This window comes from Lemur catta, chromosome 15, assembly GCF_020740605.2.
Source record: "Lemur catta isolate mLemCat1 chromosome 15, mLemCat1.pri, whole genome shotgun sequence".
In the NCBI taxonomy this organism is placed as follows: Eukaryota; Metazoa; Chordata; class Mammalia; order Primates; family Lemuridae; genus Lemur; species Lemur catta.
In genome coordinates this window covers 2,085,807-2,201,448 of record NC_059142.1, presented here as the reverse complement: position 1 = coordinate 2,201,448, position 115,642 = coordinate 2,085,807, and the positions used below count along the sequence as shown (strand labels likewise).

Below are 115,642 nucleotides of genomic sequence, written 5' to 3'. Positions count from 1 at the left end.
ACCTCAGAGGGGGTGCTCCAGGCCCAGAGATGTGTTGGAGGGAACATTGCTCTGACATCTCTGACAGCGATATGGAGTTTTGCTGAGCATGTGTCAGACACTCACTTTTGGTTGCCTGATCTGCACCCATTCTGCTCCTGTTCTATGCTAACGTAACCACAATAATTTTTTTTCCCAAAGAACCAGTTTTTGGTTTCATTGATTTTCTCTATTGACTTCCTCTTTCCAATTTCATTGATTTCTGTTCTACTTTTGTTTTTTCATTTCTTTTCTTCTGTTTACTTTGGATTTAATTTATTTTTTCTAGTTTCCTAAAGCCGAAGCTTAGATAATAGATCTTTCTCTTTTCTTTCTTTCTTTCTTTCTTTCTTTTCTTTTTTTTTGGAGACAGAGTCTCGCTCTGTTGCCTGGGCTAGAGTGCCGTGGCGTTAGCCTAGCTCACAGCAACCTCAGACTCCTGGGCTCAAGGGATCCTTCTGCCTCAGCCTCCCCAGTAGCTGAGACTACAGGCATGTGCCACTATGCCCGGGCTAATTTTTTGTATATATTTTAGTTGTTTGGCTAATTTCTTTTTATTTTTATTAGTAGAGATGGGGTCTCACTCTTACTCAGGCTGGTCTCGAACTGCTGACCTTGAGCTATCCTCCTGCCTCGGCCTTCCAGAGTGCTAGGATTACAGGCGTGAGCCACCGCACCTGGCCTCTCTTTTCTTATATATGCATTCAATGCTATAAATTTCCTTCTAAGTACTGCTTTTGCTGCATCCCACTAATTTTGATAAGTTGTATTTTTATTTTCATTTAGTTCAAAATATTTTAAAATTTTTCTTGAGATTTCTTCTTTGGCCCATGTGTTATTTAGAAGTAAACGTGTGTGTGTGTGTGTGTGTGTGTGTGTGTGTGTGTGTGTGTGTGTGTTTTCTTTCTGAGACAGGTCTCACTCTGTCTCCCTGGCTGGAGTGCAGTGGCATGACCATAACTCACTGCAGTAGCAAACTCCTGGGCTCAAGTGTGCCACCATGCCTGGCTAATTTTTCTTATTTTTGTATAGATGTGGTCCCAATATGTTGCCCAGGCTGGTCTTGAACTCCTGGCCTCAAGTGATCCTCCCACCTCACCCTCCCAGAGAGCTAAGGTTACAGACAAGAGCCACTGTGTCTGGCCAGAAGTGTGTTGTTTAATCTCCATGTATTTTGGGATGTTTTCCAGGTGGTTTTCTGTTATTGATCTCTAGTTTAATTTCACTGTGGTCCGAGAGCACTTTGTGTGGTTGTGGTCTTTTGTTAAGGTGTGTTTTATGACCTAGAATGTAGTCTATCTTTGCAAATGTTCCATGTGAGCTTGGTAGGAATGTGTATTCTGTTGTTTTTTGGTGAAATAGCCTATAGATGTCCATTATATCCACTTGATTGGTGGTAGTATTGAGTTATTGATTTTCTGCCTACTGGATCTATCCATTTCTGATAGAGGGGTGTTAAAGTCTCCTACTAGTGGATTCATGTATTTCTCCTTACAGTTCTATCAATTTTTGCCTCACATATTTTGATACACATACACATTAAGGACTACTATGTCGTCTTGGAGTGTTGACTTAGTTAATACTATGAAATGCCCCTCTTCATCTCAGATAAAGATATCCCTTTCCTTGCTTGAAGTCTGCTCTGTTTGAAGTCAATATAGCTACTTCTGCTTTCTTTTGATAACTTGGAGCATGATATATTTCTCTCCATCCCTTTACTCTTAAGCCATATATATCTTTATTTTAAAATGGGTTCTTTTAGACAACATAGATTTGGGTCTTGTTTTTTGAAACACTCTGACAATCTCTCTCTTTTAATTGGTGTTTTTAGATCATTGACATTGAAAGTGATTATTGATATAGTTGGATTAATATCTACCATATTTGTTACCATTTTCTATTTGTTGCCCTTGTTCTTTGCTCCTATTTTGTCTTCCACATTTTTTCTGCCTTTTATGGTTTTAACTGAGCATTTTATGTGATTCCATTTTCTTAGCACATCAATTATGCGTCTTATTTTTTATTTTATTTTTTTTACTTTTTTTTAGAGTTGCCCCATAGTTTGCAATGCACATTTACAACTAATTCAACCCACTTTTGTAACAATATACCACTTCATGGGTAGTACAAGTACTTTACAATAACAAAATAATCCTAATTCCTCCCTCTCATTCATTTCCCTTATACATAAACATACACACACGGAGTAAGTCCTCACTTAATGTTGTTAATAGATTCTTGGAAACTGCAACTTTAAGCAATATGACATATAATGAAACCAATTTTGCCGCAGGCTAATTGATATAAACAAGAGTTAAGTTCCTATGGCATATTTCTGATTGCAAAAACATTACCAAATTTCTAAATAAAGACCCTCCCTAAACACTTTTAATATTAAACATTGACATAAATGTGAGCCATACATACATTTAAGAGAGATTATTAAAAACAAGTAAGATAGTCATTTAACCAGTTTTTGGTGAATCAGTAAGTATGATGATCATAGTGCTGGTGGGTTAAATCAAGGAATAAGTGTTTAGAAAGTGAAAATTGGAAGGAGCAACTCCTGCCACCAGTTCAAAAACAAACAATAACAAATATGGTGAGCTCACTGAGCCCCTTTATACTGCATTATTTATTGTCATGCATTTGCATGATTATTGTCTGCTTTACAAATTTTTATTTTGTAGTGATTTGTATTCACTCATTCATTTTCCAACCCACTTCTTCCAGTTCAGAGTTGCAGGCACCCAGCAGCTCAGGGTGCAAAGCAGGAACCAACCCTGGTCAAGATGCCATTCCATCACAGTACACGTGCACACACACACACAGACAGGGACAGTCTAAACATGCCAGTTCACCCAACATGTACATCTTTGGGATGTGCGAGTACCCAGAGGAAACCCATGCAGTTATGGGGAGCATGTGCAAACTCCACACAGAAGGTGGCCCTGGCCAGGAATCAATTTTTTTTTCTCATGGATGTTATAATGAAACAATGTTGAATGAAACAATATTATTTGAGGACTTGCTGTGTGTGTGTGTGTGTGTGTGTGTGTGTGTGTATTTGTATCCATTTATGGATAAATAACTGAATAAATTGTTGCTATTATTATTTTGAACAAACTGCTATCTGCTAGATCAACTGAGAATAAGAAAAATAAAAGTTTTTGTTTTACCTTCACTTATTTCTTCTCTGATGTTCTTCCTTTCTTTATGTATGTAAGAGTTTTTTTTTCTTCTCCCTTCTTTCAAGATTTTTTCCTTCACCTTTGGTTTTCTGAAATTTGAACGTGATATGCTTAAGTGTAGTTTTTCGGGTATTTATTCTGTTTGGTATTCTCTGAGCTTCCTGGATTTGTGATTTGGTGTCTGACTTTAATTTAGGGAAATTCTCAGTCATTATTGTTTCAAATATTGCCTCCGCTCCTGTCTCTCTCTCTGGGGCTCTCACTACACATGTGCTCCCTTTCGTAGTTGCCCCTGTCCTTGGATATTCTGTTCTGTTCCCACCCACCCCCTAGTCTTTTTTTCTCTTTGCTTTTCAGTGTTGGATGTTTCTATTGTCATATCCTCAAGCTCAGAGATTCTTCCCTCAGCCATGCCCAGTCTGCTAGTGAGCCCACCACAGGGAGTCTTCATTTCTGCTCCTGCCACATCAGACTCTGGTTCTGACACTCAGTCTCTTCAAACTGTTTTTTCCTTTTAGTAGCCTTGTGATTTTTGTTTGAAAGCTGGACGTGACGTCCCAGGTGACAGTGGGAGGTATGGGGGAGAGGACGGCACACCGGTCCTGCGATGGGGTCTCAGTCTTTGGGTGATTCTGTGCCCAGAAGGGTGAGTGTCATCAGTGTTCTCTGTCCCTTCTCCTTAGCTGGGACAGGATGGCTAGAAGGGACAGGAGCTGGGTGCTTCCCTTCCCCCAGGGCAGCTGGGCTCTCATAAAACATCTGTGGGGTAGGCTCTGGCTAACTCATTTCTCCCGAGGACAGGGCTTGGTAAGAAGAGCAGAATGTTCTAGCATATTCCAAAACGGTTCCTTCTCTCCTCCCCCTGACAGGTTGGGCTCCTGGAGGTAAAAGTGATAGAATTGTGGAGGCCCTCAGTGACTGGATCTGTGGAATCTGACTCTCAGAGTTGTCCACACCAAACCTCCAACGATTCATCAGTTATGGCTCAGGTTTCCCCATCCTGATGCTGGTTTCCCTGTGGGCTTCTCCTCCATTAAGTTGCCATCCTCTGTATCCACATGTCTGTTTCTCCAGTTTGGGGGGCAGGGGTTTGCCTCACTTCTCTGACAGATCTAAGGAGAGCTGTTGATTAGCTTTTCACTTGTTTGAATTGAGTGGTGACTTCTAAGCTCCCTACATGCCGGAAGTCCACAATGGGTATGTTCTACGTACTCATCCGACCCATCCTCTTCCCTGACAAAGCCTGTACTTCATCCTTAGTTTCAAGGGGTTGATCCTTGTTGGCCTAAACCAATCACCAACGCCTATCGTCCAACCCAGCGCCACAAGCCTTTTTTGGAGATATCATGGGGAAAGGTGTTGGGTTTCCCACGATAGGTGAGCTGGGATTCAACCATTTTAATTTTAGGTGATAAGGTGACCTCATTAGGTTGTGCAATTTGGGGATATCCAGGCTGCTAGAGTTTCATATACACATGGACTGGAATTATCTTGATTTTGCCACTTTGCATTGTTGATGCCTTCCCTGAGAGGCAACCATGCATTTAGAAATACTTGCCACAGATTAAATTCGCATTCTCTTCTTCATAAGTCCTGACACACAGCAGTACAATGGCATAAAATATATTCTACACAGCCACTTCAATGCATCAGGGATGCTTAAAATAGTTTATTCAAATTATAAAATACACCCAAATAGCTAAAATGTCTGTTCACCATTACAAAACCCAAGAGAAAACTTCAGTGTGACGTTGTGAACAACATAGGAAACTTGCATGCAGAGGCACCCGAGTTTGTGAGGACATCGGCAAGTTATTATGCTCACTCTAGTGGTGGCTGTTTCCTGCGAATGAAGCTCTCTGGCTGAGCCGAGGAAGTATGTACATCTGCTGAGAACAGGCCCAGCAGAAATGGAAGGAAGGCGAGCTCGCAGACAGAGTCTAGCAGGATACCTGAATTCCAGGGATAAAGACAGTATCAATCATCTATTCATGAAAGAAAAAAATGCTTTTTGCGCCAGTTAGGATGCTTTCCTAGGGTTCTCTAATCGAAACTGGGCCCAAAGCCCAGCAGGAGGGAGGGCTCAAAGTATAATTCCTTGTTGTTGCTAAGGCTTCACTTTCCTTTGTGGAAACAAAAGTGACACTTGGGCGGCTACCGTGGTGGCTAAGTGCATACAAACACACCCCACAATTAGGAGAAAATTACAAATCAGACACTCTGGACTCTGAGATAAACCAAACTAAACAAAACATCCAAGGTTACTCTGTCAAGTTCTGGAATCCCAAATCAGTGCAACTTGAGTCATTCCTACAGATTGTGAAATCCCTGACCTAGAACACCTTCTCCCTGACTTTGCTAACGCAGAATGTCTGAAGATGTGTCACGGCCTTTACAGTCGTGATTTCCATATGAGAATCTTGCTGTTCTTTTGCGCCACGAAAAGATGGACGTCGTAACTTTGGTAATCTTGTCCTTTCTTTCCCTTGAAAAACCTGTAGTGTTTTCTTATTTGGCAATCCATACTTTGACGTCTGACCTTGCAACTGTTTTGTGGATAACATTCTTCTCTTGTCTAAAATGTATCTGTCTTCGGGTCTTTCTCCCCTGACCAGGGGTCCACGAAGAGGGCCCGAGGTGCTCACCTACTGGACACAAGACGCCTACACTTGGGGCTGACTGTCCAGGCCCAGCCTGGGTGAGTTTCTCGAGACCACAAAGCTCAGCTCTTGCTGATCCTGCATGTGCATGTTTGCTTCTCACCTGTGTCTGCTGCTCTGCTTCTGTTTTTTTTGTTTTTTTGGAGACAGAGTCTCGCTCTGTTGCCTGGGCTAGAGTGCTGTGGTGTCAGCCTAGCTCACAGCAACCTCAAACTCCTGGGCTCAAGCAATCCTCCTGCCTCAGCCTCCCGAGTAGCGTACTACAGGCATGCACCACCATGCCCAGCTAATTTTTTCTATGTATATTTTTAGTTGTCCATATAATTTCTTTCTATTTTTAGTAGAGATGGGGTCTCGGTCTTGCTCAGGCTGGTCTCAAACTCCTGAGCTCAAACGATCCACCCGCCTCGGCTTCCCAGAGTGTTAGGATTACAGGCGTGAGCCTGTTTCTGTTTTATTTTCTAAATTATTGGTTCTGATTTGTTTTTATTTTCTAAATTATTGGTTCTGATTTGTGTATAGTTACGTATGTCTCCCTCAGTGAGGCTTTTATGATTTGACCATTGGGTGATGGCTGCCGAGTGTCAACCAACAGGGATTCTGGTTGTTCGCGTTTTTGTTTGTTTGTTTATTTGGGGATCCTGATATCTCCTGGGGTCCTCAGTTTTGTTTCTACTGTTTGTACACCAGTATGATCTCAAATCACTCAATAAGAAAAGTGTTTTTCCTCCCTCTGGAGTGGAGAGCAGTCCTTTGATATCTGTAGCTCAACCAAGTTGGTTTTGAGTTCTGCGTTTTCCTTTATGAGCTGTGGGTAAAGTTAATAAAACTGAAACAGTTGGTTCTCTCCCTGTGTGTATAAATAAAAGAAGCCTTTCCCTTTTTTGCTGATCACAGAAATTTGCCTTTGACAAATCTGTTTATACTTCCTCCGTCGCTCTCTCTTTCTCTCTCCCTGTCTCTTTGTCTCTCTTGCGCTTTCTCTGTCTGAGTCTCCGTCTCATATCTGTGATTCTCTTGGCTTTGTCCTTTTCCAGTATTGGCTTCATGCTTGGGCCAGTGGCGTGATGGCTGCAGCACTTCTAGACACGACAACCAAATACCACCGCATCCAGAGGTATTCCTTCTATGACTCTGTGTTAGAAACAAGGAAACCTCTCACAGAAACACCGTCAGATTTTCATTCATATTTTCAAGGCTAGCATTGAGTCATGCATCTTCCTCCCTACATAGGGCCCTGACAAGGAAAACGAGATTTTCATGACTGGCTAAAATGAATCATTTGGGGTGAAAAGGAATATTGGGGAATTAACCACAATGACCCTCATCGCTCCTGCAAAGAGGAGACAACCAGAGTGCCATTGGACTCTTCATCCGTAACACATGATGCTAGGAGCACCCCAGTATGTAAAACACGATGGCATGCAAAGATTCAGAAAGCATACACTGGGTATCCTTCCTGGAAAACAGCTGCTTGAGAAAGTACCCACTAGGACATGAAAAGTTAACCAGAATAAAATAAAAAAGCAGGCAAGCCAGAGACATGTTGAGAGCATGGTGAATGTGGGATGCTGAACAATGCCCCCCCCAAAGATGTCCACGTGCTCATCCCTGGAACCTATGGCTATGTAACCTTACAAGACAAAGGGACTTTGTAGACGTGATTAATTTAAGGATCTTGAGATGCAAACATTATCCTGCATTATTGGGTCAGCCCAAAGGGGAAGTCAAGAGGGTAAAAGTCTGAAAGAGCTGTGACACCAGAGCAGAGGCTGGAGTGATGCACTTTGAGGCTGGAGGAAGAGGCCGGGAGCCAAGGCAGGCAAGCACCTTCCAGAAGCTGGGAAAGGCAAGGGAATGGATTCACCCCAGAGCCTCCAGCAGGAACTCAGCCCTGCTGACACCTGATTTTAGCCTCACAAAACCCATTTCAGACTCAGATCTCTGTAAGATAGTAAATTTGTGCTGTTTTAAGCCACTAAGTTTGAGCTAATTTGTTTCAGCAGCAATCTATAAACACTTATGACAAATGACCAAAATTGCTTCAAAAAGAGGTTAAAAAAAAGCCAACTTCAGATGAAATAGAAAACTTTTTTCCTTATTTTTAAACAAAATACACCTCCCAAAAATGCATCGGATGGTCTTCTAGGTGAGTGTTTTCAGACCTTCAAGGACAGATCATTCTTACGGTATCTGAAGAGAGTGCAAAAATAGAAAGTTTCACAACCGATTCTACACGGTTATACATGACCTTCATAACCTAAGTTGGACAAAGCCAGTAAGTCCATGTACAAATGACTCTTATCTATGAGCACAGATATAAAAATCCTGAATAAAATATTAGCAATAAATCCACCAGTATATACCAATTATATGACACTATGAGTAAAGGAAATGTATTCCAGAAATCAGTGATGGTTAATCATTTGGAAGTCTGTGATGAACTTAAATTAATATCCTAAAAGAGAAGAAAAATGTGATCATGTCAATTAATACTTTAAAAAATTCTGATAAAATTCAACTTCAATATATGTTTTTGAAAATACCTCTCGGCACGTTAAGAGCCACATGTGAACATAATGACTATTTATCAAGCGTCATCAGCAAAGTCAGTAAATTACTCATCTAGGGGAATGGGGCACTGATTGGACTACAGATATGACTAAACCAGAAGATTCAGTATTTTAATGAGATGCATTCTTTCTGAACAAATCTGCAGATCCACTGCAATGTCAGTCAAAATCTCAACACTTTCCAAGTCAAACAGGATTTTTCACAGCCATTTCTGAAGTAATCCTTTCCTCCGTCCATCCCAATGATCCTCAACACACGTGACATTCTCACGCAAGGTAAGACCTACCAGAGAGTCTATTTTTTGGCTACCTAACGTGTCCTTGATCTAGTTGTCTGGTCTTGTGCTAACAGCACATTGTTTAAAAAGCTATTTATCAGCCAATAGAGCTACTTCCTCCCTCTTTACTTTTCTTTCTCAGAATTTTTTTTCCTATCCTTCCTGTTTACACTCTCAAATGCTTTTGGAATCATTTTACTACATTTTAAAAGAATTGGAAATACAACCTGATATATTAACTGGAAAATATTGGCCAACTTCAAGAACACGTGTGATCCTAACTAATGCAAGTCTTGTCTAAAATTGAAAAATAAGTGTCACATATACTTCATATTAAAATTATTCCTAGGCATAATTTGGGGATCTGCCTGTGCTGCGGCCTGACCACACTTAGCTTTGATTCTTTTAATCCCAGTGAAATGAAAATATGACAACACCAAAACAGAAACAGCTTCATGCATCTTATTCCCTGTCCAATGTAACCCCCACGATGACACTAAAAGCTGTACGCAGTGCTCTCACCCCTGTGCAAGTAAAAACTTCAGAGCGTTGCAAAAAATCCCACATTCCATGTTGGTTTCAGCTGCTGTGGAGAGTTGAACTTTCTGGCTATTTGCTCCAGCAATTGGGGAAGTTCTCAGATTGTATTTAAAAAACAACTTTCAGGCAGGGAATTGATATTGATACAGTATTACTAATCAAAGACCCTGCTTCATTCAGATTTCCTCGCCTCTTACCTAATGCCCTTTGTGTGTGTGTGTGTGTTCCCAGGACGAGATCCAAGACACCACCTTGCATTTCGTCCTCATGCTTCCTTAGGTTCCTTTTGGCTGTGACAATTTTTCAGAATGTCCTTGTTTTTGTTTTCAATGACGTTGACCATTTGAGGAATACTGGTCAGTTGTTTTGAAGGATGATCCTCAACTGAGATTTTTTTCTCATGTTTTTCTCATGATTAGACTGGAGTTGTAGGAAGAAGACCACAGGCATAATGTGCCCTTGTCACCATATCATATCAAGGGTACTGTACTCTGTTGAGCAGTGTCCCCCAAAATTCATGTCTACCTGGAACCTCAGAATGTGACCTTATTATGGAAATAGGGTCTTTGTGGATGTAATGAAGTTAAGATGAGGTCATACAGATGAGGGTGGCCTCTGATCCAGTGACTAGCATCCTTATGAAGAGACACAGAGGCACGGAGGCAGACCCACAGGGAGAACGCCCTGTAATGACAGACGCAGAGACTGGAACCAGGCTGCCACGGACCAGGAATGCCAAGGGTCTTGTAGGCAACCCCAGAAGCCAGCAGAGAGGCATGGAACAGATCCTCTCCCTGAGCCCCCCAAGAGGGAACCAACCCTGCCAACTGCTGGATTCCAGCCTTCTGGCCTCTAGAACGGTGAGAGAAAAATTTCTGTTGTTTTAAGCCATCGGGTTTATTGATTTGTTATGGCAGACTGGTGCTGTAACTCGCTGCGGCAGCCCTAGGAAACAAAGGCAGGTACGTACCATCAATATGATCCCCCACTGTCCACGTTCACCTTGATCACCTGGCCACGGCAGTTTTGTCAGGTTTCTCTGTGTAGAGTTACTATTTCCCCACTTTCCATACTGTGCTCTTAGGAAGGGAGTCACTGCGTACAACCCACCTTTAGGGAGTGAGAAGCTATGCTTCAGATCACAAGGAGTTTTTATTTGTTGCTATTGTGAAAGAAAGTTCTTTTAATATTTCCATACACAATATTACTCATATAAAGGACTTATATGATTTGTTGAAGAACTTGTATGTCACAACTTTACTAAACTCCTTTATGAATTCCATTAGCTTTTTTCCTGTTTGATTTCTTTCGATTCCCTGGAATTATAACTACAAGTAATACTTTTGCCTTTTCTTTCTGAATATTTATACATTGTGTTTCTGTTTCATGTCCTATTACATTGGTCAGGACTTCCAGAAGACTATTCAAGAACAGCAGTGATCAGAGATGTAGTGTATATCCTAGGATTTTTGTCTGTTGAGACTTTCAGTTCTTTTGGGAACCTTCTCCCCTACTCCATGCATGCAGTTCTGGTGTGACGATTACCACTCACAAGTAGCACCCAACCCCTCTGGCACAGAGCTGAGTGCCTGGTCCAGGTCCAGCCAAACCGAAGACTCTGTCTTCCTGGGCAGGGTGACTGTTCAGAGGTGGGCATGAAACCCAAGCAGAGCCAATCAAGTTTTCTCCCCGGTTTTTGTTTGTTAGTTAGTTTGGAGCTAGAAGAGAAGAAGGGAAGGTCTTACTTTCTGGCCTACCAGATGGGAAAGACAGGAATGAGGGTATGGGAGGCAGGAAGGGAGAGGCCGCCTGCAGAGGAGGAATGAAACCGAAGAGAATGGCAAAGGACGGGGAGAGAGATGGGACGGGGGGAGGACACTAATGATCTTGTTTTTAAATCTCTGCATCCAAACTTCCTGGTTCCGTGAGCCAAAAAGTTTCTGTTTTCCATGTTCTCTGCTTACGCTGGATCACTTACAACAGCAAGAATTTTGACTATTACAGAAATCATTCTTGTCCTGGTAGCTAACACTGTTAGGCAATGGTTGTGCCAGGCTGAGGGCACGTGGCACTGACTCTGGTCTCCACCTGTGCAGTCCGAGTCTTCACCACTGGGATGTAGACACTGCTTCGAGGTTACAGTCGAGGAAACCGAGACCCGGAGGCAAGCAGGTTGCCCGTGCTCTTGCAGGTAGAACGCGGCAGGTGTCCCTCGAAGCCCCGTTCGCCTGATGCTCTGGCTCTCCCACATCACGCTGACGGACAGACAGCCAAGAAGACCATGGAACATCAGCTGAGCCACTTGCAAAATGTGTTGCTCTATCCTTGCTGCGCTCCCAGGGGGCTCGGTCGGGGTCCAGGCCGCAGATGCCAGCTGGCTGTGCCTTCTCTGAGCGCTGATTCCGGCAAGGAAGCGAAAGTTACCTGAACTGCAAAACACTGGGAACTTGGTTTCTTTGAAAACTAGCTGGAAAGCCCGGGAGCTCAGGTATCTAAAGAATCCTGAGGCGTGGAGGAGGAGGGTGAGTGATCTGTTTAGCCAGAGAAATCTCTAATGGAACTACTTACTGGTGGGGGAAAAGCAGTTTGCAGAATGCAAACCAGTGTGCTGAGCGCAACCTGCACGGCGATGACCACCGAAACGCCCAACCCGTAAACCCTGCTGGCGGCCAACCGAGTCGCGGCTCCAGGACTCTAGGTCCTTCCACGCCACATCCTTCAGAACCTGAAACCCCCAAGAGAGGCGCAGAGCCCGGGTGAGCCCTGGCGTCTGAGGACCGGCCCCCGGAGCGCTTTCCGTTAGTTCCCAGAGCTTTTTCAAACTTTGCCTTCCAAGTGTAGGAGTTCTGGGCCTCTGCAAGACCCCGGCGCCCGCAGTGGTGCCGAGGTGCAAGGGGTGCGCCCAAGGTCTCAGACTGGCTGGCGGCGCGGGGCGGGCTGGGGGCGGGCGGCCCGGGGCGGGGACTGGAGTGCGGGCTGCCCTGCGCCGTCCCAGCCGCGGCCGCGGAGCTTCCCTGCTGCAGCTCGCCAGGCACATGGAGGCTCCCCGCGAGCCCGCGCCCCGGCCCGGAGGCCCAGAGGCCACCCCCGAGCGCCGCGGGCCGCGCTGCCTGCCGCTGTCCGACCTCCTAGAGGAGCTGCGGGCGCTCTTGGTGCTGGCGGGCCCCGCGGTGAGTAAGACGGCCTGGGTTGGAGGCCGGTCCGGGTCGTTGGGAGCCCGGTGGCCGGTGCCTCCGCGTGTGCCTTGGTGGAGGTAGGTAGGGGACAGGGCGAGCTGGCAGGGGCAGCGGGCGGGCGCCGAGGGGCGCCGTGCCCAGAGCCGGCCGGGCGGCCCTGCTCCTCCGCGTGCGCTCCGGCTGCGCGGACCCGCCGGGCGCAGCAGGCACTGCGGGCATAGCGGGCACGCGCCCGGGCGCGCGGGCGACAAGGCAAGGCCGGTGGCTCCCGCCTCCTGCATTAGGAGCCACTCGGGACCAGGGACCTGAGCGTCTAACGGGTCGCGATCCGGTGTCTTGTCTGGGTCCAGGCTGCAGGTGCACCTGGGTGTGCCTTCGCAGGGGCTGATTCCAGCCAACGAAGCAAAAGTTACTTGAACGTCAAAGCAGTGGGGAGTTTGGTTTCTTTGAAAACTAACTGTAAAGTCCGGGAACTCAGGTATCTAAACAAGTCTGAGGCGGAGGAGGGAGGTGAATTGTCTGTTTTGGATTTAGATCTCCAAAACGATTTCTCCCGAAGCTAGAGCCAGCCTGTACCAAGCAAGCCAAAGGCGTCCTACACCACACTCCCCTCCCCGCCAATAATTATGGTTTTTAAAAGAAGAGTTTTAAAAAGGTGGTTCTTTTGAGAGTTGAGGTGTTCTCACCTGTGGGATTTTTTCTTTTTTGTTTTTATTCATTAGGTTAGGGCTCTTTCTGCTTTGTCTCTTAAAAGTAATATGGGTTTAAAAAATCACAAAAATATAATCTGATGCATGTTTTCAAGCAGTTTGGGTGGTTTTCAAGCCAAGGGGCTAGGAGAGCCACTTCCCTGGACAAAAAGCAACCTGTGCATGTTTAGAGGTGAATAAGCCTTGGCCTTGGGGCAGGCATTCTGCACCTGGCCAGGCTAAGGTGGGCAACCGTGCCCCCCTGCAATGATGGCGCTGTTGTTTGTGGGATATGGTGATACCCACTGTGCTGTGCAGGGCAGCGGGAATAATGCCAAGGACAAAGCCATGGCAGGAAAATCCTGCCAGTGTGAAGGAGTTTGTAATGCTCTCTCACGGGCTGCAAGGAACCCATGGTTTGGAATCTCAAGACCTGGGGTTCAGTTCCCGGCTTTGATCTCCCAAGGTATGTTAGGAAACAGTTGTGTGAATTGGAGCACTCTCTTAACCTCTTCTAGTCTCTGCTTATTCATCCATAAAATGAGGACACTAGTCCGTTTTGGCCCAACGCTCCCTCACAGAGTTGCTGTAAGAAGGGCTTTGTAAGGCTGTTAATGCTTTGCTGGTATGAAAACACAAAAACAAAAAACAGGGCAGCTTTCTGAGACCCAGCCCCTCCCAGTTGCCTGACCCCCTGATGTAGGGACCCCTGGTGTCCTGGGCGTGGGGTGCGCCCTTGCCCTCTTGTGTGCTCACGTGTGAACGTGCATGTGTAAGATTGTGCTTATTGCAGCTGTAATGCATATCCACTGCAGAAAACAAACTCTGAAATCTAAGCACTGAGAGGTAATTTGGGAAATTTCCTTCCAGTCCTTTGTCTGTGTGACCCTGACTACTTTGCAGAAACGTGGTGGCAGAATTCCGGCACCTGTTTAGTCACTCGTGAACTGTATGTGGAGTCCCTCTTGGTCTCTGTCCCATCTCCCATCTGCTGTGAGCTTTCTGTTTCCCCAGGGCACATGGTGGCACTCCATGTCCAATCGCGTCTTCCTCAGGCTCCACCTTCAATTTAACAGGATGCCCTGTCTAGCCTCCCTCTCTGTGAACTTCTCTCTCCCCTCTCTCTCCCTTGCAGACTCTCAAGCTGACCCTAGCCTTTGAGGGGTGATCCTCTCCCACTGGGCTTTAAATGAGGCCTTTGTGGAGAGAACAATCCCTACCTCAAAGGAGCTGATGGGGGGCTCTCCATTTTATCCTGTGGAGAGTTCAGGAAAACCAGTATTTGGTGAGGGGAATGTGGTGGTTGCAAATACCTAGCCTCATGCCTTCCAACCATGCTTTCTCCTTGTCATTAACATCTGATCACCTGGCTAACCCCGAAGATGGATTCCCACTTCTGGGGGGCATGGCTGTGCGTGGCATTGTCGGGGACGTAATAGGCTAGGCTCCAACTCAGGGAGCTTGTTTCCATCTGTGCAGGGAGAAACACCTGGGAAAGAGCTCAAGCACCTTCTGGGGCTGCAAGGAATAGACCAGGGAGGGCCAGCAGGGTGGGGAGTGGGGAGGGTGTCTGGAGAGATTGGCTTGACTCAGGACACACGAAGAAAAACATGCAGACTGACCATTTAAATTGTATCAAGGCCGGGCACGGTGGCTCACGCCTGTAATCCCAGCACTCTGGGAGGCAGAGGCGGGAGGATCACTTGAGCTCAGGAGTTTGAGACAAGCCTGAGCAAGAGCGAGACTCTGCCTCTGCTAAAAACAGAAAAAATTAGCCGGGCATTAGGGTGTGCCTATAGTCCCAGCTACTCGGGAGGCTGAGGCAGGAGGATCACTTGAGCCCAGGAGTTTGAGGTTGCTGTGAGCTAGGCTGACACCACGGCACTCTAGCCCAGGTGACAGAGCAAGACTCCGTCTCTAAATAAATAAATAGGATCCTGCAGGAAGTGGGGGAAAGACGTATCAGAGTGGTTAGTGACATCAGATTCAGCAGGAAGCTTGGTAGAGGCCAGAGATAACCTAGGCCTAAGATGAGAAGACCAAGTGGAAGACAGCTCCCCTGGGCGTGAGGAAGCGTCCATGGATGGTGGCAGCTGGACAGAGGAAGCCTGGCTGGGGTCCAGGACCTCCCCATCTTCTCCCCATCTCCTCTTCCAACCCATCCTCACTGAGGCCTTTGGTTTAGTGCCCTAAACACCTCCCTGCCGACCCGCTGCTCGGCATCTCCACCCTCGTGGGCCATGCTGTCCCAGTTGCTCCACGTGGAGCTTTTCACCTCCTGCTCAAAACCCTTTCTTTGGTCCTCTAAGCCCCCTGTGGCCTGGCCTTGCCTGATTTTGTGCCACTATTGCCTGACCTGTCCCCTGCACCCAGCTGCCTCTCAGTGCGTCCTGCCACACCCCTTCCCTCCGCCCAGAATGTTCTCCTGACAGATAAGCCGCCTTCACCTGCTTGCTCATCCTTGACCTAGTCATCATTCGGGTTTCAGCTCAACTTCGTTTCCTCCAGAAACCTTCTCTGACTCCTCTGCTGCGCTGTCATGCTCATCACACTCGTCATGAGCCATGTTGTTTATTGCATCGTGAACATCTTTCCCTCCTCTACAGCTGCTCCCCGACTTATGGGGTTACCCAAGCTGGAAATAGCGCTAAATGCCTCTAAAGGATAAGGTGGCTGAGATCGTGGATTGCGAAAGTGCTACCCCACAGCATGGCCACTGCTGGCCTGCCACCTTCATAGTGGGCAGTTGTCTTTAGTCTCATCTCTAGAGTAATTGCCATCTTCTCACCAGAAGCAGGAAACACAGATGGGCGTTCTGTAGACATGGTGGGATGTGAAAACACAAAACACAAAATCCAAAAAACACTGGCCACGCAGTCTCCCGTAGAGCATCGGGCACTTACCCCGGTGATCTCGGGGCTGACTGGGAGCTGCAGCTCGCTGCCACTGCCCAGCACTGCAGGGAGTTGAGACTGCAAATTGCTAGGCTGGGAAGAGATCCAAAATTCAAAATCAAAGTTCAATGGTTTCTGTTGAACACATACTGCTTTTGCACCATCATAAGTCGGGGATCGTCTGTACTGTGGGTTCCATGAAGTAGGAATGGAGTGATGGTGTTTGTCCAACTCACCCTGTACCCCAAGTGCTGGATGTACTTTGTACTCCAAAGATATTGCCCTCACTGACCATCTGAGCTGAGAATCAGGTGACTGGGCTGCTTGCTAAACCTCCCATCCTGTGCTTCCTCATGTACAGAAGAAGGGACTGTCTCAGATGTCCTCTCGGGTCCCTTCTGGTGGGTTAGCTCCCAGGCATCCATGTGAGCGGGCAAGAGAGGCCCTTCTGGAGGTATCTGGCCCTAGAGGGCACCTGCTAAAGCTGCCAGGCGGTGAGTCTCTGTCTTGCTGCCAAGCTTGTTTATTGCTGCCCGGCCAAAACCTGAGGAGGGTCCCTGTGGCAAGGAGAAGGGACAGAAGCACAGTCTAGCAATTTCTATCATCCTTCTGGCTCTGTCCGAGCCACAGCCAGTTCAGGCTGTTGTTCAGACAGCAACCACTGAAATACCTAGGGGAATAAACCTTTGTCTAGAATTGTGTAACTCCTTGAGTACAGCAATGTGCTCTGTGACAGCAAAATCCCAGAGGGTCTGGAGCATTCTCAAGGTGTGGTCCTCGACCACCTGCCTCTTGACTGGGTGCGCATGGGGTAGGGTGCGTTCCCCAGCCCCGTGGACCTCTTGAGATGGGCCAGGGCACAGGCATTTTGACAGCCTCCCCCATGTGACCCTTTTGTACATGAACTACGGTCTGTGGCCAAGAGTTCAAACCCAAAGGGCTTGAAACCGAGATCTGAGAAGTTAGCAAATCCAAACTCTGGGGCCATGAGACCGAGGCTCAGCATGGGCTGCCCGACTCGGGCCATCTGAGCACTGGGTTATTGCCATAACCCCGGCAAAGCTTCAGCAGCTCTCACGAAGAAACGGTTTTTGCTGGCACTGATGCAGAAGGTCAATCTCACAGGGATTAGTTTAACTCGGATTGACTTCCTGGCCTTTTGTATCAGAGACATCCAACTATTCCCACCCTCGGCCTGGGCACTCGCCCTAAGAAAATGCCCATCCCCCACCCAAGTGAAAAAGATGTTCAGGGCGGTACAATTTGTGATAGTAAAGTATGGGAAATTCTCCAAAGGCCTAACAATAGGGAAGACGGGACATGTTTTCACATTCTGTGTGGGCTGCAGGGAGACAGGGCACCGTGGCATGGAAACACGATGTCCCATGGGGAAGGAGGAAGATTTGGTGAACATGACCATTTGCGATGGTTAATGTGCACAAAGGCTTAAAGGACAGTGATCTGAAAAGATGTGGAAGTGTTGCTGAGTTTACAAACAAAAAAGGACTCCGTGGCCATCAAAGGTACATGAATGTACAATTTAAAGGCACCGAGCTCCAGTTCACACTCGGTTTCTGTGGTGCTGAGAGAGGTACTTGGATCATGGTTTGAGAACTGATGCAAGAAAGATGTGTCCCTACAACACACAAACACCGCCGCCCAGGTTAGGAACAGGCTTTTCGTGTTTTGAAGTTCTGGGCCCATCACAAGAGTTGAAAACTGTCTCTCCCCAGATGTGGATGCTGGGGAAGGAAAGAGGAGGGTCGTCGGTACCGCTGAGGCACAGGGGCCTGATTGGGCCCTGGCATAGCACTTTGGGGAGGCCATGGCGCTGGCACACGGGCCGTGCATGGGCCTGCTGGAGCTGAGCTCTCGAAGCCGTGTCGCTGGAGCCCGAGGGAGGGAGTCCTGTCTGAGCTCAGCACAGAGGAGTCCAGTTCCCTTGAAGGGCTGCGAGAGGTGGCATCAGGGCTGGACCAGAGGCAAGCATCTCACGTCACCATCCCCAGGGATCAGCTTTAAAAACGGGCGTCGTAGGGGCAGTTGTGGGTGGTGGCAGCACAGCAGCAAATCCTTAGGCACCTGTTCTCTCCTCCTAGGAGCAGGGGGTCAGAGGAACCCCCCTCTTGGATCACATAAGCCTCAGAGGGGAGAGGGGCTTCCCCTAGGGAGAGACTGGACAGCCTGGGTCTGGCGGGTGGGAGGCAGGACGTGGTTTTAAATTAACCTCAAGAAATAAGCTCATTGCCCAGTTGTGCCGCAAAAACATAGTGGAGCAATTCATAGCAGTGGCTGGAATTTTGAGGAAGAGTAGCTCAATATTACAGAAGCTGAACTTGCTCTCATATCTGAGGCTGCACAGAATTAAAGAATGAAAGGTGCTCTGCAGACCCCAAGTGTGTCACCTGGAGGTTTCAGACCCCGCCGGCCTTCCAGTGGGATGAGCGCATTCCCCCTCAGCGCCTGCTGCCTGTGGGATTCCTTGCGGGCTGCAGTGAGTGCTCACTGTCGAAGGCTGTTTTCTCCCCAGTCCTCACTAGGAATCTCACGTAGCAAGAGGGTTATCCCAGAAGGCAGCCTTTGCAAACTTCAGAGGAAATTTAACATGATCTATGGCATGAGAAATTGCAGTGAAAAAAATAAACCAAAAACACTGGGAAGTTCTCAAAAACATGATTCTGACCCTGTGGTTGCAAAAAAAAGTTTAATATTTCAAGATGCGTCCCCCCCCCCCTGAAATTATACATTTGCCTGTGAAAGGTGGTGGAGGCTCACTGGTGCTGGGTTTCTTTGTTTCCTGCTGGAGCTGAACGGGGTGGAGTTGCCCCTGGGGCCTGGGCACTGACCTCACCTCCCTTCTCCCTCGCTTCGCAGTTCCTGGCCCAGCTGATGGTGTTCCTGATCAGTTTCATAAGCTCCGTGTTCTGCGGCCACCTGGGCAAGCTGGAACTGGACGCTGTCACCCTGGCAATTGCTGTGCGTATGGGACCTTCTAATGCTAATCCACGCCTTGCTGCTCTAACAAATACCAAACATAGCGGCCTGACCCCCCCAGACGTACCCTCCTACAGTTCCGGTGGGCAGGAGTCCGCAGTGGGTTTCACCGGGCTGAGATCAAGGTGCCGGTGGGGTTGCAACCGTAATTCTCCTTTGCCATGTCACCTCGCAGATTCCTAAGTTCTGGGGCTCAGGATGGGGACATCTTTGAGGGGACATTATCCTGTCTGCCTCATCGTCTAGTTTCTAATCCATGAGGCCTGGTTCCCACTCTTGCTCTCACATCCAGGAGAAGGGAATTGTAAGAGGAGAGTTCAAGTCTGACTTATCAGGAGAAACTCAGTCCCCGTGCCTCACCCCCTCCAGTGTCTGTCTTCCTGAAAGTCCTAATCTGGAAATGGAACTGGAAGGCAAAGTCCAGATCCTAGTATCCAAACCTAACATCGGTGGGACCCCAAATCCTCTCTGTATTGTAGATGTAAACCCCAAAACCAGAGATATGCCATCAGTCTCTGCCAGGGATTTTCAACTGGCCATGCAAGACCAAAGGGTTTTGGTTTGGGTAGTTAGGTTATTTCTAGAAAAATGGATTCAGTGGCTCTCAGCAGGGTGTGTGTTCCTGCTCCCGCAGCCTCCCCTGCCCTTCTCTACTGCCCTGGTGGAGACACACTTCCACTTTCCCTGCCTGGTCCTCCAGGTGTTTGAGTTTGCTACCCTTGAACTATGCAAGACTACTCACTAGTCACCAAGTGTATACGGAACTAGTTTATTTTGCCTTCAGGAAGCACTTAGCAGCCTCAGCAGATTCTCTGGCCAAGGAATTGCAGGCTGTGGGCATTTCTCAAAGTGCTGCTTCTAGGCTGGGCCCATTTGGGCTGCTGTCCGTGGGCCCCTTGCTATAGACTCGGGTGGAGGTGCCAGGTTCCAGATGGGCAGGGCGTCAGGCATCCTGTGATGCCACTCCCAGTTGAGGGGCACTGTCCTGGGCTCCCCGAAGCTCCAGGGACCCCAGGGTTTTCTTGCTGACCCTGGTGAAGGTGAGTACACTTGAAGAGGCCCTGGCCTCGATGTCAGACTTGCCTCCGTACGCCGGTGCCCTTCAGGATAGCGACACAGGCCATACTAGGACCCGACACTGCCACTGTGCCACATTGCATTCCCTCAGGAAGGGTTCCTGATCCCCAAATTGAAGAGCAAAATGGCTAAGACTTAAGAAAAGAGAACGGCTGTGTAGTCACCTGTGGCCTAAACTTTTCTTTGCTCTTTGAACTCGCGCATGTCCTTTAAGCTGGCAACTGCTCTGAGCAGGGCTCCAGGCAGTGAAGGGAGTTGAGCAGATTGACTTGTGAATGCCGAGGGAGGAGCCTTGCAGGCTGTCATCGGCACAGGCAGAGAATGTGTCTTCCTCTCCTCCTTCGACCCTGTGTAGCCTTACCCTTGGGTTTATTTCCAGGTTATTAACATCACGGGCGTTTCAGTGGGATTTGGCTTATCTTCTGCGTGTGACACCCTCATCTCCCAGGTATATGGAAGCGGTTGCACTCTCACAGTGACCCTGGATGGCTCTCGAGTGTAGATGGAAGAGCCCCACGGGCAAGAGGGAGAGTCATGTGCACAGGCGAGGAAATCCACGCCAGCAAGCACCCACAGTGGCTACCTGTCATCAGTTCCAGTGCTCCTGGCCTGCTGGGAACTAGAGTTTATCTGCATGACTGCCTGGCACTATGCTTTGACCAAATAGGGGGCATTTCTATCACGCACTGCATGTTTGGGTTTGGCATAGTCCTGTGGTTCTCAAACTTGAGAATTGCCGGGAGGGCTTGTTAACACACTGGCTGCTGGGCCCCAGCCAATCTCATGCCAGTAAATATTCAACAACCAGGTCTTCAGGGCAGGGGTGGGAGGGAAACATCTGACTTGTGGTGTTTGCCAGTTCCAGTGGTGTAAGTGTTCCCTCTGTGGTTAATTTCAAGCTACCGCAGAGATGTCACTGAACACGGAGCCATGCACAATTTGGCTCCTGTAAGCCGGTAGGAGCTGGCTCTGGCACACCCCTGGCCCTGCCCCCAGGACCTGCTTTAGTGGGTCTGGAGCCCGTCTCAAGAAGTTGCCTTTCTAACAAGTTTCCAGGTTATGCAACCCTGACTGCACGTTAGAATCACATGGGGAGCTCTTAAAAATTATTGATATCTGAGTCCTGCCTCAGACCAATTAAATCTGGAATATCTTTAGCAGGACCCTAGCACCAGAGTTTTGAAAATGTTCCCCAGCTGATTCTAATGGGCAGCCAAGTTTGAGAATCCCTCATCTGTCTCACCATCAGTGCCCTCCTACCTGAAGACTGTGGCAAACTCTTTGCAAGGCATGACTGAGGCTTTGGGGGGACAGTGAGGGTGCCGCGTCTGTGCTGACGGCTGTGTTTTGGCGTGTGCACCCAGACATACGGGAGCCGGAACCTGAAGCACGTGGGGGTCATCCTGCAGAGGGGCGCGCTCATCCTGCTCCTCTGCTGCTTCCCCTGCTGGGCGCTCTTCCTCAACACCGAGCACATCCTGCTGCTCTTCAGGCAGGACCCCGACGTGTCCAGGTAAGACGGGACCTGTCACGGTGGGACTGGGTGTCTGTGCCAGGGGAGGAAAGACCGTCCTTCCAGGTTCAGCCTCTGGGATTACAAAGGCCGGGGGGCTGCGCACCAAGCCAGGCTTAAGCTCTCCTCAGTGGACGTCCCCCGGGTCTTAGTACTTTCCACACCTGGCATCTAAGCTCTAGATCCCTCCTCTTCTGGGTGGCTCCTAGGGTTAAGAGTTTTGAGTGCAATTAGATTTGGAAACATCCTCCCCGTGGGATGGTAGTTTGTGGTTTGGTTCATAGTTTAGTTATTCTTGAACTTGGTTGATAATAAAACCACTTGGGTGCTTTTCAAACCCACCCATCCCCTGGTCCCCACCCCCCAGGATTCTGTCTTAATTGTTCCAGGGTGAGACCTGGGCGTCAGTGGCTTTCAAAGCATCCCAGATGATTCTAATGTGCAACCCACTGGTTGAATTAAGACCTTTAACAAGTCCTTGTCCTAAACCAATGACTCTGAACCCAGAGGACGTTTGGCAATATCTGAAGACATTTCTGGTCATCGCAACTGGTAGTGAGGGGTTCCTGCTGGCAGAAGCCAGGAAGGCCTTGGAACACGCTGCCATGCCCAGGACAGCTCCCCACAACAGGGAGCTATCCGGCCATCCAGCCGAGGTTGAAGACCCTGCCCTGGACCTAAAGACTTAAAAGCACCAAGGAAGGTTATCTGGGGTATAAGATGACAAGCTCTAGGTGTAAATTTTTACATTTGCTCCAGCAGTTTAAGCCCATTAATTTAGAAAACGCTGAGAATGCAAAAGGCAGTGTTAGCTGTTTTATTCTGCCTCCTTCTGCCTCCTTGAAACAGAGGCCTGTATCACCATTCTTTCTTTTCCTTTTGCAGGCTCACCCAGACCTATGTCACGATCTTCATTCCAGCTCTTCCTGTAAGTGCTCAGGGTTAAGAGCTTCCCTTCTTGGGGTGTGTTGGTGAAAAAGCAGCTGCGGCATCCGGGAGCCCAGCGTGCTGGTTCAGCGTTAGCTGAGTCTCCCCTGCGGCGCTGGCTCCTCAAGGCGGCGTGGTTCTCACCATGCCCACGAAGGACACAACAAATGTTTGTCTCACAGAAACCCAGGGTCGAGGTGACTCAAGAGGGCCACTGTCCTGAACTCTATAAGCTGGAGGGACCTCCAGGATCATCCCTGGAGAAGACTGCAGACTTTTTGTTTTGTATAGGGGCAAAGTCTTCCCCACCCTCGAGCCCCTGAGGGCATCACGTGGAGCCTTTAGCCTCCTTTTGTCGCTGAGTGTGATCACACAGAACCACAAGTGTGTGTTAATGTTTGACACAGCAGCGAGGTCAAGGAACCACGAAAGCTAAGTGTTACTCAGTGGGAGAGTGCGGCTGAACCAGCCTGCTCGGGCTCCATAACGTCGCACCACGGACCGGGCGGCTTAGACAACAGAAACTTATTTCTCACAGTCTGGGAGCTGAAAGGCCAAGGTCAAGGTGCGGCAGGGCTGGTCTCCTCTGCAGCCTCTTTCCTTGGCTGGTGGATGGTCTCCCTTTTGCCGCCTCTCCACACGCTGTCCCCCAGCACGTGCCACACCCCTGGTGTCTCTGTCTTCTTATAAGGACATCAGTCCGCTCGGATCAGGGCCCACCCTGACGACCTCATTTTAACTTAATCACCTCTTTAAAGGCCAGTGACTCCAAATACAGTCACAGTAGGGGTCAGAACTTCAACATATGAATTTAGGGGACACAATTCAACCCGTAATAGTAGCCATTTGCCCTCATAATTGGCGCTGTGCTCTTTAATGCATCCTGAAACATTTTCAATGTGATATTCTTTAGTTATTCCACCAAATGGGACTATAGCCCAGGCTACAAGGAGGTGCCCACCTGCAGTTTGTCCAGGGACCTCCTTTCCGTGCCACGCACCCATGCATGAAACACCCGGCCATAGCTCCCTGCCCCCATCCTGAGGTGACAGCTTCTGTGGTCCCGCGTGGGAGCAGAGGGCAGCCAAGCCTTGGTTACGGCTCCAGCCAGCCGTGGCTCCCAGCCGCGGGCCTGTGACCTCACTGTTGTGTGGCAAGGCTGAACGTTAACATCGCTCTCTCTTGTTCTCTCGTAGGCAACCTTTCTGTATACGTTACAAGTTAAATATTTGCTCAACCAGGTAATGCTGACTGTCCTTTTCTCAGGGAGGCTAATGGGAGTTTGTACCTTTCTGGGATGGGGGGCCCTGAAGACCCCCTGGCACCAGGGAGACCTGGCAGGATGGAGGAAGACATTTTGGGATGTTGTGCACATAGGACTTTGATATTGAAAGGTTTGTTAAGTGATATCAACATTATTCTTGGCTCTGGAAAATTCATATCCAATTTCCACTTGGAAATGTCATCATTGGCAGGAGAGGGTCAGAGCTGCAGTGTGCTTTGGCTCTGCGTTTGAACCCAGCTCCCCGGGAGGAAGGGTGAGTGTCTGTCCGCTCCCCAGGCAGAACGGAGGGATGGAGTGGCCCGTCTGGCTCCAGGGAGCCCACCTCTGCTGGGTTCTGTCTGAAAGGCCCCATTTTCCTCAGTGGGCACACAAACGCTCCAATTGTAATGATACCTAACGTCAGCTAGAGCTCTTCACATGTGATTGGCAGTAACGGCCAAAAGCCCCACCGTGGTCACCCAGACGTGGTGGGTGTGGATTTATGAAGCCAACATATGTGGGACTGTCAGCTTCCTTCCAGGTAAATTCAGGCAAATGGGGTACCAGGAAATGGATCGAGCCACACAGCCAGGCTTTCTAGACATATGTACCAGGAAGGGATGAGGAAGGGGAGAAAGAAGGAAGTTTCCCATCTATTCAGTGTTCTTTTTTTTTTTTTTTTTTTAAGACAGTCTTGCTCTGTTACCTTGTCTAGAGTGCAGTGGTGTCATCAGAGCTCACAGCAACCTCAAACTCCTAGGCTCAAGTGATCCTTCTGCCTCAGCCTCCCAAGTAGCTGGGACTACAGGCGTGTGCCATGACGCCCAGCTAATTTTTCTATTTTTAGTAGAAACAGGGTCTTGCTCTTGCTCAGGCTGGTCTCGAACTCCAGAGCTCAAGTGATGTTCCTGCCTCAGCCTCCCAGAGTGCTAGGATTATAGGCATAAGCCACCATACCCGGCCTCTTCAGTGTTATTAAAATTAAAATAACACCCTATTAATAAAACAATAATGTTTTGAATCTTTATTAGTGTTAGAATTGTGTACTTGAAATAGTTGCAGACTAGAGAAGGAAATCAGCATAGCTGATCTGTCTCTGGGCTGTCTGCTTTCAATCTAGAGCCTTGTTTGAAGCAGGGTAGTGGCCTTAGCACACTGCAGGGCCTTCTCCCTGACTCAGTCTCCCCACAGCTGTGGTGGCCCTAACTCAGGCTCTGACTTAATCTAGTGAGGATGGTGGATGTGGAACCCTTTTCTCCAACACCCTGAGGCACAACACTGCAAGCCACGAGCGGAGACGGCTCGGGAGGTTTGACCTGGGTTCCAGAGGACACCTGGGCTCCCAGCCAGAGGGGCAGAGGAGCCTGCTCATAGGGGTGGGGCATGTGGGGTCTGGTTAGGCCACTGCTATGGTGGAGGTCGCAGTGGATGGAACCCCCGAGAGGTGGGCTGGCCCGGGTCAGTACGTGTAGGGCTTTGCATTCTCTGCTGGGGATTTTAGTTTTGGAAACACACTAATTGGCAGGGGGAGAGATGAGAGCTATGGACATGGTCCAGACCAGTGATGGGGAAGGAAGAATGCGCAGAATGAAATGCAGGGAGCTGTGGGACCGGGGGAGGGATGTTCGACCTTTAACAGAAAGGTTCTGCCTTGGGGCCCTTCCCTAGAAGACAGCCTGGCCATCAGCTGCGTGTGGAACCAGAGAAGCAGCTGGGATTTGGGGGAGGGCGCGGGGTGGGAGAGAGCCGCTGCGACCCGGGGACGGGGACGCTCAGACTTCCGGGTGGGAGGGCGGAGGCCTTGGAGCGGGAGGCGGCTCCATGGCCTCTCTGACCTCGCTGTGAGGGCGGCTGTCTCCTCTCGTGTCCTCAGTTTCCTCTCTGTGCCTGTCACGCTACGTTCACCTCTCTAACATCCGGTCATTCTGTCCAGCTGCCTTTGAGGGACGCGTGCACGTTGCGGGCGTGACCCCTCCGCGTGCCCCGCTCCTCCGCCTCCCGTGTCCCGTGGCCAGGAGCGGCCTCGGCCTCCTCTGCCGAGTCACCTGTCGCGCCCTTCACGCCGTCTTCCCTTCCCCCCTGCGTGGGGCCGGTCACCTGCTCCTGCAGTCCCCCCGCTCTGTGCCACGGCCCGAATTCATTTCTTTTCGTTCGTCCTCTGTCATTTCAGAGGATCTTCCTGAAACGTAAATCTGATCACGAACTCCCCCGCTGAAAACTAACCCGGGTCTCCCGATACACAAACGGCCATGACGCTCGTCCTGGCCCCACTAGCCCGAGGCCACCGGAGACAAACCTGCAGCCGGGGTGGGTTTGCAGCTGGGTTTATGGACCCACGGCACTGAGAGAGGCCAGGGTGGGGGCGTCTCGGCGGGCAGGGGAGGAAGAGTTGCTCTAAGAGTGTGAGGAAGGGTGGGCTCTGGTGCGACGGAACGAGGTCGTGGTTGGCAGGCGCGGAGCAGCGCGGGAGCAAAGGGGTCAGTGCCGGGCCTGGACCGCGCCGGGGACGCAGGTGCCCTTCCGTCGGCGACCGCGCGGCCGCCGTGGCCGTGGGGGCTGGACAGACGCGAGGCCGCGCCCAGAAACGCAGGGGAGGCTGCGCCTGGGTTGGAAATGAAGGCTGCTCTTTTGTGTTAAAGTGACACCCAGCCTCCAGCCAAGAGTGAGATGTTTTCTTTTTACTGATACGATTTCAAACAGCAAAATTTCTTATGGTCCATGATTTTAGGGAACAAAATTTCCCAGTGGGAAAGAAAGCAGCAGTCATTCCAAAAGGGGGTGCGGTGGCACTTGACAGGGGCAGTGTGACCATGGGAGACTCAGTGGTTCCTCGTACCTTTGCAGCTGACTTTATCTGTGTCTGTTATTCTACCCTGATGCGTGGCAGGATAGAGTTTTACTTCCTTGGTCTGATATAATTTCACTCTCATGCCCTAAGTCTTAATTTGAGGTACCAAGTAGTCTGGACGTTTCTTCTGCCCCTGTACATATGAGAGTCCATTCCATCCTCCAGAAAGAAACTCTAGCTTCCCAAGATTTTCATAGGTCGGTTTTCTGAATTTCAACTTTGGTCGAGAAAGTGTTGTCCTTTTCTCCCATCGTCCGGTGTCAAAAATGGCTTGTTGGACCCTTTTAATCTGCCAGTCCTTGCACTGTTGGATACGAGCCATTCCTCTGCGTCCCTCTCTGCTGTCTTCTCATTTCCTGCCCGTGTCTCGCGGTGGCCAGAACTCTGCACTTCACTCCTCAGAGAGAAGAGGAGGGGATGGGGCGCGGGGCTTCCCCAGTCGAGCCCTCCTTCCAGGCCTGTGACACCGAATGTGTGTTTGGGCAGCAGAAAGGCAGTCCTGGGCTGCCGATGTCAAGGACGGCGTGCCGTGTCCTTGTTCCAGGGAATCGTGCTGCCCCAGATTTTAGCCGGAGCTGCGGCCAACCTCGTCAACGCCCTCGCCAACTATGTGTTTCTCCATCAGCTGCACCTTGGGGTGATGTAAGTCCGATGTACTCTTGGGACGGGGAAGGCACGACTTGCATGTGGCTTTTCCGGCGGGGAGAAGACTGAGTGGGCCCTTCAGCTGGTCCTCGCACCACTCTGGAAAGCACTGTCAGGGATGGAGGGCGACGCTGCTCCCGGGGGAAGAAGACCTCAGGGCCTGCTGAGGATGGCGCTGCAAGGGATGGACCCGTGGCTCCCCTCCCTGCAGAGCGAGACAGGGGAGGATGGAGGACAGGGAGCGCCCCTCACTGGGACTGTTCTTTCCAGAGGTTCTGCACTGGCAAATATGATCTCCCAGTTCACCCTGGCTCTATTGCTCTTCCTCTACATCCTTGGGAAAAAACTGCATCAAGCTACGTGGGGAGGTAAAGCCTGCCTTGTGTCTTCTAACTTGGACGTGGGTTTTGTCTCGGGTTGAGCTGTGGCCCAATGGCCAAATCTACAGGAAACCTGTATGTGTCCCACCTGCAGGGTGGTCCCTTGAGTGCCTGCAGGACTGGGCCTCCTTCCTTCACCTGGCTGTCCCCAGCATGCTCATGCTGTGCATCGAGTGGTGGGCCTATGAGGTCGGGAGCTTCCTGAGCGGTCTGTATGAGCACAAGTGACGACGACTGGTGGGAACGTAGGGCTCTAACCAAAAGCAAGGTGTCAGCTGTCTTTCTTCACCAGGTATCCTTGGCATGGTGGAGCTGGGAGCTCAGTCCATCGTGTATGAACTGGCCATCATTGTGTACATGGTGAGCACTGGGGGCCAGGGGTGTGGAGATGCCGGCTATTTCCCTTGCTGGGTATCCAAAAGAGCCCTGCACAACGAGCACCAGCATTCATCCCTTAAGTGATCATTTGTGAAATGATGGAGGAAAGTACAATCTCATCCTTGAGACTGGGAGGGGCTTCTGGTGCAGTTGGGTCTTCCCTGTGAACTGAAGGGGGGACGCTGGGCAGAAACTCCAAATGACCTGCTGGTTCTGTCTCCTAACAGCTCAAATCTGAAAGGTTTGATTTTCTTTCTGTACTTTTAGAATATTCTTCAGTTGTCACAACACAAATGCCTTGGGGGACAGGTGGGTGGCATCAAGGAGAGATGAGACTGGGTGCATAGCAGTAAATACCAAGCTGCCTGCCTGCGTCATCATGCCTGGCTCCTGCTGGCTCTGCAGCCTCTGAAAACACAGTGTGGCCCCTGCTAGGCAGGTCCCCAGAAGAACTGACGGCAGAGTCTCAAAGATACCTCTCTGCCTGTGTTCACAGCAGCATTACTCACAACAGCCAGAAGGTGGAAGCAGCCCAATGTCCATGGATGGATGGATGGCTAACCCAAATGGGGTACATGCACACCATGGAATATTATTCAGCCTTGAAAAGGAAAGAAATTTTGATATGTGATAGAAGATCCCCAGTCGTTAGAGGCTTTCCTTTGATTTTGTTTTACTGAAAACGTCAACTGGAAATCCTGAAGGACTCTCTTCTCTAGCAAATGATACTTTAGAAATATAAAATTAAAGACAGAAAGGCGAGTTTGTAATGTAGGAAGGGACTAAAGCCAGTAGATGTGCTTGGCATTTTTTTGTGGTATTAAAGCTTAGATTCTCCCACCTCCCCTGATATTAGTTATGTTTTAAAAGCACATAGAGTGTACATTTCCTCTTTTCCTTAAGAATCATTCTCTTAAGGACCTATGATTTTTTTGTTTTTGGGTTTCTTCTTTTATCCTTGGCAGAATTTTTTAACCTGAATTTTGCACTTCAACAGTTTTTACATTTTATATTTCAGTAAGTTCAGTAACTACATCTAAATCAAATGCTTAACAGTACATGGTATTCCACTGTGTGTAGTATAATTTTTAAAACAATCTCTCGTTGAATATTTAGTTTATTTCCAATGTTCCAATAATATTAACAACACTTCAGTGAACATCCCAGGATAAATATCTCTGGGCACCTGTTTGATTATGTCTTTGAGATAAATTCCTAAAAGTGAAACTTATGCCTTTTGCCTATGTTTCCACATGCTTTTTTAATAGGCTCATAAGAATTTACATTTATATTTCTACTTAACCCAAAGAAGGATGTATGCCTTTCCCTCAGATCCACCAATTGTTTATATTTTGCCCCATTTGCTCTGTCTTACTGTCTGTCTGTCTTGCTGCACGGTCCATATTCAGATACTGTTGATTGTTCTGGTCATGACCTTTGTAACTACAAGCATTAAGATGTCACATTTCTTTAGTGTCCTTTAATCTGGAACAGATCCTCAGTCTTTCTTGAAGAATATGGGCCACTATATAGAGAATTTCCCTCAACGTGTTGTAGCAGGTGTTTGCTCATAAACAGGTTCAGACTGTGCCCTGTGGGCAGGAAACTGCAGAAGCGACGCCGTGTCCTCCTCGGTGCCTCGCCTCGGCAGGCACGTTGTGCCCAGTTGTCCCGTTACTGGGGACACTAACTTCGTTGGTTAACGTGGTGTCTGCCAGGTTTCTCCCTGTCAAGGCACTGTCTTTCCTTTTGGAATGAAGAGACTATTTGTTGGGAGATCTCTGTGTTAGTCCTACTTGTGACTTTCTAGGCGGGGACTGACTCTTCTATTTCTTTTGCATTCCTCAGTCTGTATGTCAGACTTTCTTTAAGCTGGTCCTTATCCATCCTGATTATAAGGCAATGTTCATGTTTAAATGAGTGATGAATCTTTTTTCCTTACGAATACTAATTTCTTTCTTTCTTTCTCTCTCTCTCTCTCTCTTTCTTTTCTTCTTTCCTTCTTTCTTTTCTTTCTTTCTTTTTTTTTACTTTTTTTTAAGACAGATTCTCACTCTGTTGCCCAGATTAGAGTGCCATGGCGTCAGCCTAGCTCACAGCAACATCAAACTCCTGGGCTCAAGCAATCCTCCTGCCTCAGCCTCCCAAGTAGCTGGGACTACAGGCATGCACCATCATGCCCAGCTAATTTTTTCTATTTTTAGTTGTCTGGCTCATTTCTTTTTTATTTTTAGGAGAGACGGGATCTTGCTCTTGCTCAGGCTAGTCTCGAACTCCTGACCTTGAGCCATCCTCCTGCCTTGGCCTCCCAGGGTGCTAGGATTACAGGCTTGAGCCACCATGCCTGGCCACAAATACTAATTTCACAAATGGTAAATTTAAAGATAACAGGGCAAATCTTTATTGAGCAATTCCTATACGTGAGGCACTATTCTAAGCAGTTAGCTTGTATGCATTCATTCAATCCCCACAATAACCCTATGAGGTAGGTTCTATTACTAGACCCCTTTTAGGGATGAAACAATGGAAGTCTAGAGAGGGTAAGTAACTTGCTCAGGGTCACACAGCTGATACGTAGCTGTGACAGGATTTGAACTTAGGCAGCCTTGCTTCAGAATCCTGATGCCTAACCACAAAGCAGTGCTGCTTCCCTATAATTCCTTTAGTACCACTCTCTTCTAAACCGGATCTCTTGGTGGTCTTTCAGAGCAGATACTAGCTTGGGGTCCTAGTCAGCCCACCCGAGCACCCCAGAGGAGGCATGCGGTTGTGCCAGGTCCTCCTGCAGCAGAGGTCGGGAGCTTGCAAAAGAGCCCGGTCTGCACCCAGCATCTCAACCTGGGTTCGGGTCTCGCAGTAGCCTGGGAGCTCCTAGCCAGACAAAGGGGATGTTGCAAATTAGGCTTTATAGAACTTTTAGGACCAAGTTTTACCATCAGGTGTGAGACAAGAGGCTGCCTCTCTCCGTGGTGTTCTCACTTTGCAGTGTCGTTGTTGCAGGTTTCCTTTTCATTTTAGATCCCCTCGGGCTTCAGCGTGGCTGCCAGCGTCCGGGTGGGGAATGCGCTGGGTGCAGGAAACATCCATCAGGCGAAGACGTCCACCGCGGTGGCTCTGCTGATCACAGGTGCTCAGACCCTCTGCCCGGCCGGCCTGCGGAACAGTAGGTCCCTGACTTCCCACGGACCTCCCTGCTCACTGTTGTTTCTTCTGCTGTTTTGTCTCCAGCGCTGTTTGCTGTCATCTTCTGTGTCCTGCTCTTGGGCTGTAAGGATCTTGTGGGGTACATTTTCACTACCGACCGGTGCGTGCTGGGATTTTCTTGCAATGTGAAATCTGTGGCAAAGAAATGGTTAATCCAAGATCAAGGTGCTAGCATAAAAAAAATTTTCAATTAAAAAAATAAAGAAACAGTTAAGTTGGGTAGACACTATCATGGGGGCACCCCCTGAACTTGTTGCATCTTCCAGGGGTGTCTGAGTCATTTACAAGGTCAGAAACCCCACTGGTGCTATCTGAGAAGAACTGCAGGAACTGACGTATGATCTAAAATGCCAATTTCATGGGCACTGGTGGTGATATTATGCTTCTGGTGGTCAGAATACTCCTGTGTTTTAAAGAAGGAAACCCCCTTTTGGTAGAATTGATTACATTTTCAGTTAATTATTTCGTTCTCAGTGCTAAGGATCATCTTGGCATCTCAATAACTGTCGAACTGCTTGGTTTGTAGCACGTTGTATAATATATTTGCCAAACCGAATTGAAGTTAAATGAGCTGTCTCACAATGAGCTATCTCTTCAATCCAACGAGCAGGATTCTAAAGCAAACAGAACAAAATCCAAATGAGCTGTCTCAAAGATCGCATTATCAGTGATTACTGAAGAGCCAAATCCCCCTGTGCTCTGTGGGTTCCCTGCCCATGGACTTGTCCCCTTCATCAGTGAGGCTGGCTACTACCTTCTGACCACACAGAAATACTGTGGGGACACATCTCACTTGGGATGACCTTATCGGCAATTACAAAATGCACACAGACTGTTCCCCCCGGCTCAGAAAGATGGTAGAGCAGACAGACGCACTTTCGTGGTTTATCCTTCACGTATTTGTCTTTTGACACCCAGTGGTAGGTTGTCATTGTCCAGCCGCAGCCATTTGTTTGGCTGTGGGAAAATAAGATGTTTATAGATCCCTCATTTCCGAATGAGTGGGGACAACAACCATGAATAGTTGTCGTTTCCCTCAAAGAGGATCAGAATTAGCTTCATCAGAAGACCGGGAGAGACTGATGGTTCCAGCACAAACCTGGTGGAAGTTAGAGTCTGAGTCTGTCCACTCCCGAAACCGCACGGAGCGCGAACCGTGTCCTTGGGGACAGCGGCAACCGGAGACTCTAAAATCAGCCACTGTGAGGCCGCAGGCTCGACCCCGCCTGGCGGAGCTGGAGACCTAGATGAAACACCTAACCCAGTTACGGGGGAAATTACTATAAAACACAATCATTTTAAAAAAATCTTAAGAGACTAGTTTGTACAACTTTTTGCAAGGAAATTTAAAAACCTAGAAGAAACAGATAATTTTCAAGGAAAATAATTTATCAAAATTTACCCTAGAAAAGATAGAAGGCCTAAATAAACTGATTTCCTTATTTAAAAAATAATAGAAAATTATTTTAAAATGCCAAAAAGCACCAATCCTAGAGGGTTCCAAAGGACAATTTTATAAAATCTTTAAAATGTACATAATTTAAATGATGTCTAAAACTGTTCCAGAGCCCAGAAAAAGGAAAACTTCCACATTGTTTATGAAGGAAATAAAACATTGGTACCAAAACTGATAAAGTTTGCACATAAAAAAGAGAAATCACAGACCACTGTCACTTATTAATATTGATTTAAAAAATCCAAAATAAAATATTAGTAGACAGAATCCAGCAGCACGTTTGAAAGAATATATTTCGGTGGAATATAAAAGTGAACATAATACATTAGGTGGAAAAACCAAGGTACAGGGCATCACAGAGGATGCTGTGTATGAAATGACAGCATGCAGAGGGGCAAAGTGAAAAGATACAGTCACATTTGCATAAACACTGGACAAATACAGGAAGTACTATGAATTGTTACCTGGAGGGGCCAGGGATGCCAGTGGGGTAGGCAAGTCCCTCTGGCATTGCAGTAAGACTTTTCTCATTATCCTGTTCATATTGTTTCATTTCTTTTGACCATTTGCATATGTCACCTATTCAAAAATATATAAAATTTGATTAAGGAACTGTATTTATGTCCTTTGGGGTGGAGGAAGGAAGTGATTGTCTTGTTCAGTGCTGGACTTCTTATTTATTGATATTAATTCATTCAACAAATATTTATTGCCAGACAGCATTCTAGGTTTATATGTGACAAAACTCCCTCCAAGGTATTGTGAATTTCTTGCCTCCCCGGATCAGGGGCAGCTTTTTTCTCATCTCCCTCGTGCATAGGCATTGGAAACCAAGTCTCTAGTTTTTGAGGTTAAGGCCCATTTCTAGGAACCGAGGATAAATCTGCAGAACGTATCCATGGCCTTTTATAGCTTGGCAAGCGTGGCTCTGTAGAGGGAACCTTAACTCTCATTCTGTAGTGCTTCACGCAGACATGCCTAGAGGCACATTCACGCTTGGCCTGTGGAATCGTATTTAAAAAAAAAAGACAGCAGTATAATCCAAATGTTTTTTGGGGGCGGGTACCAAATCATTTAATTTGCCTACATTGACCAAATGGACCATATGGTGGTCCCTCCTTATCCACAGTTTCACTTTCCCCAGTTTTAGTTACCCAAGGGCAACTGTGGTAGGAAAATATTAAATGAAAAATTCTAGAAATAAACAATTCATAAGTTTTAAATTGCACGCCGTTCTGAGTAGCGGGATGAAATCTTGCCTTGTCCTCCCCTGTCCCACCCAGGACGTGAATCTTCCCTTTGTTCAGGGTCTCCACACTGCACTACCCACCAGTTGGTCATCAGTAGCCCTCTCGGTTATCAGAGCAATGTCATGGTGTCACAGTGCTTGTGTTCTAGGAATCCTTATTTTACTTAATAATGGCCCGAAACACAAGAGTAATGATGTTGGCATATTGTTATGATTGTTAGTTATTTATAAATTAAACTTTATCATAAGAATGTACATATAGGAAAAAAACACAGTGTATAGGGTTCAGTACCACCTACTCAGTTTCAGGCATCCACTGGGGGGAGGTCTTGGGACATACGCCCTGAGGATAGAGGGGGGCTACTGTACATGTTTTGTAAGAGTTGTGAGATGCAACACGTGGTTACTTTCCTCTACAGGGCGAGCAACAGTAGAATCGTCCCTGGATGGGCTGTTGGCTGCAGTGCACACACGGGCCAGCTATATGGGGAAGGCTGCAAAGGTCTCTTTTTTCCACGTGGTTGTCTTCTAATCACCATGTGCTTTATTTTCGTGACAGGGACATCATTGATCTGGTGGCTCAGGTGGTTCCAATTTATGCCGTGTCCCACCTGTTCGAAGCTCTTGCAGTGAGTATTATGCAGTATTGCCCTAAGCGCTTCTATGAGCTGTGTATTTCTTCCAATGATGGCAAATTTCAGCTGAGAAGAGGGGCTATGGTGGGTAGTAATACTGAACATTGTTATACTTAGTTTAGAAGGGCACTGTCACATGGCCATGGGTTTTTAAGTCAGAGTCCTACAGAATGGTGACTGCTCGGGAGAGGGGTGACTTCCAGAAGCCATGTGGACACTGATGGGATGTCATCTGCCTACAGTGCACGTGCGGTGGCATTCTGAGGGGAAGTGGTAATCAGAAGATTGGAGCCATCGTGAATGCCATCGGCTACTATGTGGTTGGTCTCCCCATTGGGATTGCACTGATGTTTGCGACCAAGCTGGGAGTGATAGGTAAGCCTCAAGCCGGCAGTCAGAGCTAGTCACTCACCGTGAGAGCACACTGGCCTTTCACAGAGACTTTACTGGAAACCCTGGAGCTTCCCCACGTTCGTCCTGTGCCTTGTCGGAGAGCACGGGGAGGGTTCGGGAGGTGGCCTCCGCCCCGGCCACTGACACACTTGAGCACAGCCGGATGCCCTTTCTGCTCACCTCCCTGGCCTGACTCATCTGCTTCTCCCTTCTTCAAAGGAGGTGACAGCAGGGACCACTGATGTTCTTCAGTGACAGCCCTTGTATGATGAGACCCTGAGAGTGAGTCTGCAGGGCTGAGGCCACCGTACGCTGGCCATTCTGGAATGTCCGGGGTGAGGCAGGGTCACCACTGTGGCAGCTGTACATATCCTAGAGCAACACACCCCCCCCCGTGTCGCCCAAGCAACGGGGCAGGACCCACGGAGGGCAGCCCTAGGCGAGTGTCCTCATCACCCCGAGCACAGCCCATAGCCTGCACCTCCTGCCTGGCACAGCCTTCTTAGCTGTGTCTCGTGGGTCTCTCCACAGGGGCATGGGCGGTGGGCTTCATCACCTTACTGCACTGGGAACAGCTTAATCCACAGGATGTGAAATTACCAGAGCTCATCTTCTTTTTAAAAGCAGGGAAATAAGTGACTGCCCATCTTTGATTTCTAAAATAATAATCTGGAATACAGTGAAAGTTAATAAATGATTATATTAAAAACTGGACATTATCTTTGGGGTGAAGGAGTGACCAACTTAAGCATGGTTTGTTTTAATCCATCAGGACTTGGCAGGCTCACAGGTGGTGAGAAAACTGAGACCCAGAGGGCACTTACAGTTCAGTATGTTCCATTATGTTGCACATTTTTCTCAATTTCAATAATATTTTAATTAAAAATACAGGAGTTGTTCAAAGAATTGAATTGCCAGTGCAAAGTTCATTGGGCTTGCATTATGGTGCAGAAAATTATTTAGCAGAGTTTCTGGGATTTTTTGTATTTTGGAGTTGCCAGTGGCATAGCTAATGGAAATATTAGAGGAATCTACCTTATTTTTATTTTTTTAAGTAATGTATTTTATTTAACATATCTAAATTATCATTGCAACATGCAATCAGTATAAAATATTAAGGAGATATTTTACATTCCCTTTTTAAATATAATCTCTTATTACTTTAAATTGACAAACAATAATTACATATATTTATGAGGTACAATGTAGTGTTTTGACATAGGTATACAATGTGGAATGATTAGATCAAGCTAATTAACATATCTATCACCTTGCTTATTTTTTGTGGTGAGGCATTTGAAATTTACTTAGCTAATTTGAAATACGTTATATTTAAATATATTAATACAGTATATTGACAGCAGTCATGCTGCCACGCAATAGATCTCAAAACTTATTCTTCCTGTTTGTCTGAAACTTTGTACCCGAACAAATCCCCATTTCCCTGCCCTCAGCCTCTGGTAACCATCATTCTACTCTTCACTCCTGTGAGTTCAAGGTTTGTAGAAGAGGAATCCACTTTACAATATAAATCCAGGCTGGGTGCAGTGGCTCATGCCTGTAATGTTAGCACTTTGGGAGGCTGAGGTGGGAGGATCAGCTGAGGCCAGGAGTTTGAGATCAGCCTGGGCAATAGCAAGACTCACTCTCTATAAAAAATAAGAAAAATTAGCTGGGCGTGGTGGTGTGCACCTGTAGCCCAGCTACTCAGGAGGCTGAGGCAGGAAGATCATGTGAGCCCAGGAGTATGAGGTTGCAGTGAGTATGATGATGCCACTGCACTCTACCAAAAAAAAAACAAAAGAAAAAATATATATAAATATATGAATCCATCTATATCCCAAGGGCTGTCCTTGGCTCATTCATGTAACAAAAGCATACTTACCATGTGCAAAGTAGAAGAAGTTGAGAATCACTTAAAAGAAATGTTGGGGGCCCTGAGGAGATGAGGGCTCTGTGAGAAGCCTGCAGTCAATCCTTCCACCCATGTCTTAGAAGAAAGTGTGGTGTGTATCGGTTTTCAATATGGTGTCTCCTCTGACAGGGTGTGCAGCACACCTACACGTGTCCAGGAGAGCATCAGAATTCTGCGAGTTCTCAGGAGCAACCTCAGCAAATTATAATGGTCATCAGAATTCCTGGGAGGCTTTTCAAATATGTAAATTCCCGGGCCTCACCCAGAGGATTCTAATAATCATCCTGTTTTGGGTTCCTAGGTTGAGTCAAACAGAAACGTTTTCAGTGATGTATGGTGAAATTAATGGAAATCTAATTCATGACTTTCAATTTCTAGCTGGAGGTAGCTGGTTATTTTATGTTTAAGATGGTTAGGGTGAGCTTGTAATCTGTATGTACTGGGAACACTGGATTTGAAGAGGAAGCCAGTGGTTTGCTTTCACTAATTCTTTGTAGGAACCGCAGGTAGCACTGACTTTGCTATTCCAAAGAGGGGGCTGACCGTGTCTGAAGACTGTGATGTGAGGGTGACTGGTACCAAGAGCAGAGCTGGGAGCTGCACTGAGCGTGGCCAGCTGAACCGGGGACCCAGCCTAGTTACCTGAACCCTTGCACAGACCCGGCCAGCCGTGGAAACGAACCAAGACCAACCCGACGAGAAAAGCAAAGGCTGTGCATCCTGAGCTTGCTGTAGCAAGGGAGTTGGCCAGCATCACTTGCGTTTGCACAGAGACTCAAAGGCAGGCAGGGGGCCAATTGTTATAGAAGTTATTGTATAAGCTAGATTGTCACTAGAGACAAGTCTGGCTTCCTAGGCTGTTTATAGGAGAGAAGGGGTTGGTCTCCTGGGCAGGGTGCTACAGGTTGTGGGTCACAGGTCTATTTTTATATATGACTGGGCCTTTGTCCCCTTATATTTTAGGTCTCTCTCAGCTACATTGGAGCTTTTGGTTCTGTCATTAGTTCACTGTTGACAAAAAACCCTCATCATTTGGGGTCTCGCTCTGTGCCCCGTGTGTGTATATCAGGTAGGGTCTGTGTGGTCGTTTGAGACCGTTCCCACTCAGACTTCCCTTGTTCTCTGATCAGCCCTAGGTTCACGACCCTGCCCTGGGAGCTTCCCCCGCAGTCTGTGCCAGGAGCAAGTTAGGCCCACAGTCCTGCAGGCTGCTCTCAGGGAGGGGCATTATTACTCTGTCTAGTGAGTTCCGCTTCATCAAAAAAACGTTAGTCTCCTTTTTTGAGGAAAATAGGGCAAAAGTACTTGGTCCTGGGAAATTTTACTTCCTTGTGACTGGCACTTTTCTTCATGTCCAGGTATTATAATCACTAAGGCCCAAATAGCATCTGAACATTTGTTCTGACATTCTGAACTGAAAGAGGTGGCCCCTCAGGGCATGGCCTCAGGGAGCCCTGGGCCTTTCAGAACCTTCTGGAAACCCAGGGAAAGAGCAGGACCGAGGTCTCTGGCCCACGGTGGGCTCCACCTCAGCCACGAAAGCAGATTTCCAGTGTGACTGACAGGAGTGAGTGAGAGAAACGTGCACCCCAGGGCTGGCCCATTTTCCACCGAACTAACGTGTGTTAAATATTTCCATTTCCAGGTCTGTGGTCAGGGATCATCATCTGTGTGGTCTCTCAAGCTGTGTGTTTTCTAGGCTTTATTGTTCGGCTAAATTGGGAAAAAGCCTGTCAACAGGTAACTGCTCATTGCTGTCTCAGTAAAGGCTCCTCCCCTAGAACACAAACAGGATCCACTGGCTTTTTCCTTTTGGAAGATTCTTCTCCCTTTTTCTTCATTCTTTTATCAGAATGCTGTTCTTGTTGTTGTCGTTGTACCTAGACTTAATTCAGATGTGCAGGCCGGATGGCCTTGGCTTTCTGCCTTGCCCCTTGTTTATTCACTGAACAGAAAAGCGGGGGGCTCCTTTCCTCCTTGTGTGCCATGCCACGCGACCGCCCCGTGCAGGAACAGCCAATTTCAGGATGAGAATTGGAACTGGAGAGAAAGGTGGCATGTATCAAATTCATCCTGTTTTTTATGATCCCAAAATATTTCATTAAGATACTTGTGTGCAACTTTCTTTTCAGCTTTCTAGGGTCAATGGGGGTCTAGAAAGAAGTGGTAGAAAAAGGAGACGAAATAAAAGGAAGAGAGAATTTTAAATGGTCTTGGTGCCTGTCTCCCTCACCCCGTACTGTTCCCATCCGGCACCCCACCCCAACTGGCCCCACAGTCTCTATGAAAGGTGAAAGACGGTTCTAAACCCGTGAACTAGAGAGGCTTCAGTTGTACATGCCAATTCGGGAAAATGGCTTGGCTTTTCCTAAACTGGGCAGTCATGTGAAACAGCTCATTAACACTATTGTAAAAGCATCATGGACTTATTTTGTTTTCATTTTCTAGGCGCAGGTACATGCCAATTTGAAAGTAAATGTGGCTCAGAATGGGAGCTCTGCTCTCTCTCCAGATGCCCTGCACCCAGGTACGACGGAACTCCTTGCTCGCAGCGAGGCCTGTCCAGGTGGGACTGCAGGGGCTGTCTGTGGGACACAGCTGGATTTGCTGCTGTGAGCTCCCACTTAAATAGGGCAATAATGTTTAAGAAACAAATGATAAAGTCAAGTAACACCCAATTCCGGGTAAATGTACTTCAAATTTGTTTGCTTTAATCCCACACTGCTAGCAACTGCTGTGGATGACTACAGGGTCCCAATTCCTCTGCTAACTTGTGGAACTTCTGCAAGCATTCTGCAGGCATTTCTAACACTTGGCAATTTCATGCTTTGACCACATCCTGGAAACTGACTTTTTTTTTCATGAGGTCCCTGCTGTTCATTAGGTAGACACCTGTGCACTTTAAACAAGTTATTGTTTGGACCATTACATCTGATGACCATCATGCAAATGTGGTTATGTTTTTGTTTTCTTTCTTTCTTTTTTTTTTTTTTTTTGGCAAGCAAGCAAAGTGCCAAGGTTTATTAAAGCATAGTACCTTCCAGAGAAGAAATGGGTGAACACCTGAGAGTGGAAGAGACCTGTTTTTGTTTTCTGTCAATTGAGTAATTCCCCTGTGTTCTCTGCCCTTTAGGCAGTTGGTCCTGCGCTCACATAACCCCTTGCTCCTTTATGACTTAAATCCTTCGGCCACATACAATGGCTACATCGCAGCCAGTGGGCAATTCTGTTGCTTCTGCCAGATCCCGTCACGTTGTCTAGGCTCCTGTGCTGTGTCTGGTTATCTTTGATTATGTTCCAGACTTTATATCTGAAAATGGTTTGTAATTTTAGGAATGAAACAACGTTCAGAGAGGCCTCTATCTTCAGACAGGATTTTCTTTTGCTTCTGTTGGATACTTAGAGTTCCTAGTGGTCTGGGGCAGTTTCAGGAATGGAGGTTTCTGGCCCTGCCGGCTGACCCGAAGGTGTGCTGTGGCCAGTGTGAGGCCGGGTTTACTTCTGGTTCATCCTTAGTTCTTGGGTGCAGGCCTTCAGGCTTCCAACCCCAAGTACAGAGAGGCCTACTGGGTCCCCACCCTTGGTCGGTACTGGGGTCCCCAGCGCCCTGCTCAGCTTCTCGGCCCAAGGGGCCAGGTGGAAGCGCTAGGGCCAGAGTGGCCCTGAAGGCTGGGCTTGCCCTCTGGTCTCCAGCGTCCCCAGATCCTGCCCTGGTGACTCTTCACTTCTTTTTAGCTCTCTCATGCCTCAAGATAGTATTTTTTTTTTGAGACAGAGTCTCGTTCTGTTGCCCGGGCTAGCATGCCGTGGCGTCAGCCTAGCTCACAGCAACCTCAAACTCCTGGGCTTAAGCAATCCTCCTGCCTCAGCCTCCTGAGTAGCTGGGACTACAGGCATGCGCCACCATGCCCAGCTAATTTTTTCTATATATATTTTTAGTTGTCCAGATAATTTCTTTCTATTTTTAGTGAAGACGGGGGTCTCGCTCTTGCTCAGGCTGGTCTCGAACTCTTGACCTTGAGCCATCCTCCTGCCTCGGCCTCCCAGAGTGCTAGGATTACAGGTGTGAGCCACCGCACCCGGGCCAAGATGGTATTTTTAATTTGTTTTATTCAGATTTTATAATTATCTTCAGAGGAAGGGTTGGTCCAAGTTTGCTACCATCAGTGACAGTTTCCCTGATTTGTGGAATTGGGATAATAATGTCACTTACCTCGTACTATTGTTGTGAGGGTGGAATAGTGCTGAGAACAGCCTCGCTGACCCCCGGTAAGCCTTTGTTAGGCGTGAGCTGGTATCATTCTGTTCACAGTGATTTTCTCTCAGAACTCTCAGGACATTGTAACATTCCTAACATCCACTTGTGCTTATTAAGAAGTTGGATGCCAATCTTACTCCTGTGCCGTTAGGTAATCTGCCTTTTTTTTTCTTGAGAAGCTTTTAGGATATTTTCCTGTTATTATTCTTAATATCCTGAAATGTCATGAGACTCAACCTAGGTGTGAGTCGGTATCCGGCTTGCCCCTTCCATGTGGAGTCACATGTTCTTTGGTTCTGTGAATAACTATGAATTATTTCTGAGGTTATCCCCCATCCATTTACTTTATCCTCTTTCTGAAATGCTTATTGGAGGGGTGTTGGTCCCTTGAAAATTTCCCCTATGAATCTTAACTGAGAGAGCTACCCTATTTCTCTAGCTCTTGGGTGAGCTCCCTGGAGCACCCAAGCCAACAACAGTAGAATCGCCGGTGTGTGTGAGGGAGTGAGTGGAGAGGGACCCTGAGATAGGATTTATTTATCCACTATAGCAAACTGTTTCCTGAATTAACTTTCTCCCAACTATTACCCCTCATACAGATGGAAAAAAAAATTCCTTTAAGCTGCTTACTAAATTCCTTCTTCCTCCCAGGGGGCCCTGAAGACCACGAAGGAATTTTAATGGAAGATGTTGGAAAAAAAGGCCAGACTCAGGTGGATCAGCAGGCGCATCAAGAGGAACCTTTGCCGGTGCATCCAAAGGACAGCACTAAGTTGTCCTGGAAACAGCTGATGCTGTGGCGAGGGCTCCTGCTCCTGGGGGTTATTTTAGTCTTGCTGGTGGGGATTTTCGTGAGATTATATGTCAGAATTCAGTGATGTGGCAAGAGGGAGAGAAAGTCAGGTCAAGTGACACTTTTGAGCTTCCAAATAGGCTCAGCCGTGACAATTCATTTTCAGCCAATGTAATTCAGCTATGCCCATGGACTTCAAGAATTGGGAATTCAAAGATATATTTTTCTAATGAAGAAGAAAAGGAACTAAGGTAAAACTATATTCTGGTCAAAGACAGTGTCCGAAGGATGGCATTTGGGTAGTAATTCATCCACCACTGTGTCAACCAAGGACCACCACATTACTGACCACATTGACTTATGGCTTTGGTATTGCTTTGCTCACTGTTTGTTTTTAGACACAGACCCCTAAACTAAGTGCTTAAGAATTCTTACTATCTGAATTAAAATATATTTTACAATATAGCTTTCCTTGTGCCTTACCATTATTCACTGGGCAAACAGCACTTGTCAATCTTCATTTGGGGTCCAACTCTCAGGTGCTGTGGGCACTGGAAAAGTTGGGAAGTCTTTGGAGCTGTGAAAATCCAAACAAGCACCTGGTGGGTGTGTGTATGTGTGTCAGAGGAGAAAGTTTTAATAAATTAAATAGGGATCCTATTTCAGTAAGCCTTCTGGGAGCTAGGGACACACTATTAGTTCAGCAAGCTTCAGTATGTGCTAAGTGTGCTCAGTGCTGTGAAAGTTGATCATACCAATTGGGTCATCCTTGTTCACCCAACTAAAACCGAGTCAAGAAGCCGGGGTGGGGGCCTTCAGGACACATAACATTGTTCTAAAGGTGAGAGGGGAAATTTTCTGCAAGCCTGGCTGCTGAAACTGCCTGTTGGAACCTGAGACCAGTTTGTTTTATCTATGCTGAAATAACTTGGCAACTCCAGGATTCTCACCAACTGGGGCGTGCTAGCTCCCAAGAACTTTACTAGTGCCATCAACTTTCTCAAAGAGCCAATACTAACACTTCTGTTTTTTATAAAATCTCCAGCCTTCACTTTGTTCTTCAGGCATACCTCAAAGACCTGCGTGTATGCCTGAATTGCCATTTTGTACACAAACAGAACGTTAAATTTAAATACTGGGCTCCACATAAATTTATTTTAACTCGAAAGGTGCTAGGATGGAGGCAAAGGCCCTAAGCACGGTCTTTGCCCTGAAAGAACAAAAGCAGAAAAGCTAACTGCTGTGAGCAAAAAAAATACCCAATCCCTGATTTTGGTAGAGGCCACCTTAAGGCAACTGAAGGTCATCCTCCAGGGAAGCAGATAAAGGCGTGAGCTGGCTGCTCCTGGCCCTCAGGGTCGAGCCTGGGGGCAGGAACCCTCAGTGCTTCCCCTTCGGTCTGAAGGTCATCCTCCAGGGAAGCAGATGAAGGCGTGAGCTGGCTGCTCCTGGCCCTCAAGGTCGAGCCTGGGGGCAGGAGGCAGCCCCCGCAACGCCCACCCCAGCTCTTCGTTCGGAAGCCTCAGATCCTCTCCCCACGGCCCTAGAAGTTTCTCACACTCCCTGCCCTTCCCCTAGCCAGGTCGGGGCACCAGGGATAAGGAGGTTTCTTCAACCACCGACCCCAAATAGCTGCAGGCCAGGAGCCCAGAGACTGGAGTCTCAGCGAGCCGGGAAAGCCTCCCACCCCGGAGGAAATACCTGAACACGCCCAAAGCCAGGGCAGGAGCAAGAAACGGCGCGCAAATGCCAGCCAAGTGCCAGCGGGTGCGGAGGTTGCACCGCTAACTCCACCCTCGCCGCCCACTGCCCCGGCCTTTCGCTTTTCCGACCTACAGAGTCTCCTGATGAAACCCCGAGTCCTCCCAGGGCGCCGCGCACGAGGCGTCCCCCGCCCCGCAAGGACCCCTTCCCCGCCCCGCACCCTCCCTCCCTCCACCGCTGCCCCCAGGGCCCTGCCGGGCGCCGCCCCCGCTTCCACCCACCGCGACGGTTGGACGGAGCGACCCGGGCCTGGGGCCGTCGGCGGGTGGGGCCGCCACCGCCTCCGCCACCGCCTCCGCCACCGCCTCCGCCTCCGCCACCGCCTCCTGCGCTCCGGACGCGCGCCCGCCGAGCCCCTCCGCGAGCCGACATGGAGACCCCCGCCGCCCCGGACGGCCCCCGCGCTGCCGCCAAGGAGCAGCCCCTCGAGCGGCCACGCGCCCCGGGCTGGCTGCGGGGCCTGCGGGGCGCGCTGCCCCCCGACTGTCGGCGGGAGGCGGCCGCGCTGGCGGCGCTCGCGGGCCCCGTGGTGAGTGCGGCGCCCGGCGTTCCCACCGCGGTCCGAGCCCGGGGCGCGGGCAGGTTGGCGCCAACTCGCTCTCCTTTCTGTTCCCTCTGCAGTTCCTTGCGCAGCTTATGATCTTCCTCATCAGCCTCGTCAGTTCCATATTCTGCGGACATCTGGGCAAAGTGGAGCTGGACGCCGTCACGCTCGCTGTCACGGTAGGTGTTTGTCCTTCTGTCCCAGCCGACGGCGCGGTCGCGCCTCGGGGCTGCAGTTGTGTCCTGTCTCACGCGTCTTCCTTTGCAGGGGCTGGGCCTGACCTACGGGTTACCATGACCGATCTTCAGATTTGGAAGGAGGTCGTGTCAGTACGTGGAAAAGTGTTTTCGGTGCTCTAAACCCATCTGGTTGTGAGCCCAGCTCTGATGACACAGGCAGCAGGTTTACAAGGAGCTTGTAGATACATTCTATTATGAAATTAAACCAACAAACTTTTAGGTAATTTATGTTTGCCATTAATCTATTCACACAGTTCACGCATCTCGTACCATTCTGCCAGGAACTGAAGTTATACCTCCTTTGAAGTCGTTTGTCCCTGGGCTTTTGTTACTGATACAGTGGATAGTTGCTGCTTCTTGCATTTCATTCAGGCTTTCAAAGAAGGTGAAAAATACTTGTCTTGCTGGTGATGGCAGATGGCTTTTCCCAGTCTCAGAAAATGTCCCTGCTGTGCCTCTGTGAGGTGGGTACACACCCTAAGGTCGTGGAGGGCCATGGAAGTTGCTCATTCAGCTTTATGGTAGACAAGACCTTGCTCTATGGAATCAGACATTTATTTACAGGCCTGTTATTTGGTGAACTAATTTGCGTTAAGGGGCATCTCTGCTTCCTTTGAAAGCTTAGATTGGGCCTCTAGCAAGAGTCAAAAAGGAAGAGGGGATTTATGTACACGAGCTCCTGCTGTGTCCCTCCAGGAAAGATGAGCTTGGCCCCCGAGCGGTGCACACTGCACTCCCAGTCACCCGTGGGCCGTGAATGTGCATTAACAGGGGGTGAGACTTGCGGGGACATTTCCTGCCATTTCTTTGCAGGGCCCAGGATTGGGGTCCGCCTTTTCCAGTCACTGCTTCTCAACCCTTACAGCGCATCGGGTAGATGGTCCTGCACTCTTCCCTGCTGATGGAAGGCCCCAGCACCTCACGCTCCTCTCCCTCTCTCTGCCTCATCCTTGGGAGTGTGGGCTCCGCCTCCCTGTATCTCACTGACTTCCAGGACCCCCTGAATCCACCTCAGGCCCCACACCCTGCACATTTTTGTCCTTCAGTGTAGACTCACCATAGAAGTTTGAAGCTTTACTTTCTGGGTCTCTCCTCAACCCTTTGTCCCTGGAGCCCTGTCAGGTCCCCATGTCCATCCTACCTGCCCTTGACCTCATGGAGTTATCCCAGGCCATGACTGCTCCATCTTTTCTCACCCTTGCAGCCCTGCCTGGGCCCTCTCCCTGAACCCCGAGCCAGTCAGTCAGCCCTGACCTTCTCTCGCCTGCCCTTCCTCACGCCACCCCAGACCTCGGCATGCTCCTCTTCTCGATCAGCCTTCCTCCTGCACCCTGGAACTTCCCTGTCTCCTCCAGGCCCTTCCTCTCCAAGTATTTCCACTCCATTGTAAGCAAGTCTCTCCTTTTTTATAAAAGCATCTCCATCCACCTGTCTCCTCTTTGCCCAGTCCTGCTCTGGAAACCTTTCACCCATGCTCTGTAGTCCTGCGGTCCCCAAGCCCCGGCTGTGACCCAGACTCGTCTGTGGCCTGTCAGGAACCCTGCCACACATCACCGGCTGAGCTCCGCCCCCAACCCCATCTGTGGAAATACCATCTTCCATGAAACCAGTCCCTGGTGCCAAAAAGGTTGGGGACCGCTGCTCTAGTCCCCATCATCTCTGCATTTCCTTTTCTCCCCTTTGCAGTGCTGCCTCTGTTCTCCCACCACTCCATTTAACCCACTCTGGGAAAAGTTGTCAGTGACCCCCTGCTGCCTCTTTGCCATTTCCAGAAGACTTGCCCTTGCCTGGTTAACTCTCTGGGCCCCTACCCACTGGGGACTCTGCCACTCTGGCTTCCCGTCCCTAGACCCCCAGCCCGCTTGGGCTGTCCTGCCACCTCTGTGATAGTTGCACCCCTCCTCCTCCTGTCTTTTTTTTTTTTTTTTTTTTTTTTTTTTTTGAGACAGAGGCTCACTCTGTTGCCCGGGCTAGAGTGAGTGCCATGGCGTCAGCCTAGCTCACAGCAACCTCAAACTCCTGGGCTTAAGCGATCCTCCTGCCTCAGCCTCCCGAGTAGCTGAGATTACAGGCATGCGCCACCATGCCCATCTAATTTTTTCTATATATATTTTTAGTTGTCCAGATAATTTCTTTCTATTTTTTTTTTTTTTTTAGTAGAGATGGGGTCTCGCTCTTGCTCAGGCTGGTCTCGAACTCCTGACCTCGAGCGATCCACTCACCTTGGCCTCCCAGAGTGCTAGGATTACAGGCGTGAGCCACCGCGCCTGGCCTCCTCCTCCTGTCTTAAATGCCCCTCATTTGTTGGCGTCTCCCAAATTTGAGTCTCCATCCTTGACCTGGGCTTTTAGGTTGTGGGCCTGCCAGCTTGCGGCTGTGTCAGCTAGGACGTGCTGGGGGCTGCTCAGACTCCAAGTGTTTGAAGCGGCTCCCTGGGTGTCCCCTAGACACTTCCCTGTTTTTTAATACCTCAGATCTCTGCCAGTCAGCAAGCCCTGCTAGCTTTGTTTCCCACGTTCCTTAAAACCACTCCCTGCCTCCCCTCCATGGGCCCTGGCGTGGTCCCGCCCTTCTCACTTGGTTCAGCAGCCAGAGCCCCCCAGTCCCATGCCTCGATGTGCCCACATTCTGTCTCACTTGTCTGCAAGCTCACATTCACTTTTGCCAAGCTTGGTTCCTTGCACAGATCTGGCCCAACTAAATATTTCAGAGAAACATCTAGCTCAGATACGCTGCCGTCCGAGCCAGCTCTCACCTGCTGTCTCCTGATTTTCTCTTTTTTCCTGTCCTCCATCCCTGCTCCTGTGCACTTTCTACCGGGAACACTGAGGGCTTGCAACATTATGATTATGTATTTGCGTAGAGTCCCATGACTCCTTTCATTTACATTATTAAAATTATTTAAAAACATATTTTGGGTGAAAAACTAAGATTTTATATGTGGTTTGTGGTGATTTCCTTTCCTCTTTCTGTTCCCCTCCCAAATCGCCCAATGATAAGAGAGTAAAAAGATTTCCTAGTTTTTGATGTAAAAATAATAGGAGTAGAGTAAAAACAAATCCAAAATGTTATAGAAAGGCCTGAAGGTGATATGTGGGAAGGCTGGTGTGCTGTGATAGCAGGAATTTCTGTAGGCAAGGTTGGAGATAAGGGACTCTGTGCTCCTCCGCTTTTGGCAAACAGTTGGTGGTGCTTCACTTCTAATCAGCTAAGTTGTAGCTAACTGCTAGGAAGACAATAGACTCCACTTTAAGATACCCTTATTTATGAAAGCCAGATACATTTAAAATTTTTTACCTTATGAAAAATTAAAGAGGGTATGGAAAGATTTATGAAAGTGTCTGTTTTTCAAATGAAAGAACATTTATGTATATTCTACCATGAGCCGTAAAGCGTTTGAACTAGTTTACAAAACTACATTCACTACAGGAGAATAAATAGATAGCTGAAATAGAATTGGGTCAAAGAAACATGGGTGGGATGGCCGGGCACAGTGGCCCATGCCTGTAATCCCAGCACTCTGGGAGGCCGAGACAGGTGGATCGTTTGAGCTCAGGAGTTGGAGACCAGCCTGAGCAAGAGCGAGACCCCATCTCTACTAAAAATAGAAAGAAATCATATGGACATCTAAAAATATATACAGAAAAAAATTAGCCGGGCATGGTGGCACATGCCTGTAGTCCCAGCTACTTGGGAGGCTGAGGCAGGAGGATCGCTTGAGCCCCGGAGTTTGAGGTTGCTGTGAGCTGGGCTGATGCCATGGCACTCTAGCCTGGGCAACAGAGTGAGACTCTGTCTCAAAAAAAAAAAAAATAAGAAACATGGGTGGGAAGAGGGGGCCAGGGGTGAGGTCAGCATCAGATAGGCTGCAGGCTTACTCTGAGCTCCCGCTTGTGTAACTCTCCGCATGCTTCAGATTTTATCTGGCCATTTATTCAGGGAAAGGGCAACCTTTCTTGATTCTGAGGGATAGAGAGATTTCTCCTGTCCATTCTCAGAGTGAACACCAGGATGTAGAACACAGTGTTCTGGACAACTTGCCACGAGAGAGAGACAGTAGCAATTTTTGTACCATCTTTTATCATAGTGTCATTCATTGTGAGCAAGAGATCTAACGTCAGAGCTCAGTTTGGTACACGTGTGTGACAACCAAAGCAGTGGAGTCCAAGGTCATGGGCTCTCTGGCTAGCTGAGTTGAGCCGGGGATAACCTGTGAGCTGTAGAGGAAGAATGACATCCTGAACCAACCAAAGTCATTCTGTTTACAAAAATAAAAAAAGACCTGTGTATGGCTTTTTGGGGTTTTCCCCTAAACTGATTATTTATTTATTTATTTATTTAATTTCTTCAAATAGACATGTAATAACACAGTGATTCTTTGAACATAGTGACTGGATCAGGGTACTTAGCATATCCATTGTCTCCAACATTTATCATTTCTTCGTGCTGGGAACATTGATATCCTCCTTCTAGCTATTTGAAACTATATGTTACTGTTAGCTGTGTTCGTCCTACAGTGGTGTGGGACAGTAGAACTGATTCCTCCTGTCTAGCTGTGGATTTGTATCCTCTGACACATCTCTTGCTAGCCCTCCCTTCCCCCTACCCTCCTGTATGACTTTTTTTTGAAAGAGAACTTTCCAGAGGTTGACGCACTTCACCTTTCTCTTCCTGGAAGGCTAAGATGTTTTGGGAGCTTTAGTCTCGCCACTCGCCTGTCGTGGAATTCAGCGTTGTGGTGTGGGCACATCACAGCCCGGCCCTTGTCGCACCACTACCCTCTGGTTTGCATTTAGATGGAGGCCTTTGCCTTGTGGGGTAACCGCTGGGTATCGGGTGTGTGACCTGTTCCCTCCTGGGGCTGGGGCGTGTGTTTTACCAGGCCAGAGTCTTGTCAGTGAAGAAGCTGCCTCTCCTGGGGTTCCCATCGCTGCTAACTGTGAGACCCAGGGTGAAAATGAGAGTCTTCAGAAACCCTCGCCCTTGGTCATCTGTGTGCCCTTGGTTGTCAGGGCACTAGGTGAAGTGTGGTCAAGAGGGTGACTCAAAATTACTCCCTTTCCTCACTGGAGGACCAAAGCCTGGGATCTGGAGCCAGACTTCCCAGCTTCTGGTCAAGTGATGTAAACTCTCTGACTCAGGTTACCAAACAGTGGGAACAGTGATCGCACCATGTACGTGGAGGGTTTAGGACAGTGTCCAGCGCACTGTGCATGCTCAATGAATGTTTTCTGTTGTTATTGTTAAATGCACATCCTACTGGCAGGTCGGGGCAGCGCCTTTAGATATTAATCACAACTTTAAAAAAAATTTTTGAGACAGAATCTTGCTCTGTTGCCTAGGCTAGGGTGCAGTGGTGTGATCATAGCTCACTGCAACCTCAAACTCCTGGGTTCAAGTGATCCTCCTGCCTCAGCCTCCCGAGTAGCCAGGACTTCAGGCACACACCACCATGCCTCGCTACCTTTAAAAAAATTTTTTTTTTTGTAGAGACGGGGTATTGCTATCTTGCTGGTCTCAAACTCCTGGCCTCAAGTGGTCCTCCTGCCTCAGCCTCCCAAAATGCTAGGTTTACAGGCGTGAGCTCCTGCACCCAGCAAAACTTGACTTTCAAATATAGAAATTGTGACATGCTGTGCTGTTAAAGAAAAACTAGTTTTTAAGTTTCTCCAGTTGACACAAGGTGGTTATAGTTATTTAGTTAGAAGGTACATTTTTGTTCAATAGTCGATGAGGATAGATGTGGACACCCATTTGATCTGAAACATACAGCCTTAAGCATACAGTTGTGGCATGCCCTTTGGGGACAAGCTTGTCTCAGTTCCTTCGTGTAAATGGAGCCATCTGGCAGTGACACTTGTCATTCCCTGAGCGTTTGCCACACCAGGTCTGTTGTTTCTCCACAGGTGGTGAACGTTACTGGGATCGCAGTTGGAACTGGCTTAGCCTCAGCTTGTGACACACTCATGTCTCAGGTGAGGACCGCCCTCCCCCACGAACATTTTTCTGGCAATTACCTTTCATGATAGACACTGTCTAGGGAACTATCCACTCTATGGGTTTTGTTGCCTTTTATTTGTCAAGTGCAGGTGGTCCCCAATGTAGATTTTTCGACTTTACCAAGGTGCCAAGGCAATATGTACTCAGTAGAAGCCAGACTTCATCCTCCGTACAGCCATGTTTTTCACTTTCAGTTCAGTCTTCAGTAAATTACATGAGATATTCAACACTTTATTATAAAATAGGCATTATGTTAGATGATTTTGCCCAACTGTAGACTAATGCAAGTGTTCCTCATATATTTAAGGTCGACCAGGCTGAGCTATGGTGTTTGGTAGTTTAGGTGTATTAAATGCATTTTTGATTCATGATATTTCCAATATACAATCAGGAGGTAGCCCCAAGTGTAAGTTGAGGAGGATCTTTTTTTTTTATAATTTACTTTTATTTTTTATTTTAGAGGTGGGGTCTCGCTATGTTGCCCAGGCTGGACTGGAACTCCTGGGCTCAAGCGATCCTCCCGCCTCGGCCCCCCTGAGTAGCTGGGACTTCGGCGCGTGCGTCTGTACAGTGCTGCCAAGGACTGCAACTACGAGCAGACTTAGCTTTACTGTTCTGCCCTTGGGTCTCATCTGCTCAAGGGCATGCTGTCCTTGCTTCTCCCTGGTTGCCCTCCTCCGCCCTAAAGCTATCCTCCCTGGCCCACCACTCCTCCCCCGGCCCCTGCCCACTTGGAGCCCAGCTTCTGAAAGTGTTCTCTGTGCTCCGGGCCTGACCCCCACTCTCCACTCAGCCCCCATCGGTGTCTGTTCCCGCCCACCCCATTGGGCCCGGTGCCTTCCAGGCCTCTCATGATGACATTCTCAGGTGAGCGCTTGGCTGTCCCCACTTTGCAAAGCACTCCCTTGGCCTCCAACAATGGCAGACCCTCCCTGGCTGCAGTGTGGGATTTTCCTCTCCTCTGCACTCCCTGAGGCATCCCCAGTCCTCAAAGGCCCCCCATGCCCCCACGTTCCACCCCGGCACACCCTCTCCTATAGCTTCTGTCCCCCCCCGCAAGCCATGTCGAAAACTCTTTTGAGCTTCAGTCTCTGCTGCCAGTACTCTGCATGGTCATAGTGCCAGTTCCTGGGAGCAGGGCATGTCCCGGGACCTGTGTCAAATGCCACAGGGGCCAGCTGGCCCCTTGGCTGCCCTGGTTCAGAGCCTCCCCGCTCGGGCGCTCCCCCTGCACGGTCCGCTGTGGCTGGACGGCAGACACTGGGGAGTGGATGGGGGAAACTGGGCTGCCTGGGCCGCGGGGGAGGGGCTGCCTCTGGGTACACTGCTAGTGTTGTGTTTGTTTCCTCAAGTCCTTTGGAGGCAAGAACCTAAAGCGAGTGGGGATCATACTGCAAAGAGGAATCCTCATCTTGGCGCTGTGTTGCTTTCCCTGCTGGGCCGTCTTCATCAACACGGAGCGCATCCTCCTGCTCTTAAAACAAGACCCAGAAGTCTCCAGGTCAGGTCGTTGTATCTGTGTGGAGATTTTCAGCGATTTCCTGGTCTGAACCCTTTCAAAGATGGCAGCTGTGACTGTGGGCCACAGCGTCCTCGGGCTGCAGAGAGCGCCCAGACACAGGGCCCGGGGGTCCTGCACCCTGTCACGTGGTCCCTCCAATTTGGTGTCTTGCAAATGCACGGATATTATTCCCCTGACAGTAGAATAGCAGCGTAAGCCTTCACTTAGTTTTTACAGCTGTTTTTTTTTTCTTTTACCCTGCAATTCCGTTGTGCTCTCTGGTATTGTCCTTCTGGTGCATGGTGCATGGTCCTTTCTAGAACATAGTCTTGCCCATTAATGAAGTAGCCCTGATGCTTTCAAAAGGTTTCTGAATTTTGCCCATTTTAGTTCATTTTTCTGTGTTCATTCCACCTTTTATGTTAAGAATGAGCTGAAAAATGTAAAGTGGTCAGGCTTTCCCTTAGAAAGTAGATGTTTAGCCGGCTTAATGTCATGTTGATGTAGCTTGCAGAAAAACACTTAAAATTGTTCTTAAATTTCTCCCATGTAAATTATTTTTAATTTTAATTTTTAGAAAATACTTGATGGCTTCAATCTGAAGACAGTATGACAGCAATTGTTTTAATATTAACTGAAGACTCTTCTGTTTATTTCAGGATAGCCCAAGTTTACGTGACGATTTTTATTCCTGCCCTCCCTGTAAGTTTCGCGGCTGTTGTGGCCATTATGTGAAGCACCGCCTCAGTTTTGCCCTGTCCATGCCCCTGATCCTGCCTTTTGTTTGTTTATTTGTCATAGTGCTGTTCTTGTAGGAGCCCAACATGCATTTTTTTGACTTTCGCCCCTACCATACTGATCTCAGAACTTGTACCACTCTGATATCCAACAGCTTCAATTAAATGCAAACATTGATGAGGGGAGGAAATGTCCTTCCTGAGTCCTTACTCTGTGGTCACTTCTGAGTGCAGATTAATCAGAGTGTTTCCCAGAATTGTCTGGGATTTGAGGAGGTGCTGCCAGCAGGCACCCTGAGAGCTGTCCAGAATGTCAAGGCAGTGGCTTCTGCTCCAGCCAGTTAGAATTTGCCATGTCATTTCTTCAGGGAGTAAATCTTTTATCTACTCTGGAAAATTTCAGATAGTGTCCTGGATTGTTTGTGTGGATCTGGTTCTCTGAATTTGAGGTCACACATCAAAAGACAATGTCTTATTAAAAACCAGAACTGAAGTAAACTGTTGGAATTATATTTTTGTATTAATGAGAGATGTTTGTTTTTCCATTTAATTGTATAGGCAGCATTTTTGTTCCAGCTACAGACAAGATATTTACAAAGTCAGGTATAGATTCTTTTTATATTTTTACTCCATAATCTTAGAAATGTATAGTAAATATTCTTAGGGAATGTTCTATAAAAGTGACTCACAGGTTTTTTTTTCACTATAATTCTACCTCAGAGTTCTTTGCCTGGGAGATGTGGGGCCTTGTAGGTGCATTTCGTCTTGTCTGGGAGAGATGCCTGTGTCAGTGTCCTGTTCCTCTTGGTCACCTCCCGTTTCTGTCTGCAGCCCCCAACCCACCCCTTACCTCTTCTGGGGCTGGTGCCACCTTTGCATCTGGCCTGGCTCCCACATGCCTGTTTTAGAGGAGGGCCCAGAGTTACTGCAGCCACGTTCCTGGACGTGCACAGGGTCCAGCAAGCACCCAGTTCGCCGGGGGGGGGCAGCAAAGGAGAAGGCTGAGGGCCACGGGTGGTGGACAATGGAGAGGGGCTGAACTCCACCTGCATGTGTCTCCTCTGAGTTCATGCAAGGCAAGCAGCCGCCTGCCTTCAAAAATAGAGGCATTGTCCATTGAAGCTGGAGTGGGCCCCATGCTGTTTTGCTAAGTCAACTCTCTGTTTCAGTGCAGGAGGAAAAACAGAAATTGACTCAAAAAAATGTTTCTCTGAGTACTAGCATAGGTGGACAGCATAAACAAAGGAAATAAGTAATGGCACCTCAAACAAAGGGTGAGCTTGTTCTGCACACTTGCTGCAGAGCAGTCACGGCTGGGTGCCTCGCCCATGAGAACTTAACCCTCTGCAGCCCTGCAGAGAACTTGAGCACCTTGGCCCGTGTCTGCCAGGGCCTGTTCGCCCTTCGGGAGATGATTCCCTCGCTCTTCTCTCTGCGGCTGCTGTGGAAGCCGAGGCGGACCCGGGCATTCAGAGGCATTCGCAAACTTCTGCTTGGTGTGGCTGGAAGCTGTGCAGATGAGGAGACACATGTATGCATGGTTGTTTCAGCTCCTGGCTGTTCCACTCTCCTGTAACTTTGCCATTATTTAAAAATGTTGCCTATTTAACTGTGAGTGTTCACTTGACAACCTAGCTAATGAGCTTTTGAAAACGCTAATTTTAACTATTTGTTCGAGGATTTTAGGGCATCATCATGCCTCAGGTTATCACTGGGATCGCCGCAAATGTCATCAACGTGGGCATGAATGCCCTCTTGCTGTATGCTCTGGACCTCGGAGTGGTGTAAGTCACGAGCCATCTATTCAACAAACACTGTGTTCATTCTTAGCCCGTCCTGGGGGTGGCAATGCAGGGAGTAAAGCAGGCAGGTGCAGGCATGCGGGCAGGTAACGGGCAACTGGAGTGGGTGTTCAGGTGCTCTGTGTGCCAGGTAAGAGCCGAGTGCCACAGGGGCCTGCAGGAGGAGCTGCCCCCTTGGGCTGGTGGAGGGGAGAGGTGGCAGGTGGGGGTTCGTGGGTGGAGAGGGACGGACGATGTCTGGGGAGAAGCGACATGTAAGCTGATTACCTGCGTGTGCAAGTGGAGAGGGTTGCCGTGGTCTGAGAAGGCTGAAACGGCCACCCAGGCAAAGGCGGGGCAGTCGCCTGGAGGGGCTCCCCCTCCCCAGTCTGAACTGGGAGAGACTGAGCTGAATTCCGTCTTCATGACGCTTAAGGAGACAAGGGCCCCACAGAGGAAGCATGACAATTTGGACGTCCCTCGCTGGAGCATGTCTCAGGGCCAGCTCCTCACGGGTGGCTAGGACGTGGGGGCCAGCAGGTGTTCAGTGTATCCCCTTTAACTGTGTTCGAGGATTTATTTGATGGATTATTCAAGGCTGTCAGGACAAGGAATAGTGATAAATCTTTATGAATCTTTTTGTTTTTCCACTGATGAATAAATAACAATTTGGTTCTTCCACAAAATTCAATGTTGGTAGAAAGAAAAAAAAATCTATTGTAAGTGGATTCAGTGTTTAAAATATTAAAGGAAGACAGTCCAAAGAGTCCCAGGTTCATCAATAGCTGTGATTCTTACCCAGAGTAAAAGCTCGTCAAGGGTGGCCTGTTTATTTTTATTTGGAGGGAATATACTCACGAGTAATGTTAACTTTTCTCCTTCAGAGGATCTGCCTGGGCCAACACCACTTCCCAGTTCTTCCTATGTGCTCTGCTTTTCCTCTACATGCGGTGGAGAAAAATCCATGTCAGCACCTGGGGAGGTATGAGCACGCTGATTTCTTACGTTACGTGATTCGTCATTCAGAAAGATGTAATTCTGGTTTCTGGATTCTTTTTCCCAGGGCATTTTTTGTTTTTATCTTTTGGGAGATCTAAAAATTATAAGAAGTGTGGTCTTAGGCAGTGTGCCCACCGGTGTGAGAGGGTGAAAAAAAATGTTTAAGTTATTGAAAATATAAAAATTACAAGTTTGTTGGAGTCCACTTGCTCAATGCTTCTTGGGTGTGGCTCCAGGCCAAAAAAAAAAAAAAAAATTACAGAGTCAGTATGAGATTTTTCTAAATGTCCATGAAAGCAGCTTTTGTTTGTAGAAGACTGTAGCTACTGGGTTTTAAGAATTAATATCTAATGAATTAAAATGTTAAATACAAAATCATAGTTGTTCCTCACAAATCAGTTTTATTAAAATGAAGTTTGATTAATGTTTTATCAACTCAAGTGAACAGATTCAATGCTCTTTAGTAATCAGTACCACTTACAATTTAGCTAAATTTCTTTAAATATTTTAACATGTGTTGCTATGTTCAATAAATTAGATTTTTTTTTCAATTTTTTCCAGCTTTACTGAGGTATAATTAACAATTAAAACTTGTACATGTTTAAGGTATACACTGTGATGTTTTGATATGTGTGTGTTGTGCAGTGATTAGCACTATTAAGCTAGTTAACATATCCATCATTTCACATAGTTACCCTTTTTTTGTGTGTGGTGAGAATATTTAAGATCTACTCTCAGCAAATTTCAAGTATACAATATGTTATAATTAATTATACTCACCATGTTGTACATTAGGTCTCCAGAATTTATTCATCTTATAACTGAAAGTTTGTACCCTTTGATCAACATCTCTCCATTCCCTCCACCCGCTGACTCCTGGTTAACTACCCTTCTATAATGTTTCTATGAGTTCGACTTTATTTTAGATTCCACCACACATAGGCGAGATTCTGCCATGTTTGTGTTTCTGTCTCACTTATTTGACTTAATGTCCTCTAGGTTCTTCCATGTTGTCATAAATGACAGGATTTCCTTCCTTTTTGTGACTGAACAATATTTCAGTGTCTCTGTGTATACGTGTGTGCACATACCACATTTTCTTTATTCATCCGTTGACATACACTTAGGTTGTTTCTGTATCTTGGCTACTGTGAATAAGGCTGCAGTGAACATGGAAGTGCAGATATCTCTTTGAGATAGTGATTTATTTCCCTTAGACTTATACCCGGAAGTAGGATCTCTGGATCACATGGTATTGTAGTTCTATTTTAAAATTTTTGGGAAACCTCCACACTGTTTTGCATACTGGCTGTACCAACTTATATTCCCACCAACAGTGTACAAAGGTTCCCTTTTCTCCATATCCTTGCCAACACTTGTTATCTTTTGTCTTTTTGGTAACAGTTATCCTAACAGGTGCGAGGTGATGGAGATCTCGTGGTTTTGATCTGTATTTCCCTAATGATTAGTGATATTCAGTACCTTAATATACCTATTGGACATTTGTATTATTTCTTTTGAGAAATGTCTGTTTAGGTCTTTTTCCCATTTTTAAATTGGGTTATTTTCTTTTTGCTATTGAGTTGTGTGAGTTCCTCATATATTTTGGCTACTAGCCCCTTACTGGATATATGGTTTACAAATATTTTCTTCCATTCCGTAGGTTGCCTTTTCATTTTGTTGATTGTTTCCTTTGCTATGAAGAAAGTTTAGTGTTATGTGATCCCACTTGTTATTTTTGCTTTTGTTGCCTGTGCTTTTGGTGTCATAGGCAAAAATCATTGCCAAGACCAATGTCATGGAGCTTGTCCCCTGTGTTTTCTTCTGGGAGCTTTTTATGGTTTCAGGTCATGTTTAGGTCTTTAATTCATTTTGAGTTGATTTTTGTGTATGCTATAAGGATCCAATTTCTTTTCTTCTTTTTCTTCTTCTTTCTTTGTCTTTGTCGTCTTCATCGTCATCGTCGTTGTCCGTCTTCTTCCTCTTCTTCCTCTTCATCGTCTTCTTTCTTCTTCTTCTTCTTCTTCTTCTTCTTCTTCTTCTTCTTCTTCTTCTTCTTCTTCTTCTTCTTCTTCTTCTTCTTCTTCTTCTTCCTCCTCCTCCTCCTCCTCCTCCTCCTCCTCCTCCTCCTCCTCCTTCTTCTTTCTTCTTCTTCTTCTTTCCTCTTCTTCCAACACCATTTATTGAATAGACTATTCTTTCCCAATTGTGTATTCTTGGAGCCTTAGTTGAAGATTCGTTGTTCATCATGTGTGTGGGTTTATTTCTGGGCTCTCTATTCTGTTCCATTGGTCTATATGTCTTTTTATGCTAGCACCATACTGTTTTGATTATGACAGCTTTGTAATATAATTTGAAATCAGAAAGTGTGATGCCGCTAGCTTTGTTCTTATTTTTCAAGATTGCTTTGGCTATTTAGGGTCTTTTTTGGTTCCATACTAATTTTAGGATTTTTTTCCTATTTCTGTGAAAAATGCCATTGGAATTTTGATAGGCATTGCATTGACTCTGTAAATCATTTTGGGTAGTATAGACATTTTGACAATATTGAGTCTTCTGATCATGAACAAGGGATATCTTTGTATTTATTTGCATCTTCTTCAATTTCTTTCATTAATGCTTTATAGTTTTCAGGTGTAAAGATCTTTCACATCCTTGGTTACATTTGTTCCTAAGTATTTTATTCTTTTTGATCCTATTATAAAATTGTTTTCTTAATTTTTTTGGGATAGTTTGTTGTTGCTATGTATAGAAACATAAATGAGTTTTGTATGTTGATTTTGTATCCTGAAACTTTACTGGATTTATTTACTAGTTCTAACAGTTTTCTGGTGGAGTCTTTAGGGTTTTCTCTATATAAGATGATGTTGTCTGCAAACAGAAAATTTTACTTCTTCCTTCCTGGTTTGGGTGCCTTTTATTTCTTTTTCTTGCCTAATTGCTCTGTCTAGGACTTACGGTCTATGTTAAAAAGAAGTGATGATAGTAAGCATCCTTTTCTTCCTGATCTTAGAGGAAAAGCTTTCGCCTTTTCACCATTGAGTATGATGTTAGCTGTAGGCTTGTCATATGTAGCCTTTATTGTGTTGAGGTACATTCCTTCTATACCTGATTTGTTGAGAGCTTTTATCATGAAAGGATGTTGAATTTTAAAATCTTTTCTGGATCTGTTGAGATGAACATATGATTTTTATCCTTCATTCTGTTCATGTGGCATATCACATTTATTGATTTGTGTATGTTGAAGCATCTTTGCATCCAAGGATAAATCCCGCTTGATCATAGAGTATTATCCTTTTAATGTGCTGTTGAATTCAGTTTGCTAATATTTTTTGAGGAGTTTTGTATCTATGTTCATCAGGGATATTGGCCTGTAATTTTTGTTTTTTTTAATAGGATGCTTCTCTGGCTTTGGTATCGAGGCAATTCTAGACGTGTAAAATAGAGTTTGGAATTGTTCCCTCCTCTTCAATTTTATGGACAAATTTGAGAGGGATTTATATTAATTCTTCTTTAAATGTTTGGTAGAATGTACCAGTAAAAGCCCTCAGGTCCTGGGCTTTTCTTCGGTGGAAGATTTTTTTTTTTTTTTTTTGAGTCAGAGTCTTGTTCTGTTGCCCAGGCCAGAGTATAGTAGTAGCACGATCATAGTTTGCTGCATAGTTCACTTGACTCAAGTATCCTCCTGCCTCCGCCTCCTGAGTAGCTGGGACTATAGGCATGTGCCATCATGCCTGGCTAATTTTTATTTTTTGTAGAGACTGAGTCTCACTATGTCACCCAGGCTGATCTGGAACTCCTGACCTCAAGCAATCCTCCTGCCTCAGCCTCCCAAAGTGCTAGGATTACAGGCGTGAGCCACTGTGCCCAGTCAGTGGGAGATTTTTGATTACTGATTCAATTTCCTTACACATTGTTGGTCTGTTCAGATTTTCTGTTTCTTCATGATTCAATCTTCGTAGGTTGTATGTTTCTAGGAATTTATCCATTTCTCTAAGTTATACAACTTGTCAGCAAATAATTGTTCATAGAAGTCTCTCATAATGCTTTGTATTTCTGTGGTATCAGTTGTAATGTTTCATCTTTTATTTCTTTTTTTTTTTTTTTTTTTGAGACAGAGTCTCACTTTGTTGCCCGGGCTAGAGTGAGTGCTGTGGCGTCAGCCTAGCTCACAGCAACCTCAAACTCCTGGGCTCAAGCAATCCTCCTGCCTCAGCCTCCCGAGTAGCTGGGACTACAGGCATGCGCCACCATGCCCGGCTAATTTTTTCTATATATATTTTTAGTTGGCCAGATAATTTATTTCTATTTTTAGTAGAGACGGGGTCTCACTCAGACTGGTCTCGAACTCCTGACCTCGAGTGATCCACCCGCCTCAGCCTCCCAGAGGGCTAGGATTACAGGCGTGAGCCACCACGCCTGGCCCCTCTTTTATTTCTGATTTATTTATTTGAGTCTTTTTTTTCTTAGCCTAGCTAAAGTTTTGTCAATTTTGTTTCTCATTTCAAAAAACCAACTCCTAGTTTCATTGATCTTTTCTATTGTTTTTCTGTCTCCATTTGTTTATGCTCTAATCTTTGTTGTTTCCTTCCTTCTGCTAACTTTGGGCTTAGTTTGTTCTTTTTCTAGTTCCTTGAGGTGTAAAGTTTAGGTTGTTTATTTGGAATCTTTCTTCATGTAGACGTTTATTGCTATAACCTTCCTTCTTTGGAACTGTTTTCATAGTATCCTGTATGTTTTGGTATGTTGTGTTTCCTTTTTCATTTGTCTCATGATATTTTTTGATTTCCCTTTTGATTTCTTTCTTGACCCCCATTGGTTGTTCAGGAGAGTATTATTTCTACAAATTTGTGATTTTTCTACTTTTCCTCCTGTTACAGATTTTTAGTTTCTTACCACCGTAGTCAGAAAAGATACTTAATATAATTTCAGTCTTCTTAAATTTGTTAAGACTTGTTTTATGGCCTAGCATATGATGTATCTTGGAGAATGTTTTATGTGTGCTTGAGAAGAATGTATATTCTGCTGCTGTTGAGTGGAATGTTCTGTGTATATCTGTGTATCTGTGTGTATCTGGATCCATGTATATTTATAATTGTTATATTCTCTTGATGAATTGACCCCTTTATCTTCATATAATGATCTTCTTTGTCACTTTTCACAGGTTTTTACTTAAAGTCTATTTTGTCTGATATAAAGATAGTTATCCTTGCTCTTTGTTTCCATCTGCATGGAATATTTTTTTCATCCTTTTACTTTCAGTCTATGTGTCCTTAAGGGTGAGTCTCCTGTAGGCAATATATAGCCACTATGTATCTATATATATACTTTGGTTGGAGAATTTAATCTGTTTACCTTTAAAGTAATTGTTGATTGGTAAGGACTTACTATTGCCCCCCCCCACCCCCCGCCTTTTTTTTTTTTTTTTTACTGTTTTGCAGGTCCTTTGTCTCTTTCTTCTTCTCTTGCTGTCTTTTGTGATTTGATGATTTTCTGTAGTGGTGTGTTTTGATTCCTTTCTGTCTTTTCTTTACCTACTATAGGTTTTTGTTGTTTCTGTGAGGCTTACATAAAACATCTTATAGTTAAAACAGCCTATTTTAAACTGATAACTTCTATCACATGCAAAAACTATACACTTTTACTGTCCCCCCATTTTGCCTTTTATGTCACAATTTATATCTTTTATACCATAATATCCATTAACAAATTATTGTATCTGTCATTATTTTAAATATTTTTGTCTTTTAACCTTTGTACTAAAGTTTTAAGTGATTTACACACCACCATTACAATATTAAGAGTATTCACAATTTGACTATATACTTACCTTTTCCAGTGAGCTTTATGCTTTCACATGTTTTCATGTTACTAATTATTACCATCCTTTTGTTGCAACTTGAAGAACTTCCTTTAGCATTTCTTGTAAGACAGGTCTAGTGGTGATGAACTTCCTCAGATTATGTTTGTCTGGAAAAGTCTTTATCTTTTCCTCATTTTTGAAGGACAGCTTTGCTGGGTAAAGTATTCTTGCTTGACGGTTTTTAGGTTTTGTTTTTTTTTTTTTCATTTAACACTTTGAATATATTATCCCACTCTTTTCTGGCCTGCAAGGTTTCTGCTGAGAAATGCACTGATCAGCCTTATCAGGATTTCTTTGTATGTGATGATCCTCTTTTATGTTGCTGCTTTTAAAAGTCTCCTTTTCTTTGATTCTTTTTTTGTTTGTTTGTTTGTTTGTTTTGAGACAGAGTCTCACTCTGTCGCCCTGGCTAGAGTGCCTGGTGTGAGCCTAGCTCACAGCAACCTCAAACTCCTGGGTTCAAGCGATCCTCCTGCCTCAGCCTCCCGAGTAGCTGGGACTACAGGCATGTGCCACCATGGCTGGCTAATTTTTTCAATATATTTTTAGTTGTCCAGCTAATTTCTTTCTATTTTTTTTTTTTTAGTAGAGATGGGGTCTCACTCTTGCTCAGGCTGGTCTCGAACTCCTGGGCTCAAACGATCCTCCTGCCTCGGCCTCCCAGAGTGCTAGGATTACAAGCGTGAGCCACCGCACCCAGCCCTTTTCTTTGATTCTTGATAGTTTGATTATAATTTGTCTTGGTGAAGTCCTTTTTGAGTTCAACCTGATTGGAAACCTCTAAGCTTAATGAACCTGCTTGTTAAAACTCCTCAGATTTGAGAAGTTTTCAGCCATTATTTCTTTATATAAGTCTTTTCCCACTTTCTCTCTGTCTTCTTATTTAATTCCCATAATGTGAATGTTAGCTCTGTTGATGGTGTCCCATATTCCTGTAGTCTTATTTCTTTAATCTTCATTCTTTTTTTTCCTCCTCTGACTGAATATTTTCAAATGGCCTGTCACTGAGTTTACAGCTTGATCACATCTGCTGTTGATATTCTCTATTGAATTTTTAATTTCATTTATTGTGCTGTGTACTTAAGCTTCAGGATTTGTTTGTTTATTTTTTATGATTTATATCTCTTTATTAGACTTACTTTTTTGTTTGTTTGGTTTTTATTTGTTTGTTTTGTTTTAAGAGACAAGATCTCATATTCCCCAGGCTGGCTTTGAACTCAAGGCATCTGCCGCTGTGCCCAGCTTGAACTTCTAATTTTATTTATGTATTATTTTTCTGATTTCATTAAGTTGTCTATTTGTGTTCTCTTGTAGCTTACTGAGCTTCCCTAAAGCATTTATTCTGAAGCCAGATGCAGTGGTGCATGCCTTTGGTTCCACCTATTTGGGAGACTGAGATGGGAGAATCGCTTAAGCCCTGGAGTTCAAGCTCAGCCTGGGCAACATAATGAGACCCTGTCTTAAATAAATACATACAGTTATTTTGAATTGTTTGTCAGACACTTTCTCCATTTCTTTGGGGTTGGTTACTAGAATATTATTTTGTTCCTTTGGTGGTGTCAAGTTTCCTTGCTTTTTGTAATGTTCCTTGGAGTCTGGAGTTGCTGTCTTCTCATTCAATGAAGCAATCATTTTCCCCAGTCTTTGCTCACTGGCTTCAGGAGGGAAATGCCTTCACTAATTGGTCTCGCTAGGGATTCTGAGGCTCTCTCTGACATTTTCTATGGATGTGCCCACTTCATACCTCTTGTTCCCTCCTGGGGGAAGTTCTTAAAGTTGTAGGCCTGCAATCACAGGCCTGGTGCTGAGAGTCTCCTGTTTGTTTTCCATAGGGTGATGCCCTGAAATGCTCAAGTGTGTGTCTTCTCCAAATCCCATAGAGTCAAGCTGCTTTGTGCATGAGATGCTTACACTTGTAGTCCATGAGGACACACTTAGAGAGCTGACCTGGGGGTGCCGGGTGGGGTGTGCAGAATGTTTGGAGTGTTCATGGGCCATTTGGGTCCACAGGCAAAGCATCCCAAGCAGCCAATGGGTGGCCTTCCTGATGAAGGCCATGGAGTGATTAGTAGGTTCCGCAGCCTCTCTTCCCTTCCCTCAGCCTCTCCCAACTATTTAGCCATGCTGATCACCTCAGTTTTCTAAGTGGGGTAAAAAAGAATCGTGCCTCTTGGCCAGTGTGACACACAGTTGTGGGAGCCAGGTGCTCATTATGCCGTCACTTTGTTCTGTGGGAGAAATCACCAGCTGAGGGTGTCTCTCTTGGCACTGAGCTGTGCTGCCTTGGGGAGGGGTGATGTAGGTATAGTGAAACTGTTTTTCTTATTCCCTTTAGTGGATCTTTTCTTGGATTTTTTTGCCTCAATGGTGTGCTGGAAATTCTCTGCTGAACTCTCCCACAAAGGCACTCTCTTCAGTGGATAGTTGTCAAAATTGATGCTTCTGTGGGGATGATGGTAGAAAGCTCCTATCTGCCATCTTGCTGGCATCAGTTTCCTTTTTTTTCTATTGTGGTAAAATACATATAACATAAAACTTACCATTTTATCCATTTTTAAGCGCACAATTCAGTGGATTTAAGTGTATTCACAATGTGTATATCTATTTCCAAAACTTTTTCATCAACTCTAACAGAAACTCTTTACCCATTAAGCAATTACTCTTCATTTTCTCACCCTCCAACCCCCTGGAAACCTCTAATTTACTTTCTGTCTCTTTATGTTGGCCTTGTACCCTGAAACTTTGCTGAATTCATTTATTAGCTCTAGTGGCTTTCTTGTGGATTCATTGGGAATTTCTATATATAGAAATTATCTTCTATATATCTACATAAATACAAAATAATTTTACTTCTTCCTTACCAATTTTGGTGCCTTTTATTTCTTTTTGTGTAATTGCTCTAGCTAGAACTTCCACTACAATGTTGAATACCTACAGCAAAAGTAGTGAACATCCTCATCTTGTTTCTGATCAGGGGTAAAGCTTTCAGTCTTTCATCATTGAGTGTGATGTTACCTATGGGTTTTTCATACAAGCCCTTTATCAGGCTGAGGAAATTTCCTCTATTCCTAGTTTGTTGAATGTTTTATTCTTCCTGGGGTGTTGAATTTTGTTAAATGCATTTTTTTCTGCATCAATTGACGTTATAATTGTTTTTGCTTCATTCTGTTAATGTGGTTTATTATATTAATTGATTTTCTTATGACATACATTGTTTGATTTTTCTGGGATAAATCCCACTTGGTCATGGTGTATAAGCCTTTTAATAAGCTGCTGGATGCAGTTTGACAGCTTTTTTGAGGATTTTTGCATCTATAATAATAGACATTCGTGGATTTGCCTATTCTGGATGTTTCACACAAGTCCTTAGTGGTCCTTAGTGACTGTTTATTCACTTAGAATAATGTTTATCCATGTTGTAATGTGTATCAATACTTCATTTCTTTTAATGGTTAAATAATATTCCACTGTATAGATATACCACATTTTATTTATCCCGTCAACAACAGTTCATGGATATTTGGGTCGTTGTTACTTTTTGGCTATTATAAATACTGCTGCTGTGAACATTCATGTACAAGTTTTTGTGTGCATGTGCTTTTTGATTCTTTTGGGTAGATATCTAGAAGTGGGTTTGCTGGGTTATATGGTAATTCTGTGATTAACCATCTAAAGAACTACCAGATTATAATATTTTCCAAACTGGCTAAACCATTTTACATTCTCACCACATCTTCAGCAAACTTTGTTTTTTAAAGAAAATTCTAGCTATTCTAGTGGGCGGGAAGAGGTATGTCATTGTGGCTTTGATTTGCATTTCCCTGATGGCTAATGACATTGAGCATCTTTTCATGTGTTTCTTGGCTTGCTTGGCTTTTGCATTTGTTTAGCTCTCTTTACATCTCCTTGGCTTCCTAATAGGCTGTAAGGACATTTTCTTTAATGCCATTCCATCAGATGCTTTGTACCCCTAAGCAATCCTTTGATCATCCCCCTCACCTTTATTAGATTGGAATCTGTGGTCTTTCAGTATCCTGCCTGTTTAGCTGAACACAAATTTTTTTTTTATTGTTTAAAAATGTTCTTTTTCAGAGACAGGGTCTCACTCTGTCTCCCAGACTAGAGTACAGTGGCGCAATCATAGGTCACTGCAGTTTGAACTCCTGGGCTCTAGCAAGGCAATCTTCCTGCCTCAGTCTCCTGAGTAGCCAGGACTACAGGCACATGCCACCACACCTGGCTATTTAAAAAATTTTTTTAGAGACAGGGTCTCACTATATTGCCCAAGCTGGTCTCAAACTCCTGGCCTCAAGGGATCCTCCCAAAGTGCTGGGATTATAGGTGTAAGCCACTACACCCAGCTCTGGGACACAAATTTGAATGGCATCTGGTTTGATTCTGCATGTGGTGTCTTTGGCCCCATGGATAACGGCATTAAAATCACAAATTACTGAACATTTAGAAGTTATAGAAAAGTCCGGAGAATAACATAACACCTATAATTTCAATACCAGATGTAATAGATGTTGACATTTTATCTTCTGTCATTTTTCTAAAAGAAATTAAACATTCCAGATAGATTTATATTATTAGTTAGGATTACATTCTGCTGTGAATATCAGAAAAATCAAATAACAATTTCTTAAAGACAATTGGAATTTATTTTTCTCTTACCTGCAAGAAATCCAAAGGTAGTTGTCTAGAGTTTGTATGTCTTTTCACATTTCAGGGTCCTAGGCAGGGCTGTCACTGCTGCTTGAGCTCAAATGTGCCTGGCTGGAGGGAGAGCCCACAGTCCAGCCTGTGCCTCCCTTGTCATGCCCTGAGTCCTAGCACAGGGCTGCAGCGTCTTTTTCTTAGCACAAAGATACCTCTGCTGGCCAAGCTATGCCATGTGGTTGTAGCCACATGTAAGGAGCACCGTATAGGTTACTAGAAGTCCTGGTTCCAGGTTCATTTTATTTTGTTTCTTCACCACCATATACAGTTTCCATTCCCAAGGTCATTTCATGGGTCAAGATGGCTCCAGCATTGCTACCATATTCCAGTCAACAGGAACGAGGGCTGAATAGGACACCCGTACGCTCTCTTTAAGAACATTTCCCGAATGTGCTTACACCAATTCTGATTTTATCCCTTTGACTAACACTTAGCCACGTAGCCGTACCAAACCGCAAGAAATGTCCAAGTAGTCTCTAAAATATGAGGGGTTTATTTCTGTGAATAATAGGGAAATAGATTTCAGTAGACAAATAATGGTCTCTTCCATAATTGGGAACTGTGGAGCACTCAGGAAATGTTAACTGCTGTGGCTCTTAGAGTTGTCATACTTTTTATCTCATTTATCTTTCCAGATGTCATGCATGCTCCTGCTTGACAAATGGAAGTAATACTTCCCAATTACGTGTTATACAGATGTTCTTCAGCTTACACTGGGGTTTATGTCCTGATAAACCAATGTAAGTTGAAAATGCATTTAATACACCTGGCCTACTAAACATCATAGTTTAGCCTAGCCTCCCTCAAATGTGCACAGAACTCCAACCTTAGTCTACATTTGTGCAAATCATCTAACACAAAGCCTATTTTATAATATAATAAAATGTTGAACATCTCACATAAGAGTATTGTACTTCATATTGCCAGCCCAAGAAGAGATCAAAATTCAAAATGTGAAGTATGGTTTCTACTTAATGTGTATCACTTTTGCACCTCATAATTTGAAAAATTATAAGTCAAACCATGGTAAGACAGAAGTGTCTATACTCTGAAATAGTGGAATGCTAATTTTAACCCACCTGGGTTCCAGTATATTTGTATAAATATACTGTACAAATACACTCAAGATCAGAATTTGCCTGCAACAAGAAAAATTTTGTACAAACATTTCAAAGCAAAGTTAATCTATTAAAAATTGTCAATAGAAAGGAAGCCAAACTCTGTAAAATAATTTTAAAGAGATTTATTCTGAGCTAAATTTGAGGACCATGACCCAGAGCCATGCCAAAGAAACCTTGAGCAAGTGGACTGGCTGTGGCTGGGTTACAGTTTGATTTTATACATTTCAGGGAGACAGGGGTTACAGGGAAAGTCATAAGTCAATACGTGGGAATCATGCATTGGTTTGGCCCGAAAACGTGGGCCACCTCCAAGCTGGGCCTTACAGGTTATAGGTGGGTTTAAAGATTCTTTGACTTGTATTTGGCTAAAGACATGAATCTTTTGTCTAAAGGCTTGGAATGTTTTAAGATAAGGAGGTCTGTTTATCAGAGATAAGCCATGGGACATATATTTGTTGTGTAAATTGAGGACCTGCAGGTCTGTCTTGCATACCCTTGGGCCTGTTAATGGTTATACAGGATGTCTCCAAGAAGGGAGGGGGCATGATGAGGCATGTCTGATCTCCCTCCTCATGGTAGGCAATTTAGTTTTAGGATATCGCCTTGGCAAAGAGGGAGTCCATTCAGTCAGCCAGTCTTGGGGGGAGACTTAAGTTCACAAAGGGATGAAAATGAGCTTAGGTCATTAAATCTTAACTTTTTCTTATAATCAGCCTCCTTTCCTTTGTTTTCAGTTCTAAAAGCAGAAATGGGCAGGTAAAAGCTTAGAGAATTTCTCAGCTTTACTCTGTTCAGCCTCCGCATCTGAACTTAATATTTGTTCATTTCCTCTTGTCAGATCACAGTTCTTATCATTTCAGATTTTTAATGTTTCAAAGTGAAAATGAGGAAAACTACCTTTTTTTAACAGCTTTATTGAGGTGTAATTTATATATAAAATTTCACTCATATAAAATTGTCAACGGAAAAGAAGCCAAACTCTGTAAAATAATTTAAAGAGGTTTAGTCTGAGCCAAATTTGAGACCCATGACCTGGAGCCACGCCCAGGAAGCTCTGAGAAAGTGGACTCGCTGTGGTCGGGTTGCAGTTTGGTTTTATACGTTTCTGGGAGACAGGGATTACATGTGAAGTCATAAGTCAATGTCTGGAAGGCATACATTGATTTGGCTCGAAAAAGTGGGACATTTCATGGCTCAAGTGTTACAGGTTATAGATGGGTTTAAAGACTCTTTGACTTGTAATTGGTTAAAGACATGAGGCTTTGAGTAAAGGCTTGAAATGGTTTAAGTTAAAATAAGGATGTCTGTTAATCAGAGACATTTGCTGTGTAAATGGAGGACCTGCAGCTTTGTCTTGTATAGCCTCAGGCCTGTTAATGAATTACAAACGGTATCTACAAAGGTGACATGATGAAGCATGTCTGAACTCCCATCTCCTGGCCAGCGACTCAGTTTTAGGGTATCCCCTTGGCCAAGAGGGGGTCCCTTCAGTCAGCTGGTGGGGGGAGGGACTTAAGATTTTATTTTAGTCTACAAAATATAGAATTTGATGATTTTTCACAAATTTACAGAATTGTATGACCATTACCACAATCCAGTTTTTGACTATTTCTATCACCCAAAAAAGATTCCTTATGACATTATAGTCACCCTGGGCTCCAGGCAACCACTAATCTGTTCTCAGTCTCTACATACAGTCATGTGTCATTTAATGACAGGAATATGTTCTGAAAAATGAAAAATGCATCCTTAGGCAATTTTACCGTTATGCAAACATGAAGTGTGCTTACACAAACCTAGATGGCATAGCCTACTGCACACCTAGGCTATGTGGTATAGCCTATTGCTCCTAGGCTACAACCCTGTACAGGATGTTACTGTATTGAATATTATAGGCAGTTGTAATACAGTAAGTATTTGTGTGTCTAAACATAGAAGAGGTGCAGTGTTATGTACTGTACATAATTGTGCTATACTTTTATAGACTAGCAGTGCAGTAGATTTGTGTACACTAGCATCACCACAAACTAGGCAATAGGAATTTTTTTAGCTCCATTGTCATTTTATGGGACCACTGTTGTATACGCAATCTGTCATTGACGTTATGTGATGTATGACTGTATTAGCATTTTCTGGACTGTGAACTAAAATAAAATTTTAAGGCTCACCGGCCCCCCCCCCCACTGGCTGACTGAATGGACCCCCTCGTGGCCAAAGGAATATCTTAAAACTAAATCACCTGCCAGGGGGAGGGAGATCAGACATGCCTCTTCATCTTACAGGTCCTCAGTTTGCACAACAAATGTATGTCCAGTGGCTTATCTCTGATTAAGAGTTTCTTATCTTAAACATTCCAAGCCTCCAGACAGAGCTTCCTGTCTTTAACCAATTACAAGTCAAAGAATTTTTAAACCAAACCAACCTATAACCTGTAAGCACCCCCCCTCCCCCCACCACCTTTCGAGATGGCCCACCTTTTCGGGCCGAACCAATGTATGCCTTCCAGGTATTGGTTTATGACTTTCCCTGTAACCCCCTCTCCCTGAAATGTATAAAGCCACACTGTAACCCAGCCACGGCGAGTCCACTGGCTCAAGGCCTCTTGGGCGTGGCTCTGGGTCCTGATCCTCAAATTTGGCTTAGAATAAATCTCTTAAATTATTTTACAGAGTTTGGCTTTTTTTTTCCGTTGACAGGACCATCTCAATGATTTCATGTTATAAGTAAATGTGATATTGTAAAGTAAATATTTGGTTTTGTTTCCTGGCATACGACTCCTAAAATACTCGGAATCTCCAAAGTGATGTCTTTTTGTGTGCAGATGATTGACTGGTGGCCGGCTGCCCCCGGGCAGCTTCAGGATGGGGCTGGTTGCCTGGGAGTCCACAGCAGGACTAGAGGCTTGGGACTTCCAGCCCCGTCCCCAACCTCGGGAGAGAGGAGGAGGGTTGAAGGTTAAGCTGATCACCAGTGGCCCGTGATTTAATCAGTCATGCCTAAGTACTGAGGCTTCCGTAAAAACCCAAAAAGGGCTGGGTTCAGAGAGCTTCCAGATGGCTGAGCACGGGGAACTTTCCGGAGGGGGGTACCCGAGAGGGCTTGGGAGCTCTGTGCCTCTTCCCATGCCCGACCTTTCACATCTCTCCCTCTGTGTCCTTTGGAATAGCCTTTCTGATAAACCGATAAATCTAACTACGCATTTCCCTGAGTTCTGTGAGCTGCTGTGGCAAATGAATTGAGCCTGAGGAAGGGGTCGAGGAAACTAGATTTATAGCCGGCCGGTCAGAAGCACAGATTAAACGCCCTGGACTCGCGACTGACATGGGAAGTAGGGGCAGTCCTGTGAGGCTGAGCCCTCAGCCCGTGGGATCCGATGCCGTCTCCACGCGGACAGTGTCAGTATTTATTCGGAGGACGCCCAGCTGGCGTCCCCTGGAGACTTGACTGATTGGTGGTTTGCAGGGAGAAATCCCCACACACCGCTTGGTAACCAGAGGTCACAGAAGTCTTCTATTTTGATTGTGAGAGCCGAGGAGAAACAGTTTGTTTTTCCTATGTGTTACCAGAGTAAATTATCTGGTTATAAGACAAATTAATGGCTTTTTCAGAGGTGGCTAAATACCAGGAATTAAAGGCTTTGCTCTTAATACACAAACTGAGCAGTGAGGATTGAAATTACCATATAAAGGTGCTTTTCATCTCCTTGCTCAATTTCTTTCTTTGTTTTAATCTCTTCCTCCTTAGTGTTAGTGGTGGAGGAGGAGAGCAGTATCCAAGTAGTTTTTTATAAAGACAAATGTATATTTTGGACCCTCTGTAATGCCATCCAGCAAATTGCAGGCATCATGACACCTCCCCCATGATCATCTCAGCACGCGTATCTCCTCAGTAATACCCTCCTAAATAACCACAGTGTCATTATCATACCAAAGAAAGTCAAAAAGAAAAAAGTTAACAAACGTGATACTCAGTACCATCATGTGATCTACATTTAAGATTCAAATCTCCCTGACTTTCCCCAGAAGGGCGTGTATTAAAACCTGTTTTTGAGAGCCAGCATCTAGTCGTGGTTCATGCATTGCCTTTGGTTGTTTCTTTATCCTCTTTTTATCTAGAGAATTCCCTGCATCCTTTTTTTGTTTTTCATAACTGATTTTTCAGGGAGTCTAAGCCAATTGTTTTGTGGAGTGTCCACACTCTAGATTTGTCTCTTCATGTTTGTCTCCTCATGAGTAGAATCAGGTTAAAGTTCTGGGGTAAGACTACTACCTCGGGGATGGTGTGTGCTTAGTGGGTTACATCTGGAGGCCTACAGTTCTAAGTGATGCTGGTTTGATCATTTGGCTGAAGCAGTGACTGCCAGATTTCTCCATTGGAAATGTACATTTTTTCCTTAATGATTAGAAAGCAGTCTGTAGGCTGATGGAAATGATTTGACTGTCTGGCTCCCCAGTAACCTTTCATCCAGTGATTTTAGTGTGCACTGATGATTCTCACTCAAATCAATTAGTACATTGGGGGCTGCAAATATTCTTAAATTTTTAGTATGCGTACTTGTTAGGATACATTCAGCTGTGAGTATTAAAAGGAAAAAACCAGTTCAACCTAGCTTAGCCGTGAAAGGCTTACTTACCTAACTGGCTCATGTAACTGGAAGTCCGAAGCTAGATATTTTAGTATTGGTGTGCAAGAGAGGTATGGATACCCAAATTAAAATCAGGAGTTTCCAAGAGAAGGAGGAATGGTTGTTGGACTGTAATGCTCAGTATAATAGTTTAAAATACATGTTTTTTCATATCGCTGTCCTCTTCCCAGATAAGGTAGCACACTTTAAGTTCCCCTCTTCCTAGCCTTATCTGTCCTGTTATTGTTAACTATAATTTTAGTTCTAGATTTTTAAAAATTCTAATAAAATATTATTTTGTCACATCTAGACTTGTCAACATGTTTTAGATGTTTATTTCTTCACTGTTGCTTCTTGAGTCTTGTTTCTTCCTTCTGGGCTTTTTATTCCTGCTGAAATACGTCTTTTGCAGCAAAGGTCTATAAAGAATAAATTCTCAGTCTTTAAATGTTTTTTAAAACATCTTTATCTTGTTCTCATTCTTGAATATTGCTGGGTATAAAAAATCTAAGTTAAGAATAACCTTGCATGACTGATTACACTACTCCTTTCTTGTCTTTTGGTGATAAGTCTGCCATAAACCTGATTGTGTTTGCTTTGTAGACAATTAGGTATTTTCTCTCATAGTTTTAAAGATTTTCTCTTTCCCCTTTGTGTAATGTATTACAATATGTCTGCGTGAGGATTTCTTACAAAAAATATCATATAGGCATTTGGAAAGCTTTCTTTTTTTATACTTTAATTTACTTTAAATTTCAGAATATTATGGTTAACATTTTAGTTACATATATTGCCTTTGCACCACCCAAGCCAGAGCTACAAGTGTACCCATCCCCAGACAGTGTTGGAAAGCTTTCTTAATCTAAGGGCCTCTGTTCCATTCAGGAAAAATGTTAGCCTTTTCTTTTATGATTTCTTTTTCATTTATGCCTATTATTTCCCAGCTCACTAATTATATTTTTTTATTTCAAAGTATTATGGGAATACAAATGTTTTGGTTACATGGATTGCTTTTATAATGCTTGAGTCAGGGTTAAGAGTGTACCCGTCACCCAGATAGTGTTAATTGTACCGACTGGATAGGTTTTCGCCCATTCCCCCTGCCCCCCTCCCTTCTGCTTGATTTCCTTTTAGATTTACTTCCCTCTGTGCACATGTGTGCTCATCAGTTAGTTCCAGTTTAATAGTGAGTACATGTGGTGTTTGTTTTTCTATTCTTTAGATACTTCACTTAGGATAATGGTCTCTAGGTCTATCCAAATTGTTGTAAAAGGCATTAATTCGTCCTTGTTATTGGCTGAGTAGTGCTCCATAGTATACATATACCACATTTTGTTAATCCACTTATGAATTGATGGGTATCCCGGTTGATTCCACATCTTTGCAATTGTGAATTTTGCTGTAATAAACATTCGACTGCAGGTGTCTTTTTGATAAAATGATTTCTTTTCCTTTGGGTAAATACCCAGTAGTGGGATGGCTGGATTGAATGGTAGGTCTACTTTTAGTTCTTTGAGGAATCTCCATACTGTTTTCCATAAAGATTATACTAATTTGCAGTCCCACCAACAGTGCATAAGCGTTCCTTTCTCTCTGCATCCATGCCAATATCTCTTGTTTTTGGACTTTTTAATAAAAACCATTCTGACTGCGGTAAGGTGATACCTAATTGTGGTTTTGATTTGCATTTCCTTGATGATTAATGAGATTGAGCATTTTTTCACTTGTTTGTTGGCCATTTTTCTATATTCTTTTGAGAAGCTTCTGTTCATGTCTTTTGCCCAATTTTTAATGGGGTTGTTTTGATTTTTTTCCTTGCCAATTTGCTTGAGTTCTTTATAGATTTTGGTTATCAGTCCTTTTTATTGGATGTATAGCTTGCAAATATTTCCTCCCATTCTGTAGGCTGTCTGTTTGCTGTGTTGATTATTTCCTTGGCTGTGCAAAAGCTTTTTAGTTTAATGAAGTCCCATTTATTTATTTTTGTTGTTGCTGTGATTGCCATTGGGGTCGTCTTCATAAATTCTTTGCCTAGGCCGATATCTAAAAGACTTTTTCCATCATTTTCTTCTAGAATTCTTATGATTTCACGCCTTACATTTAAGGCCTTTATCCATCTTGAATTAATTTTTGTGAGTGGTAAGAGATATGGATCTTGTTTCAATCTTCTGCATGTGGCTATCCAATTTTCCCAGCACCATTTATTGAATAGAGATTCTTTTCCCCAGTATATATCATTGTTTGCTTTGTCAAAGATCAATTGGCTGTAAGTGGATGGTTTTATATCTGGGTTCTCTGTTCTGTTCCATTGGTCTTTGTCTCTATTTTTGTGCCAATAGCATGCTATTTTGGTTATTATAGCCTTGTAGTATAGTTTGAAGTCTGGTAATGTGATGCCTCCCGATTTGTTCCTTTTGCTTAAGATTGCTTTGGCTATTTGGCTTCTTTTCTGATTCCACATGAAGTGTAGAATTGTATTTTCTAGATCTGTGAAATATGATGTTGGTATTTTGATGGGGATTGCACTGAATCTGTAGATCACTTTGGGTAGTATAGAAATTTTAACAATGTTGATTCTACCACTCCACGAACATGATATGTTTTTCCACTGTTTTTATCGTCTGTGATTTCTTTCCTCAGTGTTTCGTAGTTCTCTCTGTAGAGAGCTTTCACTTCCTTAGTTAAGTATATTCCCAGATATTTTATTTCCTTTCTAACACTTGTGAATGGTATTGAGTCTTTGATTTGACTCTCAGCTTGATTGTTATTGGTGTATAGGAATGCTACTGATTTGTGTACATTGATTTTGTAACCTGAGACTTTGCCGAATTTATTTATCAATTCCAGGAGTCTCTTGGTAGAATCTTTGGGGTTTTCTAGATATAAGGTCATATCATATACAAAATGATTTTTTGACCTCCTCTTTCCTGATTCAGGTGCCCTTAATTTCTTTCTCTTGCCTGTTTGCTCTGGCTATGACTTCCAGCAGTATGTTGAATAGAAGTGGTATCAGTGGGCATCCTTGTTTTGTTCCAGTTCTTAGTGGCAATGCTTTCAACTCTTCCCCATTCAGTGTGATGCTGGCTGTGGGTTTATCATATATGGTTTTTATAATTTTGAGATATGTTCCTTCAATGCCTAGTTTGTTGAGGGTTTTTATCATGAAAGGGTGCTGAATTTTGTCGAGTGCATTTTCTGCATCTACTGAGATGATCATATGATCTTTGTTTTTGTTTATGTTTATGTGGTAAATCACATTTATTCATTTACACTTGTTGAACCATCCTTGCATCCCTGGGTTGAAGCCTGCCCGGTTGGTCATGGTGGGTTATTTTTTTGATATGGTGTTGAATTTGGTTTGCTAGTATTTTATTGAGGATTTTTGCATCTATATTCTTAGAAGATATTGGTCTGTAGTTTTCTTTTTTTGTTGTTATTTCCTGGCTTTGACATCAAAGTGATTCTGGCTTTGTAGAAATGAGTTGGGGAGGAATCCCTCCTTGATATTATGGGATAATTTCTGCAGAATTGGTACCAACTCTTCTTCGTAGGTCTGGTAAAATTTGGCTGTGAATCCTTCTGGGCCAGGGCATTTTTGGTTGGAAGAGTTTTTTTTATTGCTGCTTTAATCTTTTTGCTCATTATTGGTCTGTTCAGGAGTTCTGTTTCTTCCTGATTGAGTCTTGGGAGGTTGTGTGTTTCCAGATATTTGTCCATTTTCTCTACATTTTTAGTTTATAAGCATAGAGATTTTCATAGTATTCACAGATGGTATTTTGTATTTCTGTAGTATCAGTTGTAATATCTCCTTTTTCAATTCTGATTGAGCTTATTTGAGTCCTTTCTCTTCTATTCCTGATTAATCTAGCAAAAGGTTTATCAATTTTGTTTATCTTTTTAGAAATCAACTTTTTTTTAAATCAACTTTGTTTCATTGATCTTCTGTATAATTTTCTTGTTTTTGATATCATTGAATTCTGCTCTGACTTTAGTTATTTCCTTTGGGTTTGGTTTTCTCTTCCTTTTCTAGTTCCTTGAGACATGTCATTAGATTATTAATTTGTGATCTTTCTGTCTTTTTGATGCAGGCATTGAAGGTTATGAATTTTCTCTTTAGGACTGCTTTTGCTGTATCCCATAGATTTTAATAGCTTGTGTCCCCTTTGTCATTCAGTTCAGGGAATCTTTTAATTTTCATCTTAATTTCATCATTGATTCAATAATCATTCAACAGCAGGTTATTTAATTTCCATGACTGTGTAGAATTGAGTGTTTCTCTTGGAGTTAATTTCTAGTTTTATTTCTCTGTGGACTGAGAAGATACGTGATGTGATTTCTATTTGTTTTCGATTTGTTGAGCCATGTTTTGTGGCCTAAGATGTGATCATCTTTGAGACTGCTGAATGTGCTTATGGGAAGAATGTATATTTAGTAGTTTTTGGTAAAATGTTCTGTAAACATCTGTTAGGCCCATTTGTTCTAGAGTCTCGTTTAAGTCTAGTGTTTATTTATTTATTTTCTTCTTGGATGATCTGTCCCGTTCTGTTAGTAGGGTGAAGTCCCCAGCAATTATAATGTTTCTATTTATCTCTTTGGTTAGATCTAGTAGGGTTTGCTTTATGAATCTGGGTGCTCCTGTGTTAGGTGCATAAATATTTAGGATTGCTGTATCTTCCTGTTGATTTTGCTCTCTTTACTATTATATAATAACCATCTTTGTCTTTCTTTACTATTGTTGATTTTAAGTCAGTTTTATCGGATATGAGAATGGCTACACCTGCTTTCCTTTGGTTTCCATTTGCATGGAATATTGTTTTCCATCCCTTCACCTTTAGTCTGAATGCATATTTTTTTTATCTATTCAGCCAGCCTGTGTCTCTTGAGTGGGGAATTCAAATCATTGACGTTGACTGATAGAATTGTTATGTGGGATGCTGTTCTGTTCATGCTGTTGGGTAGTACCTTATTGCTTTCTTTTTTTAATACCTCGTGTACTATTGTTTTATATGAGCTTTGAGCTTTAGCTTTTGGATGTCTTTACTCTGGTGGGTGCCTATTGTGCTAATCCTGGCATAATGTTCTGAATATTTCTTACAGGGCAGGTCTGGTCTTGACAAATTCCTTCAGTGAGTGCTTGTCTGGAAAAGTCTTTATTTCTCATTCCTATATGAAACTTAGCTTTTGCAGCATACAAAATTCTAGGCTGGCAGTTTTTCTGTTTCAGAAGACTGAAGATGGAGCCCCAACCTCTTTTGGCTTGTAAGGTCTCAGTTGAGAAGTCTGCGGTTAGCCTGATGGGTTTTCCTTTGTAAGTAACTTGATGTTTTCACCTTATGGTTCACAGGAGTTCTTCCTTCAGGTTGATTTTTGCCAGTCTGATGACTGTGTGTCTTGGTGATTGCCTCTTGCAATGAATCTCCCAGGTGTTTGTTGAGCTTCTTATACCTGGATATCTAAATGTCTGGCAAGACCGGGTATCTTTTCCTCAGTTATTCCCTCAAATAGGTTTTCCAGCTCTTGTGTATTTTCTTCTTTACCCGCTGGGATGCCTGTGATTCTTATATTAGACTATTTTACATAATCCCATATTTCTTGTAGGCTTTGTTCATTTGTCTTAATTCTCTGTTCTTTGTTTTTTTTGACTGAGTTAATTTGAAAGAGTTGTCTTCAAGCTCTGAGATTCTTTTTTCTGCCTGGTCTAGTCTATTCTTAAAACTTTCTACTATGTTTTGTATTTCCTTAAATGAAATTTTCATTTCCAGAAATTCTATTTGGTTTTTTAAATATGTCGATCTCTTCAGTGAATTTTTTATTCATTTCCTGAATTGTTTTTCTGATTTCTTTGAGTTGGTTTTCCATTTTCTCTTGCATTTCATTGAGCTGCCTTACAATCCATATTTGAAATTCTTTATCTGTCATTTCAATATTCTCATTTTGGTTGGTATGTATTGCTAGAGAGCTGGTGTTCCCTTTTGAGGGTGTCCTTTTGCTCTCTGATTCTTCATACTTCCAGAGTTCTTTTGCTGATTCTTTCTCATCTGGAGCAGCTGTTGCTTTTTATTTTTGAATTTTCTTTTGTTTAGATAGGACTTTTTCCCCTCCCCTCACCCATATGGGTGTGTTTGTAGCATATGTTATAGGTAAGAACCTTTGGCTCTGCTTGTGGGTGCTTTGATGGCTATCTGTGTTCTGGATGGATGCCTTGGTTATAGATATCCTAGGTGTGGTGATTTTCTCAGTTGCTGGTTGTTTGTAGGCTGTAGGAGTGGTAAGCTACATGAGTGGGCAGATTCTCTGTCTCTCTTTGATGAGGAAGGATAGAGGTCTTTGAAATTCTTTCTCTTTCCCTAGCCCTGTGGTCTTCTTAACAGTGTAAATTGTAATGAAATGCCCCGTTTCACCTCTGAGCCAGTAGGTGGTACTTGTGGATGACAATCAGCCATACCCTGTGTGATCAAGTCAGTAAATGCTATGAAGGGCATGCAAATTGACCTCCATGTCAGTAGATGGCACTTGATAGAAGGAATAAGCTGCAGTGTTGTTTTTCGGTCCTGTGACCAGATCTAGTCCCTCAGAAGAAGTGCTCAAATGCCCCAGGTGGTGGACGGGGCCTTGGAACTTCCAGGTGAGTCCTTATTCTCTGCCACAGCAGAGGACAGCAGCCTCTGGGCTCTTGTGGGCAGAAAGTCTCTCCAGCAGCTCGGAAACCCACTGACCGAGATGTAAGAGAGGGAGAAACAAACTGCTCCACTTGCCCTTCTCACTAGACTCCAAGCCTCTCGAGGGTTGATCTCTGCTGATACCTTGCTCCTTCCTGTTTTGCTCCACTTCTTCCCGTGGAGTTTCTTGAAGGTTTTGGCACCCTTCCCTCAGACTCATACCTAAACTGTTCATTTTTTTCTCTTTCATCTAAAATTTCTTACTGAGACGCTCTGACAGCTGGTGTCTCTGATCAGCCATCTTGCCTCTAGGAACAAAAAAACAGAGCCATTAATTATCTTTTAGGCTGTGTCTTGTCTGGTTTCGAATTTATTTCTCATTTTTAATTTCAACAATTATATTTTTCATTTCTAAGATTTTATAATACTTGGTTTTTTGTTTTTTTTTTGAGACAGAGTCTCACTCTGTTGACTGGGCTAGAGTGCCGTGGCGTCAGCCTAGCTCACAGCAACCTCCAATTCCTGGGCTCAAGCGATCCTTCTGCCTCAGCCTCCTGAGTAGTTGGGACTATAGGCATGCGCCACCATGCCCGGCCAATTTTTCTCTCTATATATTTTTAGCTGTCCATACAATTTCTTTCTATTTTTAGTAGAGATGGGGTCTCGCTCTCGCTCAGGCTGGTCTCAAACTCCTGAGCTCAAACAATCCTCCCGCCTCGGCCTCCCAGAGTGCTAGGATTACAGGCGTGAGTCACTGCGCCCGGCCTTGGTTGTTTTTTATATCTGTTTATCCTTATTTCAAATCCTCCTGCCTTTGAACATTTTAAGAATGCTTATTTTAAAATTTCTTTCAGACTGTCCTATTATTTCTACTTCATCAGGTATGAAATATGTTGTGTATTGGTTTTATGAAGTTTCTTTCCTTGCATTGGGTTTATTACCTGATTATGTCCTGGGTCATAGAACATCCCAATATTTGTATTTTGTTGATTCCGAGATTCATATTTTTTCACATTTTAATATCTCTAAAATTGGAATTCAACTTTCAGTTGATGTGTTAAGATATTGTATCATAATTTAATTGTCAGACTCTTTTTGGCACATAATGACATCTTAGATGTGTTGAAATATAGCACTTAATTTCACCAATCAGTGTCTGATTGATACCTGCCACATCAAACTGTAGTTTTGACTGATTTCTTTATGTCTTTGTCTGTGAGCTGATCTTCCCGAGGGTGTGTTCTTCCTTGTGAGTCACATGCATGCCCTGTCCATTTTTTAAAGGTTTTATCTGCTGAGGTCTCATGGAATATACCTGTTTCAAACCCAGTTTCTTAGCTCAGGGTTTCTTCATTGTGACCGTACTTCAGGTTCAGGCCTTTCTCCTATACATGGTGACTCTTTGCACTCGTGACTTGGTCTAGGCAGCTTGCTTGTGCCTGTGACTGCAGGCTGGCGGGCAGGTTTTCTGCTCTTTATTTACAGACGAAGGACAGAGCTTAGCCTGGCTTCTAACACTCTCTGCTCACCAGGGCCTGCACCTTGACCCCCCGCCTTCTTGCCATCTATAGTGGTCAAACAACCCAGGTAGCTCCTTCTTTGCTGGTTCTCTGTGTTATTCTTTCCTCAAACCTTCATCTCCAAATTTGGGGGTAAGCAGTGAAGTCCCAGGCCCTGTCTTCTTTCTCTGAGAAGACCATATTGCTCCCCAATAAGGTGAGTTGTTAATTGGCTCTTGGTGCCTTTCTTTGCTTTTATGTTGCAGAAATTCCTTGATGTTTTTCAGTGTCTGCCTCCCGCCCTCCCCCTTCTCTCCCTCCGGTGTCCTGAACCTCAGATGCAAGGAACTGAATTTCTCACACTCACATTCATAGCACTGATGTCATCATTTCTGACACCGTTCCTGTCCCATTTTAGGATATTTCTCCCTTTATTTCATAGTTTCCATCCTCCTCCCTCAAGGCACTCTCAATGTGTTTGATATATGTCTTTTAGTGTGTATCTTTGAAAACTATGCAGCTTTTGTTTGGTCCATGTATGTGTTTATATTTACCTAGTAGTATTATAGTTTAGACTTCTCTGTCGTAAACTTTTTCACTTAGCACAGAGGTTGGCAAACCCATGAGCCAAGTCCAGCTTGTAGCCTGTTTTTATAAATAAAGTTTTATTGAAACACAACCACATCTAATAATTTACACATTGTCTGTGGCTGGTCTTGTGCTGCTAGAGCAGAACTGAGTAGGTGCAGCAGACCATTGGGTCTGCAAAGTTGAAAATATTTACCATCTGGCCCTTCACAGAAATAGTTCATTAACTTCCGACTTAGCACATTGTTTTCTTTTTGGTTTTTTGTTTTTAATTGTGGTAAAATATACAGAACATAAAATTTACCATTTCAACCACACTTAAGTGTATAGTTCAGTGACATTAAGTATGTTCACATTGTTGTAAAGCCATCACACCCTTCTTGCAAAACTGAAACTACTTACCCATTAAAAAACAACTCCCCATTCCTCCGTCTCCCCTAGTCCCTTGGCAGCCACCACCCTACTTTTTTTTTCTTTTTGTAGATTTTTGAAGTGACTTGGATTACCCTATTTTTGTTCCTGTGAGTTTGACTACTGTTGATACTTTGTATAATTGAAATCATATAATATTTGTCCTTCTGTGACTGGCTTATTTCACTTAGCATAATGTCCTCAAGATTCATCCCTGTTGTAGCAGATGTCAGAATTCCCTTCCTTTTTAAGGCTAAATAATTGTCCATTGTATATTTACACCAAATTTGTTTTTTATCCATTATACATCAATGGACAGACACATGGATTGCTTCCACCCTTTGGCTACTGTGAATAATGCTTCTGTGAACATGGGTGTACAAATATTTCTTACAAATATTTTCATACAAATATGGTAATTCTATTTTTAAGTTTTTGAGGAGCCATCATGTAGTTTTTCCATAGCAGTTGCACCATTTTACATTCCCACCCACAGTGCACTAGGGTTCCAATTTCTCTACATCCTTGCCGAAATTTGTCATTTTCTGGCTTTTTTTTTTTTTATAGTAGCCTTCCTAATAGGTGTGAGGTGATACCTCATTGTGGTTTTGAGTTGCACTCCCCTGATGCTAAGTGATGTTGAGCATCTTTTTGTGTATTTGTTGGCCATCTGAATATCAACTTTGGAAACATGTCTATTCAGGTTCTTTACCCATTTTAAAATCAAGCCATTTGTTTTTTGTTGTTGAGTTGTATGAGTTATTTATATCCTTATCAGATACATGATTTGCAAATATTTTCTCCCATGGATGGGTTGCTTTTTTACTCTGCTCATTGTGTCTTTTGATACACAGAAGTTTTTAATTTTGATGTAGTCCAATTTATCTGTTTTGTTGCCTGTTAGTACTGTGTATTTTTAGGTCTATCCACATTGCCATATGTACATCCAGTGTTTTGCTTTTAACCATAATATGCATCTATCAGATTTTACTTCTCTAGTTCCCCAGTGAGGGTCTCCTGGGTCTTCTCTATTCCCCAGTGAGGATCTCCTGGGTCTTCTCTAGTTCCCCAGTGAGGGTCTCCTGGGTCTTCTCTAGCTCGCCATTGAGGGTCTCCTGGGTCTTCTCTAGCTCCCCAGTGAGGGTCTCCTGGGTCTTCTCTGGCTCCCCAGTGAGGGTCTCCTGGGTCTTCTCTGGCTCCCCAGTGAGGGTCTCCTGGGTCTTCTCTGGCTCCCCAGTGAGGGTCTCCTGGGTCTTCTCTGGCTCCCCAGTGAGGGTCTCCTGGGTCTTCTCTGGCTCCCCAGTGAGGGTCTCCTGGGTCTTCTCTGGCTCCCCAGTGAGGGTCTCCTGGGTCTTCTCTGGCTCCCCAGTGAGGGTCTCCTGGGTCTTCTCTGGTTCCCCAGTGAGGGTCTCCTGGGTCTTCTCTGGCTCCCCAGTGAAGGTCTCCTGGGTCTTCTCTGGCTCCCCAGTGAGGGTCTCCTGGGTCTTCTCTGGCTCCCCAGTGAGGGTCTCCTGGGTCTTCTCTGGCTCCCCAGTGAGGGTCTCCTGGGTCTTCTCTAGCTCCCCAGTGAGGGTCTCCTGGGTCTTCTCTAGCTCCCCAGTGAGGGTCTCCTGGGTCTTCTCTAGCTCCCCAGTGAGGGTCTCCTGGGTCTTCTCTGGTTCCCTAGTGAAGGTCTCCTGGGTGTCTTCCACACCTCACAACCACAGTCTGCCACGGTGAATGCCCTCCATGTTTTTTATGGAGCTCTATAAACATTTCTGCGTCATTTTTACCCAGGAGTAGAATGTGTGAGTGACAGGGCATATGCAGACTTAAGTTTCACTAATTATTGCCAGCTTAGTGCCTGCCATCTCAAACTCTGGTCCTATTTGACATCTTTTGTTGTTGTTGTTTTTTTAATTATAGAGATAGGATCTGGCTATATTGCTTAGGCTGGTCTTGAACTCCTGGCCTCAAGAGATCCCCCCGCCTCCACCTCCCAAAGCACTGGGATCACAGGCATGAGCCACCATGCCTAGCTCTGTCTGACATCTTTATGATATATTTTGCTGGAAAACTGAGGTTACTCCTAGTCTCTAGTTATTTGCAGGATGCGAGAATATAAAGTCGAATTGTTGGGGTCAGAGCCAGTTGAGAAGCAAACTCATGTCTTCTTCCCATTTTTTTAGGTTGGACTAGGGAGTGCTTGCAGGAGTGGGACTCCTATATCCACCTGGCCGTGCCCAGCATGTTCATGGTGTGCATCGAGTGGTGGACCTTTGAGATCGGGACCTTCCTTGCAGGTTGTGAGCAGCAGTCCCACAGGGACCACTCTGCGGCCTGGCTGGTGGTGCCTCCAGAGCTTCCCTGTCCTGCCCCATTTCCTCGGGCTCTCTAGAGGTTTCCGTACAGGGTTAAGTCCTCGTCCAACCACAGGCACATGCAGGTTGGGCGGGGCTTCAGCCTCACTGCAGAGTCCTTCATTCCGTAAGTGAGGAAAGGGAGGCCGCTGGTGAGAGGTTTGCCACAGGGCGTGGACGGAGAGAACGAGAGCCCCAGCCTGCCCGCGGCCCTCTCAGGCCAGCCTGTGCCTCAGCTGACTTTTGCCAGGCTCCACACCAAGTTTCTGGGACTTTTACAAACACAGAGCGACTGATTGGGCCCTGTTTTAGCCAGGATGTGTTTCTACTGAAACTGTAATAATCCTGGTCATAGGCGGTCACCGTAGCCATCTTGTTATTGGTAAAGTAACAGCAAACAGCTGAGAGGGAGGGCGGTGACAGCGGGTCCTCAGCATCTGTGGACACATGCTCACTTCCGCAGCCCATCTGCTGTGCACAGGGCTCGCTGCCCTCTCCCCTCCCGCCACGGCTCTAGGAGCCTCACTCTTTTCAGCGTTGAGCCTGACCTTCTGTCCCCTGGTGGAGTCAGGACTTGTAGATGGGCCCGTGTCACATCTGAGCTGCCACAAGCATGCCAACGCCCCGGGGAAAGATGTCTGGGGTCTGAGCACAGGTGCTGAATTCTCCCATCTGGCCGTGCTTCTGGAGAGCATTGTTGGCTTCTCTTAAATTAGAAGAAATTCTAGTTTCATAGGAAAATGTTTGCTGTAATCCACCTTTTGAATGTGTTTCACGTGTCTGTGTGCCGTTGCCTCAGGACTGATTGACGTGACGGAGCTGGGAGCCCAGGGCATCATCTACGAGCTGGCGTCTGTGGCCTACATGGTGAGCATGCGGGAGGGACCCGCACCTGCCGGCAATATAGCGACAGGGTCTCGCTATATTGCCCAAGCCTATTCAAATTCCTGGCCTCAAGTCGTCCTCCCAAGGAGCTGGCGTTACAGGCGTGAGCCCCTGCGCCCAGCTGGGATGCCTTTCTAGATAGGGTCGTCAGGATTGGTCTTTCTGTGTTGCTGCTTAAGCTGAGACTTGCAGGGTGAAAGGAGCTGACTGCGTAGCCTGGGTGCGGCTCTGCGGCGGGACAGAGCGCCTGGTGCAGCCGAGGTGAGGGCCGGTGAGGAGGAGGAGAAGGGGTGGCAGGAGGTTGGAGGCAGCTTGCAGGGCCAGTGGGCTTGGGAAGGAAACAGTCACTTGTGGTGCCGTGTGGAAGCAGGCTTGGCGGGCACGGGTGCGTGTGGGAGCGGGGAGGGCGGACAGAGGCTGCCGGAATTGTCCCGGGGAGCAATCAGACGGTTGCTGGTGGGGGAGCAGGGGAGGAGATGAACCCGTCACGCTAGAGGCAGCGTGGATGGGCCACGGTCAGGGTCTGGCTGTGGAATGCAAGACGGTGAACGAGGAGGATCACAGAGACTCCAGAATTTCTGGCTTGAGCACCTGTGTGTGGGTAACGCCTGTTAACCTTTTGATGTCCCAACCCAGTATGGAGAGTCCCTTTGTTTTGTTTGTTTCTTATTTTTTTAAAGATCACAGAGGCCATCTGAGCAGTGAGATTATAGGCTATTTTTGGTTTTCGTGTATTTACTGTATGTATATATTTTTAATTTTTATTTTGTTTAGAGACAGGGTCCACGCCGTGTTGCTTAGGCTGGGCTCAAGCGATCCTCCTGCCTCAGCCTCCCGAGTAGCTGGAACCACAGGCACACAACATTTTAAGTATACAGTTCAGTAGTGTGAACTCTATGCACCTTGTGCAGCAGAGTTCTGCAGAAATTTTCATCTTGAAAAACTGAAGCTCTGTCCCCACTCAACAACCCCGGCCCTGGCAACCACCTTCCCGTTTGCAGCCTCTTGTCCCAGGCTCCTTTTTGTTAGAGACAGTGAGGCAGTAATTCTTCATTATTCCCATGGAAAAAACAAGCCCACTTAGTGGTGAGTTTACATTAACAATTATCAAATACAAAGAAATGATCCCCCATAAACAAGAGTTAACAGATAAAACTAATAGAAATTGGAGTTCAGAATTAGAGATAATGATATCATAATCAGAAAGAGAATAGAAAAGTATTATGTTTAATATCATTAGACATAAAAGAAGGAATTGAGGCTGGGTACAGTGGCTCACACCTGTAATCCCAGCACTTTGGGAGGCCGAGGCAGGAGGAGGGCTTGAGGCCTTGTCTCTACAAAAATATGACAAAAATTAGCTGGGCATGGTGGTGTGCACGAGTAGTCTCAGGCTACTTGAGAGGTTTGCTTAGGTGGGAGGATCGCTTGAGCTCAGGATTTCAAAGCTGCAGTGAGCTATGATCTCACCATTGTCACTTGCCTGGGTGACAGAGCAAGACCATATCTCTAGAAAAAAAAAGTCGGGATTGAAACCAAAAGAACAATATGTGGAAAAGAAAAACTTCTAGAAGTGGAAAATATAGCCATTGAAATTTAATGCTTGGTAGGCTAAACTGCAGATTAGTTACAACTGAAAAATCAGATAATGAACTTGAAAATAGATCTGTGGAAATTCACTAGAATAAAACAAAGACATTTAAAGAGATGGAATATATGAAAGATATAGGTCGTTATATATCTAGTAGGAATTCCACAGTGAGAGGATAGCAAGCTGGTGGGGATTTAGTATTCAGAGATGTTTGATGAGAAACAATCCAAGTAAGACTTGAATCTTAATATTCAAAAATCTAATGAGCTTTGTACTGGACATTCTAGCCTGGGCAAGAAAAAGAAATAAAAGTCATCCATATTGTAAAGGAAAAAGTAAAACTATCGCTATTTGTATATGACGTGATTTTTCATATAGAAAACCCTAAGGATTCCACAGGCACATACACGAAGCTAAAGCTACTAGAGCTGAAAAATGAGTTCAGCTGAGTTGCAAGACACAAGATCAGTACACAAAAATCAGTTGTATTTCTATATGCTAGCAATGAACAATCTGAAAATGTAATGAAGAAGACAATTCCATTTACAAAAGCATCAAAAAGAGTAACATACTTAGGAATAAATTCAACCAAAGGAGTGCAAGTCTTACACACTGAAACTACAAAGCAGTGTTGAAAGAAATTAAAGACAACCTACGTAAATGGAAAGATTTCCTATACTCATGGGTTGGAAGACTTACAGGATGGCAGGTTGATCTGCAGATTCAGTGTAATCCCTGTCAAACTGTCAAACTTGGAACAGGCTATCAGATTGGAAGGCTGATCCTGAAATTCATATGGAGATGCAAGGCACCAAAATAGTCACCACAGTCTTAGGGAAGAAGAAATTTGGAAGAGTGAAATAATATCAGAGTGCTGAGAAAATAATGTTAATCCTTACCCAGCAAAACTATTGCTCTCAAAAGAGGGCAGATTAAAAGACATTTTCTGGCAAAGACTCAGAGACATCACCATGTATTTATAGACCTTCATTGAAAGAAACACTGATGCCCAAGTAATGATGAGCAAAGAAATTGGTAAATATGGGTAAATCTAAGTTAGCACTGACTATAAATAAAAAAAATGATAATAATAGGCTAATTTGCACAGTGCAAACATAAGGTAGAAATAAAATATGTATAGTAATAAAAGGTAAGACTGGGAGAGAATTGTTAGCAATCTAGATATTATCAAGAAAGAGGGTAGGAGATAGTGATTAAGTTAAAAGTTTTTAAGTCAGGCATGCATGTTGACATTTAAGGAAATGGCCAAAAAGGAAGAAATAGAATATATAATTTCAAAACCAGTAGCAGGAATAAAAAGAAAATTAAGAAAACACTATCAATCCAACATAAGGCAGTGAAAGTAAGATAAAAAAGCAAAAAGAAAGTATTATAAATAACAAAATAATGGCTGGGCGCCGTGGCTCATGCCTGTAATCCTAGCACTCTGGGAGGCCGAGGTGGGTGGATCGCTCAAGGTCAGGAGTTCGAGACCAGCCTGAGCAACAGCGAGACCCCATCTCTACTAAAAATAGAAAGAAATTATCTGGCCAACTAAAATATATATAGAAAAAAATTAGCCAGGCATGGTGGCGCATGCCTGTAGTCCCAGCTACTTGGAGGCTGAGGCAGTAGGATTGCTTAAGCCCAGGAGTTTGAGGTTGCTGTGAGCTAGGCTGACGCCATGGCACTCACTCTAGCCCGGGCAACAAAGTGACACTCTGTCTCAAAGAAAATAAAAATAAATAAAAAAATAATTAAGTCCAAATAATGTGTAGTCATACTAAAGGAAGATAGACTAAATTTACCAAAGACAGACTGTCAAGTGAAATCTCCTGCCCCACTCAGATCTCTTTGTTCTGCTTGATTTTCCCGCAGTTGTCTTCTGCTTTTTCACGTAACAGTACCATACGTGCATTTTTTCATGTTATTCATTTATTTATTTTTGTTTTACTTATTTATTTTTACTTCTTTTTTTTTTCTTTTCCATTTGCCTGGTTTTCACCATCGCCAGTGATTGGTTCACTGAGTGTCTCAAGCGTAGAGTTTCATCCTCCAGAACATAGTTCCAAGCAAAGAAAATCTGTCAGAAATGAGCTTTTCAAAAAAATCTTTGCTAACTCAGTATATGAAAAATGGGTATTTAAAATTTTTTCATTAGTGAGGTCGACTATATTTATGTTTAACTATTAACAGTTGTTTTTCTTTTAATTATCTGTTTATGTCCTTCACCTGTTAATCAGTTTAGGGGTTAATGGGATTCTTTTTCTTTTCAATTTATATGAGCTCTTTATAACTAAAAGATTGTTACTAGTTTTCTATCAGTTGCATCTGTGATAAGTTTTTCTCACTATTTTCTTTTAGACTTTTATGTATTCTTAAAAATGTTTTATTATAAAAAGAAATTATATGAAGCAACACATTATATATAGTTGCATAGTTCAGAAGTTAACAAAACTGAAAATAAATTTGCTTCCTCTTTTTAGTTAGTCTAGTTCCCCAGAGCTGTCCCTCTTTTTAGCCATGTCTGGTTTTAGTTCTGATGAGTGTCACCAGAGCTTTAGACCCACATTTCTGATCACCTTTCCCAGTAACTGTTGACTCCACGTTGGAGAGACGAGGAATACAGCTCACTTTCCACAGCATCTCCCTCTGCCCTGTGGGTTTTGTTATTCTCTTTACAGTTCTCTTCTTCTCTTTGTGGTCATACTATGTGTGACTTTAAATAATAAACATAGACCTCTCTTTCTTGGTCCATCAACTTCATAGAGCCTGTGACAACCCCTGCGTTGTAAGGTGAGGAACATTGTCACCTCACATTTCTTCCCATCTCTCTTCCCAGTTTCCTCCCAAATTCCATAAGCTATTTAAGTCACCCACATGCTGTGAGCCAGGAACTATCAAAACACTGCACAGTGGTAACTCATGGGCCCGTCATTACAATGCTGTGTGAGGCATTCACTTTATTTACCACATATTTACAGATGAGGAAGCTGGAACCCAGAGAATATCATTTGTCCAAGTTCAAGGAAGTAACTGGCTAGGATTTGAGTCCAGAGGCCTGGCTCCAGAGGTCATGGTCTTAATCACAGTGTTATGCTACTACTGCTCAGCTATGTCACTGTTTTTATTTGGTGAAGGTTAAAACATTTGAATTGTGTTATATAATGACAATTATGTCTTTCATGTATTAGGAGTTGTCTAAAAAAACCAACATTTATAATATTATGATCTTTATAAATATGATTATTTACAGATCCAAGTGATGGTCTTGCATCAGATGAGAAGGAAATGCAATCCCAATAGTCACCAAGACTCTCTCACTTGAAAGAGATTTTTACAACTGAAAGATGAAGTGGATTATTTTTTCTTGCTTTTATCAGTTGGTCAAAATCATATCATATTTTAGTTTGCTTCATATTTAGGCCATGCCTTTTCTTATTTTTTATGGCGCTTCTAATAGCCTTTATTTCTAATTGACAGCACAGCGTGTGCCCTTGCCCTGTTACTAAGGTCGTCCATTGTTTAAACCGTTACGTCTGAGCCCATTTTTTTCTTGAACACCATAGGGCTCTTTGCTTCCTTGCTCTAATCTGAATCCATCGATCCCTGGACTGGCCTGTTGCACCGCTGTCATTGCAGAATTTCTTTCCTTATCCTCCTGAATCAAGTCCATGGTTGCTTTGATCCCATTTCTTCCTCTTTCATAGATTCCTTTAAAATAATTTTTTTGGAGTATTTAGTCAAATAACTTGTTCCTAAGATTATATGAAAGGTACATCGTGAGCCATGTGCATTTGAAAGAATGTTTTTCTCTTAAATTATAATAAGGGGAAATAATCTGTTTAATAATTTGTGTATAGAATTCTAGGTTCAAAATAATGTCCCTTAGAACTTTGAAGGCATTGCTCTGTGCTCGTCTGGCATTCAGAGTTACTGAGGTGATGTCTAGTCAAAATCTGGCTCTTGTTCCTTTGCAGACAACATGATCCTTCTTTTTAAAAATTTTAACGTTTATTTCTTTATCCATATAGTTCTGAAATCTCACAAAAACGTATTTCTCTGAGGCTGCTCTTTCACTTCTGTTTAGTACTTGGTATATTCAGTCTGAAGACTTGGTGTTTTTCTTCAGCTCTGGAAAATTTGAAAAATACTCTTTCTTTTCTGTAAATTTTTTCTATTCCCTGTTTTTAAATTTCCTATTAGGTGGAGGTTGCCTTCTGGATCAATCTTCTCCCTTTTGACTTTTTTTACATTTTAAAAAATCTTTGTCTTTTTGCTTATCTCTAGCCCTGCTATTAAGTTTTTTGAGTTTCATTTTTAGTTTCCAAGAACTCTTTCTTTTTGTCTCATAATCCCTTCTTCATAGGAACCTGTTTTTATGCTCATTATCTTTGATATACCTCTGAGGTTACTAAATTGAACCTTTAAACATTGTGTTCCTTGAGTCATCCATTTTGTTTCCTTTGAGATACTGGCCTTTCATTTATTTTGATCTTTTGAGGAATGAGTGCTTCAGTTTTCCTCAAAGCTCTGGTGATCGTATTAGTCTGTTTATATTAATACTTATGAGTGACTGAGTACATTGATTTATAAAATAAATGGCCAGTGTGGCTTTCCTATCCTGTTATTTGGAGATTGGTCTCCAGCAGACCCCTCCCTTGAATGGGAAGGACCTGTGGGGAACCCAGTACAATGGTGGCATGCGTCTGTCAAGTGACATCTTCATTTCAGGGTTTATGGGTGAGGAATAGGCAGCTTGACCTCCTCGCCCCTGCCCCACCCTGACCCCCATGTCCCACCTGTCCCCCAAGACCAAAGAAGAGGGCTTGACTCACTCCACGTAGGGAACTCACACATGTGGCTTTTCTGTGTCAGCCCAGCCCTTCTGTGTGCGGTGAGTGTGAGGGAGGTGTGGGTGGCGATGGGGTCGGGCTGTCCTGTCTGTGCCCTCTGGTGCATCTCCCTGACTGCCGCTCCTCAGTGCCTCCACACGACCCTGGGGCTTCAAGCTCCCAGGGCGCCCCTGGGAAGAAGGGGTACAGTCGGCTGCTGGTGTATTCTGGGCTGCGGCTTCCTGTGGTTCTACCCCAGGGTCACGGTGACGCCACCTGCTCTTCCTCTTCCAGCAGCTGACCTGCTCTCTGTTCCCAGTGTTGTCAGTGAATTTATTTTCCATTAAGGGTGTTTTGGGAGGGAAGGGAATTAAGCACGTGAGCCAGTTGTTCATCTTGAACTGGAAGCCAGTTATGTACACTGTGGGCACCCAAGTCTTATCAAGTTTTATATAGTCATGTTTATTGTTTTTTAAGTTCTTAATCTTAACAATTTAATATATATTTTTATCAACTCGGGCTAGTTTTCAAAATAGTGATCAATTAAGGCTGTTGGGAGGATGCTGCTTCTAGTGGGAAGAAGTTAGCACTGACAGAAATGATTAAAAGCAGACATTAGAGCCCAAACCAAAGTTGTCTGTCCAAACCACGTTGCCCAGACAGCCCGAGGGCAGCGCTGCATTACAGGGTAATATGAGGGGGTCAAAAGGATGGCCCTGAACGCTGGCTTATTTAAGAAGCAAAGAAGCTTATAGCTTTAGATTCCCATGATCCCCCACGATTAAAATAAAGCTTTGGCATTTGAAGGGGCATCTTTCAATTTCCTGGATAATCGGATGTGTGGAATGTTTCGTCTGTCCCACCGTCGATGAGATGTTGTAGAGTCAGATTTCGTCAGTGTTTGAGGAGTCCCTGCAGTGTGCCAGGCGTTGTTCTAAGTGCTTTTTCACATGGTTCATTTAATTGTTACAAATTGTTTACATATTTATATTTATGCATCAAATCTTTGTAGAACATAGCTAGGTTAAATTAAGTCTTGACAGTGTGCGTAGCCAATAAAAGAGGTGTTTTGCCCTCAAACCCAGCGTCGTTAGGAGGCTCTGCTGGGATACACTTGACCCAGGGTGCGGTCAGGGCAGCCGTTACTCTTTGCCAGAAGAGAGCAGGCGTCAGGCAGCCGAGCGATTGGTCTGTGGTCGCGCAGCTAGGATGTCGTGGAGCCAGTTCCAGAACTCAGATCCCCGAGTCTGCCTCAAGTTTCCATGTGTCATAGTTAGACCCTAGTGCACTGATACGCCAGTTTTCAGGATTTATGATTGTGATTTATGCTTGTTAATTCTCAGGTGCCCCTTGGCTTTGGGGTTGCAGCCAGTGTCCGAGTGGGCAATGCGCTGGGGGCAGGGGACGTCGAGCAGGCGCGGTGCTCCTGCACCACTGTTCTCCTGTGTGCTGGTAAGTGCAGCAGTTCTACTCCTGGGCGGGCACGCCGAACTTAGTGTGAAGCGTTAAACTCTGCATATCAGAATTTCTTCAGGAATTGAATCACATATGCACTCAACTAAAACCTCTATTCTTTATGCTCTTTCTGATTTACTGAGTTAAATTCAGCTTTTAATTGTGATTTTGTGTTATTATGTGCCAACTAAATAATATTATACTTGGCACTAATTTTAAAGGTAATTATTATCATCCACAGTCTTATTTTATGACCATAGTGTGAGTGACAACAAGTTCTCCGTGTTCCCGGACCACTGCCTCCTCTGACAGTTCTAATGTTCTAGAATCCAAGAAAAGATTAGAAAAGATTCTGATTGTATTGATATCATATTCAGTGTCTTTTCTGTAAGTCTTCCTTGAAAATGGAGTCTGACCTTTGATCTTTTCAGAGACAGCAAGAAGAAGCACTATTTACAGGCTGGGCATGGTGGCTCATGGCCGTAATCCCAGCCTACTTGGGAGGCTGAGGCAGGAGCATTGCGTGAGCCCAGGAGTTGGAGGCTGCAGTGAGCTCTGATGACACCACTGCACTCTAGCCTGGATGATAGAGCAAGACCCTGTCTCTAAAAAACAAAAACCTCCAGTATATAGTCCTACCAATAAAGATTTGCACAAAATAAAAACACTTTATAAAAAATAGTAAATTTGTTCACATAATTAAAAAAGAAGCACTATTTACTTTACTACATTTCTTAAATCATTGACACAAATATCTCACAGGAAATCCTGCCTAGGGCTTATCATACTCTGGAGAATTGTCATTTCTGGTTGCTTCTGCTGTATTTTCCAGGAGTTTGTGCACTTGCCTTGGGATTATTACTCGCAGCTCTGAAAGATGTGGTTGCCTATGTATTCACCAGTGACAGGTATGTGGTCGTCTAGAAAAATGTCTTTAGTTTTATGCTTGCTTTCTTCACTGTATTTTTGTGATCATGAGAGGCAAGTAGCACTTCACTTCACAGGGAGACCAGCAGGACCGCCAGGAATGAGCAGCACAGCGCTGCATGTGGATGGGTTTGCACGAGGTGACAGTCATCCCCACTCCTCCTGTGCCCTCTTCACTTGTTCATCAAACCTGAGTGGAGTTTCTCCTTTGCTCAGAGATACACAGAAAAAGCCATGGAATATCCTCCTCCCCAGAAAGGGACCTCACAATCCGTGGCATGCTGATGACATGCACACCTGATTGGTTCTAGGCAGTACTTGTAAAAATTACTGACTCAATCTTAGGCTAAATATTATTGTATTTTCTATAATTATGTATTTGCATTATTATATAGATATAGTAAAATGTCTTTTGAATAAAAAATCCTCTTCATGAGAAAGCTTTAATTTGCACCACTTGCTTCAGATTACTCTGATGAAGAAATTCAGTTTTATTATTTGCCAGTGTGTCCTCCTAGTTTCATCTGACCTCATTGGTTTTACACTTGATCTCAGCCCAAAGGCCAGGAAGTAATGACCTCACTGGTTTTAGACCAATGCCTAAACAAATCTTTGGAAAATCTTAGGACTAGGGAGGTGGTCAAATGGAGTAATAGGGACTGGATTTACCTTTCTGCCTTAAACAACTAAAAAACTGGATAAAAATATATTTTTTAAAAATAGTTTTCAGATGTTGGGTAATAGGCAGCACAAAACAGTAAGCCCCGAAAGGGGAGGCACATGAGGAGCACACTGCGATGGCCCGGCGTGCGGGGACAGCGTTCCCAGGCTAGTGCACAGGACAGGGGAAGCCCCTCTGCCTCCCTGGCTGAGGACATGGAGTTGGCAGTTCTGGGAAGCCGTGGGGCCAGAGTTGACGCTGGAAGGGACCAGAGAGGAGAGAGCTCCACAGAGAGTGCCTTCAGGCTCTGCAGAGGCTCTCCCTCAAGTCTAGCTGATTGCTGGGCCATGCATGCACGTGGGGCTACTGCTTGAAGCCAGGGGGGAAAACACCTGAAAGGAGCGGCCAGAACAGTCCCTGGAGTTCATACAGCTGGTGCGAAACAGCCTCGTGATACATGGGGCAGCCAGTGGAGTTCTTAGCAGGGTCTTAGAAATGGAGGAGAATTTGCCCTAGAAATGAACAGTACTCTGGTCCTGCCTAACAGAGCTTAACAGCAAACCTTCAAAGGATCAGACTATTTCCAGGAAACTTAACTGCATCATAGAACTTAACTATATCAAGGCTTAAGAGTAGTTAAGATTATGTAAGAATATGCAGTACCCAACAAAGTCAAACTCAATGTCTGGCATGTAATTAAAAATTACCAGGCATATAAAGAAATAAGAAACTAAAATCCATAATGAAGAGAAATATCAATCAATTAAAACTGACCCAGAAATGAACAGATGATAGAGTTAGTACTTAGTGGTATTAAAACAGTTTTTATAACTATGTTCTATATTTTTAAGAAGGTAGAGGATAACATGGGCATGTTAAAATGAGACATCAAAAGATAAAAATAAGACAAATTGAACTTCTACAAATGAAAAAAAGTCAGAGATGAAAAGACATCGGATGATATTAATAACAGACCAGACACTGTAGAAGAAAAGGTTAATGAATTTAAAGATAACAGCAATAGTACATATCCTAAATAAAAAGTAGAGAGAAAAAAGACTGAAAAAAATGAGTAGATCATAAGCAAGCTGTGAGTGGCCTAGAAAGCATGTAATTGGAGTTCCCAAGGGAGAAGAGAGTGAGGAGGGACAGAAAAAAAATCTGAAGAAATAATGGCAAAAAAACTTTCCATATTTGTTAAAATCTTAGGGTTAAAGGAATCTAAAAGGCTATTTGATCTAATCACCCATCTGACTCTGGGATTCCTCCAAAATATCCTTTCCAGGTTGTCCATCTTACACTTTCGTAGCCTCAGTGATGAGGAACTTGCTGCCTCCGAAGGCAACTTTGATTCTCAGAACACCTTATTTTGAGCTGCAATACCCTTTCACACCCGTAACTTTCACCCACTGAGACCAGTTGTGCTTGTGATCCTGCAGGAGAGTCTGTCTATTTCTGAGCTATAGCCCTGCAGGGTCTTCTCTTTTCATGGGAAATACCTGTAATTCCTTTAGCCAGTTCTCATGGAATGTGATTTTGAGTCTGCACCGTCTCCATCCTGAAGTCACACAAATCTGAAGGCAGCATTCGTGGTCCAGAGAGCACCGTTTAGAGCAGAACTATTTCCAATCTACCTGTTAGAATTCTAGCCAGGTATTGAGTTTTTGGTGGCTGCACCACACTGAATCGTCTGAGCTGACTGCGGGCTGCCACTGCCCAGCCACAGCAACATGCCTTCCCTCCTATGCCTGTCCTCTTGAGCCCAAGTGCAGAATCCTACATTTGGACCCATTAAGTGTTTTTCTATTTTTTTTTTACTCATCTTGACTTTGTTGGTGCCTAGTTTTTTCGGTGACAGCATTTCCTATCTCCTTTAGCTTCTGGCATCTGTACATGTGATAAATACTTTGATATTTCCATGTCTTCTTTTTTTCACCTAAAACTCTGGCAGCTTCATCCAGTCTTTCCCTCCACCCCCAAGTCCTCCCAGCATTCTTAGTGAACTCAGTGTCTGTGTGGATGAGCTGCCCATTGTCCCAACCCTTCACTCCAGCGCCCCAGTCCTCACCCTGGTAATCTTCTCTGCCCTACCTCAGATACATGCTCCTGCGGTCTTACTTCGGGTATCTTCATCACATATAACTGTTCCACCTCCGTCCTTCAGTTGGCCACGACTCCAGTCCTTCCAGCATGCTTTTACAGCTGTGTCTGCTTAAGAGGATTTCTCAAGCATTTAGGCTTTCCAGTAAATTAACAACTCTACTCTTGTGTTCTTTCTCATTCCACCTCCGTATTCCTGGCTGTATACTTCCTTCCTTATGTAGCTTAGGCCCATCATTTTAGTAACTCTTGGCAGTAACCTGAGTTCCTTTGACCCTCGCAAACGGCAGAACCCCACTCTGGAGGAGCCCGGTTGCACGTTGTCTGTGCCAGTAGCTGATCACTTTTGGAAAAGCCATACAAGAGGGCATGTTGGTTCCACTGGAAACTTACGACCACCACCCACAGCCAGACTCTCAGCTCTGCTATCCTGCCTGTCTCTAGTCATCTCACTGTCCATCTCTGCAATCTACAGTAAACCTTCTCTACTCTTTTCAAGCCACTACCCCTCCCCAGCAAACGACCTTGCCTTCTCCTTGCTTGGTGTGTACTGGGCTTCTTGAGTATATAGATTCATGTCTTTCATCAGATTTGGGAAGTTTTTGGCTATTCTTTTTTCAAATATTTTTTCTGCCTCTTTCTTTCTCTCCTCACCACCGAGACTCTTGTTATTTGTGTGTTGGAATACTTGATGGTGTTCCCCAGGTCCCAATGTCTGTGTTCCCTTTTTTCTGTTCTTCAGACTAATCCCAATTCTCCTATCTTTAAGTTCACTGATTCTTCTGTCAGCTCAAATCTACTGTTCAGGCCTTCTAGTGAATTTTTCACTTCATTTATTGTAGTTTTCCACTCCACAGTTTTTTTCTTTTTTATAATTTCTAATTGTGTATTGATAGTATCTAGTTGGTGAGACATTATTCTCATACTTTCCTTTAGTTCTTCAGAGATGGTGTTCTTGAACTCTCAACATATTTAGCTGAATTAAAGTCATTTTTGGTAAGTTTGATGTCTGGGCTTTCTCAGAGATGATTTGTATTGATTGCTTTGTTCCATCCTGTCTATGGGCTATACTGTCTTTTTCTTTGTATGACTCATAATTTTTTGTTGAAAACTGGAAATTTTGCAGACTATAATGTGGCAATTCTGGAAATTAGATTCTGTTCCTCTTGGGTTTTTATGTTGCTGCTTATTTTGCTTAGTGACTTTTATTATTTATTAGTGACTTACTCTGTGAAGTCTGTATTCTCTGTCAAGCGTGGCCACAAAAGTCTCTGTTTCATTAGCTTAGTGGTCACCTAATTATTGGACACAGATTTCCTCAGATGCCTGGATCCCAAACATCTCCCATTCTTTGCCAAGGGGCTCTGCATTTTAGGGAACACCTTCAGCACTCAGTGAAACAGTTGAAAACTTGGTTTTAACTTCACTTTTTGTTTTTGCAGAGCCTCAGGTTCAGCCAGAGTTGAGTGCTTAAGGCCTTCCCCGGCCCGTCTTGAGCACGTGCACAGTCCTGTGCCTGCCTACGGCCCTCTGGACTCCTGGGAGTGTCTCAGAGCTTTTCAAAGCCTCTGTAGCCATGTCATTCCCCTGTCTTTCCTACTAAGCTTTTTGGTTAGTCTGTTGTTTGCCTCCACTATTACCTCTTGACTCAGGCAGCAGCAGCTAAAACATTTGCCTGTACAAATTTTCAACAGACAGCCCTCAGAGATCAACTTTAGGACTGGGCAGGTCCAAGTGAAATAAAGATGTGCTGTCAAGTGGGGTCTTCTGGGAACACCATACAGGGGGTCTCTGTGAAATAACTGTTCTTTGGAAATGAGGCTTTGAAAGAGTTCAACTCATTTTTCCTCCTCAAGCCCTGGAAATAGTTACCTAGGGTTACCGCTGGGCTGGAGGGATGGGGGTGATGGCAGGGTAGGTTACGACACCACACCGCTTGCTGTTCTCACCAGGATCCAGCCATTTTTTTTGAATCAGTGCTGCACTGGTTACCGCAAGCCTTTGGTTAATTTTCAGAGTTCTGACAAAATTGATTCTGACAATACTTGCCAGTTTCTGACAGTTTCTCTTTTTTCTGTGAGTAGTCCGTATTTCCTGTTGCTTTGTATGCTTTGTAATGCTTTGTTGAGAACTGGACATTTTGAATAGTGTAACGTGCTGACTCTATAAATCAGATTCTGTCTCTCTCCAGGCACCGTTGGTCTTGCTTGCTGGGGGCCGTAGTTGTGCGCTGGTTTAGTGACCTTTCCAAAGTGTTTACTACAAAGACCGAATGGCCTGACGGAAATTTCCATAAATGCCTTCATCCAATGAGGAAAGTTGTCAGTTTTCAAAATTCTTTGACTGGTGCTGCCTGGGCGGCTACTTCAGCCCAAAGGGCCTCTTGTGCCGGTCCCCAAGGAAACCTCCAGGTAGATCAAACTACACAACTTTAATTTTTAGAGGACAGGGTCCTTACTGCCCAACCTGGCACCAGTGAGCCGCGCCAGGAACATGGCAGCCATCCTTACCGCTGCCAGCCGTGGGACTGGGAGGCGGGAAAGGTGGCTGCCGTGTGAAATGCCGGAAGTCACCAGTGTTCACCAGCCCGTTCTTCTTCCAGCACTCCCCTCACCACCGCGAGCTCTGGACTAGATCCAGGTTCTTGCCCGTTCACTGGTTGTCTGGTAAAGAGACGGATTCTTGAGCCGCCGCTGCCATTTTCTGTGATGTCACTGGGATGGAGACTTGTCGCGCTAATTTGCCTCTCATTCTTTTGTAGGGGGAAATTCTTTTCTGGAAATCTTCCAGATATTATTTTTGTCCTTGGGTGTGTTTAGGTGTGGGTGAATCTTTTTTCTTCTATTCTGCTTGATACTTTGTAGACTGTCAATCTGAAACATTGGGTTTTTCTTTGGCTCTAGGAAATTAAGTTTTTTTTAATTAACTCTCCCATACATCTCTGTTCTCTCCTTTTGGAATTCCTTTTAGATAAATAATAAGACTTATGGATTAATCTGACACATCTCTTTTTTCTCATCTTCTGTCTCTGTGTTTAGGGATGTTTCCTCAACTTTACCTCCCCAGTTGACATTCGGTCTGTAGCCAGGTCCACTCGTTATCCAGTCCTTAAACATTTCACTTTAGTGTCCATATTTGTTACTCCCAATCACCTTTTTCCCAGTTGCTTTGCCTGTCGTCAGCTTATGAATGTCTCTGAGAATAGTAATTATAATTAAAAAAATTTTTTTTCTCTTATGTTCCTTGTATTCTTTATGTTTCCTGTTGTGTCCACGTGTTGATTTTGGTCTTTTATTTTTTTGTGCTGATTTTCCTCAGTGTCTGGTGCACATTCGTTGAACATTTGTATTTTTGAGTGAAAGACCATGTTGTCATGTCATTTAGTAGAGACAGTGGCCACATTAGAGCACTCTTCTGAGCGGGAGGGTTTCCCGCAGGCTCTGTCGCCTCGGGGTACCTGTTGTGCCTGTTGCCCAGCGGGCTTCCTTCTGGGGTGAGTGGGGGGAGCAGGAAGTCTTGTCACCCTGGGGAGGACACTGTGGCCTGTTTCCACGTGTCACATCCACGCGGGATCCGTCGCATGGGTCTTCAGCCACCTCCGCATCTGCTGTGTCTCTCTCCAGAGCCCTGACGCCCCCTCTGCAGACCTCCCCAGCGGATCTCCCACCAAAGTTGAGCAGACTTCAGGGGCTCCCCGGGGGAGTCAGCATTTCCTCCATGAACACTGGCCCGCAGCCCCGTCTTCGGGGAGGGCTCCACCCAGGGAGGACGGCCCTCACGCAGACCGGAACCTGCTGCTTGTTCCTCCCGACCCCCAAGTCGATGTGCCCAGAAACAGAGCTTGAAGAATCACCCTCTATAGTGGCAGCCTAGATCATGTCCCTGGTGACTTCAGTTCTATAATTGAGGTTGATAATCTCTAAATTAGTGAGGTTTTATTACATACTGTATCGAAAAGAAACGTGCTGTTTTGACTGACTTGGCTGACCAGTTCTTCAGGCTGTCAGATCAGCGGTTAGTTAGTACTCCACTGTGTGACTTTAGATCACTGACTACTTTCTTTTCCTCCAACAGAGATATTATTTCGCTTGCGAGCCAAGTGATGCCAATTTTTGCTCCTTTTCATCTATTTGATGCCCTTGCAGTGAGTATTTGGAATGGTTTTACCCTAATATACATAGCCAAATTTGTTTTGTGTTTCTGGCTTTTTAATTAAAAATTGTATGTCTGTGATTTCATTTTTGAAAAGAGAGAGCTCTTGCTTTAAGCAGTCTGAGCCATTTGAGGGAAGATGGGTTCCTTAAGAGTGTAGCCTTTCAGGGTGGAAGAGACCTGAATTTTCTACTTCCCCTAACTCTACCTGGTGCTAAACGCAGTTCTGTGATGTCCTAGCCAAGTGGCCTCTGCTTGAGTCCTCCGAGGCAGGCCAGGCTACCGCTGAGTTAACTCCGTGCACTAGAAAGTCCCTCTCGAGGTTGCTCTTCTGTGGTTTCACAGGTATTTGAAGACACTTCTTCTTCTTTTTTTTTTTTTTTCCTAAGACAGATTCTTGCTCTTTCACCTGGGCTAGAGTGCCATGATATCAGCCTCGCTCACAGCAACCTCAAACTCCTGGGCTCAAGCAATTCTCCTGCCTCAGCCTCCTAAGTAGCTGGGACTATAGGCGCAAACCGCCATGCCTGGCTAGTTTTTCTATTTTTAGTAGAGAGAGGATCTCACTCTTGCTTAGGCTGGTCTTGAACTCCTGACCTTGAGCGATCCTCCCGCCTCGGCCTCCCAAAGTGCTAGGATTACAGGCGTGAGCCACCGCACCTGGCCCTTCAGCTATGATATTAGACTGAATTCTGCTGAGATACCATCAATGAAATCTCTGCATCTTTTTTAAACTTATACTTTTAAAAAGTAATTTTTAAACAGTCAAAATAAATAGTCAGAAATTTGAATAATGTTTCCTGATAGGTTTCTGATGAAAGCTGCTGTGGTTTTCAATTGCTGTTGTTAGTATAACTTTAGAAACAAAATGTTTTCCTTCATCTCTTACATGACACACTATGCCTGTTTTAAGATAGAGCTATTGGACCCTGTCCAAACTTGTGAGATAGTAACACAGTGTTCTGAGTGTGATACGACGACGGCTACATGACTGCAATGTTGCTTTTGGTTTTCTCTTCCTTAGGGCACCTGTGGTGGGGTCCTGAGAGGTACAGGAAAACAAAAGATTGGTGCTATCATGAATGCTGTTGGTTACTATGTTTTTGGTTTTCCCATCGGAGTATCTCTGATGTTTGCTGCTAAACTTGGAATAATAGGTATGTGTTTGATTCTTCAGCGACTTGTCTCAATCTCACTTGTATTATTAAGATAACGTGCTTGAGATGTAAGGCAATTGACTGGAAAGTTGTCCCTGTGCAGTAAGAAATATTATTTTCTCCCCCAGTCAGTATCCAGTGCCTTCTCTGTACAAACACACCAGACGTGCCAAAATGACCACAATAAATGTGGTCCTGCCCTTGCAATGAGACCAAAGAGAGGAACAGGGTGCAGTGAGAGCTTGTGCTGAGTTTTAGGGAACATCTAAGCCCATCTGACTTACCAGAACGGCTCCCTAAGGTGGTGCTGCGGTAGCTCAGACCTGAAGCACAGGTGGAATTACCTGGAGGAAGTTAGCAGCATTTATTGGGAGGACTATTCTTTCTCCACTGAGTGGTCTTGGCAACCTTGCCGAAAATCAGCTGGCCATAGATGTATGGGTTTATTTCTGGACTCTCTTTTCTATTCCATTGGTCCATATGTCTGTCCTCATGCCAGTACCACACTGTTTTGATTGCTGTAGCGTTGTAGTAAGTTTTGAAATCAGGAAATGTGAATCTTCCAATTTTGTTCTTTTTCAATTTTGTTTTGGCTATTTGGGGCCCCTGCAATTCCCTATGAATTTGAGGATCAGCTTTTCCATTTCTGTATGAAAGGAATTTTTATCAGGATTGCACTGAATCTGTAGATTGCTTTGGATAGTATTACCATCTTAACAGTCCATGAACATGGGACATCTTTCCATGTATTTAGGTCTTTAATTTCTTACAACAAGGTTTTACAGTTTTCAGTGCACAAGTCTTTCACTTCCTTTGTTAAATTTATTCTTAGATATTTTATTCTTAGATGTTATTGCAATTAGAATTATTTTCTTAATTTCCTTTTCAGATTATTCATTGCTTATGTATTAAAACATGACTGATTTTTGTGTGTTGATCTTCTATTTTACAAATTTACTGAATTTATTTATTAGCTCTAGTAGATTTTCTGTGTATAGGGTCATGAGGTAGGGAACCTATGACCTTTGGATTTCAAAATTGTTGTTTTTTAAGCACCAAAGGAGGCGAGAAAAGCTTCATCTTTCTCTGCTGCACACCTTTTAATAAAAGGATTTGTTCCATAAAATTTGGGTTCAATTGAAAGGCTACACTTAAGAACCCAGAGAGCCACATGTGGCCTTAAGGCCACAGGTTCCGCCCCCCCTTTTCAGATTCCTACAGGTATTGGTGAGGCACGATTCCAACTCAGGTGGTTTGACTCCAGAGCCACACCTGTTACTGCTGTGTGTGTCGTCCCTCTCTGTTCAGGTTCATGGTTCCCTCCTTCGTTCAGCACACATTCTCTGGGTACCTATATACGTCAGGCCCTGTGCTGTGTCAGAATCTGGCGATATAAAGAGAAACAAGGGAGGTCCCTGTCTTTGTGAGTTTATACTCTCTGCTCTTGGTTTCAATTTTCTATTGTGCTTTGGTCCTTTTCCTACTTTGTGCTTTTGGAACATTGGCCCTCACCAGGGGCCGGGGGTGGTGAGCTCTCCGCTTTCCTTGTTCTGCTCACTCCCCATTGGAAGTCTCCAGGCTCCACTCCTAGGTGCTGACCTTGCTCAGAACTCCGCCTCTGGGGCTGACCTTGTCCCTGAGCTCCTGGCCGTGTATTTCCCGTCACCCCAGGCATTCCCAGCTTGTCGCCAACATCTCTGCCTCCTGGCCCTCTTTTCCCTGCTTTCTGGTTCAGTCACCCAGGCTCGAGAGCTGCCCCAGTCACACTGCCAAGTCTGACCCATTTTGTCTCTATGATGTCCTCCATCTCTGTGAGGGGTTTATCCCACTTTCGAGAAGGAAGAGTTGAGAGTTTCTAATGGCCACGGCAATGGCATTTATCTTGGCGCTTATTATCTCCGGTAAACTCTGTGCCTAACTTGATCAGTTATTGCCCTCCTTAAGGTGTTACCGTTCCGCAGCTGTTTGCCTGCAGAAGGGTGACTGCAGCTTCTGTTTGCACGGACACCTCATTTCTCCCTCAGGGCAATTCTGTCTCGGAGCTCTCTGTCTGGAGAGGATAAATGCAGGTTGCCAAAGACTTGGGAGCTGGTTCTGAAATCCACCTGCCAGTCCGTCCAAAACCTGGAGGCTGTCTATGTTCTTGTGAAACAGGCACCTCTCTCACACGCCCAGCTTTTATGTTCAGATTTCTGATGAACATTTTGGAAATCCCAGCTTCTTTCCAGGCATGTTTTTATCATTTCCCTTAGAAAGCTTTCACACATTTCTTAAGTTGATCCCTAGACATTTTATCCTTTTGTTGCTCACATAGATGAGGCCTCCCTTCCCTTATGTAGTGTGTTTGTTTGTATATAAGAAGGCTGCTAATTACGATGTGTGCACGCTGTGTCTGTCACAATCCTGAACCCTGTTATTGTTTACTGTAGTTCTCACGGGGTTTCTGGGTATACAGTCATATCAGGTGCAAATAATCTTAATTGTATATTTTTCTTTTCAGCTTTTATACTGCTAATTTCTTTTTCCTGCATAATGTCTCTAGTAGTAAGTAAATTGTGGTACTAGTGGAGATTCTTGGTTTTATTTTTTAATTTCAATTAATTTAGGGGGTACAAGTGGTTTTTTGTTACATAGATGAATTATATAGTGGTGAAATCTGGGCTTTTAGTGTATCTGTGACCCAGATAGTGTACATTGTACCCATATAGGTACAATAAGTAATTTTTCCCCTCCCCCCCATTGCCTCACCCCCTATTGCCCTCCCTCTTTTGAGCCTCGAATGTTTACATCACTCCATACGACCATGCATGCCCATAGCGTAGCTTTAGGACATGCAGTGTTTGGTTATTGTTCCTGAGTTACTTCACTTAGGATAATGGCCCCCAGTTCCATCCCAGTTGCTGCAAAATACATTATTTCATTCTTTTTTATGGCTGAGTAGTGCTCCAGGGTATATGTGCACCACATTTTCTTCATACACTCATCAGTTGGTGGGCATTTAGATTGATTCTATGTCTTTGCTATTGTGAATTGTGCTGCAATAAGCATTCGAGTGCAGGTGTGTTTGTGATGTAATAGCCTCTTTTCCTTTGGGTAGATACCAGTAGTGGGATTGCTGGATCAAATAGTATATCTACTTTTACTTCTTTGAGAAATTTCCATACTATTTTCCCTAGAGGTTGTACTGATTTTCCTGCCCCCCAACAGTGTAGGAGTGCTCCCTTTTCACTGCATCTGCGCCAACAACTGTGGTTTTACTCATTACTTTAGTGATAACGCTTCCGGTGTTCGCTCCTAAATGGCATGCTGGATTTCAAGCTGAAATATATGCACATACTGTGTGCTTTTTGAAATCATGTTTAGGAAATATCCATGTAGCCTATTTTATTGAATATTTCTAATGAAAATGTTTGAGCATTTTGTGAATGCCTTTTTAGCACCATTAGAAATGATCCTATAATTTTTCTCCTTAGATCTGTTAGAAAGATAATGATACTAATTGGCTTCTTCATGTTGAACTATCCTGATTATGATATGTTGTACTTTTATTGAGCTACTAGATTCTTTTTAGATATTTATTTAACAATTTTACACTAATATTTGTAAGATTGGTCTGTAGTATTTTTGTTAAGTTTTTTTTTGTTTGTTTGTTTGTTTGTTTTTGAGACAGAGTCTCACTCTGTTGCCCGGGCTAGAGTGAGTGCCGTGGCGTCAGCCTAGCTCACAGCAGCCTCAAACTCCTGGGCTTAAGCGATCCTCCTGCCTCAGCCTCCCGAGTAGCTGGGACTACAGACATGTGCCACCATGCCCGGCTAATTTTTTCTATATATAGTTTTAGTTGTCCAGATAATTTTTATTTCTATTTTTAGTAGAGACGGGGTCTCGCTCAGGCTGGTCTTGAACTCCTGACCTCGAGCGATCCACCCGCCTCAGCCTCCCAGAGGGCTGGGATTACAGGCGTGAGCCACTGCGCCCGGCCTTTGTTAGATTTTGATATTGATGATGTTAATATTATACTCACTTCATAAAGACAATTTAAATTTTTCCTTTTTGTATGGCCCAAGACAACTTAAATAGTCTAAGAACTGTCTGTTTTATAAGGGCTTGGTAGAATTCTGTCATGAAACTGTCAGGACCTGGTGTTTTGAAGTTTATCCACACTCAGCTTTCTCAATTTCTTCTCTGAAAATCAGTCTGTTTAGACTTTCTTTTATTTTGTCAATGTGGCTATATTTATACTTTTTAATAAAATTACATTTTATTGAGGCTCTAAATGTATAGAATTGTGCAAAATAATTTATTATGTGCTTTCTGGATAAGTTGCTACATAAGTGTTTTGCATATATATCCACATCTTCATTTTCTGTAGATTTCTGTTAGCGACAATGAATTTTATTTTCCATTTTAAAAGTCTAATTGGAAAACTGAGGCCCGGTGCAGTGGCTCACGCCTGTAATCTTAGCACTTTGAGGGGGCTAAGGTGGGAGGATCGCTTGAGGCCAGGAATTCAAGACCAGCCTGAGCAAGAGCAAGACTCCATCTCTACAAAAAATAGAAAAATTAGCCAGACGTGGTGGCACACACCTGTAGTTCTAGCTACTTGGGAGACTAAAGCAGGAGGATTATTTGAACCCAGGAGTTTGAGGTTACAGTGACCTATGATGACACCACTGCACTCTAGTCAGGGGCAACAAAGCATGACTCTATCTCAAAAAAATAAAAAGAAGGAAAACGGAATGACTATTGTACTATATATTCAAATAGCCCCTTTTGTTCTATATCCAACCAGTATATTTTTACCAAAACATTTTTATTATGTCCCCATTACTTTGTGAAATATTAATCTAGTAGCTGTCGTAAGAGCTTTTTCATGTCTACACAAACACAGGGGCTTATGTTTTTGGAAATGTTACTTGGTGATTGATTTAATGAGTAATTGTCTTAACGTCATCTCCCTTTTTAAAGACAAGTATAGGCTGGCCCCTTGTAGTATTTGAGTAATAGCAAGGTGGAATTTGTCATTCTCCATTTTGGAAGAAAACTGCCCAATATTTATTACCTGAAACTACAGGCGTGCGTCACCACATCTGGCTAATTTTTTAAAAATCCTCTGTAGAGACAGTTTCACCGTGTTACCTGGGCTGGTCTCCAACTCCTGAGCTCGAGCAAGAAGGCAGAGCTCCCCGCTGCCAGGCCATGCGCTGGACACTGGGGGAAAGTCTGTTTGACCAGAGCAAGAGTCCTTGCCCTTGCTGAGCTACTAGGGCTTTACAACTCAACTTTATTTGAAAAACCAAAACCCACTCCCCTATTGGACTTTAATCTCCTTTAGAATAAATGACAGGTCAAATTTCCCACTTTATCCAAAAGTGCTTCTTACTATTATACATAGTAGGTGCTCAGATTTATTAAGTAACATTTTTACTTTTTGTTTGTTTGTTTGTTTTTGAGACAGAGTCTCATTTTGTTACCCTGGTAGAGTGCCGTGGCATCAGCCTAGCTCACAGCAACCTCAAACTCCTGGGCTCAAGTGATCCTCCTGCCTCAGCCTCCCAAGTAGCTGGCACTACAGGCGTGTGCCACCATGCCCGGCTAATTTTTTTTTTTTCTTTCTATTTTTAGTAGCGATGGGGTCTCAGTCTTGCTCAGAGCTGCTCTCGAACTCTTGACCTCAACCGATCTTCCCACCTTGGCCTCCCAGAGTGCTAGTATTACAGGCGTGAGCCACCACGCCTGGCCTAAGTAACATTTTCAAATTGACAAATAAAAACTCAATATATTTATGGTATATAATGTTTTAATATATGCATACATTGTGGAATGGGCTAGATAAAGCTAATTAACACATCCATTACCTCACATACTTATCATGTTTTAAGAGCATGTTTAAAATCTCCCATAATAATTTTCAGTTACTACATTTCAGTTATTACATTGTTATTAACTCCAGCCACCATGTTGCACAGTAGATCTCTGGAATGTGTTCTTCCTGCCTAACTGGAATCTGGTCCTCTGCGCACCGTCTCCTCTGCAGCCCCAGGCAACTGCCATTCAACCCTCTGCCTCTGTTTGCATTCCACACGTCAGCTAGAGCATGCAGTATTGTCTTTACGGGCCTGGCTTATTTCACTTAGCATAATGTCCTACAGGGCAGATACTAAGTAACATGTTTTAACCATGGAAGTATACATTGACACTATGGAATTTGGGGGAAATGCTTAAAAATACAAAGAAGAGGCTGGGCACGGTGGCTCACTCCTTCAAGCCCAGCACTTTGGGAGGCCCAGCTGGGAGGACCACTTGAGCTCAGGAGTTCGAGGGTTCAGTGAGCTTTGACCCTGCCACTGCACCCCAACCTGGGCAACATTGAGATCCTATCTCAAATTTTTTAAAAAATTTAATATATAAATAAATATATGGAAGTTAAAATCACCTATAATTTCACTTTTCAGCTATAAAGACTGAGGTATCTCACTATATTTTATTCCCGTTTGTTGTCTGTTACTCACAAATGTGAGGTTATACTGAATATACACTTTCCCCCATGTACTTGTTGAAGACATGGTTTTTAGCAACGATATGTAACATTTCCCTGTATCATGTGTTTAATGCTTCCCTAGCAATGGACATTTAAGTCACTCCACCTTATAAATACCATTGCAGTGAGCCTCCAGGGTACAGGAGTTAACACCATTTCTGATCTTTCCTTAGAATTGAATCCTAGCAATGGAATCATTCGATCAAAGGAGATAAACTGTCAATTCATCCACTTCTAAACTGGAGGCATTAGTCCAATTTTTGTTGCATTATGAGGAGTCAATGTGAGGAACAGCCTCAGGGTTCCTTTGCCAGTGTGGGGCCCCAGACAAGTTGTGAATGAATCAGGAAGCTGTTGATACATGGGCATGTCCCACCTCCAGCTGAAGCAGCTTGCTTCGCAGTGCAGTATTGGTATTTTGGTGGTGAAAACTCGTGTCTTCTCGTGGGTAGATGCACCTTTACTGATCCTTTTATGGAGCCTTTTGGATTCTCAGCGATCCTTTTCCTAACAGCAGTTGCAGGGATGGTTTCCAAACAGATCTCACATCCATAAGCGCACAGACCATTTTGAGACCCTCCGGTGTGTCCCCATTAGCCGTACGATAAAGCTGGGGTCCTCCCGTGGCTTGCACAGCCCCCATGGCCTGCTTCTGTCACCTTGTGCCCGGGACACTGCCCGCCACCGTGCTGCTTCCTAACTGGGCTCTGCTCCTCGGACTCGCAAGCTGGCTTTCCCCCGGCCCGGGTTCTGCTCTGCCTGCCCGCGGTGCCCGTCCTGGACACGCTCGGGCTGCCTTCTCACTGTCCGGGTCCCCGCCTCAGGCCCGGCGTCCCTTTCAGACTATGCTGCAGGTCCTTGTTACAAATGGCTCTGCCCGATGCTGTCATGGCACTGTACCTACTGAACTGACTGTGTGGTTGTCCCCTTGTTTGCCCTCCTCCCCTGGCACCCTGCATTAGATACAAGCTCCCCAAGGACACGCAGCTTGTCCGCCTGCTCAGTTCTGTGTCTCAACCACTTAAAACAATGCCTGGCACAAAACTGAAGTCAGTAAATGTTTGTTCACGTGAAGCAGCAAAGACATTTGCAGGCGTTTTGCATTGCCAATGGACTGCCATTGTAGCTCAGTGGTAGATTTCAGTCTAATCCCTGCTCCACAATTATCTGACGTTTTAGGGAAGTTAATTTAACTGAAGTTTCCACTCTTGCAGATACAGTAGTTAGGGAAGAATTTTCATGATCACGGGGATAGAACTGAAAAGACCTAATCTCTGATATTCGTTTTACACCCACAGGTCTCTGGTCTGGATTGATACTTTGTGTCTTCTTTCAAACCCTCTTCTACTTGGTGTGTATCTTCAGGATAGACTGGAATAGAGTTGCAGAGCAGGTAAGTGCTTATTTGAGAAATGTGGCTCTGCTTGATCCCATGGCATGGTGAGGAATCTTTTAGGTCAAAATGATAGCAGTGCCACTGGCAGGGTGACTCACTGTGAAACATGAAATACATTATTACTAATACTGGGGGGAGGGGAGGCAGAAGAAAATCACATTTCCACACATGTTCCTCTTAATACGGAGCCGATGTAATATCTACTGACTAGGGAATCGACCTTAAAAAAAGGAATTAGGTTAAAAATATTTTGGTGTAACATTCTTAGGCAAATAGGAGTTTTCCTATTTATATTGACTTGTTAGCTGTTCTTTACAACGTTTTCTTTTTTGCCCGTGGTTTGCTAGAAAGCAGTACGTTTGGTGTCTGTAATCTGCGGGAAATACTTTGCGGGCAGAAGCCCACCACGTGGATAGAAGGTCGGGGCCTTGACCAGTTGAGCATCTGTGCATTGAGTTGGGGGCTCCTGTTTCTGGTCAAGGCTTAAGATGGCATGGAGGGGTGGTTGGCCTAGGGGAGGGAGCGATTGTTATTATAATAAGGAGCCCAATATGAGTTTAGGTGACCAAATGTGACTGCTTCAGCTTTGACCACCCTAGGTTTCAAATCCCACTGGATTTGCCTAATTTCAATGCCTGATGTCTTTCCTATCTCAGTTTGATTTATTCAGGACTAAACTTTATGGGAGGTTCAGGTGGACCATAAACTATCCTTAGTGACACCACCATTGACCTTTAGACTTTATTGCTTTGATCCGTGTGTAGGAACACTAAAGGGCACAAGTGCAAACAATATGTGAGATTTGCAGCTCTCACAGCAAGCAGGTTTGTATGCTATCATTGTGAGCTGAGCACTGGGCAGGAACTAGTGGTTCTCTGGTATTATGTTCTCTTGGATTATGGCATTTTCAGGCCCAGAAAGAATCCACTAGATATTGTAACCCCTCAGCAGTAGTTTCAGCAGCAACTTTAAATTGAACTTTTACCAAATGGCTACTGGCTTGACTCGACTTACACTTCCTTTACTTCATGTGACACCTGTTTCTAGGCACAAGTTCGAGCTGGGCTAAAAGGGATTAAAGAGACCATACCTACCCCAACAGGTAAGGGAGGCCATGCTCTGGTATACTCGGTTTCTGTCCTCCCAAAAAACTGGTACAGTATAAACTTCTGTTGTTCTGAAACTTAGTGTACCAGAGTTGCTTATGCATGAGATCATGCTCTCTTGCTCAGTAAAACTTGTCTCAGCCATAGTAATTGGCAAAATTAACTCTAGGTTCTCCTGTGAAATGTGTTTTGAGTGTAATTTCATGATTACTAACTGATGAGTAATGGTCATCGTTTACATGTATTCTCGTGTCAATTTCAGTAAAATCCCTTTCTTTGACCCCCTCCCCCCACTGTTCTCTGCAAACAGATCTACCTATCATGGGAAGAGAAGGAACTGACGGAGTGATTTTGCCTGATGTCATCAGACCAGAGAGCCAGACCCTCCAGCTGATGGTACTGGAAGAAAACACCCAGTATGCAGTGAGCACCGTTGGGGATGTCTTGACACTGAGACAGCTGATTTTCTATCGTGGAATGGCTCTGGCTCTTGCTGTTGTGGTCCTTTTAGCAGGAATTTTCATAAGAGTTTTCAATGACCGTGGCTAAAATGGAAGACTTATTACTACTCTACAAACTAGAAATGATAATTGTATGCCATATATTAAGTATCACAGGTGACCTTATTATTTGGACGGTGGTTTTCCTCTCAGTTGTACACGGAAATGGTATCAGGGATGTTTCCTTGGTTATTCTGAGAAACTGCACTATCCTCATGGACATGAAGAAAAGAGCTATAATTTTTAAGTAAACTTTTCTCTGTTCGCTCTATCGTGGTTTCAAATATGGAAATTTGATTTTCTCTGCTGTAAAGTTTCTTCACTCTTTCTTATATTGAATATCATTATTTTTCCAGGAAAGTGATTCATTGTCCTATAAAATATTGCTGATCTAGTTTTATTTATTTCTCTAATGGATTTAATCTTGTCACTGAGTATATACATTAAGTGTCTACTCAAATCCCATCAAGGGATCACCATATTCAGTTTTATAAAATGAATACCTTAAAATTTAAAAAGTATGCAGAAAATATTTGGGGCTATAAAGTCAATATAAAAGGTAACTCTCAGTTTTGTTGCCTTTTAATAAATTTCTGTGGCAACTTTCATATGAATTAGAAAATAAATCTATGTGCTTTTCTGCATTCAAGCTCCCAGAACAGCAGCTATGTAGCTTCATCCTCCAAGTAGGATATTTTTAGAGCCTTTTCTAAGGAATGCAACCAACCCCAAAAGAAAATCCTTAAAAAATTCAATTATTAAATATTCTCTCACACAAAGTCCCCCACGTCACCTAGAGGAGCTCACAGTAGAAAGCCCTACCAAGTGACAAGGGCTTCCTTTAGCTTCTTTGTCTCCCTCTCTTGAATGTGAACGAGCAACTCAGGATTATCATATATAGGTAAAAATCCAATTATATGAAAAAGCAACTAGAAAAAAGCAGAGACTAAAGAGGTAATACAAAATATCACAACTGTAACATAGAATAGGGTGCTATAGAACAAAACGAGCAGAAGATTTTACTGAGGTAAAATTTACATGACACAAAATTAACCATTTTCAGGTGTACAATTCATTGGCATTTAGTACATTCACAGTGTTGTGCCACCACCACCACTATCTAGTTCCAAAGTGCTTTTATCACACCAAAAAGGAAACCCCAGATGTACTGAGCTGTCACTCCACAACCCTCCCCTGGCTCCTAGCAACCACTGATCTGCTTGTTGTGTCTATGGACTTACCTATTTTGGACATTTCCTATTGAAGGAATCATACAATATGTGACCTTTTGAGTCAGGCTTCTTTAACTTAGCATGATGTTTTTGACATTCATCCACGTTGTAACGTGTATCAGGATTTGATTTCTTTTTGTGGGTAAATGATATTGTATGATATGCCACATACTGTTTGTTTATTTATTATTTGGTGGACATTTAGGTGATTTCCACCTTTTGGCTACTGTGAATAATGCTGCAATGAACATTCATGTACAAGCTGTTGCTGAAACACCTGTTTTCACTACCTTTGAGTGTCCAGGAATGGAATTAATGGGTGATATGGTGAGTCTCTGTTTTACTTTTTGAGGAACTGCCATAACATTTTCCACAGTGGCTGCACCATTCTGCATTGCCACCAGCCGTGTGTGAGGTTGCCAGTTTCTGTACATCCTTGCTAACGCGTGTGATTTTCCTTTTTCTTTTTAATTCTTTATACTGTACTAGTGGGTACAAAGTGGTATCTCATGGTGATTACTACTGCTCACATGTTACTAGTGGTGCTGAGCATCTTTTCCAAGAACATCAGAAACTCAGATACAATAAAGGAAGAGCATTAAAAAGGAATAATAAATAAAATCTTTTACTTTCCTTATTCTTAATTGATCTAACAGATAAAAAATTGTTTAAGATGCATTTGATTATCATAGCTTATGAATAGCTAAAATGTTATAAGGTTGGGAGGGAGGAATTAAGAATATTCTGTTATAAGGCACTTACACTACCCCTGAGCAGAATAGTGTTCCTTAGAAGTGGAATTAGGGCCAGGCACGGTGGCTCATGCCTGTAATCCTAGCACTCTGGGAGGCCGAGGTGGGTGGATCACTTGAGGTCAGGAGTTCGAGACCAGCCTGAGCAAGAGCGAGACCCCGTCTCTACTAAAAATAGAAATAAAAATTATCTGGACAACTAAAAATATATACAGGAAAAAATTAGCCGGGCATGGTGGCGCATGCCTGTAGTCCCAGCTACTCGGGAGGCTGAGGCAGTAGGATCGCTTAAGCCCAGGAGTTTGAGGTTGCTGTGAGCTAGGCTGACGCCACGGCACTCACTCTAGCCCGGGCAACAAAGCGAGACTTGTCTCAAGAAAAAAAAAAAAAAAAAGTGGAATTAGAATAGTTGTAAACGTATATTGCAAACTCTAGGGCAGCTGTTGAAAAAGTAAAAAAGAAAAAATAGTATAATCAATATGCTGAGAGAAGAGAGAAAATAAAATCGTGTAAAAGCTGAGTTAAAACCAGGGAAAGCAGAAACAATAAGAAAAAAGGAAATAAAAGAAGGGCAACAAATAGAAAAGTAACAAATATTATAGATAGTATCTCACTCTACCACTAATGGCACGCTTTTTTTTTTTTTGAGACAGAGTCTCACTCTGTTGCCCAGGCTAGAGTGCCGTGGCATCAGCCTAGCTCACAGCAACCTCAAACTCCTGGGCTCAAGCAATCCTCCTGCCTCAGCCTCCCGAGTAGCTGGGACTACAGGCATGTACCACCATGCCTGACTAATTTTTTCTATATAGATTTTTAGTTGTCCAGGTAATTTCTTTCTATTTTTAGTAGAGATGGGGTCTCGCTCAGGCTGGTCTCGAACTCCTGACCTCGAGCAATCCACCCGCCTCGGCCTCCCAGAGGGCTAGGATTACAGGCGTGAGCCACCACGCCCGGCCGGCACACTTTTTTGAAAACAAAAAACACTTAATGAGCTGGGAATAGAAGGAAACTTCCTCCACATAATAAAAGACATAGTGAAAACCCTGCAGCTAATATCATCCTCAGTGGTGAGAGACTGAAATCTTTTCCCCTAAGATCAGGAACAAGACAAGGGTGTCTGCTTTCCTCACATCTATTAAAAATAGTATTGAAAGTTTGACACAGAGCAATTAGGCAAGAAAAGAAAAGAATAAAAGGCAATGACATTAGAAAGAAAGAAGTAAAATTACCTGCGTTCACAGATGACATCATATTATATGTACAAAACCCTTAATCTACAAAACCGTTAGACCTAATTAACAAAACTGCAGGATACAAATCAACACAGAAAATCAGTTGCATTTCTATACACTAGCAATGAATGATCCCACAAAGAAAGTAAGCAAATGGTTTCATTTTTATTAGCATCAAAAGAATAAAATACTTAGGAACAAATGTACCCATTGAGGTGACAGACAGGTACACTAAAAGTATAAAACATTGTTGAAAGCAATTAAAGACATAAATCAGTGGAAAGATACCCCATATTTGTGGTTAGGAAGATTAATAATGTTAATGTGACATTACCAAAAGCAGTCTACAGATTTAGTGCATTGCCTATCAAAATCCCAAAGACATATTGCAGAAATAGAAAAATCCATCCTACAATACATATAGAATCCCAAGGAACCCAAATGGCCAAAACAATCTTGAAAAAAGATGAAAGTTGGAGGACTCAGACTTCTCGACTTCAAAATGTACTACAAAGCTACATAACCAAAACAGTTTGGTATTGGCATAAAGACAGACATACAGTCCAATGGGCGGAACAGGGAGTCCTGAATCAAACCCTTGCATATCTGGTCAAATGATTTCAACAAGGGTTTCAAGACCATTCATTGGAAAAAGGAAAATCTTTTCCTCAAATTGTGCTGTAAAACCTGGATATTAACTCAAAAGTGATCAAAGACATAAACAGAGGACCTACAATTCTAAAGCTTCTAGGAGAAATGCATGACGTTGGATTTGGCAATGATATCTTGGATTTGACAACAAATGCACAAGAAACAAAAACTAAATGGGGCTTCATCAAAATTAGAAACTTGTGCATTAAAGGACACTATCAACAATCTGAATAGGTAACCTTCAGAATGGTAGAAAATAGTTGCACAGCATATATCTGGTAAGGGATTAATGTCCAAAATATATAAAAATCGTTTCACCTTAGCAAGCTCAAAAAACACAACCAGCCCAATCCAAAATTGGGAATAAACCTGAACAGAAATTTCTCCAGAGAAGATAAACAAATAGCCGATCAGAACATGAAAACATTCTCTTCATCATTAGAGAAATGCAAATCTAGACCACAATGAGACATCACTGCATACCTATTACAATGTTCGTCATAGAAAAAACAAAATAAGTGTTGCAGAGAATATGCGGAAATTAGAACTAGTGTACACTGCTGACGGGAATGTAAAATGGTACAGCCACCATGGAAACCAGTATGTGAGATCTCTAACAAATACAGGATCAACATATGATGCAGGGCCTCAGATATTTGTACACCACTGTTCATAGCAGCATTATTGCACAGTAGCCAAAATGTGCAAACGACTCACATGTCCATCACAGGTAAATGGATAAACAAAATGTAGTTTAAACTTGGAATTTTACTCAACCTTAAAAAGGAATGAAAGTCTGATATATGTTATAACATGGATGAACCTTGAAAACATTATGTGAAGGGAAATAAGCCATGTGCCAGCTTACATAAGGACAAACATTTTATGGTTACATTATATGAGGTACCTAAATAGTCAAATTCATAAAGAAAGTAGAATAGAAGTTATCAGGAGCTTGGGGGAGAGGCAAGTGGGGAGTTATTTTAGAGCACAGAATTTCTGTTTGGGATGATGAAATGTTCTGGAAGTAGATGGTAATGGTTGCAGAACATTATGAATGTATGTAATGTCACTGAATTGTGGACTTTAATAGTTAAAATGGTAAATTTTGTTATGTCTGTTTTACTACAGTTTTT

General features: G+C 44.3%; 2 protein-coding genes across 3 annotated transcripts; both read left to right on the top strand.

The window, feature by feature from the left end:
• Nucleotides 1-12,222: 12,222 nt before the first annotated feature.
• On the top strand, nt 12,223-42,383 carry LOC123650580 (multidrug and toxin extrusion protein 1-like). Of its 2 annotated transcripts, none has more exons than XM_045569468.1 (17): nt 12,223-12,430; nt 18,894-18,995; nt 20,470-20,538; nt 21,455-21,603; nt 22,489-22,531; nt 23,727-23,771; nt 27,187-27,284; nt 27,558-27,655; nt 27,762-27,875; nt 27,960-28,027; nt 31,064-31,172; nt 31,274-31,349; nt 34,514-34,583; nt 34,832-34,964; nt 38,543-38,637; nt 39,346-39,463; nt 41,807-42,383. In XM_045569468.1, exons 1-17 carry the CDS (start codon nt 12,296-12,298, stop codon nt 42,031-42,033), a joined length of 1,749 nt encoding a protein of 582 aa, XP_045425424.1. In that variant the 5' UTR covers nt 12,223-12,295; the 3' UTR covers nt 42,034-42,383. The 2 variants fall into 2 exon arrangements, with proteins under 2 accessions (XP_045425424.1, XP_045425425.1); XM_045569469.1 differs by having other exon boundaries at nt 12,240-12,430; nt 39,346-39,424.
• A 1,699-nt stretch (nt 42,384-44,082) lies between these two features.
• SLC47A1 (solute carrier family 47 member 1) lies at nt 44,083-110,908 on the top strand. The gene is made up of 21 exons (XM_045525258.1): nt 44,083-44,241; nt 44,334-44,435; nt 45,700-45,881; nt 49,292-49,520; nt 50,402-50,470; nt 51,289-51,362; nt 51,667-51,730; nt 51,827-51,996; nt 52,656-52,698; nt 53,292-53,336; nt 54,420-54,517; nt 55,399-55,496; nt 83,166-83,279; nt 84,136-84,203; nt 91,991-92,099; nt 92,935-93,010; nt 99,865-99,934; nt 100,967-101,099; nt 108,936-109,030; nt 110,081-110,135; nt 110,450-110,908. Exons 1-21 carry the CDS (start codon nt 44,083-44,085, stop codon nt 110,686-110,688), a joined length of 2,292 nt encoding a protein of 763 aa, XP_045381214.1. The 3' UTR covers nt 110,689-110,908.
• Nucleotides 110,909-115,642: the final 4,734 nt, after the last annotated feature.

Bases quoted from the DNA above. Each gene is read 5' to 3' on its own strand.
- LOC123650580 (XM_045569468.1), top strand. From the start codon at position 12,296: ATGGAGGCTCCCCGCGAGCCCGCGCCCCGGCCCGGAGGCCCAGAGGCC. The intron at 28,028-31,063 runs GTGAGCACTGGG...TTTTCATTTTAG, and splicing joins TGGCCATCATTGTGTACATG to ATCCCCTCGGGCTTCAGCGT. The intron at 31,173-31,273 runs GTGCTCAGACCC...TTTTGTCTCCAG, and splicing joins GGTGGCTCTGCTGATCACAG to CGCTGTTTGCTGTCATCTTC.
- SLC47A1 (XM_045525258.1), top strand. From the start codon at position 44,083: ATGGAGACCCCCGCCGCCCCGGACGGCCCCCGCGCTGCCGCCAAGGAG. The intron at 92,100-92,934 runs GTAAGTGCAGCA...TGTATTTTCCAG, and splicing joins CACTGTTCTCCTGTGTGCTG to GAGTTTGTGCACTTGCCTTG. The intron at 93,011-99,864 runs GTATGTGGTCGT...TTCCTCCAACAG, and splicing joins TATGTATTCACCAGTGACAG to AGATATTATTTCGCTTGCGA.